This window comes from Salvia miltiorrhiza, chromosome 1 (assembly GCF_028751815.1).
Source record: "Salvia miltiorrhiza cultivar Shanhuang (shh) chromosome 1, IMPLAD_Smil_shh, whole genome shotgun sequence".
Lineage (NCBI taxonomy): Eukaryota > Viridiplantae > Streptophyta > Magnoliopsida > Lamiales > Lamiaceae > Salvia > Salvia miltiorrhiza.
The window spans coordinates 53788231-53910090 of record NC_080387.1 but is presented as its reverse complement, the minus strand read 5'-3'; the positions used below and the strand labels follow the sequence as shown (position 1 = coordinate 53910090).

At 37.0% G+C, this 121860-nt stretch overlaps 9 protein-coding genes across 23 annotated transcripts; 2 read left to right on the top strand and 7 right to left on the bottom strand.

Moving 5' to 3' along the window:
- Positions 1–14848: 14848 nt before the first annotated feature.
- On the bottom strand, positions 14849–16769 carry LOC130994300 (expansin-A11-like). The gene is made up of 3 exons (XM_057919349.1): positions 16404–16769; positions 15925–16246; positions 14849–15444 (listed from the first exon to the last, which is right to left on the bottom strand). Exons 1-3 carry the CDS (start codon positions 16636–16638, stop codon positions 15138–15140), a joined length of 864 nt encoding a protein of 287 aa, XP_057775332.1. The 5' UTR covers positions 16639–16769; the 3' UTR covers positions 14849–15137.
- A 7790-nt stretch (positions 16770–24559) lies between these two features.
- On the bottom strand, positions 24560–32084 carry LOC130994061 (monooxygenase 2-like). 5 transcript variants are annotated; one of them, XM_057919102.1, is made up of 9 exons: positions 30697–32031; positions 29796–29914; positions 29473–29733; positions 27086–29370; positions 26875–27021; positions 26729–26797; positions 26262–26427; positions 25789–26020; positions 24560–25175 (listed from the first exon to the last, which is right to left on the bottom strand). In XM_057919102.1, the coding sequence occupies exons 4-9, from the start codon at positions 27166–27168 to the stop codon at positions 24643–24645; spliced, it is 1230 nt and encodes a 409-aa protein (XP_057775085.1). In that variant the 5' UTR covers positions 27169–29370; positions 29473–29733; positions 29796–29914; positions 30697–32031; the 3' UTR covers positions 24560–24642. The 5 variants fall into 5 exon arrangements, 2 of the variants coding, with proteins under 2 accessions (XP_057775085.1, XP_057775082.1); XM_057919099.1 differs by having other exon boundaries at positions 29796–32084; XR_009091763.1 differs by lacking the exons at positions 24560–25175; positions 25789–26020; positions 26262–26427; positions 26729–26797; positions 26875–27021 and having other exon boundaries at positions 28830–29370; positions 30697–32060.
- Positions 32085–34488: 2404 nt separating this feature from the next.
- On the bottom strand, positions 34489–36244 carry LOC130994121 (uncharacterized). Its single transcript, XM_057919159.1, has 2 exons — positions 35037–36244; positions 34489–34954 (listed from the first exon to the last, which is right to left on the bottom strand). Exons 1-2 carry the CDS (start codon positions 36043–36045, stop codon positions 34878–34880), a joined length of 1086 nt encoding a protein of 361 aa, XP_057775142.1. The 5' UTR covers positions 36046–36244; the 3' UTR covers positions 34489–34877.
- A 12120-nt stretch (positions 36245–48364) lies between these two features.
- On the bottom strand, positions 48365–53567 carry LOC130994027 (monooxygenase 2-like). Of its 2 annotated transcripts, none has more exons than XM_057919066.1 (7): positions 52238–53567; positions 51364–51524; positions 51153–51299; positions 50992–51060; positions 50111–50276; positions 49647–49878; positions 48365–48968 (listed from the first exon to the last, which is right to left on the bottom strand). In XM_057919066.1, the coding sequence occupies exons 1-7, from the start codon at positions 52250–52252 to the stop codon at positions 48436–48438; spliced, it is 1323 nt and encodes a 440-aa protein (XP_057775049.1). In that variant the 5' UTR covers positions 52253–53567; the 3' UTR covers positions 48365–48435. The 2 variants fall into 2 exon arrangements, with proteins under 2 accessions (XP_057775049.1, XP_057775055.1); XM_057919072.1 differs by having other exon boundaries at positions 51364–51490; positions 52238–52374.
- Positions 52393–52998, bottom strand: LOC131010019 (uncharacterized). Its single transcript, XM_057937417.1, has one exon. The coding sequence runs from the start codon at positions 52996–52998 to the stop codon at positions 52393–52395; it is 606 nt and encodes a 201-aa protein (XP_057793400.1).
- A 1511-nt stretch (positions 53568–55078) lies between the features above and the next one.
- On the bottom strand, positions 55079–58493 carry LOC130994191 (5'-3' exoribonuclease 2-like). 2 transcript variants are annotated; one of them, XM_057919225.1, is made up of 9 exons: positions 58336–58493; positions 57981–58107; positions 57194–57274; positions 57016–57104; positions 56821–56895; positions 56521–56582; positions 56373–56444; positions 55917–56264; positions 55079–55457 (listed from the first exon to the last, which is right to left on the bottom strand). In XM_057919225.1, the coding sequence occupies exons 2-9, from the start codon at positions 58101–58103 to the stop codon at positions 55378–55380; spliced, it is 930 nt and encodes a 309-aa protein (XP_057775208.1). In that variant the 5' UTR covers positions 58104–58107; positions 58336–58493; the 3' UTR covers positions 55079–55377. The 2 variants fall into 2 exon arrangements, with proteins under 2 accessions (XP_057775208.1, XP_057775210.1); XM_057919227.1 differs by having other exon boundaries at positions 58183–58438.
- Positions 58494–61248: 2755 nt separating this feature from the next.
- On the bottom strand, positions 61249–66099 carry LOC130994242 (probable prolyl 4-hydroxylase 3). Of its 8 annotated transcripts, none has more exons than XM_057919293.1 (9): positions 65987–66099; positions 65653–65866; positions 65472–65565; positions 64586–64683; positions 64367–64464; positions 63668–63797; positions 63413–63591; positions 62459–62544; positions 61249–61608 (listed from the first exon to the last, which is right to left on the bottom strand). In XM_057919293.1, exons 2-8 carry the CDS (start codon positions 65847–65849, stop codon positions 62471–62473), a joined length of 870 nt encoding a protein of 289 aa, XP_057775276.1. In that variant the 5' UTR covers positions 65850–65866; positions 65987–66099; the 3' UTR covers positions 61249–61608; positions 62459–62470. The 8 variants fall into 8 exon arrangements, 6 of the variants coding, with proteins under 6 accessions (XP_057775276.1, XP_057775273.1, XP_057775294.1 ...); XM_057919290.1 differs by having other exon boundaries at positions 65653–65872; positions 65987–66038; XM_057919298.1 differs by lacking the exon at positions 61249–61608 and adding an exon at positions 61851–62341 and having other exon boundaries at positions 65653–65872; positions 65987–66038.
- A 6012-nt stretch (positions 66100–72111) lies between these two features.
- LOC130994314 (uncharacterized protein At1g76070-like) lies at positions 72112–73325 on the top strand. Its single transcript, XM_057919362.1, has one exon. It carries the CDS (start codon positions 72413–72415, stop codon positions 73127–73129), a length of 717 nt encoding a protein of 238 aa, XP_057775345.1. The 5' UTR covers positions 72112–72412; the 3' UTR covers positions 73130–73325.
- A 21841-nt stretch (positions 73326–95166) lies between these two features.
- Positions 95167–102887, top strand: LOC130994044 (uncharacterized). Of its 2 annotated transcripts, XM_057919085.1 has the most exons (14): positions 95167–95436; positions 98462–98573; positions 98881–98993; positions 99064–99186; positions 99992–100167; positions 100281–100356; positions 100483–100569; positions 100648–100728; positions 101645–101677; positions 101773–101826; positions 102182–102223; positions 102346–102424; positions 102528–102598; positions 102686–102887. In XM_057919085.1, the coding sequence occupies exons 1-14, from the start codon at positions 95272–95274 to the stop codon at positions 102764–102766; spliced, it is 1293 nt and encodes a 430-aa protein (XP_057775068.1). In that variant the 5' UTR covers positions 95167–95271; the 3' UTR covers positions 102767–102887. The 2 variants fall into 2 exon arrangements, with proteins under 2 accessions (XP_057775068.1, XP_057775072.1); XM_057919089.1 differs by lacking the exon at positions 100648–100728.
- The last annotated feature ends 18973 nt before the right edge of the window (positions 102888–121860 follow it).

Below are 121860 nucleotides of genomic sequence, written 5' to 3'. Positions count from 1 at the left end.
TTCAAACAAAAATAAAATAATAATAAAATCCCTAAAAAGAAATATATAAAAAAGAGTAGACATGAAATTATTTGGTGGATAGGGTAGAAGAGTACACGCACACATATATAATATGCATATTTTATTGAGGACCTAAATGTGAGTGAACAATTTTCACGTGTAATTCTCCTTAGCATTTTTATTTTAAATTTTCATTTTTTTTTTCTTATATATACTTCAGAATTTATGATCGAAATCATCAAATTTAATTATGTGAAAATCAAAGCTTACTTATTAATTTTATTCTTCAAACTAAATAAATTATACTTTAATTTTTGTGTAATTTGTAGATTAGATTGGTCATAATTTCTGAGATATAAGAAAATAAAATATATATTTATATGAAGTGGGAATTATCACTTTTAGCCATTAATTTTTCATAAAAACATAAGTTATATAGCCCCACTTTATGATACATAAGTTAGACAACCCTTTATAACTTAAAAGACTAGAGTGCCCTTTAACTTTTCAATACTTTTATTTCATATTTTATATTTCATTTTTATTTAAACTTTATATATAAATAAAACAATTGAAAATCAACATTTTTATTTTCAAATTCACGTCTGCAACTTTAAATTTACCTCAAAGATGGTGAGTTCCAACCGTTCACCACGTCGCCGGTGCCACTGTCCGCGTCGCCGCCGCCGCAGCTCCGACCAGTCGCTGCCCCGTCGCGCCGAGCAGCAGCAGCCACGCAGCAGCAGCAGGCAGCGTGCAGTAGCACCAGCAGCGTGCAGCAGCAGCAGGCCGTCCGCCGCGTCGCCGCCCCGTCGCGCCGAGCAGCCCAGCCCCTCTCAGTCGCCGTCACGCCGCCTAGCCTAGTCCAGCCATGTCGCCGCTGCCAAGCCCCGCCCCGTCGCGCGCCCTTCACTCTCTCCTGTCAAATTTATTCCACTATCGAGTACTCGATCGTGTACTCCATCGAGTACTCGATCGTGTACTCGAGTGGGGAACTCGATCGAGTAGTGGCAGTCCACCAACGATTGGTGACACCATCAAGTAAACACAATCAAACATAACACAACACAAAATCAAATTAAATAAATTGTCATCAAGTAATGAAGAACTCGATCGAGTACACCACCGAGTAATGAAAAACATCCCCAATTTTTTTCAATATTATCCGATAAACCTTGTTTAAGTACTTTATAATCATGTTTTTGGGGAGATATTTTCATTTATGAAATACTAAAACCTTTTTTCATTATTAAATTATGTATTCATCACGTGGGTCCTATAGAGTAATAAAGAACTCGATCGAGTACACAGCCGAGGAGTGAAGAACAACCATAATTTTTTCTAACATTATCACGATAAACTTATCATGTTTTATAATAGCCAAATACACTCTCGTTGATGTTACAAACAAAAAACGTGGATTGAAATCACAATAATTGAAAAAAAAACATTATTGTTCTTCACTACTCGATGAAGTACTCGATGGTGAATGCCATCGAGTACTCCATCGAGTAGTGAAGAACAATCTTCAATTTTATCCATCAAGTACTCCATCATTGTTTAGATTATAAATGATGTTACATGATTATTTTTTCATTAAAAAAATTACCATTGATCTCCATTATTTGATGGTGTACTCAATGGAACCATCGAGTACACCATCGAGTAATAAAGAACAATAACAATTTTTTGTTATTGTTTAGATTATAAACATTAAACGATGTTCATGTATTACGTGATTATCACACCCCGTATTATATAATGGCCAAATATACTCTCGTTGACGTTACAAACAAGAAACATGGATTGAACTCACAATAATTGATTAAAAAAACCATCATTGTTCTTCACTACTCGATCGAGTACTCGATGGTGAACGTCATCGAGTACTCTATCGAGTAGTGAAGAACGATCTTGAATTTTGCTATTTTTCTCGTTACTTTTAATGATATGAAGCGTTCCGTCGCTCTTAACTAACGTGTTTATGCTAAATATGGTGAAAAATAAACATATTAAGTGTATTTTACTATTGCACTAGAGTAAATGATTGAAGCGTAGAATATCTACTTCATAAGACATAGTGTGGACTTTTATGTTCAAACTTAGGATATGTGCCACGTTTTCAACGATTATCACACCCCATGTTATATAATATCCAAATATACCCCCGTTGACGTTATAAACAAGGAATGTGGGTTGAAATCACAATAATTGATAAAAAAAATCACCATTATTCTTCACTACTCGGTCGAGTACTCGATGGTGAACGCCATCGAGTACTCCATCGAGTAGTGAAGAACGATCTTCAATTTCGCTATTTCTCTCGTGAATTATAATGATACGAAGCGTTCCGTCGCTCTTAACTAACGCGTTTATGCTAAATATGGTGAAAAATAAACATATTAAGTGTATTTTATTATTGCACTAGAGTAAATGATTGAAGTGTAGAATATCTACTTCATTAGACATAGTGTGGACTTTTATGTTCAAACTTAGGATATGTGCCACATTTTCATCGATTATCACACCCCATGTTATATAATATCCAAATATACTCCCGTTGACGTTATAAACAAGGATTGCGGGTTGAAATCACAATAATTGATAAAAAAATCACCATTGTTCTTCACTACTCGGTCGAGTACTCGATGGGGAACGCCATCGAGTACTCCATCGAGTAGTGAAGAACGATCTTCAATTTCGCTATTTATCTCGTGAATTTTAATGATACGAAGCGTTCCCTCGCTCTTAACTAACGCGTTTATGCTAAATATGGTGAAAAATATAAGTATTAAGTGTATTTTACTATTGCACTAGAGTAAATGATTGAAGTGTAGAATATCTACTTCATAAGACATAGCGTGGACTTTTATGTTCAAACTTAGGATACATGCCACGTGTTCATCGATTATCACACCCCATGTTATATAATATCCAAATATACTCCCGTTGACGTTATAAACAAGGAATGTGGGTTGAAATCACAATAATTGATAAAAAAATCACCATTGTTCTTCACTACTCGGTCGAGTACTCGATGGTGAACGCCATCGAGTACTCCATCGAGTAGTGAAGAACGATCTTCAATTTCGCTATTTCTCTCGTGAATTTTAATGATACTGATGAGGAGTGATATGTGCATAGTAGGGAAATGGTGTAAACCAGAGAAGTCATCCTCGCCAGAGGAGGTGTATCTGCCAGAGAGGTCATCCTCGCCAGAGGAGTCGTGCTTACCAGAGAAGTCATCCTCACCAGAGGAGGTGTATCTGCCAGAGAGGTCATCCTCGCCAGAGGAGTCGTGCTTACCAGAGAAGTCATCTTCGCCAGAGGAGGTGTATCTGCCAGAGAGGTCATCCTCGCCAGAGAAGACATTTTCACCAGAGGAGTCACTAAAGGCGCGGGGAGGTCTCCCGCGTAAAACTGAAATTACTATCTTACCCTTCAATGTATTAAAGGGGCTTAAGCCCAATTATCTTAGGGAATGGGCTTGAGGCCCTAAGGCTTTATTTACATGCTTATAAATAGAGACTTAGTGGTAGGTTAGAGGGGGGCATGATCTCATTTTTTACTCTTTCATCTCTTGTAAAATGTAATTCTCTCGAAATATAGTGAAAAAACCCCAAAACACCCCGTGGACGTAGGTCTTCTCGACCGAACCACGTAAATCCGGTGTCGTTTACTGCTTTTTAGTTTAGGTGTTGGTTTCTCGTTTCACCAACTGGCGCCGTCTGTGGGAAAATCGAGCTAAGGCGTGAGATTCGTTGTTCATCGAAGGTACTGTTCATGGAGGCGTGATACTGTTCATCGAGTACTGTTCATGGAGGTGAGATCACTGTTCATCTGTTTTTGGGTTACTGTTCATCGAAGTCGGGATCCGATCCAATATGTCAAAAAAAAAAAAATTCGAAAGGAGAAGCAGGGGGAAAAATTGGTCCCAATTTCCAGATTTTAGGGGGAGAGTTTCCGGCAGCGAGGCTCTTCACCGTTTTTGGTCATTCTCAATAACGACTAGGTTCAAAGCCAATCGAGGATCCCCACCAAATTCTTCATCTAAATCGCCTTCACAGATCCAAATCAAAGGCTTCCGCCACTTAAAATGAAAACAGCATTCACGAGTACAGCAGCTGGATTCTCGACCGGAGAGCCTTCTGCTGCTGTCATTAAACATTGAGCTTCCAGATTTCGACGGGAGGGGGGGAGTTTATCCTCCACCAATCTGGACAACCCCACAAAAATCAAGGGCCGCAAGACCCTACTCCGCCCATCATCGATGCAGTCGCCGTCGCGTTCGCCGCTGCACACGTTTGCTCGCCGCCGCTCTCCGGGGCGACCCTGAAGCCACAGATCGGGGCGGTGGAGGTGGCACCGGAGCCCGACGCGGCTCATCAATCTCCATGGCAAAGCAGCTTCACCCACAAATCATCGAGCTCTGGAAGATCCGACAACACCAATCGCTGTATATTTCTGGCTTTAGCTAGCGCTCGTCCGACGAAATCATTTTCCGCCGTAGCTATCGCCGGCTCTGTTCGTCGCAGCACCACCCTGATGTCTCTTACGACAGAGCAGCAAGGACTGGGATCAACTAAGTTATCGAAGCTAAGTTATTTTGACTTTTCTCTCCATATTGAATCTGATTTGGGATTGATTAGGGAAAAGTGGGCTGAATTATATCTGATTTTGCGAGGTTTAATTGAAGTTGATATTGCTGTGATTTTGGAGTTAAGTTGGCTATGATTTCGGGTCTACATCTCTTTCAACTTGATCTCTCTTTGAACTAATTAGGGAAAAGATGAACTAGTTTTGAAAAATGTTGTATGTGGGTATATAGGTTTACGTTTTCTTGATTTGAAGAATAGGCTCTGGAGCGTCGATTTTAATTTATGATGTTAATCATTGATATTTGCGTGTATATGAGGAATATTTATGATCTCTGGGGAATTTTGTGTGTTGCTTAAATTGCTCAAACTCAAGGAATTTTGCATATCTAATTGTGGGATGGATTTACGGACATATGGTCTGGTTATTTACGCTTATGATTACTTTATTAGAGCTTAAAGAAATAGGGAGTCAGAGCAAGGTTGTTCGAGTATCAAGTAATTCTTAGGGTCAGCTCTAATCCACTGAATTCATGTGTCTCTAATCTTTCCCTTGGATATTGGGCCTACTTTTTGTGGAAAAATCATAGGCACCGATATATGCATGAATCTGTGTGTATATGGATTTATTTTTGAGTGCATATTGGGGTAAGTGATTGCTTGTTTTATGATTTTTGTCTCTTGATGCTTTGCTGAAAAAAAAAATGGGAGAGTTGTTCTACCTTGGCTGGTTTGAATCGAGTAATGTGAGGGCAAAACATGGAACGAAATGCATCTCTGGAAAGTCTTCATTATACTTAATTTTATGTGAGATCTGAATTTGCAGTTTACGTATCAACCTTGATGTTTACTCTGTGGTGTCTGCGCAAGGTTTATGTTTGCATATATATACAGGTGTATGGGCACCAAGATGCCAAATATGATGGGTTTGACAAAATGTGTTATACATTAATCATGTAGCGATTGACCTTTTTAAGTTCATCATCTGCCGTTTGCTGATTCTTGGAATTTTTGAGCTTGTTATTGTTGTGATTTTACTTTATTGGTAAGCTATGATGCTATTATGGGTTTTGGGACTTGATATTACTGTGATATAACTCTGAACTTGGGAGTGATTTAGCTATGATTTTTGCTCTGATTTTGGGGATTAATTCTGTCATTTTGTTGGACTAATTTAGCCCTGATTTCGCATGGTGAGTTCAGGACCGCCAAGACGGGTATTTCAACATTTGCTCGCTGTTGAGAACACTACGATTGCCTAGCTGAGCCAAATATGGTTTATTCATGGGAGCTCTTGACAAAAGGGGACAAATGACAGCCCAGCTAGTTACTTGCTCGGGTCCTAAGCTCAACTTTTGGGGCATGTTATAGCGTTAAAACAGGGCTGCTGAACATACTCACAAAAAAAGAGACTAATCGTGATATGGGTTTTTGGGTTAAAGACATTATTAAATTCGTGGTTTCAGATCATATGCACTGACAAATAATTATTTGTTTATCCATTATATTTTCTCTTTGAGAATCGTGATTTCAGGATTGTGAATTTCAGCCATTGGGATACCAATATTCTAATTTATGTGTCATTTTTTGGGATTCTCACAACTTTTATTCGATGGAATAAATGTTTAGGGCGGCACTGTTGCTTGGGAAAAGCAAAGCGTACACTTCTTTACTTGTTAATTGATTTACAGCCCTATCTCTAAGGGGCTCTCATATTTTACTAATATATATGTGCTTAAGAATTTTTGTAGCACAGGATAAACAAATTTGGGGAACGATTTGAACAATTATGGTAAATACCATAATGTAAAACAGGGTAGCCCACTAGTAAGTGGTAATTCAGGTATTTCGCTGAACTCTATCAACGGGAAGAGTATGATTGGGATATGTTATACTTTAACAATCGGGCATAATATACGATCTTTGATGGGATTTGAAAATTTGAATGAATTCAGCGAGATATGAATATGGGAACCAAGTTGTGGCAGTGGATTATATAATCTAGGGTTCGAATTCTCTTTGCAGCCCTGTCTTAAAGGGGCTTTCATATTTATATTAATGTCTGTGCCTAAGAGATCTTGTAGCACAGGGAAATTACATTTGGGAAAGCTTTGAACAAAACATGGGAACCGCCATAGCATGAAAACGGTAAACCATTTGTAAGTGGTAATTCAGGTACTTCGCTGAACTTTATCTCGTGGAAGCATGTGAGCATGTTGGGGGAGTATTATGCTTTATCACTAGGTAAAATTATGATCTTAGGGTATTTTATGGGAACATGTAAGCATGATAGGGATTTGGGAAATATTCTACTTCTTTACTTGGGCAAAACCATGACTTATATGATCTATGCTGGAATTTATGCAATAATAATTATGTCTTGGAAGATGCACACCTTCTGCATATGTGCCTAGGGCTGGATTATGAATTGACTAAATACACGAAGCTGCACACCTTCTGCATATGTGCTAGGGCTTGAACTGCAACTTGAATTATGTTACTTGGGAACTGTAGTTATGCTAACTCTCTCACAATCATCACAAGCATGAGCACCAAACACACACACACTTAACATGTTCATAACAGAGTATTGCACATGTCACCAGAGGGGGGAGTAGGGTGTATACCCGTAGTGTTCGCTATTTATTTTCACCACACCGCAAGTATACGGGTAGTTGCAATATATGGAAGCAAGGTCGTATCCCACAAGGATTAGTAGTTCAATCTAGTGATTATCTTAATTCATTATGCTAGAGCTATTTAGACTAAACAATGAGGTGAAAGGTTCAATTATCTAGCAATTTCAAAGACTAATAAGATCAAACAAACAAAGAGAATTAAACAAGTGATGAAGGTGATTTAGGGACTAGGCATCAATGGACAAGTAATGGATTTCAAATAGCTCAATATTAATCTTAACATTCCTAATTATCTAGAGTGATCTCCCAACTAGTTCTAGCCCCCTCCCGGACGACTAAAACGGTAGATTACGGGTCATAGTTGCCGTCCCCGGTCAACTTCTAACCTATAACTCCCAAAAGCACACAAAGATCGACAAACTCTCACCCAACTCTCAACCTCTCGGTTTATTGAGTTGATATGTTTCAAGCACCTAATCTATTATGATTATCCTCTCCCGATTCAAAACATAAATTGGAAATGCATAGAGAGTGGCCAACAATCCATACAAGATATAAATCTAGGGCTTGAAAAGATAATAGCAATAGAAATAACTAAGAAATATATTGAGCATAACATTCAATCCAATACAACATCCATCTAGCCTAATCCCCAAACCAATGGGAAATTAGCTTAACATGTTCAAACACAATAAATCAAAGTTAAAGGTGTACATAAATGAAAGAGAGAGTAAGAAATGACAAATCCTATTAATGAGCTTTCTTCAATCTTCTCTCCTCTTCAATGCCTTCAATCTTGGTGAAAAAATGTGGTAATGGAGGCTAGGGTTTGGTGTGGAGGAATTGGGGAAGATGGAAAAATGGGTGAGGAAGATGAAAGATATGAGAAAAGAGGGGAAAAATGGAGTTTTGGGGCAAAAATCGCGTCTGGGCCCACCAAAAGACGGATCTCCGCCTCTTCCCCGCGGCCGCGGCATGAACCGCGGCTGAGAACGCGGCTGGAAGCAGGGGAGGCCGCGGTCATGGGCCGCAGCCGCGGCTCGGACCGCGGGTGCCTGTCAAAAACGTTCTGGACTGCTCTGGAGCAGAGGCCCGCGGTCGGGCCCGCGGCCGCGGCCCGGACCGCGGGTTACTGGGCAATTTTGGACAGAGGCCCGCGGTCGGGCCCGTGGCCGCGGCCCGGACCGCGGGCGCCTGGGCTTTATGCGCAGTCCGTTTGTTCGGCTCCGTTCTCCCTCGTCCGAACTCCGATTTGGTCGCCGTTTGCGCTCACGGATTCCTCTCGAGATGAACTTTAACCTAATGTTTTCAAAACTCTCTAATTAATCTTTGATTTTCCCTGAAATCACTCCAAAAGCTACACCAAGCATCAAAACTCAACAGTTAGGACAAAATTGGGATACAAACACATATTAGTAATCAAAATATGAAGGGAAATGACAACAAATCATGTGGAATTGAGGTACGAAAACCATGTTTGTCACGTAGTCCCCAATTTTCAAATTCAAAATTGCTTCTCAGCAAGACTAGGGCAAACCAGAGGAATTACGCTCCACCAGAGCAGAGGGGTCACGCTCAACCAGAACAGAGGGGTTCCTGACAATCGTAAGCCGCGAAAGTTGGTTGTGCCACCCGGGCCCTCCATGCTCCGCGCAGAGGTTGCTGACAATCGTAAGCCGCGAAAGTTGGTTGTGCCACCCGGGCCCTCCATGCTCCGCGCAGAGGTTGCTGACAATCGTAAGCCGCGAAAGTTGGTTGCACCCCCCGGGTTTTCCATGCTCCGCGCAGAGGTTGCTTTAACCGTAAGCCACGAAAGTTGGTGGCACCCCCCGGGTCCTCCATGCTCCGTGCAGGGTGTTCCTGACAATCGTAAGCCGCGAAAGTTGGTTGTGCCACCCGGGCCCTCCATGCTCCGCGCAGAGGTTGCTGACAATCGTAAGCCGCGAAAGTTGGTTGTGCCACCCGGGCCCTCCATGCTCCGCGCAGAGGTTGCTGACAATCGTAAGCCGCGAAAGTTGGTTGTGCCACCCGGGCCCTCCATGCTCCGCGCAGAGATAGCACTTAATCATAAGCCGCGAAAGTTGGTTGCACCCCCCGGGTTTTCCATGCTCCGCGCAGAGGTTGCTTTAACCGTAAGCCACGAAAGTTGGTGGCACCCCCCGGGTCCTCCATGCTCCGTGCAGGGTGTTCCTGTCAATCGTAAGCCGCGAAAGTTGGTTGCGCCACCCGGGCCCTCCATGCTCCGCGCAGAGATAGCACTTAATCATAAGCCGCGAAAGTTGGTTGCACCCCCCGGGTTTTCCATGCTCCGCGCAGAGGTTGCTTTAACCGTAAGCCACGAAAGTTGGTGGCACCCCCCGGGTCCTCCATGCTCCGTGCAGGGTGTTCCTGTCAATCGTACGCCGCGAAAGTTGGTTGCGCCACCCGGGCCCTCCATGCTCCGCGCAGAGATAGCACTTAATCATAAGCCGCGAAAGTTGGTTGCACCCCCCGGGTTTTCCATGCTCCGCGCAGAGGTTGCTTTAACCGTAAGCCACGAAAGTTGGTCACACCCCCCGGGTTTTCCATGCTCCGTGCAGGGTGTTCTTTCAATCGTAAGCCGCGAAAGTTGGTTGCACCCCCCCGGGTCTTCCATGCTCCGCGCAGAGTGTTCAAGCTTGGATGGGAAGCAGCAAAGGAGGGAAGCAGCAAAGGAATGCATACAAAGGAGGGAAGCAGCTGAGGAATACTCCACCGTGATTTCACTGCTCTGCCGTGATTTCACTGCTCTACTGTGATTTCACCGCTCGGCCGTGATTTCACTGCTCTACCATGATTTCACTGCTTTGCCGTGATTTCACTGCCCTATTGTGATTTCACTGCTCTGTAGTGATCCCAATGCTCAGCCACCGTCCGTGATCTCAATGCTCAGCCACCGTCCGTGATCTCAATGCTCAGCCACCGTCCGTGATCCCAATGCTCAGCCACCGTCCGTGATCCCAATGCTCAGCCACCGTCCGTGATCTCAATGCTCAGCCACCGTTCGGGATTTCAATGCTCTACCGGGATCTCAATCCTTTGTCGGGATTTCAATGCTCTTCCGAGATTTCAATCCTCTGTCGGGATTTCAATGCTCTACCGTGATCTCAATCCTCTGTCGGGATTTCAATGCTCTTCCGGGATTTCAATCCTCTGTCGGGATTTCATTGCTCCGCCATGACTTTAATGTTCTGCTCTGAAAGGGCACGTCTATGCTCTGACCGGGCTGTTCTGATGGGGATTTCTCTGATCTGATATGTATTTCTCTGCTCTGGTCGGGCTGCTCTGAAGGCATTTCTCTGCTCTGATCGGGCTGCTCTGAAGGTATTCCTCTGCTCTGAAAGGGTATTTCTCTGCTCTAATCGGGCTGGGGTACTTCTCTGCTCCGACCGGGCTGGTGTATTTCTCTGCTCTGACCGGGCTGTTCTGATGGGAATTTCTCTGATCTGATATGTATTTCTCTGTTCTGACGGGCAGTTCTCTGCTCTGACCGGGCTGGTGTATTTCTCTGCTCTGACCGGGCTGTGCTGATGGGAATTTCTCTGATCTGATATGTATTTCTCTGCTCTGACCGGGCTGTTCTGATGGGGATTTCTCTGATCTGATATGTATTTCTCTGCTCTGACCGGGCTGTTCTGATGGGGATTTCTCTGATCTGATATGTATTTCTCTGTTCTGACGGGCAGTTCTCTGATCTGATAAACATTTCTCTGCTCTGATCGTGCTGGGTATTTCTCTGTTCTACTCTACGGGCTACACTATTTTGCGTCTCTGCTCTATGGGCTGTTTTGATCTATTCTAATCGCTGCTCAGCGAGGAATAAGCCGCCTCTTGGGCGTGCCACTGTTATCTATTGGTCTTCTCACGCGCTGGATTTCTTACGCGCTCAACAACAGGGTATATTGTTCAGACTCGATAAATATTTATGATGGGTTTTCTCACATGATCAGAGTATCATATTGCTCACTTCAACATGGGTTTTCCTATGTTATTCGGGTATTCTTGCAACGGTCTTCTGATTTATCTAACACAAAGCATTCATATTGCTTATCTATGCAAAGTATTCAATATGGGGTATTCTCAACGCTAGTTTTCTTATGCGCCCAAAGAAATGGAAATTATTTATCTTTGTCAACATTCAACAAACGAGAAGGAAATCTAACTTGGAACTACAATTCCAAAGTTTTGGCTTCATGAGAAGGAAAACAACATAGTTTTGGCTTCATGATTTGCAGGGATTAAGGAAAACAACATAGTTTTGGCTTTCACAGTACCCCACTGGTTGAACACGAAGAATACCCGGTTCAACCAGACCAGAGGGGGGAGTGGTTGATGAGGAGTGATATGTGCATAGTAGGGAAATGGTGTAAACCAGAGAAGTCATCCTCGCCAGAGGAGGTGTATCTGCCAGAGAGGTCATCCTCGCCAGAGGAGTCGTGCTTACCAGAGAAGTCATCCTCACCAGAGGAGGTGTATCTGCCAGAGAGGTCATCCTCGCCAGAGGAGTCGTGCTTACCAGAGAAGTCATCTTCGCCAGAGGAGGTGTATCTGCCAGAGAGGTCATCCTCGCCAGAGAAGACATTTTCACCAGAGGAGTCACTAAAGGCGCGGGGAGGTCTCCCGCGTAAAACTGAAATTACTATCTTACCCTTCAATGTATTAAAGGGGCTTAAGCCCAATTATCTTAGGGAATGGGCTTGAGGCCCTAAGGCTTTATTTACATGCTTATAAATAGAGACTTAGTGGTAGGTTAGAGGGGGGCATGATCTCATTTTTTACTCTTTCATCTCTTGTAAAATGTAATTCTCTCGAAATATAGTGAAAAAACCCCAAAACACCCCGTGGACGTAGGTCTTCTCGACCGAACCACGTAAATCCGGTGTCGTTTACTGCTTTTTAGTTTAGGTGTTGGTTTCTCGTTTCACCAGATACGAAGCGTTCCCTCACTCTTAACTAACGTGTTTATGTTAAATATGGTGAAAAATATAAGTATTAAGTGTATTTTACTATTGCACTAGAGTAAATGATTGAAGTGTAGAATATCTACTTCATAAGATATAGTGTGGACTTTTATGTTCAAACTTAGGATACATGCCACGTGTTCATCGATTATCACACCCCATGTTATATAATATCCAAATATACTCCCGTTGACGTTATAAACAAGAATTGTGGGTTGAAATCACAATAATTGATAAAAAAAATCGCCATTGTTCTTCACTACTCGGTCGAGTACTCGATGGTGAACGCCATCGAGTACTTCATCGAGTAGTGAAGAACGATCTTCAATTTCGCTATTTCTCTCGTGAATTTTAATGATACGAAGCGTTCCCTCGCTCTTCAATTTTACTATTTCTCTCGTTATTTTTAATGATATGAAGTGTTCTGTCGATCATTGTTCTTCACTACTCGATGAAGTAATGGATGGAGAACGCCATCGAGTAGTCGGTCATCGTGTACTCGATAGCACCATCGAGTAGTCGGTCTACTCGATGTACTACCGAGTATCGTATCGAATAATAAATTTTTTTCATTGTTTAGAGTACAAACGACGTAATATTTTATTTGTTAATTAATCCAAAAAATAATACAAAAAATATAATTATTTTTCATTACTCGGTGGTGTACTCGATGGAACCATCGAGTACTCAGTGTACTCGATGGCACCATCGAGTACACGATCGAGTACTCGGTGTACATCTTGCACAATTTTTAATTTTACTTATTTTCTCGAGATTTATAATCAAAATTATGTTGCATTTAATTATTAACGAATTATACGCTTGTGCAAATTATAATCGAACCATCAAATATAATAATCAACTAAATTATTATCCAATCATCAAATATTATAGCCACACTCAAGTCAATGCATATAGTTACGCAATGAAATCCAACATTACAAATTGCAATAACCTACACATTACAAAACACATATTTAGCGAAGAAAAAAAGAGAAGAAAATAATTTCTGGCGAGTACTCGATGGAGTACTCGATCGTGTACTCGATGGAGTACTCGATCACGATCGATCGAGTACACGATCGAGTACTCCATCGTGTACTCGCGACAGACAACAACTGGGCGGCGGATTGCAGCAGCAGCGGCTGGGCTTTAAGCCCTAGTTCGGCGGCGGCGGCTGGGCTTCGGCAGGTTCGACGGCTGGGCTTCGGCGGCGAACAAGGGCTGGGCTTTGAGCCCCAGTTCGCGTCGGGTCGGGGGCTGACGGCGTCCGGCGCGCGACGGCGGGTTTGGCTGGAAATTGCAGCGTGTTTAAAGAAGAAGGAGGTCGCGACGGCGGGCTTGGCTGGGCTTCAACGGCGACGGCGGAGTTGCGGCGGCGGCGGCGACGACGGGTGGTGAAGATGCTCACAGTCGCCGCTCCTTTTCTTTTTCTTTGAAGATGAAAAAACGTGAAATTCAATTGAGAGAGAGAAGAGAGGATTGTAATTGTTTGTCTATTTTGTGAGAAAAAAATAAAAAATAAATAAGGGTATAATAGTACTTTCAGCAAAAAAGGGTTGTTTAACTTATGTTTCATAAGGAGGGGCTATATAACTTATGTTTCATAAAAAAGGGGCTATAAAAAGATTTGCCTCTTATATGAACTACACATATGCTGTGCTCATAAATAGTGTGCGGTACACCAATCATTTGTATATACACACGAGTGGAGCTTCTAATAAAAGATTTAACATCTAACTCTAGATTAGTATAATGTAAATGTGAAAGAATGCGTGCAATTAAAGATGAACATTTTGTTTCTTTTCGTCGAAACATAAGATATGTCAAAGTTTTGACGTAACTGAATTAATATTGAGAGGATTAATTAAATTATTCAATTTGGGGAAAAAGAATATTGCGAATAATTATAAATTCCATCATCTTAATTGGTAAACAAGCATTAATTCCGCGTTAGTTGGGAGATAAACATTCTCTCCAACAATATGCCAAAACTGGTTACCTCTACTTTCTTATATTAATTGTTTCCTACTTGTTTTTTGTTTTGTTTTTAATGTCAAATGTAGCTATAATTTTATAAGGAGATCTCTCTTGCATACGTTCATATGGTGCGAATATACACGTTCATTTTAATATGACACTGATAAATATTTTTATTAAAGGCTGTATGTGGTTCGCACCATGCATGCGGATGCCCATATGAAAAATGATGCCCATATGAAATTTTTTGTATAATTTTATATACAAATAAGCCGGGACAAAGCTAAGATTTAAAAAATGAGCGGATAAAACTATATATTTTTTTTATTTAAGAACAAGTTTGGATAGACAAAATTATAATTTTATATAAAAAAATTGAGAAAAGTATAAAGTACAATCTAAATACAACAACAACAACAACAACAACAACAACAATAATAATAATAATAATAATAATAATAATAATAATAATAATAATAATAATAATAATAATAATAAAAATTGTAGATGATCGTTGAGCCGAGCCCAGAGCTTGGCTCGATCCCTACAAACAAGAGTCTTTGACCTGTAATTAATTATTTTAATAAAAATAAAAATGGAATTGCCCTTTCTTGTAGTACTATAATTACAAGAGTTTGTGCTAAAAAACACAAAATGGAAAATAATAACACTTCTTTATTAGACTCATTCGCCTAAATTGTAGCCCAAATCCTAAATACAAATTTCGAACCAATAACTAATTTCTCTTTCTCAAAAAATGATAAAAGTTTTTCAAGCTCAAACAAGGCCAGCAAAATAATCCCTTTTCCTCTCAATCACCAACAAGTATCCCAAAATACATATTCATTTTTCTTAGCGGGCTGCTTTTTTTTGTATGAAAGTTAGCACGCCACGGCCTATAAGAGTAGCAAAGCCCAAAAGCAGTTGATGGGCCGAAATTGGGCCTAGAATTGTATTGGGCTTGAATACGTCTGTCCAAAGGCCCAATTTGAGGGCACAACATTATTGAAAATCTTGGTGATGCCATCGCTTGTAGTGACCTTGAATGAGATGGATTGGCCGTCGAGATACGAGTTGGATTGCCAATTGGCTCCCCAATTCCTCGACATCGACATCCACCCGGTTTTCGAGCCCTTGATCTCGACCGATTGGACAGATCCGCCGTTCGCCACGTTGCTGATCATCACTAGCTCGAAGTAATCGCGACCGTTGATTGTGAACCGGACCCCGCCGTGCTTCTTGCATGGAACCCTGTAGTTGAAACCCGAGCTTACTCATTAGATATCGCACATGATCTGCTTTTCCATAATTTTTTGTCACACTATATTATATCTATAGTTTTCATAATATCTTTTTTATAAAAGCGGATCGAACTTAAACTTTTTTTCTAAAAAAAAATTGGAATTAAAATTTAGATTTATCAATCATAATACCGAATTATTAAATAATAAAAAATAATTATATACCCACTTAATTTGACAAAATTAAACTAAAATATATAAAATTAAAATTAAAGAAAAAATGAAAGGAGATAAACAAAAAATTGAAAATAGAACACTAAATTTAATACACTGAATCGCAGGTGCTCTGTGACGAGCTTAGGTACACAATTTAATGTTATATTCCATTTTAATTTCCTTGCATTACTTCCCAAAAGTCGGTGTGCCTATTAAATACTTATAAAAAAAAATGATGATGATGTGATATTATATAGGCGATGGATGCACTTACCTTTGATAGATGACCGGGACGATCCCACCCCTATAGATACCGATCTTCTCCCACGCCGGCTGCGCCATGTCAAAGTGCTGCCGTGGCGGGTTGCACCACCCGCCGTTGTCGCTGGGGAGGTCGAAGTTGGGCGGGCAAAAGTTGGTGGCGGTGACGGTTACCGATACCCCCTTCTTGCACCACTTTGGGTCGGCATTGTAGTCGCACATGATCTTGAAGCATTGCCCGCACGACGCCCCGTTGTTGAACAGCGCCGTGCTCAGCGCCGCCGTCCTCGTCCCGTACCCCGCCGAATACAAGTTTCCATACCCACACGCACCCCCTAAAAGAAATAAAAATTAATTAGTATTCGACTCGGCTCAGTTCGTTTAAATTATTATTTTAAAAAGAAATCACCCCCTTTAACAATCCAAAAAAATATATACTCTTTATATTTTTAAATATTCGACTCGACTCCATTCGAGTTAAAAGTTACGCACCCATGGTGCCGGAGGCGTCGGAGCCTCCATAGAAGGTGGCGTGGGCCTGCGTCCATCCGGAGGCGGTGAAAGCAGCAGCATTGTTGATGAAGCAGCACAACACCAACACTAAATCAAAAACTCTGCTTCTTTTTGAATGCATTTTTCTTGGAGGTGAATTTAATTTGGGAATGATAAATATTGAAGATTTATTAGTGGGGTTTATATAGGTGGGGAGGGGAAGCAGAGGTCGCATGTGATGGGCCTGCAATTAGCAGAGGAAAAAAGAGAAAACTGAGGAAGAAAATCGGTGGAAAAAGAAAAGAAAATAAAAAAGATTATCTCCGAGAAATCTGAATCTCATTCAATTATTCCCACGTTCTCATCCACATGGAGGGGAAGATAGCCGTGAATGAGTGTGAGAAACACACACACAGAATTCAATGCTAGTTTCTATAGATAGAAAGGATTCAGACAGTGTGAGAGATGGCACGTGGCTTGGTTTGACCACATATGACGCAGACACACACCCATTATTCTCATGTGTAACCCACGTGCTTTTTGAGGCGCGAGTTTGTCTTCATCTCCTCTCTAATTTATTTCATTTTTATTTTTTTTCTTTGTTACAGTTTTTTATGGTTGGAATAGTGACTGTATTATTTGGAGATGTAGAGATTGTTTTGCGTCTGTTTAGTCCCACTCTTGTTGTTCGACAACAATAGTTTTTTTAATTGAATTTTTGCTGTTGGGGTCTTAAGGAGGCTCGATCTTAAGTTACATTTTGTGTGTATCTTCTAAGGTATAACTTAATAGGTTTTCTCTCTTCCTTTTTAAAATTAATATTGAATCATATAACGTTTCATATGCTATATGAAAACGCAGTACAATATTAACATACGAAGTTAGTTACTTTATTGGGTTCAACTGAAATAACAGCTTTCCTGGTAAAAGATAATTGGCAGAAGAAAAGGTGGCACCGATTGCAAATTATTAGTACAAAATAGGTACTTAGGTAGTCAAATTCACAAATTAGATCCTAATTAATACAGTATAACTTAGGATTTGACTAGAGGTTAGATGAAAAAGTCGGCGGGCTTGATCTCGATCAATACACATTTGTGACATTATACATAAATTTAGTATATCAAAGTAAGTTATATCACGTAATTTTCATTATATACTCTCTAAACCATTTTATCGATTATTCCGTCCTTTGTTATAGGTATTTAAGTATTTAGATATTCACAGTAAATTGTGTTGAATATATAATGCAACTTGACACATATTGCGGTGGTGAGCCATGTCCATGAGTGGTGGAGCTATTGCCCTACCTCAATTTTGTTGAAGTATATATCTAGATTTCTTCTATGATGTACTTCCTTCGTCCACGAAATAACTCTTATTTTTTTTGGACGTCCATAAAAGAACTTTCTATCTATTTTTGGACTATATCCCACTACTTGTAAATATCTTATTAACCTTATTTTTAACTTTTTTATCACTTCCAATACTAATTAAAATATTTTTTCATCATTTTTAATACACTCAACAATATTTTTCTTACACTCCTGGGTGACTAATAAAACTTACTTGGTGCACCATACTAGAGTTAGTAAATCCTTATTTTTTCATTGTCATATCTTTTTAGGGTGCGTTTTCTTTGATTGTAAATTTATCATGAAAAAATAAGGGATGAATAAAATTTCACCATTTATATCCTTCCTTACTTTTTCCCTATTTTCTACATAGAATTTAACCCTTACTTATTCCTCATTTTCACTATAATAAAAAGGATAATATTAGTGTCAATAGGTAAAATTGTCCACTTGTTGTAAAATTAAAAATGTCAATTTCTTATAAAAACTTGATCTTATGCCCAAATTAAAGTGAAGAGTCGAAATTGCCCTTGGATGTTGATGGCTTTACATCATTTTTTGTGTAAAGTCTTACATTTTTCTGACACAAGTACAAATGTGTAAGAAAAAATTGTAGGTTGCCACCTGGATGGCAACCTACTTTTTCTTGTAACAAATTAAAAATTTCAATAAAAAAGTAGCTTGTCGGTCGGAAAAGTAGGTTGTCGCCTGGATGACAACCTACTTTTCCGACAGTTGACTATTTTTGTCACATACAAGTACATTGATTATGACATTAAGGATAATTTAGTCAACTAGGGCATAAACATAATAGTTTTATAAAAGTGGACATTTTTTGTTACAACTTAACAAAAGTGGGCATTTTAAATTTTTGCTCATAATATTATTCCTCCATTTTTGGTGTGATAATATTATCTATCCTTTAGAGTAAAAATAAGGAATGAGTAACAGTCAAATTCTATTTTGTAGGAAATGACGGAAAAGAAAGGAATGATTTAAAAGGTGAAATTTTGTTTATCCCTCATTTTCCCATGATAAATTTATAACCAAAGAGAACGCACACTTAGATGACATTTATTTTACATGGTTGATAAGGTGTATGATAGAGTATTTTTATCTTCAAGAGAAGGATTTCTCGAATCACATTTTTTCAATTGGATAAAATTAAGCAAAATTCACTCAATTGATTGAAATAATTAAGGATTTTGGAATATCCTAAAGTTTCAATCCATCTAAATAAATAAGGGATTAACCTTATTTTTTTTATCTATAAAAACTAATCCTCCAAATTAAACGTACTGTTACCTTATTTCAAGTAGTAATTTTGTAAATTTAATTGCTCATTCATCCAAAATCGGCTAAGAGCAAGTAAATACATTATATTCATCCACTCAAAAATGTAGATTTAAAATTTACAATTTAATTCTATTAAAAATATGGAATACCATTTTCAATTATTATTTTACTGGCTAAGAACAAGTAAATACATTATATTCATCCACTCAAAAATGTAGATTTAAATTTTACAATTTAATTCTATTAAAAATATGGAATACCATTTTCAATTATTATTTTACTAAGCATTAATTTCACATTCAAATTTCCAATAACTCTAACCCGGTATCGGTTACGGATTATCCATAATAGAGAGATCAATCTATGAAGAGTTTATGAGAGCTAGAAATATTTTGGTCACAAACAATCCCACTTCAACAATGAGTCATTCTAATAATGCAATTCTTGACAGCTTTCGTGGTAGGTTTGTAATTTAATTGAAAAATGTAAAAATCCATTCAGGAAAATTCAAACATCGAATTCTTATATACATAAAATAGAAAAAAAAAAAATCAAGTTCAGTTTCACCGTTCTACTCTTACGAAAAATGAAATTTTGATGTGCTGCAACTTGCAAAGGTACATAATTTTTGTTGGTATGGAATAAAATTTAAATTATAAAATATATATGGGCAAGTCATCGATTATTCTTATTGTTACTTAATTGACCAAATACGATGGTTTCAGAATAATAAAATTAATCACAATGTATGTACTATACTTTCCATTGGGATGCGTAAAAGGAATAAAATTTATCCAGAAAATAACGTAAAAGGGATTAGGGGGAATCACAAGTTGTCACGTTCTTGAACACTTAGCCATGTGAAGACACCTACGTCTACGTGGGCCATGAGCTACAGATTAATACTCCCTCCGTCCACGAAAAACATGCCACAATTTCCTTTTTCGTCCGTCCACAAAAAATATGCCACATCCATTTTTAGTAGTAGGGTCCACACTATTCCACTCACATTTAAAGTGGGACCCTTACTCCACTACCAACTTCACTCACATTTTATTAAAACCCGTGCCGAAAGCAAAGTGACATGTTTTTCGTGGACGGAGGGAGTACTATTATACCAATAAATAAGCATATTCCTCAAATTAACAAATTTAATTACAATTTGGCTATAAATCAGCTACGCTAATAATAGCCGATGACGACCTAATCAGGTATTAAAAACCCGATTATAAAAGTTCCAATCATTGCGTAAAATGATTGACACCTTAGAAAAATGGAATAACTACAACTGTTTAAGTCCCACTCATTGGTACGAAATTAGGTTTTTAAATTATTTTGTTTCTAGTAAATAGTAAATTTTTAAAAATCAGTAACAGAGGACTCGAATTTTAATATTAATAATTTTATCACTAGATCAACACATACATATATAAGGTGGTCTCCCGTGAAATCGATTTCACGGTTAAATCGATTTTTCGAATGACACAACTTCAACATACAAATAACATTTTAACATTTCACAATGACACTACTTCAACATACAAATGACACTTTAAAATGTTACGGTGTCATTTGTATGTTGAAGTAGTGTAATTGTGAAACCGATTTCACCGCGAAACTGATTTCACGGAAGTTTTTGTGAATATATTTTTGGTAAGGTTATAGATATTACTCAATACCGAAACATTTAAATATTTTTTTAGGATTCCATTTATAGATAAATAGCATAATCTTCATATATATTTTTCATGTTTTCATATAACAAACTCTATAACAAGCAACTAGTAGATCACAACAAATTTCTAATTAATTAAAAATAGATTTTCTGATTGCTAATACGATATGGATCTCCCATTTCAACATCATAATCACTTGGGGTAGCATTAATTTTCGCACATTTTTCTCTAAATCCCCAATAATATAGTTCATTAGTGAGCATTTATTTTCAAGAATTAGTTTAGATTAATAAAAATAATAATAAGATGAATTGCTTGTCTATTTTGATAGATTAGATATTTGAGATAGAGGGAAATCTTTTTTTAGCCCTAGTTCATAATATACAAAAGTTATATAGCCCTAGTTCATAATATACAAGTTATACAACCTTTTTGGCTTAAAATACTATTATACCCTTAGATTTATTTTTATTCCACAAAATCAAAATTAAAGTAAATTCTCTCTCTCTCTCACCTAAATCGGCTCTCTCTCTCTCTTCCTCTCAAATATTGCGCCGCCCAGCCCATTCCCATCGCCGTCGCCGCCCGGTTGCCGCCGCCCATCCCGCCTCGTTGCCGTTGCGCGACCTACCCCAACGTCAAAGCCACGCCCCGCCGCCGTCGTCACAGCGCGACCAGCCCCATCGCCGTAGGTTTAGTTGTCGCCGCCCATCCCGCCGCGACCTGCCCCAACGTCAAAGGCCCGCCCCGTCGCCGTCGTCACAGTGCCGCCCCAGTGAACTAAGGCTCTCACTTGCTCGATTGCCCCAAATAAGAGAGCAGGTACCATCTCTCTCTCTCTCACTTGCTCGATTGCCGGCCTAGTGAACTAGGGCTGGGTTTTGAGCCCTAGTTCGTGACGGTTCGGGGGCTTCGGTGGCGAACGAGGACGACGGGTTAAGGGGGCTTCGACGACGACTAGGCGTGGCTGGGTGTCCGGCGCTCGACGGCGGGGCAGAACAGGTGGCGCGACGGGGGCGGCAGAACAGGTCGCGCGCGATGGGATTGGCTGGGCATTCGTGCGCGCGACGGAGGGGCGTGGCTAGCCTTCGACGACGATGGGACGGAGCTGCTCCGGCGACTGGAACGACGCTGCGGCGGCGACTGGACGATTGGAAGGAAAATTCTATGAAATTCGGCGGCAGTTACGGACGAAAAGAATGAAAGGTGTAAAGAAGAAAAGAAAGAAATTATGTGAAGAAGAAAAGAAAGAAATTGTTTAAATAAAAATAAAAATATAATATAAAATAAAAGTATTAAAAAATCAAAGGGCACTCTAGTCTTTTAAGTTAAAAATGGTTGTCTAACTTATGTATTACTATAAAGTAGGGCTATATAACTTGTGTTTTTATGAAAAATGGTCATATGTGATAATTCCCACTTTGAGATATCACATGACTCCTGATAATTTATATTATTATATTTGGGTTAAATTTTACTTAATTTATCCAATTAAAATGTAAAATTAAAAAATCTTAATCTTACAAATAAAAATATTCACTTTAATATATCTCATAAATTATTCAAAATAATCACTCCAATCCGAAAGTTTAAATTCTTAATATCGGTCACAACGTTTAATTTTTCAGAACCCCAAATCTTAAAATCAAAACAAATGAGGCCTACAAAAAAGTGATTTAAAAAGTTTTCTCGAACAGACTTCTCTTTTTAAAGCCTCTATATTTAAAATCATAATAAAAGTAATATAGACATCTATATAAATGGTATTATAATTCTATACCATCTTTTTGGCTTAAATAATGTAACACCATATTAAACTGCAAATACCTAATACTAGCATTCTTTATGTGAAACGTTTACTCTGTGTGGTAGACCATATAAATAAAATACACGATAAAGTATTTTAAAAAATAAATTATAAAATAAGTTCAAAATTAATTAATTTATCATGGTAAATGACAAATTAATCTATATTATTTTCACTTATCTATCTCATCACTCAAAATAAACATACATGACTAGGGTGTAATCGAATTGAGTAAAACCGAATAACGTTATGCTAAAGTTTGATTTGTTTAGTATCGAGTCAGATTCCGAACTTTATTTATCGAATACATTGAGGCTCATGAACTTAATCGAGCTCATACGAAATTTAGAGTCAAAGGGTTTTTTAGGACAGTAACTTAGATTGATTCGGAAATTAGGACAATAACTTTCGAACTTGTAAAAATAGGACACTAATTAATAAGTGTTGCACCCGCAGGACATTTCTCGGCCAATTATCGAATTTTCGGACTCTCCCGCATGGACCAAGCACATGAAATACTATCTGGAGCCGTAAAAATGATGCTTGCCACATAATCAACCCCTCCGTGCGGGTGGTTGTCATGTGCTTGATCCGTGCAAAAAAATCCCAAAAATTCAATAATTGACCCATAAATGTCCTATGAGTGCAACGCTTATTAATTAGTGTCCTATTTTTACAAGTCCAAAATTAATTTTGTCCTAATTTCCAAATCAACCTAAGTTATTGTCCTAAAAACCCTCTGACTCCGAAATTTAGATGACTTTCTAAATTTATATTTATATTTATATTCAAAATATTGATTATTTTCTTTCAAAAATAAATTATTTCATTCAAAATAATATATATATATATATATATTAATTATTCTTTCTAACAAATAGAATTGATTAGAAATTTAATACAATTATTATAAATTTTAATAGATAAATATAAGTTGTACCTACTAATTATCTATATTTTTCAAGTTGAATCACTTAGAGAATATGTTCACTAGCTAACGAGCCGAATACTACCAAACTCAAGTTTAATTTATTTATACACAAAATCTTGGGTACACCTGGGTGTACCGTACAACCGGGTTGACCCGTACCCAAAATAATATTATTTATATGGGTTGGATCAGAATATGGATTCAAATCAGGGTGCGGGTCAAAATTTAAGTGAATGTATAACCCGGTTGTACGGTACACCCGAGTGTACCCAAGACCACCTCTTATTTATATATCGAACTTACTAAACAAACTTAAATGAGTTTTTTCGAAATCGAGCGAATAATTTGCGAACAATTTGATTTGTCAGCAACTCTAAAGACCCTCCTCAACTAGGGGTGTAAGTGAGTCGAGCTAGCTCGCGAGCTACTCGGGATCGACTCGAAAATTACTCGAAATCGATTCGATATAAGTCGAGTCGAGCTCGAGCTCGAGCTACTCGACTAGGTATCGAGCTCGAGTTCGAGTTTCACCATACTCGACTCGTTAGGCTCGCGAGCCTAATCGAGCTTTCAAACAAATTATGATTTTGTCCCTATATTATAGCTTAATTACTAATATAGCTCATAATATATACAATTTGTTGAAGCATGTATGAGACGAGCTTAAACGAGCTCGAGCTCACCGAGCCTAAACGAGCTCGAGTTCGATTAAGATTCAATAATCGAGTCGAACCGAGTCGAGCTCGAGCGAGTCGAATATGCAATCGAGTCGAGCTCGAGCTCAAAAATCTCAAACTCGAGCGAGTCGAGCTCGAGCTCGAGCTTGATACATATAGACCGAGCTCGAGCTCGAGTATGTCAATACTCGACTCGACTCGGCTCATTTACACCCCTATCCTCAACAACTCTTACTTCTTTTGTTTCCACTTCATTTTATTCAACCGACCACTTGATTATCTAGCTCGTGCACACACAAATACTCCGGACCACTTGCATAAATATATAAATAATTACAGTACTTAATCTATAAAATAATTACACTTTTGTACTCTTAGATTCACATCACATAATGGATATATACAATTATAAGATCACGAAGATAAGAGCTAAGGTTTTATTATAACACAACCTTATATATATAATGCCAAACAAAAGTTGGCAACATGGTCCAAACCTAATTAGAAGCAACAACCAACTTCCCACAATCAAAATCAGCCATTCTCACAAAGGGCTCAACGGTAAACTTAGACAAAAACATCTTCCTAAAGAAGCTCACCACTTTGTTATCACTCTCTTGCAACTTACCAACAACATATGCTGTGCTCACAAGGCTAAAGCTTCTCCACCTCCTCTCCTTCCCATACCTCTCCAACCCCTTTGCCATCTTCGCGCAATCCTCCTCGTCTCCCTCCTCCGACAGAGCTCCACCCAGGCACCTTGCAAGAACCACTGCGTCCTCAATAGCTGAGCACCCACCTTGACCTAGATCCGGGGTCATCGGATGCAGGGCGTCCCCGGCCACACACACTCCGTTCCTCACAATGTCTCCGAACAAAATGTTCCACGGCGACCTAAACTTCAGATGCGCGGACGAGATGTTGGCTAGCTCGGTCCTCTCCACCACATCCATCACATGTTTACGAGCACTGCCGATTTTGCTGATCACAAACTGCTTCATTTTTGAGGGATCACGCTCGCTCTCATCATCTACGCCAAACCAAAAACATGATTGTTAACAAACTTGTTTTTACTATTGTTTGCATTATAATGTCTAGGGTTGATCATGTTTTGCATCTCTAATTTTTTTACGTTTTTCAAAAAATGTTCTCAAATTTTAGCGTTTTCGAATCCAACGACCAAATGATGAATTACCTTATCAGATAATTACATAAGTTTTGTTCACCTCGCTCACTAAGTGACGCCTTTCAACAAAAATAAAAATCCACATAATCACACTCTAAGTTCTCAAAATGATGAGATATATAGAGAGAGCATAACTCAGAGTGAGATTAATTACGTGGAATTTTAATTTTATTGTATATTGTATTTTTTGGTGAAACAAAGTAGTTGAGTGGAAAAAAATTCCAATTAAGAATTCGAAAAGCGACTAATCATTCCATCATCAAATTCTCCAAACACGGGACGGAAATCAAAATTTTCTAAAACTTATGGGTTTGTGAATAAAAAACATCAGAGGAGGACATTTTTTTTGAAAAATGCTAAAGTTTGGGACACAACATTATCAACCCTAACATAATTAACCGTAACGTAAACGACCAAAACTTAGTCGAACAAATTAGGAGCAAATTCATTGACTCACATTTGAAAAGTGATGGAGTGAAAGTGCAGAACCAGTATATGCCCTTGCCATCACAAGGTACAAAGCCGATGCGCACACCTCCACCAAAGTAGGCATACAACTTGGGCTCGAAGCCGTGGCCGTCTGGATACACCACGTAGCCTCTGATGGCTGCCCGCGCAGCGCTGACCGGACTCTTGAGCCCCAGCCATTGCGCCACCATTGAGTTCACTCCATCACATCCCAGCAACGCCTAGCATTTACTTTTGATGATTAGCTTAGATAAATAAAAATAATAAGTTTTTTTATTATTTACTTTGATAATTTCTACCATTTGAATTAATTCTATATCATATTGATACAGTGCGATTGGAGAAATCCTAGTAATAAAATTTAAAAAAATCTCAATCATGTATCTTATCAATCAAAAATAAATAAATGCCCTCCTAATTTTTTGCAAACAAACTCATGTTTTTTTTTTCCCCTTATTTTACCTTAGTTCTGAAAATAGAGCCATCTGAAAGATGCACTAATTTGAAGTTACCAGATTCCTCAATGCAAACAATCTTGGAAGAGTATCTCACACTCCCTTGTGGCAATTCTCTCTCTAGAAGCTCTAGTAAGTCTGTCCTTCTCACACATCTGCTCTCAAACTTGCCTCTACATGTTACAGATAATAGATCATTTAACATCTACGGCAAATAAAATAGGGGTAATTAAGGTCTAAATACAATTACGTTGTTTAGTGCATCGACCATTTAAGTATATACAGACATTTCAGGCATCCACCTCAGCATTAATTTGGGTGCAAGCAATTGACTACCGCGTGAAGAATTAGAATAATTTAAAATTTGTATTTAGTTCACTTGCTAAGACACAATTTGGTAAAAGTTTTGTGTATTTAGACGCAATTCACTCTAAGACTGGGAAATCATTTTTTTTTCAAGAACAACCAACTTACAGCTTGAAATCTGTCTCAACGCCCTGCTCTGGACTAGAAGAGGTGGAATCCAAGCTACCGACTTCGAAACTAACACGAAATCAAACCAGCAAATTAATCAGCAAACGAATTGAAATATAAATAACACAAATTGTAGATGCGAATACCCTTGAATCGGGAGAGAATCGGCTCTCATGGCGTCGCCGATTCCGACTGCATCTAGAGCTATCCACGCGTTCGTCCACATGGTTAGGGCGAACCCCGTGGTTCTCAATCCATCCGACGCTTCCAAAACCAAGCTCCGAATCCCCAATCTTCACACAATCATTTCGTCAAACAGTTGGGGTGCATGAAAACACAATTTGTTGAAGGAAGTACCTGTGAAGTCCGAGAGCTGTGGTGAGGCCAGCTATGCCGCCTCCGACTATCAAAATATCTTGCTCGTGGATCGTGGCTTCCATTTGGGTCTTCGTTACCGAGAATCGGAGCGTGATGAAGAAGAGAAGTTGTAGTTTTGGATGAATCTGCGCTCTGTTTTTATAGGGAATGATGATTTATGCCGTGATCGAAGACGAATGCAAATTGGCTATCGCATTGACCGGAATTGGGTAACACGGTATGGGGCGGTATGTGATGAATAATTTTTATTTTTAAACTTAAAATCAATCTTCTATTTAATCTTATGGATATTTTCTTTTTCTTTTTTACAAGGAGGGTCATTAACAATTCTTCAAATTAATATTATAGATAAATAATTTTATTAATTGGAACGTACTGAATATGTGATGCATGGTTTTAGACATAAAGTGATCCATATATTGAATTGATGTAGGATTTTAGTTGCATAAATGTTTTAATATATAAAAATATATAGTTGGAAAGGATTGGGAGTATTGTGATTTGTTCTTCTTGCAGTGCTTTATCTGCTGCTCCTCCTCATTCATTATAAATATCGTTTGGCGATGTCGACATTTTGAATTTTCATACCAAATGTAACCTTATTCACTTCCATTAATGTCGGTTTTCATTTTCATTATTTTTGTTTTATACCCAAAAAAATGGATGTCAAAAAGAAAAGAAAAAACTTTAAATAAAGTTAGCTTAAAATAATACTCTCTCCGTCTCACTATCTCTTAATTCTTTTGGACACGGAGATTGAAAAATTTATTTTTGAAGTGAAGAGTGGTGTGGTTTACATCAATTAAGCATTTTAAAGAAGTATGCCTTTTTCACTTAAAATAGAAAACGAGCATACAAAGGGAGTACTTTTTTTACTAATAAATATATACAATCACAAAAATGATCACTCTCCATCCATAAAAAATTATTCACATTGTAGATTATATAAATTTTAATAAAATATTAGCGGAGTAAGAATCTTACTTTACAGTATAAGTGAAATTATATGGACTCTATCTATTATTATAAATGAAAGTGATAAATTTTTAGTGGACGAATCGAAAAAGACTATGATGATGTTTTTATGATTGAAGAAATTATATAAAGTGAATGGAAGGACTAATATGTTTTGTTCTCGAGCCTACGGATTGAAATTTTCATATACAAAGACTATGCATCCGCACCAGTAACTAATGATTAACTATTAATTAAAAATCTATTAGTTTCAATTAGAATTTAATTTGATTAAAGTTTAATTGTTGATTAATTAAATTACAAATAAATAAAAGGCATTGGGCCCGGTTGCTGCATCCAACCTACCGACTCTTTTAGATATTGCGAGGCTTTGTACACAGTCATTAAATTATTGAACTTCCCAACTTTTTTCTCTCTCTAAACTTTGGAAAGTGGAATCAACTATAGGGAATCAAAAGGTTCACTTTCCCAATAAATGTTTTATTGAGGGTGTTTGACTAAGCTTATTTTAAAGAGTTTATAAGTTTTTGGAGTTTATAAAATATTTTAAAAATTTATAAGATGTCATTTTTAAGAGCTTATAAGTTGTCAAAGTGTTTGAATAATTGAGCTTATAAATTAGAGAGAGAATATATTTTTTTAAAGAGAGAAAATCGAAAAAAAATAAACTTAAATGATAAAAATATTTTAATAAAAGGCATTGGGCCCGGTTGCTGCATCCAACCAGTACCGACATCTTATAAAGACCTTCACCAATCCAATATTTTAATAAAAAAAATTATTTCTCTTTGTTTCACATATACAACCAAATATGTAGGCTTACATTTGAATAGTGATGGATTGAAAATGCAATACCAATACACAACCTTGTCATCACAAGGCACAAACGCGTAGGCATAGATCTTGGGCTCGAAAACATGGCCATCATGATACGCGACGAAGCCTCTGATGACTGATCGCGCATCACTAACTGGACTCCCGGAGCCCCAACCATGAATTCACTCCTTTGCATCCGATCAATGCCTTTCAATTTTTTTTTTTTTAATGTTAAGACAACATAAAATTTGTTGTTTCAGGTTTTGTTGGTTTGTAGGCAAACTCAATTTTTTTTTTACTTACCTCCCTTAGTTCTGAAAATAGGGCCATCTGCGAGGTGTACTAATTTGAAGTTGGTAGGTTCCTCAATGCAATCAATCTAGGAAGAATATCTCACACTCCCTTGTAGCAATTCTCTCTCTAGAATTCCTTACAAGTCTGCTTTTTTAACAAATCTGCTTTCCGACTTGTCACTACATGTCAAATATGAATGTGAAAAATAATTATGTTTCGACCTTCAAGCAGAAACAGAACATGGGCAAATAATTGATTTCTACATCAAGAAACCAACTTACAGCTTGAAATCTGCCTCATGGCTGGAATATAAGCAACTGGCTTCAAAACTAACGCGAAGAACCAGCAAATAAGCCAACAAAACGACATAATATAAGGCGATTTTGAGCTGTGAATATGCAAGAGCCACGCCTACCCTTAAATCGGAATAGACTTGGCCCTCACAGCATCTCCAATCCCTACTGCATCTAGAGCTATCCATGCATTACCCAACATGGTTAGGGCAAAGCCCGTGTTCCAAAACCAGACTCCGAATGCCCAACCTGCACAATCATAATATCAAACAGTTGATGTGCATGAAACTCAATTTTGTTGAAGGAGGTACCTGTGGAGTCCCAGAGCTGTAGTAAGGCCAGCTACGCAGCCTCCAACTACCAAAATATCTTCGTACATTGCAGGCTCCATTTGTCTCATTGTAGTGTAGGATTGAGATGAATGTGTTATCTGCTTTCAAGTGAAAGTTTTTCTTATGGAAAACACATGAAAATTGGGGCCAGCTGCCTAAATTTGCACAATGTTAGTTATAGACTTAAAGCTGTCTCTTTGATTAATGTATGATTTTGACTGCACAGCCAATACATATCAAGCCTTGGTGGAGGAATCCATTTGGGTACGTGTTGTCTGCTTTCAAGTTTTGTTTTTATCTATAGCTAGAGCCAAGTCGAGTCTAATATCAAAAGTTCAAGCTGTAATTTTTAAGAACTCAAGCTCGAGCTTGATTACTTTTTATTATTGAATAACTCCAATTATGGTTCTAAACATTAGGAAATATAAGAATCATGCATGGTGAAAAAGTAAAAAATACCACCTAATCTTAAAACATGGTATAAATTATAAAGACTTCTTACTAATTCAAGATACATATCATATCTTGAATCGAATATATTAATAAGATTTCTCAATAACTTGCACTTGCACATGTTCTCAATAATTCTGGCAATAACGAAACTAATACAAATTGAACGAAATCCAGATAAATTGGAATTATAGCCCACGCTTAGGTGAGACTTGCTCTGATGCCTCAGCTTTGCCACTCGGACAAGACCTCATCGGTGGACCATTAAACAAGCAACACCGATTTTTTGTAATCTCACGACAAGCAGTCACAAAAATAATACGAACACGAACATGCTTCCAAATGTCACAATTCTCAGCAGAAAAGCAATACAAGGCTAAAATCTACAAGAGTAATTAATAAGCTGGATATCCATATATATTGAACATACCAGTTCCTCAAGCATCAGCTTAAAGCTTCAATGCCTTTCGCCCTCGACATGTATCTCCGAGTGATGTGTTCTTCGCCAATCTCATCATAATAAGGCCTAATAAATTTGTCAAAAAATTTATCATCTGTAAAAGAAGTAACAGCAGAAAGACTCGGCCACTTTGCAATCAGATTCCTAATTTCCAGAAGCCTCAGAATTTGCAGCCGCGGCTCAAGCCTCTTTTCGATGCTGCACCCGAGCACTGACGGGCAAGTGACAATGCTGGACATATTGTACTTGCTGGTAGCAACCAGAAGATCTATCACATTCTTAATTTTATTTCCAGAAACCCCAAAAACTGTTGGTTGCTTCCTAAGAATCACGAACAAGTCATTATCAGAAAATCCCAAATTGCGGAGACTTTGCCACTTCACTTCCCACATCCTCTTACTCTTAAGGGCAAATAAACCAACAAGAAAAATGAAATTGACAGAAGCCTTAGATGCCCCAATTTCTATGGCCTTGTCTACAGATTTCCTCATAATATGAGGCTTCACCAAGAAGCATCTCGGCCGAATATAGAGGAAGTGTTGGATACGCTCCATAGGTATACCGCAGCTCTTGAGGATTTCCACATTCGGCATTAAGGATTCATCCAAATCTGTTGTCAAAAACCAGGCAGATCTTTTCAAAAGTCTGGCCACTTCATGACCAGATTCGAGGAAATCTTTGAGCTTGGATAATGAAGGAATGATCCTATTCTTCGTGCTTGAACGTAACATCGAAATATGACTGAAAATTATTCGGGCAATCTCCTCGGGAGAAAGGCCCAAGTCTTGGAATACGTTGAATTTGAATCTGATGCGCTCAATTCTAAACCCTAGAATCGGAGGATAATAGATGACGATTTTCTCGAGCTGAGTAGTCGTAAAGCTATTCTCTTTGAAGAAGGATAGTACTGAATCGGCTCTTTTAGGGCATCTAGATTTGGGGGAACGTGATGCAGCTAGTGAAGCCGATTCGGGAGAGAAGTGGTGTTTGTTGACCAATACATCGTAGATTTTAAGGTTAGGGATCTGTCTTTCCACTTTCGAAGTGGAGAAGAATTGGAATGCGGGAAAGAAATGAAGATTTGAGTTGCTGAGAAATGAATTAGGGTTCAAACGTAAACAGGAGAGGTTCTTGCGTGCAATTGCAATCATGTTGATTGATATAAATAGAATGTGTGTTCGGAAATGAAAGGGACTTGCCTGCAAAATCAAAGACTCAAAGCTTGTCGATTGAGGGTTTTTGAACCAGCGCCGTCGCCATGGCAGGGAGGGAAGAAGCTTTAGTTTCAATAGTCCAACAGATCATTTTTGCTTAAAGTTGCCGAAAATAAATCATTTTTCGGAAATTTGTGATAGTTTCCAAAAATACACGGTGGATTAATTTAGTGAGAATATACTGTATAAAATTAACTTAAAAATGAAGTAAATGTTAGTCAAAAAAAGAGAAATTCTCCTATTTTTCAGAGATTTTTTTCCCCTGGTATTCTAAGTTCGAAAAAGAAAAGGGAAAACCTATTTGGCCATATTATGGTTGACCTATAAAATCTATGTATTTAATTTATAATATTTAAAATAAAATTAGGATTTAGTTAGTGTTATTTTTCACACATTGTAGCTAATTTTTTTTTTAATATTTTTTTATAATTTTTTTACTTAAACAAAAATAAAAAATAAAAAATTGCAATGTGTATGTGTTGATATTGGAAATAGTCATTTGAGGAAATAAACATAATATTTGACCAATAATTGAAAAAACATAAAATCTGGACATTTATTACCTGTAAAGACTGTTTTGCCCTTAATTAGGGTGGACTGGATTCAGATCGAATTCGGATTTGTGCGGGTTAGGTACATATGGTACTATTAGTATCGTACGTGCCAACCGGAAAAAAAAAAAATCTAAGTAAATAGGTACTTATGGCACTAATGACACAAATATGACCATAAGTATCATTCGTGCAGCACCCTAAATGGATAATCTAAAGGGGTTATGACCAAAAAATACACAAACTTTGAAAAAAGTTACAATTTTCACTTGAACTTTTAATTAAGCCCAAAAATACATGAATTTATATTTTTGTTGCAATTTTCACCTAAATTTGACTTTCAATAAAATTAGAGCTTAATTGACAGTCGAAAATTAACTTGATGTTGGTCTAACTTCTGATGATGATGAGTATTTAGAAGCTCGAAGGTCTAAGAAGACAAAAATTAATATATGTGACTTAATTTTGACTGTCAATTAAGCTCCAATTTTGTTGAAAGTCAAACTTGGGTGAAAATTGCAACAAAAAGTATAAATTCATGTATTTAGGGGTTTAATTGAAAGTTCAGGTACAAAATTGCAATTTTTTTCAAAGTTCATGTATTTTTTGACCATAATCCCTAATCTAAATTCTAAATGGATAATCTAAACCTTACGGAAAGTGTTCAAAATGATCATATAATAGTAATAATCTATATAAGACAAGACAATGTATCAACACAAGTATATGATACTAATGACACTAATAGTGCCATCATGTATACCAATTTACTTAGATTTTTTTTTTCGGTTGGCAATAGTACCATATGTGCTTAACCCGCGCGCAAAATCGAATCCAGTCCGCTCTAATTAAGAGCAAAACAATCCTAAAACGTAAAAAATTGCTAGATTTTGTGTTTTTTCAATTAGTAATCAAATATTATGTTTGAATCTTCAATATGGCCATCCGGCACTATATTCTCAAATAATAAAACTAGCAGCATTCTATTTTTATATTGAACAAAATATTTAAATACATAAATTCAAAGTTACTATGATTAGTGATGTCCATGGCTAACTGAAATTGGGTGATTGACCTGTGGTCCACGGTTCGGATCTCCTAATAATTGATCACAGACTAAAACTGAAATCGGAATCGGAATCGTGAAACACCTGGTCAAGTTCCGGGCCCAAAAATCTAGAACCAATGATTAACCGTTGGGTCGAAAATTGTCGGTTAACTACCAAAAGAACAGTGTGGATGAAATCAATTGAGTATTGTTATTTTTTTAGAATTATACTAATAATTCTTTTGCTTGAAATCAAAATAGTGTACAAAAATAGTGTGCATGAAATCTATCGAGTAATTTTGGCAACTCTTGAAATTTTTGTTATGTTTTAAGAATTGATTTTGAGATATAATAATTTTTATTGGTTATGTAACTACGTTGCTTAAGTCGGAACTATATGTTGTTGATATCGAATTAAATTTGAATTTTGCAATTTGTAATTGGATTATGCAATTATTTTGTTGCATATAAGCCTGTCCTTTTTTGTGAGATTTATTGCTATTAACGTTTCTTCGGAAATGACGATGAAGCGCAGTCCGTTGATAAGACATTTCTCCTCTAACTAAGAGGCCGGGGGTTCGAGTCACCTAAAAGGCTAGAGTGTGAGTGTGTTTTTTCTTTCTTTAAGTGTAACAATTTTTTTTTTTAAAGTGTTTCTTCGGAAATCAGCACATATTATATTATATGCTTAATTGTTAAGAAGACATTGTTAAGAAGATTGCTTTGATATTTCTAGCCCTAAGCTAAGTGTAACATAGCTCTATATCATTATGTCTCTCATAATTGGTACCCCTGGTACCAACATTGCTTTTTAATTATTTACTTTTCTGATAAAAAAAAAATATAGTATATCATTATGTCTCTCGTCAAATATAATCCAACGACAATCAAATGTGAATTTTTATAAATGAAAGCAGGATATGTTTTTCCTGCAATAACGAAATCCAAATAAGATGGAACTATAATCCATCGAATATACTCCATAAGAAGATTTGTCAATAACTTGCACAACTTCTCAATAGTTCCTGCAATAATACAAACTAGACCAACTCCAAATAAGACTATAAACTACGCTTAGGCGAGACTCGATGTGATGCCTCAGCTTTGCAGATTTTGGACAAGGCCTCATTGGCGGACAAAATGAAACACTACCTAAAGAGGCAACACCAGTTTTTTCTAATCTCATGACGAGCAGTCACAACAAGAATACGAACACGAACATGCTTCCAAATGTCACAATTCACAGCAGAAAAGCAATACAAGGCTAAAATCTACAAGAGTGATTAAATAAGCTGGATATCTGTATATAATGAGCATACCAGTTCCTCAATCATCAGCTTAAAGCTTCAACGCCTTTGGCCCTCCACATGTATCTCCGAGTGATGTGTTCTTCGCCAATCTCATCATAATAAGGCCTAATAAATTTGTCCAAAAAATTATCATCTGTAAAAGAAGTAACAGTAGAAAGACACGGCCACTTTGCAATCAGATTCCTACTTTCCAGAAGCCACAGAATTTGCAGCCGCGGCTCAAGCCTCTTCTCTATACTGCACCCGAGTGCTGACGGGCAAGTGACAATGCTGGACATATCGTACTTCCCGGTAGCAACCAGAAGCTCTATCACATTCTTAATTTTATTTCCAGAAGTCGAAAAGACTGTTGGTTGCTTCCTAAGAATCACGAACATGTCATTATCAGAAAATCCCAGATCGCGGAGAGTTTGCAACTTGACCTCCCACATCCTCTTACTCTTAAGAGCAAATAAACAAACACAAAAAATGAAATTGATAGAAGCCTTAGATGCCCCAATTTCTATGGCCTTGTCTACAGATTTCCTCATAATATGTGGCTTCACCAAGAAACATTTCGGCTGAAGAAAGAGAAAGTGTTGGATACGCTCCATAGGTATACCGCAGCTCTTGAGGATTTCCACATTCGGCATTAAGGATTTCTCCAAATCCGCTCTCAAAAACCAGGCAAATCTTTTTAAAAGTCGGACCACATCATGACCAGGTTCAAGGACATCTTGGAGCTTGGATATTGAAGGAATGATCCTATTCTTCGTGCTTGATTTTAAAATACAAATATCCTTGGAAATTATATTGGCTATCTCCTCGGGAGAAAGGCCCAAGTCTTGGAATACCTTGAATTTGAATCTGATGCGCTCAATTCTAGACCCTAGAATCGCAGGATAAAAGATGACGATTTTCTCGAGCTGAGTAGTCGTAAAGCTATTCTCTTTAAAGAAGGATAGTACTGAATCGGCTATTTTAGGGCTTCTAGATTTGGGGGAACGTGATGCAGCTAGTGAAGCCGATTCGGGAGAGAAGTGGTGTTTGTTAACCAATACATCGTAGATTTTAGGGCTAGGGATTTGTCTTTCCACTTTCGAAGTGGAGAAGAATTGGAATGCGGGAAACAAATGAAGATTTGAGTTGCAGAGAAATGAATTAGTGTTCAGATATAAGCAGAAGAGATTCTTGCGTGCAATTGCAATTGCAATCATGTTGATTGATATAAATAGAATTTGTGTTCGGAAATGAAAGGGACTTGCCTGCAAAATCGAAGGACTCAAAGCTTGTGGATTGAGGGTTTTTGAACCAGCGGCGTCGCCATGGCAGGAGGAAGCTTAGCTTCGAGAGTCCAACAGATTCATTTTTGCTTAATTTAGGATTTTTCTAATACTGAACATAAAATTTACTCTATTCGATAAGTATTTTTATGTTACCGAGGAGTTGTGGTCCAAATAGTAAATTTAAGACATCAAATCAAAGTATCCTTTATACTCATTCCGTTCCCAAAGTATTATCACAATTTTCATTTTGTCCGTGTATCACTTTTATGTTTGGACATGGGTTAATTTTTTTCCTTTTAATCACAACCAATTATTTTACAACTTCACAATCACTCATTTATGCTCGAACACATTAATTATCAACTTTTTCTTAAAACTCACACCGTTCCACATGTGATACATTTTTATGAAACGGAGGAAGTATGAGGTTATTAATTTAAGTCACTGTGTTTATATTCTCACTAACGATTACTATATTTTTCATTGGATATATACTCCCTCCATTCCATTATTCATGACTTGTATTCCTTTTTTAGCCGTCCCACATAACATGACTTGTTTCCTCTTTTGGACATAATTAAAAACTTAATTACACTAATTATTTACACCTAAACCCTATTTTGTTTTCATTCTCTCTTTCTTCTCCACCGCCTCCATTTCTTCTCCCACATTTCTTCTCTCGCATTTCTTCTCCACCACCTCCCTAGGTCAAACGACGAGCAGCCGCAGGCACCAGGCACGCCACCAACCACCTCATGATCTCACTAGCACCGTCCCCCTATTCTTTCTCCCGATTCCATGGAACTCCTAAATCTTCAATCTTTTAAAAAAAATCCTAAGCTTTTTACTTACCTCTCACCCGCCGCCGCCTTCCTGCGGCGAAGTCGCCGCCACCAGCCACCGTCAGCAACCACAACAGCTGCGCCGACACCTTCTCCATTCTATCACGCTAAGACCGACTGCTACAAGAGGCTGTCGCCGATCTTTCTCTCAACTTTGGCTGATGGCCAGTATTATAAATCGTCGTCGCCTGGTCTGCCTCCTCCACCCTCCACTTGCGCACCACCTCCACGACCTCCACCCTCACTATTCCTCGAGTAATTTTGAAACCCACGAGTAATTGTTGTATATGTTGAGATTTTCTGCTGAAGATTCATAGGATTTGTAAAAGAAATCAGTAGATTATTGTAATTTTTGCTGCGTTTTCTGCTTGAGTGTTCCATGTTTTGTTGAGGTTTCCGCCGCCGCCTCCAGTTTAATTTTGCAATTTTGTTCTTAGTTTCTGCGTGAGATTCATAGGATTTGCGAAGATTGTTGGTTTAATTTGCAATTTGTGGAATACTTGGGAAAATCATATGACATTTGTGGAATACTTGGGAATAATTGAAATATTTGTAGGTTTAACTTGTAGTTTTTGATCTCCTTAAACAATTCATTAAACTCTTCCATTCCCCTAATTTTAGTTTCTTAATCTCCGTGCCAAAAAGGCACGTGCCATGAATAATGGGATGGAGGGACGAGGGAGTATAATTTAATTTTAGGTTTCACTATAATCTAATTCGAACTAACTTCGTTAATTAATTGTAATGTACATTCAATTATGTATCTTATATCTCAGAAAAACATTCTCGATCGGCAAAACAACGTTTTTTAAACGGACAAGTTTACGATTGAACTTACATTAAAATACAAAATTGTTAATATTTTTGCAGCGATGGCAAAGATAAAATTGGATGTTTATCAACTTTTTAACTTGAAATTATGAAAGACATTTACTTAAAGGTAAAATTCATTTTTAAATTCATATTTTTGGGGCTACAGTAATTTAATTATTATTTGTGAGGGATATAATTTGAATACTAGTATATTGTTTAGCATGGATTTTGGCCTGAGAAAGTAATATGATTTCAAAATATTAAATTCCTGTGTTTGGTTAAATTTTTATCGGTCAAGGAAAGTAATAAAAATCCTGAAAACTAGGAAAGTAGTGCAACTTTCCAGAATTCTTATTCCTTAGTTTTTTTTTTAGGTATTTTTTCCCCATTCTCAGGATTCTTACTTATTTTTATTTAATAGGTATTTAATGTTTTGTATTATTATTATTATTATTATTATTATTATTATTATTAGTTCAAAATTTATTTTAAGCAAATTATAATGTAATTCTCAGAACTATGAATCAACTTTATATTATTAATTTATTATTATTATTATTATTATTATTATTATTATTATTATTATTATTATTATTTAGTTCATAATTTATTTTAAGCAAATTATAATTTAATTCTCATAACTATGAATCAAATTTATATTATTAATTTATTATTATTATTATTATTATTATTATTATTATTATTATTATTATTATTATTATTATTATTATTATTATTATTATTATTATTATTATTATTATTATAGCTTTAAGAAAATCTTAATTTATTTCTTTTTAAACTATAAATCATACTTTATGTTGTTCATTATTATTATTATTATTATTATTATTATTATTATTATTATTATTATTATTATTATTATTATTATTATTATTATTATTAGTATTATTATTATTATTATTATTATTATTATTTAATTTATTAGTTAGTTTATAATTTATTTTAAGTAAATTATAATTTAATTCTTAGAACTATGAATCATACTTTACTGAGAAAATCTTAATTTAATTTTTTAAAACTACAAATCATCTTTTTGTACATTATTATTATTAGTATTATAAACAAATCTTGATTAAATTTTAGAGCTATGAATCACACTTTATTATTATTATTATTATTATTATTATTATTATTATTATTATTATTATTATTATTATTATTATTATTATTATTATTATTATTATTATTGTTATTATAGCTTTAAGAAAATCTTAATTTATTTCTTTTTAAACTATAAATCATACTTTATGTTGTACATTATTATTATTATTATTATTATTATTATTTAATTTATTAGTTAGTTTATAATTTATTTTAAGTAAATTATAATTTAATTCTTAGAACTATGAATCATACTTTATTGAGAAAATCTTAATTTAATTTTTTAAAACTACAAATCATCTTTTTGTACATTATTATTATTAGTATTATAAACAAATCTTGATTAAATTTTAGAGCTATGAATCACACTTTATTATTATTATTATTATTATTATTATTATTATTATTATTATTATTATTATTATTATTATTATTATTATTATTATTATTATTATTATTATTATTATTGTTATTATTATTATTATTATTATTATTATTATTATTATTATTATTATTATTATTATGTAAGAAAATTTGAATTTAATTTTAGAATTATAAATTATGTAATTAACCTTAATAATGTACTTTGTTGTTACTAAAAAATTAATTAGAGAAATTTATTATAAAGATTAAATTACAGTTTAATTCTTATATATATTGATTAATTATATATATTTAATGATACAAATCTATAATCCTAACAACTATTTTTGGTATTTTCAAACACTGGATAATGAATCTACTAGGATTCATTTTCCACGGAATCATTCTCTTGGGAATAACCATCTTAATTAACATTACTTTCATGGCAAACAAACATAAAGGTAAAATAGTGTGTTTATTAATAAATTTATTATTTTATTAATGAAGTGGCTACTACTAATAGCAAGTTGATTATCTTTAGAAGCATCCAAAGTAAGCTAGCCCCCCTTTATATAGTTTTGCCGGAGTATTATAACTAGGGCTGTAAACGAGCCAAGCTACTCGTGAGCTATTCGACGGTCGACTCGATAAAAACTCGTTCGGTAATTTAATGAACAACTCGTTTAGCTAAACAAGCCAAGCTTGAGCATGACGATGCTCGGCTCGTTAGATCGTGAACAAGCTCGTGAAGTGATTTATCTTAAAAACATAATATTATTCATTAAATGTCTTACTATATTTTATACTATATGTAGTAATATTTGGATTAAGTATCTAATTAACATCATTTATTTACAAGAAAATAGTAAATATATTATATTTTTGTGAATAAAATAACTTATATATTTGAAAATTAACTTATGTATTAGGAAAATAACTAAAATTTTAAATAAAAATTTAAATTTAAAAAGCTCGATTAAGCTCGGCATTGTATTCGACTCGATTAAGGTTCGATCGATAATTAATCAAACAGCTAGATTAGCTAAACGAGCCTAGCTTGAACAAGACACTATTCGGTTCGGCTCGACTCGATTACACTCCTAATTATAACTATACCATTGTTATCACAAAAAACAATACCATTGTTTTTTTTTTGGTTCATCTTAAATAAAGTAACACCGTATCAAATTCCAAATACATCTAGCTTTGTAGGTATAATAAGAAAAGGAAAAAGAGCAAGACCGAATACATTTTTGTGTGAACGGTTACTCTATGTGCAGTAGAACAGGTAAATAAAATATATGGTAAAGTATTTTAAATATGATAATAACAAAATAGATTTAAAATTAATCGAACTATAAGAATAAAATGATAAATTAATTTATATTATTTTCATTTATCAATCTCATCACCCAAGATAAATGCCCATCCTCAACAACTCTTCTTTTGTTTCCACTTCATTTTATTCAAAGCGACCACTTAGAGCATCTACACCGCGCGTCCTTCTCCCTGGGTCGATCTGCATCGTCGTCGCCTCGTCTCGCCTGCGCTGGAGACACACCCTGTGTCGACGCCGGGTCTCTACAACCTAACGGGTCGATGGCAGAAGTTGAGAGATCCAAGCGCTACACGCACATGGTTTAATTAAAAAAAATAAAACAAACTGTGAGGTTGGCCCATTTCTCATTCTTTCCTCCCCTTCTTTTATTTTGTCTGGGCCATCTCTTGGGCCCAGAACCGAGCCCACCTACTTATCCCAAACCCTAGCCCACTTCACCTCCAGATATACCCCGCCCTTCTCTCTCCCTCTCTTCACTCTGCGCCGCTCCACTAACCCTAAATTCTCTCCTCTCTCTCCCTGACTCTTCGTTCTCTCCACTTTCCCACCGCCCTCCTGCCTTGGTTTTTCCACCGCCTTCAATGGCACTCCTCCCTACCGTTGCTGCTGCCTTCCTTTATATCTCTGATGCTTTCCCATGCTGGGATAACGTATTGTCAAGGACTGAAAGGCTCTGCTATTCCTTTGTGGTTAACTCTTTGATAATACGGGATTCCCTGCGTGGGTGGGGTATCACCGGGCCTTCCTGTTCATCGGAGCCCTGTTTGGTGGTTACCTGGATAGATCTGAGTCGCTGGAGTTCTGACCTTGGCTCCTGCTGTTGGTGGCTCTGCTGAGATCTGAGAAGCTGCTCCTTGTCCATTCTGTGGTCTTGATCATTCAGCTGCCGGAAGGGTTGCTGAGTACAAGGGGAAAATCTGAGCCCCACCGTGTCCCGAGGATACCTTTTCCCTCGGCTGAAACCCTAACTCCTTTACTTCTTCTCTTTTCTTTCTTTGTATCCTTTTACTCTTTTCTTGTTTACCCTGTGCAGATCAGAAGAAGGGAGGAAGGAGGAGCTGTGAAGAGAAGAACAGAAGAAGAAGAAGAAGTGCCTGAGCACGAAGTGAGACGGACCAGAGGTTCGGGAAACAAGCGGAGTAATCCCGGCAAGGCGAAGATACGCAACAGTGGTATCAGAGCCACGGGGACCTTGCCGGGGCTCCCCCCGAACACATCCCTCTCACCCCGCCGCCCTTTGGCTGCGCCGACTCGCTCCCGACGAGCAAGGAAAGTGGTAAGTCCGGCTCTTCCTCCTGAAGAGCTCGGCTCTGGTAAATTGGCTTACACCCTGAAACCCCTAGACATTAGGATTGGTGTTGCCTGCTGTTTTTCTTTCTTGCATGTTTTTGCTTGATTTTGGTATCTTGCGATCCTGCTCTCTTGTTTGCTTCCGCTTGTTGCCCCTGTCTCGATAAACCCCTGGCATCCAAAGCCAAGTGAGGTTCTCCCTTGCATTTGGTCCAGTTCGTCTGGATTCTCCTTTAAAGGAGTCTCCTCGTGCGAGTACCTTGGAAATCAAGGGAGAAAGGGGGCTATCTAGATTGGCTGTGTGTGTTTTCTGTTTCCTTGCTGTATCTGCTGTCATTTTTGTTTTCTCTGGTGTTTCTGTTTGCCCTGAAAAACTCCCTTGGATTGAGAGTTTTTTGGACTTGGTTAAGTCCTGTTGGAACCTTTGGAGGGACCAGTGTGAATCCTTGCTCCACAGATCAATCTGTGCTGAGATCTGGGCTCTTCCCTGCTCCTGAACTCCAGTTGTTTCCTCCTCAAGGTCCTGGTGGCCTTTGTTGTGGTGTTGACTGCTCTGTGTTTGTGTGACCTCCTTTGCTTTCTCCTGCATAATCATGAACAACATGCATGTAGTGCCATTTAATGGCAGAGACGATTTTCAGGATTGGAAAATCAAAATTGAGTGCATTCTGGTAAAAGAGAAGGTAAAAAGGGCCATTACTACTAAAATTGATGAGGCTATTACTGATGTTAAATTACAAGAAATGAATGATAGTGCTAGGGCCACTATTTTATTAAACTTGTGCAGTTCTGTGGTCAAAAAAGTGTCTCATCATGCTTGTGCAAAAGATTTATGGGATGATTTAAATGCTATATATGCTGCTCCTTCTGAAGTGTCAACATGGTCTTTGCAAAACCAATTCATGTCTTTTCAAATGGATCCTTCTAAGGATGTAGATACCAACATGGAAAATTTTAATAAACTTTTGCATGACCTGAAACTTGCTGGAGATGATTCTATAGAGAAGTATGCCCCCCAAATTCTTTTAAACTCTATTTCTAAGCCCTTTTCTGAAGTAAAATCAGCCCTGAAATATGGTGGCTCAAAAGTCACCTGTGAGATGATCACCAATGGCCTTAAGTCTAAGGAGAGTGAACTGAAATTGACTAAGTCAAACCCTTTGCATGGTGAAATCCTGTATGTGAACAAGAACCAGACCCAGAACCACAATAGAGGTCAGAACCAGGATGGGCCTAAGGATATGAGACCCTACAACCAGAATTCTGAGCATAAAAGCCAAACTCAGAACCAAAACTCTGACCAAAAACCTAGGAAGGTTTGCTGGAACTGTGGAAAACCTGGTCATTTCATAAACAAATGCAGACTTCCTAAGCAGAAAAAACAACCTCCCTCTGAAGAGTCAAGTCAGAATGCCAATAATGTGTTTGAGGATGATTGTGTTTACATGATGCATGACCATGATTTTCAGTTTATCAGTTACTCAAATGCTATTTCAAAAACTATGAGTTCCAGTGAATGACTCATTGATTCTGGCTGTACTTTTCATGTCACTCCCCATGAGCATATGTTTCTTAACCTACAACCTGTCAAGTCTGGTCATGTTGCTTTAGCTGATGGTCAGAGTTGTGAAATCATTGGAAAGGGTGATGTATGCTTAAGATTTGAAAATGGAAAATTCCTTACTTTGACTAATGTCAGATTTGTTCCCAACTTGAAGTTCAGTTTGTTATCTGTGTCTCAAATTACTGATAATAGAGTAACTGGATCTGTTGATCATCTGAGTTTTCAATTCAAGAAAGATTCTGAGCATGTTTTTTCTGCACTAAGGAAGGGAAATTTGTATGTTGTGCATGCTGAATCTGTGCCTTTACAAGTTGCTAATATGGTTCATGATGATAAGTCTGCACTTTGGCATGCTAGACTAGGTCATTTAAGCAATAAGGGCATGGATATCCTGAGAAAAGCTGGTTGTTTTGGTAATGACAAAATCTCAGACATAACATTTTGTGAACCTTGCATACTAGGAAAACATCACAAGTCTGCATTCCCCACTTCTGTTCCCTATCCCAGAAAACATGTTAGCACTGAAATTCTTGAGTATCTGCATGCTGATGTCTGGGGCCCTGCAAAGGTGCCCACTCATGGTGGTAATGTGTACTTCCTATCTGTGATAGATGATTTTTCTAGGAAAACTTGGGTGTTTCTTATGAAAAACAAATCTGATGTGTTTGATAAACTATCTAAGTGGGCTGTTCAGATTCAAAACCAAACTAGAAAGAGCATTAAATGCATTAGAACTGATAATGGCCTTGAATTTTGTAATCAGTCCTTGGATAGATGGTGTTCTGAGTTAGGCATCATTAGGCACAAGTCAGTCCCTTATACTCCACAACAAAATGGAGTTGTTGAGAGAATGAATATAACTCTCCTTGAGAGAGTTAGGAGTCTTCTAGTAGCTTCTGGTCTCTCTAAGCATTTCTGGGGTGAAGCCCTTATGACTGCTGTCTACTTGATTAACAGATCTCCTTCTGTGCCTTTACTTGGTAAACTACCTGAGTCTGTATTCTGGAATAAGCCTGTATGCTTGAATAATCTGAGAGTCTTTGGCTGTGCTGCTTATGTGCATCAGAATATTGATAAACTTGAGCCTAGGGCTAAGAAGTGCATTTTTCTTGGGTATCTTGAAGGGGTTAAAGGATATAGGCTGTGGGATAGGTCTGTACCAGGGTTCAAAACTTGCATTAGCAGAGATGTCTCTTTTAATGAACTGAGTTTTCCATGTTTGCTGAATTTCTCACATTCTGCTGCTCCTAGTGAGGTGGAGAACTTGAATGCTTATGATGCTGCTAAATATGAGTTTATGTTTACTCCTGAGATTCCTTTTGAGGTGGAACCCGAGCCAAATCCTGAACCTACTCCTCCCCTTGATCCAGTAATTCCTGAACCAATTGTGAATGAACATGATGTGCAAGAGCCTGCTCAAAATGATGTGACTGTGAATGATAATTTGAATGAATATCAACTTACTAGAGATAGAGAGAGAAGGCATGTTAGGCAGCCTGCTAGGTTTGATGATTACAACATGTCCATGTATGCTTTTAATGTGTTCAATAATGTGGATCATGCTGAACCTTGCTCTTATTCTGAGGCTGTTAACTCTGATGATTCTGATAAGTGGGTAACTGCCATGAACTCTGAAATGAATTCTCTGCATAACAACAATACTTGGATTTTGGTTCCTAAACCTGCTGACTGCTCTATTGTTGAATGCAAATGGTTGTTTAAGATAAAGAATGAGGTGGAAAATGTCAGGTATAAGGCTAGGCTTGTTGCCAAAGGTTTTACACAGAAAGAGGGCATTGATTACAATGAAATATTTGCCCCTGTTGTTAAGTTCACTACTGTGCGCATCATGCTTGCTCTATGTGCTCATTTTAATTGGGAACTAAAACAAATGGATGTGACAACTGCCTTCTTGCATGGTGAGCTTGAGAATGATATATACATGAAACAGCCTGAAGGCTTTGTTGATAAAAACTTCCCTGATCATGTGTGCTTGCTTAAAAAATCTCTATATGGTTTGAAACAATCCCCTAGGCAATGGAATTTGAAATTTGATCAATGCATGAAGAGTCTGAACTTTGTTAGGAGCAGCTTTGATCATTGCTTATATTATTTGAGTGGTGAGTCTCCTGTGTTCTTACTTTTATATGTTGATGACATGCTTATTCTTGGTCCTTGCTTGAAAACCATACAACATGTTCAAAAGTGCCTATGTGATATGTTTGATATGAAGGACTTAGGTGATGCAAAGAAAATCCTAGGCATGAGCATTGTTAGAAATAGGGAAAATTGCACTCTTCTACTACACCAATCTGATTATGTAGAACAAGTCTTGCATAAGTTCAACATGTTTGATTGCAATTCTGTCAGTGTGCCTCTTGGATCCCATTTTGAACTGAGTAAAAAACAATGTCCTTCCTCTGACTCTGAACTTGAAGAAATGAGAACCATTCCATATGCTAATGCTATAGGATCTGTAATGTACTTGATGATTAGCACTAGACCTGATATTGCTTATGCTGTGTCATGCTTGAGTAGATACATGTCAAATCCTGGTCTCCCTCACTGGGAAGCTGTGAAATGGCTCTTTAGATACCTAAAGTCTACTATGAAACATGGTCTGCTTTTCTCTAAGTCTAAAAATGGTGTGAAATGTGTGGGCTATGTGGATTCCAATTTTGCTAATGACAGAGATAGTAGGAAGTCTTCCACCTCATATGTGTTCACTTTGTGTGATGCTTGTATTAGTTGGAAGTCTCAGTTACAAGGCATTGTGGCCATCTCTACTACTGAATCTGAATATATAGCTGCTACTGAAGCTGTGAAAGAAGCAATATGGTTGAATGGTGTGCTCTCTGAGTTAAACTTTATTGATGACAAACCTGTGCTCTTTTCTGATAGTCAGTCTGCTATACAACTGTGCAAAAATCCTGTTTTTCATGATAGAACTAAACATATTGATGTCAAGTATCACTTCATCAGAGATGTTGTAGAAAGAGGAGATGTTATTCTGAACAAGATCCCCTCTGAGTTCAATCCTGCAGATATGGGCACTAACTGCCTACCAGTTACAAAGCTGGAATCTTGCAAAAGGACTTTGAACATTGGGCCTGGTTGATCCCTCTGTATCCTTGTTACAAGTTCAGCCTTTGTGGCTGCTTGTTTATGTAGTTTCCTTTGTTGTCTTCTTGTTTGCTGCATGTGTTTTGTTTTGCTCTGTGTGTCTGATTCCTGCTCTGTTGTCTTGTGTCTTTTCTTGTGTCTTTCCTTTTTTGCATGTATGTTTTTGTGTGTGGTCTGTTGAGTCTTCAATGATAACCCTTTGGGTTTGAGAAATGGTGATTTCCCTTGGGTTGGTCTCTGTGGTTTGAGATTGAGTTAAATATGCTTAATATTTTTCTCACCCTCTCTTGTCTTGACTGTGTGGCAGATAAGAGTAAAAATTGGGGCTGTGATGATAACTCAAACTCAATTGATGGCCCTTCCCTGGTGACAGAATGATCAATGTGCCAAAGGTGGATATGTGAGGTTGGCCCATTTCTCATTATTTCCTCCCCTTCTTTTATTTTGTCTGGGCCATCTCTTGGGCCCAGAACCGAGCCCACCTACTTATCCCAAACCCTAGCCCACTTCACCTCCAGATATACCCCGCCCTTCTCTCTCCCTCTCTTCACTCTGCGCCGCTCCACTAACCCTAAATTCTCTCCCCTCTCTCCCTGACTCTTCGTTATCTCCACTTTCCCACCGCCCTCCTGCCTTGGTTTTTCCACCGCCTTCAATGGCACTCATCCCTACCGTTGCTGCTGCCTTCCTTTATATCTCTGATGCTTTCCCATGCCGGGATAACGTATTGTCAAGGACTGAAAGGCTCTGCTATTCCTTTGTGGTTAACTCTTTGATAATACGGGATTCCCTGCGTGGGTGGAGGTATCACCGGGCCTTCCTGTTCATCGGAGCCCTGTTTGGTGGTTACCTGGATAGATCTGAGTCGCTGGAGTTCTGACCTTGGCTCCTGCTGTTGGTGGCTCTGCTGAGATCTGAGAAGCTGCTCATTGTCCATTCTGTGGTCTTGATCATTCAGCTGCCGGAAGGGTTGCTGAGTACAATGGGAAAATCTGAGCCCCACCGTGTCCCGAGGACACCTTTTCCCTCGGCCGAAACCCTAACTCCTTTACTTCTTCTCTTTTCTTTCTTTGTATCCTTTTACTATTTTCTTGTTTACCCTGTGCAGATCAGAAGAAGGGAGGAAGGAGGAGCTGTGAAGAGAAGAACAGAAGAAGAAGAAGAAGTGTCTGAGCACGAAGTGAGACGGACCGGAGGTTCGGGAAACAAGCGGAGTAATCCCGGCAAGGCGAAGATACCCAACACAAACCTTTTTTATTTATGAGATCAGTTCCAGAGAAGCGAAACTTGGGGAAGAAAGAGATAGTGGGATTGAGTAAATAACTTTTTTTTTAGTGTTTTCACCTAATTTTTAATTATTGTAATATTTATAATTTAAAATCTTATATTTTATTTTAATTATTGTAATGTTGAATTTTAATTTTAATGAAAATTTAGAATTTAAAAATAAAAGTGCAGAATTGAAGATTTTGTGGAAATGAAGATTTAAGCATCAAGCTAAGACACAAGAGTTGGTACTTAGATGGGGACCACCATTTAAGCATCAACCTAAGACACAAGGGCTGTGGATGCTCTTAATTATATAGCACACACAATGACACAATACTCAACACACAAATACATATATATGATTAGGATTAAAATTACAAATCGTTTGCACTTAATATATGAATAACTACATTGAATCTATTAACTGTTTATAATTTCATGATCTTGGATTCGAACCACATAAAATGCGCAATTACATGATCACAAAAGTGCAATTACTGTATATGATAAGTACAAGGTTTGTAATTTTTACGAAAAATTAAGTTTTTACTATAACACAATCGTATATATGTAGGTATAATGCCGTGGTCGAAAACCTAAGTAGAAGCAACAACCAACTTCCCACAATCAAAGTCAGCCATTCTCACAAAGGGCTCAACGGTAAACTTAGACAAAAACATCTTCCTAAAGAAGCTCACCACTTTGTTATCACTCTCTTGCAACTTACCAACAACATAAGCTGCGCTCACAAGACTAAAGCTTCTCCACCTCCTCTCCTTCCCATACCTCTCCAACCCCTTTGCCATCTTCGCGCAATCCTCCTCGTCTCCCTCCTCCGACAGAGCTCCGCCCAGGCACCTTGCAAGAACCACCGCGTCCTCAATAGCCGAGCACCCACCTTGACCTAGATCCGGGGTCATCGGATGCAGGGCGTCCCCGGCCACACACACTCCGTTCCTCACAATGTCTCCGAACAAAATGTTCCACGGCGACCTAAACTTCAGATGCGCGGACGAGATGTTGGCTAGCTCGGTCCTCTCCACCACATCCATCACATGTTTACGAGCCCTGCCGATTTTGCTGATCACAAACTGCTTCATTTTTGAGGGATCACGCTCGCTCTCATCATCTACGCCAAACCAAAAACATGATTGTTAACAAACTTGTTTTTCGACTATTGTTTGCATTATAATGTCTAGGGTCGTGTCTTGTATCTTCAAGTTTTAACGTTTTTTAGAAAATGTCGCTGACTTTTAGCGTTTTGTATTCGAAAACCTTCAACCTTTGGAATAATTTCATTTATATAATCCCGACGACAAAATCATGAGTCACCTTGACAGACACTTAGATGGGTTTTCTTTCCACCTCACTTACTAAACGATGTCATTTAAAATAAAAGAAACACAGAATCACAAGTTCTAAAAATGGTTTGATAGAGAGAGAGAGAGAGAGCAGAGCAGAACTCAGCCGAGCAACCATTCAGCCTTCAAAACTTAGAGTGAGATTAGACGGATGTTTTGATTTAATTTTATCTTTTTGGTGAAATAATGCCATGAAGTGAGTGAGTGGAAAAAAATTCCACTTAAGAATTTGGAAAGTGATTCATCATTCCGTCATTAGATTCTTCAAACACGGGACATAAGTCAATTTTTGCTAAAAAATTGAGAGTTTGTGAATGAAAAAACATTAGCCAAGGATTTTTATTCTTTTCTGAAATACAGTAAAGTTTGGAACACAAAACATAATAAACCCGAATGTAAACGACCAACTAACTCGAACAAATTAGGGGCAAATTCATTTGACTTACAGTTGAATAGTGATGGAGTGAAAGTGCAGAACCAGTATATGTCATTGTCATCACAAGGAACAAAACCGACGCGCACGCCTCCACCAAAGTAGGCATACATCTTGGGCTCTAAGTTGTGGCCGTCTGGATACACGACATAGCCTCTGATCGCTGCTCGTGCAGCGCTAACCGGACTCTTGAGGCCCAGCCATTGCGCCACCATTGAGTTCACTCCATCACATCCCAGCAATACCTAGCGTTAAGGATTAGTTTAGAAAAATAAAAATAGTATAGGCTGATCTATTATTTACTAAGGAACTTTGGAATATCCCAAGATGTTTGATAATTTCTACCAATTGAGCTAATCTTTGCTCGATTCATATCATATTGAAAGATTAGTATTGAAGAAATCCTAGTAATGAAGATAGATAATACTTAATCATATATCTTATCGATCACAAACTCAACTTTTTTTTTTCTTTTACCTTAGTTCTGAAAATAGAGCCATCTGAAAGATGCACTAATTTGAAGTTACCAGATTCCTCAATGCAAACAATCTTGGAAGAGTATCTCACACTCCCTTGTGGCAATTCTCTCTCTAGAAGCTCTAGTAAGTCTGTCCTTCTCACACATCTCTTCTCAAACTTGCCTCTACATGTAACAACAGATAAACAAATATAGATCATTTACCATCTACAGCAAATAAAAAAAAGGTGTTATTGGACCTAAATACACAAACTTTCAATTGTTCTGAGTTTTCACATTATTGTCAATTTCCGACGAATTAATTTTATTGGGGCTAGTAGAAGTAGCGTCTAACTACGTCGTTTAGTACATTGACCATTTAAGCCATATAGACATTTCATACGTTCATTTCAACATTAAAATTTGGACAACGTGCAATTAACCCTAAGGCCGGGGTAATGATTTTATATATATATATATATCAACAATCTACTTAAGGGCGTTTATTTTGGAGGATTAGCCTTGATAAATAAAAATAGTAAACCTATCATTCAAGCTAGTTTTGTTTGATTTTTATCTCATGTAAAGGGCGGGATTGGAGATATCCTACTCTTGAGCATAAAAATACTCAATCCTGCATATAACCAATCATACAAAGTAAACGCGCATTTACTTCAAAGGATTAAGCTTGATAGATAAAAATAGTAAGTCTAGTCTCTTGTTTACTTTGATGGATTGCAACTTTGATAATATCCCAAGGCCCTTGATTATTTTTATCCTTCAAGCTAATTTTGCTTGATTCTTATCCCATAAAAAGGATGGGATTAAAGATATCTAACTCTTGAGGATAAAAATATTCAATCCTACATATAATCAATCATGCAAAGTAAACGTCTCTTACAATTTGAAATCTGTCTCAACGCCTTGCTCTGGACTAGAAGAGGTGGAATCCAAGCTACCGACTTCAAAACTAACAGAAATCCAATCAGAAAATTAAGTAATCAGCAAAAGAATTGAAAATTTGAAACGACATGATATTACTCAAATTGGAGCTGCGAATACCCTTGAATTGGGAGAGAATTGGCTCTCATGGCGTCGCCGATTCCGACTGCATCTAGAGCTATCCACGCGTTCGTCCATAAAGTTAGGGCGAACCCTGTGGTTCTCAATCCATCCGACGCCTCCAAAACCAGGCTCCGAATCCCCAACCTTCACACAATCATTTCATCAAACAGTTGGGGTGCATGAAAACGCAATTTGTTCAAGGAGGTACCTGTGGAGTCCGAGAGCTGTGGTGAGGCCAGCTATGCCGCCTCCGACTATCAAAATATCTTGCTCGTGGATCGCGGGTTCCATTTGGCTCTTCGTTGCCGAGAATCGAAGCGTGATGAAGAAGAGAACTAGAGAAGTGGAAGTTTTGGATGAATGTGTGTTCTGTTTTTATAGTGAAGGATGGTTTATGTAGTGATTAAGATCAAAAAGTTCAAATTCCCAATAAAATATAGGCATAAAAATGAAAATTTTGTTCAACAAGTGACAGACACCTAGCTATGTCTCATATTCGTGCTAATTCAATGCATTCACTAGTGTTGGGCTCAAAAAAATAAAATGCATTCACTAGTGTTACTGTTACCCCTAGTGGGGTACCCTAACTCTGCTTTTATTTTATTTTTGCAATATCTTTGCACAAATTTTCTATTTTAATATATCCTTCTACATCAATACTTGATACTAATTCAATCTCTGTTTGACAGAACTTACCGATTTTTTTTAATTTTGCATTATTTGACATAAACCCTTTTAATATCCCTATTGCATTTAGAGCAGTAGTAAGGCAAGCTACGCCGCCACCAACTATATAAAAATCCTGTTCATGCCTCAATTTGTCTCATTCTAGTGTTGGATTAGGATTACTGTATGATTTTGACTTCTCAATAGTTCCCGCAATAACGAAACAAATACAAAATCCAAATAAATTGGAACTATAGGCGAGACTTGATCTGATGCCTCATTGGCGGACGCAAACACAGATTTTTTCTAACGATAACAAGAATGCGAATGCGAACACGAACATGCTTCAAAATGTCACAATTCTCAGCAGGAAATCAAGAAATCTACAAGAGTGATTAAATATATATTGAGCATACCAGTTCCTCAAGCATCTGCTAAAAGCTTCACCTCCTTTGGCCCTCGACATGTACCTCCGAGTGATGCGTTCTTCGCCAATCTCATCGTAATAAGGCCTAATAAATTTGTCAAAGAAAAGATCATCTCTGAATGTAGCAACACTATTAAGACTCGGCTACTTTGCAATCAGATTCCTACTATCCACAAGTCTCAGAATCTGCAGCCGCGGCTCAAGCCTCTTTTCGATGCTGCACCCGAGCACTGACGGGCAAGTGACAATGCTGGACATATTGTACTTGCTGGTAGCAACCAGAAGATCTTTCACATTCTTAATTTTATTTCCAGAAACCGCAAAAACTGTTGGATGCTTCCTAAGAATCACGAACATGTCATTATCAGAAAATCCCAAATTGCGGAGACTTTGCCACTTCACTTCCCACATCCTCTTACTCTTAAGGGCAAATAAACCAACAAGAAAAATGAAATTGACAGAAGCCTTAGATGCCCCAATTTCTATGGCCTTGTCTACAGATTTCCTCATAATATGAGGCTTCACCAAGAAGCATCTCGGCCGAATATAGAGGAAGTGATGGATACGCTCCATAGGTATACCACAGCTCTTGAGGATTTCCACATTCGGCATTAAGGATTCATCCAAATCTGTTGTCAAAAACCAGGCAGATCTTTTCAAAAGTCTGGCCACTTCATGACCAGATTCGAGGAAATCTTTGAGCTTGGATAATGAAGGAATGATCCTATTCTTCGTGCTTGAACGTAACATCGAAATATGACTGAAAATTATTTGGAATACGTTGAATTTGAATCTGATGCGCTCAATTCGAAACCCTAGAATCGGAGGATAATAGATGACGATTTTCTCGAGCTGAGTAGTCGTAAAGCTATTCTCTTTGAAGAAGTATAGTACTGAATCGGCTCTTTTAGGGCATCAAGATTTGGGGGAACGTGATGCAGCTAGTGAAGCCGATTCGGGAGAGAAGTGGTGTTTGTTGACCAATACATCATAGATTTTAAGGCAAGGGGTTTGTCTTTCCACTTTCGAAGTGGAGAAGAAGTGGAATGCGGGAAAGAAACGAAGATTTGAGTTGCTGAGAAATGAATTAGGGTTCAAACGTAAATAGGAGAGGTTATTGCGTGCAATTGCAATCATGTTGATTGATATAGATAGAATTTGGGTTCGGAAATGAAAGGGACTTGCCTGCAAAATCAAAGGACTCAAAGCTTGTCGATCGAGGGGTTTTGAGCAAGCGCTGTTGCCATGGCAGAGAGGGAAGAAGCTTATAGTTTTGATAGTCCATGGCACTGAATAAACGAATTAGGGACCCTTTTTTTTTCCTAAAATTTTGAGAGTTCTTAAATATTATTACAATTTTTTCACAATTTAAATTTCAGTTAACTGAATCTGACATGGCGCTGACCTGTTATCATTTTAATCAAAATTTGAGAGTTTATTCATTGGGCTGGTCTTGGGTGCGACCGTCGCACAGTGTGCGACGGGTCCGCCCCGGCTCGCGCCCGACCCGAAATCCTAAATCCTAAATTATTATATTTGTTTATAATAATTATTACTTTTAATAAGCATGAAATATACATTTGTTCGCACAAATGTATACTTATATAAATATAGGTATTTTCCTTCATTTAATATACAGTATTATATTTTCTAAACCCTAAATTCTATAAACTAAACCCTAAACCCTGTAAACTAAACCCTAAGCCTGAACACTAAACCCTAATAGGAGTATTTACTTTTAATAAGCATAAGATATACATTTGGTCGCACAATGTATACTTATATTAATATAAATATTTACCTTCATTCAATATAAAATATTATACATATCAATATACATTTATATGAACAAATGTATATATTATGTTTATTAAAAGTAACCATTATTATAAACAAATGTAATAATTAGGAGTATGGGTCAAACCCACACGGGTCAGGGTTCCGGGTCAGGAGGGCGGGTTTGGGCCGGGTCGACCCGTCGCACAGGTCGCACAGGAGAATTAGCGTTATTCATTTCGTCTCGTTACAAATGTCTCATTACTTTTTGACACCGAGATTAAGAAATATGTAGAAAATAGATAAAGTGGACATTTTTGTAATGAGATAGAGGGAGTATGATTTTTCATAATTTGAATTTCAATTAAAAATAAACCTGACATAGCATTGATACGATACATCTCTAGTGGAATCAAATCATTGTGATAGTTTTAAAACACAAACGATGGATAATTTTACTCTTGCTCATCCTAATTCTTACATTGAAAATTGTAACAGTAAAAAAATTGTAGTGATGTGGCAATGATAAAATAGGATGTTTGACAACTTTTTAACTTGAAATATGAAATATACACCTATTTAAAGACAAAGATTCATTTTCAAATAAGACTCATTTTGAAATGAGAATTTGCAGTATTTATTTGAGCCAAACACAACATTTTCATTATAGGGTATTTGTATTTTAGGAAAAACCAACCATAAGGATGTTTATGGCCCTTAGTCCTTGTAAGAACACAGCATAGTCAAGTCGCCTTATACATAAAATGATAATTCAACTTTACTGAAAAACACAACTACTACTAACCATTAACTTACTACAATCAAAATCAGACATCCCCAAAAGAGTACCTGTTTTGGTTAACAAAATCAAAATTGTTGAGAAAGAATTTTTTGAATTTGGTAGAACATTTTGAAAGCGAATAACATGTGTTCTAAGCAACAGAAAAGTGCAACATGCTAGCACAATTTAAGGAAAACGAACAAAAATCAAATTTATTTCACCTTATAGAGAACAATATAATGCGGCAAACAAATGTAGGAGAAGAAAAAGAGAGAGAGGAAGTCAATTTATAATAATCAGCCAACAAACTTATCCAATCCAAGCATACAAATTAAAGAATGTGCTTTCTCACCAATCAAGTTGCACTTGATCAAAGCAACTAAAAAAACTATGGGAAGAAAAGATGAATGAGAAAACAAAAAGGCTCACCACGCAAACGCGGCACAAGTTAGTCTTTCTACTACAATAATGATTACAGAGATGACTTCCTACAGTTAATTCTAGCAATATTTGGGAAATACATAGAAAGGGAGAGATGAACATCATATTGTCCTCACACGATAGCCACCAGCTCAACTAGTGGCGGCAACAACAGGCCCATTAGGTCTAAATCCACGACCCCTGCCACGGAAACCCCTACCGCGGCCACGGCCTGCACAAAAAGAAACCAATAAATTTTGATAAGAAAGATGAGTAGATTATCATACCACAGAAGCTCAACTATTACAAAACAGATATCATAGTTTTGAGGTGCAAGCAATTGGAAAAGGGACAGATACAAGCATAATCTTTGTAGGAAAAAATTGAAGGATTATTGCACGCAAATGAGGCAGGGAAAATTAATAAATGCATGCAACACGATATGGAAATAGACTGAAACAACTAAATGAAATCAAATATTTCAGAGAAAACTACAGGTCAAAGACCCATTAGGCAGAGCAGCGACAGGAGTGCTTGGTTGGGCTCAGCCAAGAAGCAAATTCAGCAGAAAACATTTTCCCAACCGAAAAACAATAATCACAATAATGATAATACTAACAATAACAAATAATAATAAGGGTTTTCTCAGAAGAAAAAAAAAAGGGGGAATAGTTCAAATCAGCAGCAGTACCTCGAGGTGCATCTTGATTGTAGCGAGGTGCATCTTGATTGTAGCCACCTGCATCATTCTGAGCATCTGACTGATAATATCCGCCCCTGCCGCGGCCACCAGCATCATTCTGCGCATCTGACTGATAATATCCTCCCCTGCCGCGGCCACCAGCATCATTCTGAGCATCTGACTGATAATATCCTCCCCTGCCGCGGCCACCAGCATCATTCTGAGCATCTGACTGATAATATCCTCCCCTGCCACGGCCACGGAAATTGCGACCTCGACCTCGTCCCCTACCCCTGGGGTAACCACGGTTTCGATCATAGCCCCCATCGTCAAACTCAGCAGGTGCATATCCATTCCCTGAAATAAAATGCAGCAGAAACGGATTATAAGGCTGCAAAATTATCAGCATCCTTATATTGAGTTGATCTGCAAAGAACAATAAAATAAAGGTTTCGGCAATAATACCAGCTGGGCCGCCTCTAGGCCTCCCCCTCCCCCTACCACCTCTTCCTCTTCCTCGGCCAATGGGTGATCCCTCTGCACAGTAAGAATTGTGTTTGTAGTCAAACATAAAAGGTAACATACAAGACAAACTAACAAAATGTGACACCACCTCCATCATATTCGAGCTCTGTTGACACCTTCACCTGGTCAGCTGGTATGGGGGGTTGGTACCTGTTGCACATAACACACAATTACCAAAATCACTTCCATGGATCCAACAGGATAAAAGAATGGTTTACTAAAGACTACATATTTAAGATATCCATAATTTTGAAGTGGAAACTCTCTTCCTTTTGCAACCAGAAAAGAATCAAAAGATGGCAGAAGTTGCTAAAAAAAAATAGCACCTCAAAGTATTAGGAATCAAATTAAAGATCAATTCCACAAAGACATAATAGCTGCTACTCACCCAACATTATTCATGTCCAAGTCCTTTTTGGAGAGAGTAATAGTAACCATTGACACTTTCCTTGTCGTTTCCAGACTGTATAATCAGTAAACAATGTCATTGAGTCCAGTAATATATGTTTCACTACGATGATCTCAAGATAGAAAATCATCTTTTTTTTAACTCCTACTTATACTAAACTCAAAGTGATCTTACATTTGGAGGCCTTCCTCCAGAGGTTCCCATGTGTCAGTTATATCAGTGGATTGAATTGCTGTAATTTGGTGAAGACCAACAATTCTCCTCTGAAGAAAGTATAACATAACTTCAGACCACCATCAGCAATAAAAATCAAACAGTTAAGGGAAACCTTAAAAGTTCATAAGCTAGATACCTTGATTAACTCCACAATTGTAACAGTTTTATTGATGGCTCTGCCCATTGCCTTGAATACTACTTCATCTGAGCCCTTTTCCTACAATCATCACATAGCACATGAATTACATCAGCCTCTGTATGGAACTATTGGCACAAATCCAAGCATTGGATATTAGGAGAAACAACAAAGAATGTGAATAATCATATCGACAAAAGTGCTGGAGAACCTGCAATCTCACACAGAATAGCTTATACTACTAAATATCACCCCACGAAACAAGATTTTCCATTCCAGGCAATCCTGTCTAGTGTCTAGGAATTTTTGCTTTTAAATCGGAATCTGATGGTATAAAGACAACAAATAAAATTCACGTAATTGGTAATTACATGGATTTCACTACAAATTACAACAGAGCAGAATCTTAGAGTCAACAAAATCAAGATAGTATACAATATTTATTCACCAAAAGCCATATTACTCATCACTAAATTTATAGCACAATACCATCCACTTACGATAGATATTACCATTTATGGAACCTTTACTCTATATAAGTACAAATAACATGCGTTACCTCCTCATATTACTCAATTAGAATTTCTATCTCCATCATAAATGCTAAAAGTTATGTCATTCGAGCAAGTCCGGCGGTAGTTCTCATTAAATATTAACCAACAAATCAAATGAAATTTCCACAAACAAATATATAACCGCACCTGTACATTATACGCCACTTCATTAACAATAAATATAGTGCCGAGACATAATTTCACAAACCAACACACTAGGCACATATTCATACCTGAAGCAGAGTCATGGCGTAAGTGATGTAGCTTCGCATCCTGCCCTGGCTTGTAATCCGAATTTCATTCTCATCGATTGGCGTCTCTACCTTCGGCTTCTCCACCTTCTGGTACCGATCCATAGCTCTACAAAATCCAAAAAAATAAAGTAATTAATTAATTAATTAAAATCAAATCAAATAAACAAAAAGCGAAGCTTACAAGCTGAGCACATGCAATATGTGAAACAAAAAGTGCGACGAACAACGACCGACAGCTAGGGTTTATGTTGGTGAAAACAAGAGCAACAGATCCGCAATTAATGATTCGGAACACCTGAAAATGTAACAAACACAAACCACACGCATGAAATACCTCGAGGAGGTGTACGCGTACGTAGTTGTATACGGAAGGACGGGACGATATGCTGCTCAAAAGGGAAAGCCCTCTTCTCCGGCTTCGTTTCTTCGTTACTTACCTCCCGACCATTTAGCTGCGTGCTCCGCAGCTATTTATAGTCCCAGCCCAAAAGCTGTGCCCTAGTTCTTTTTTAACTGGTCAAACCGGTTGGTTGTTGCTGCTGTTTTTACTAATCTATTTATTTTTTGTTTATTAATAAATGCAATGTTGATTCCGAATTGGGATAAGGCTATCCTGAATTCACATTTAAAAAAAACAATTCTGGCTTGGCTTGCCTAAAATTTCATTATACTTGTTTCTTTAATACTATATTAGGCATGATTGCTAATTATGTCCTTTAATCTCGCGTTATTTTGAAAAATGTCTCTAATTCACCATTATTTTTTATAATAATTTCAACATTTGAAAAATATTTTCTAATTGAGAATTCAACTACAAAATAATGAATCACCTAGCCGAATGCTCATATGTGCTTACTGTGGATTTTCTTCTTTTCACCTAAACATCAAAACACATAAGTTTTGGTTTCAATTTGGTGTTTTTACTGAAGAAAGTCTTCAAATTTTATCTGTTTTTTTATAAAAAAATTCAAAAGATAAAAACAATCGTAAACTATAGCTTGAGAATTGAGGTGGGAAAAATCCACGTAAGAAACGTACAAAAATTCGACGAGGTTATTCATCTTTTCACTGTGGGAAATACAGGATTCCTGTCAAATTACAAATAAGTTTATGACATTTTTCAAAAAAATACAATAACATGTGGGGAAAAAGAAAAATCCTTGCAAAGTTGCAAACTAAAAATAGTCCATCCGATGAGGTGACTCGTCATCCCGTCTATGAATCTCCATTTTGTGACATTTTTCAAAATTTTGCAAAAATTGAGAATACAAAGTGTACTTATCTCAATATATTATCATTACTATAGCTTCAAAAAAATATATTATCATTACTATTAAGCATAAGAGCATCCGCATCGCTTACACGATGCGGCCTACTCGTGTAAGACCGTTATCGTGTAAGCCGATGCAGCCCTTGCCTACACGAGGGCTACACGTTCTAACGTGTAGCCCATTTGCCCGTTGATGAAAGACGCGTGTGAAACACGCGCCATTAAAAAAATAGAAAATTCGATTTTTGAATTTTGAATTTGAAGGCAGCTTTGACTGCCTCGGTTTGCGTGCAAATTTGACCGTTCGATTTTTTTTTCTTCTCTTTATATTCTCTTTTCCTCCTTCTTCTTCCTCACTTTCACTCCACAATTCTCCTTTTTCAATCTACACCTTTCAAGCCTTTTCTTCTTTTTTCTTTCGACAATGGCGGAATCCGACCACGGTTCTTTGTCTGATTCATCCGACGATGTAGCTCACGCGATCATGGAGGAGATAGAGTTGCAAAAACAATTGCTTGCTCAAATCTACACCCAACCGGCGCCGGAGCCGGGACGTGTTAAACGTCCCCGGTCTTACATCCACCGTGATCGTGAGGATGCCCATCTACGTCTTATGCAAGACTACTTCAACGACAATCCGACGTACGGACCTACATTTTTCCGGCGGCATTTTCGAATGCAGAAGGAGTTGTTCTTGCGCATCGTTGAGGCTGTTCAAAGTGAAGATACTTACTTCCAGATGACCACTGATGCAATAGGTCGGGACTCTCTCTCCGCTTTGCAGAAATGCACGTCAGCTATCCGCCAATTAGCCACCGGCGTCAGTGCGGATACTTTTGACGAGTATCTCAAAGTCGCCGACTCTACCGGGCGTGTATGCCTCAAGAACTTCTGCAAGGCTGTCATTCGGGCTTTCGGAACCCATTATCTGCACCGTCCAACGCTGGAGGACATCACACGCCTTACTCAGTGCACGAGGCGCGACATGAATTTCCCGGGATGCTCGGGAGTCTTGATTGTATGCATTGGGGATGGAAGAATTGCCCTAAGGCGTGGCACAACGCATATACACGCGGTGATTAAGGGGAGCCAACCTTGATCTTGGAGGCCGTTGCATCCCACGATCTGTAGATTTGGCATGCCTTCTTCGGTGTCGCTGGTTCGAACAACGACATCAACGTTCTCAACCAGTCGCCTCTCTTCGCCGACGTGTTGGATGGAACAGCCTCGCCTGTGCTCTTTCAGGCGAACCATCGCTACTACCAGATGGGCTACTACTTGTGCGACGGCATATATCCGGAGTGGCGTTGCTTCGTCAAGAGTCCACCGATGGCGACAAATCAGAAGGAGGCGAGGTTCAAGAAGATGCAAGAACCGACACGAAAGGATGTCGAACGTGCCTTTGGAGTCCTTCAAGCTCGGTGGGGAATCATTCGCAGTCCCGCGCGTAATTGGTACCTGGAGCACCTCCGGGACATCATGTTGTGTTGCATCATTCTCCACAACATGATTGTGGAGCACGAAGGTGAAGAAGCAACCAATTGGAGAGATGACGATGCGGGACATGAGGCGTCTAGCAGTGACTCGACGGAGAGTGGTCGAGCAACCCCAATTTCCTTTGAGGAATATGTGCAAAGAGATACCCTTCTCCGAGATAGGCAGTTGCACGCCGCGCTCCAATATGATTTGATGGAGCATGTTTGGGCACGTTTCAGACCTTTAGGGCCGGAATAGTTATTTGTAGGATTTGTTTTTATTTTATTAAATTTTATGTAATTTTTAGGATTTCAAAATTAATGCAATTTAAATTTGAAGTAAATTGTGTGATTTAAATTTATGCAATTAAACTTAAATGAAAAATAGAAAAATCAAAACTAAAAAAATCATATAGGCTATCATGTAACCTCAATGCAGCCTTGTGTGATGTTTAATAATTTGGAAATATAAATAATAAAACTTCATGATATTTTAAAAATCTTTTCACCCAAAATATTTCTTACTTTTTTCCCTTTAAAATATTATGTATAGTTTCCCTGTGAAGAACATAACATGGCATCAAAGAAGTTCCCAGCCCAAGGGAAAAACTGGTACAGCTTTAGACACAACAAATATAAGCTTACAATGTGATGTTTACAAAGTTACAAAAAGCGATCATTCTAGACAGTTATCATTCTAATCCAGCTTGTCCTGAACCTATGGCGCCGCATCGAACATACAAACTCTACCTGTGAAATTTCTTCGTACGTTTGAGTCAGAAGGATAAGAATGCTAATCTTCAGGATGCATAGTAGCAGCCATGCGATTTTCTCTGGGGAAGAATCCTCCAAATCTTGTCTCCTGCAACATGTTTCTCCAGATTACTTATACTGCGTGCAACAAGTAAGGCTAAGGATGCCTCAAGTTCACCAAAGAAACTTGAAACAATAGCTCGAGGCGATAAATCTAAAGCACCCTATTCCTTATGTTGCAGAGAAGAAAAGAGCCGGAATTCCCATTAAAACACTCTTAGAAGCTGAAGCCCAATGATTGTGATTTGAGGTGTACTCAAAGTTGATTCTATTCAGCAACAAAGATTAAGATTTAGGCAAAAGAAACTTTGAACCAAGATTAAGAATGTCATAGGAATTTGGGAACGCAAAAATGCAAGCAAAGTCTTCTAACCTAACCCTATCTTCAAATAAGCTAAAGTGTTTAGTGGCTGATTGATTCCTCACAAAAAATGAACCCACTTAATAAGTGAGGATATTCTGATACAGGTGAAAATAGTAACTGTAGTACAATATAAAGGAAAGTTTTCCTATATAATTGAGACAGAAGGAGTTTGAAATATTCATGAAGCAATCCACCAAATCTCTGACCCCACAAATATAACTGACAGCTCCCAGTTGACTGTTGGCATCAGCAGTGGTCAAGACAGTGACAAGGAAGATAGAAAAGGATTTAATATTATCCAACACAGTCATCTGTTGACACTGGAGCCCTATGTAATAGGACAAAATTCGAATCACCAATTCATGAAGTTCTTTCCCACAGCTCTGTCTGTTTCATATAAGGTTTCAAAGGTTCGAGACTGGCAATAAAAGGTGAGCATTCAAATTTCAAGAAGTGAACAATTACTAAGATCTAAATTGCAATGATTAAGCAAAGGTGTGAAAGAAGACCAAACAACATAAATTTATATGCCTACCTTATAGATACTCTACACTTTGTATTCACCAACATGCATCCACTTTGTAGAAGACCATTTATTCCCTTCGATAACAGGACAGCCTCCTGGAAAAAAATCATAGGGCCCCGTTAAATCAGAAACCAAAACTTTAAACCAAATAGATCATTACAAAGAAAACCAGTGGCTCAAACACAAATCTTGCCTAAAAACTTAGGAAGAATATCTCTACGTCATGATAGTTCAGCATGAGACCAGAAGTCTCCATCTTCAATACAACATAAACAGGAGGCCGTCCTGTCAGTTAGTTTCCAACTTTGTATTCACTGACATGCATCCACTTGGTAGATGACCACTTATTCCCTTTGATGACAGGACAGCCTCCTGGAATCAAATAACAGAGCCCCATAATATCAGAAACTAAAAGTTAAAACCAAATATATCACTAAGAAAGAAGACCAGAGGCTCAAACAACAATCTGCCTAAAACTTAGGAAGACTATCTATACTTTCATGAGATGCGACCAGAAGTCTCCATCTTTGATACAGCATAAACAGGAAGCTGTCGTCTCAGTTAGTCTCCGATTTTGTATCACTGGCATGCATCCCTTTCTTATATGACAGGACAACCTCCAGGAATTAAATAGCCGGTATCCAAAAAACAGAAATTAAATGTTGATGCCAAATACATGACTCCAAAAGAAAGATGAAAGCACAAATCTACCTAGAAATTCAGAAGAATATCTCTACCCAGCAGAAATTTCACAAGATCAGAAGTCTCAATAACCAATACAGCATAAACTTGAATAATTGTGTATCATAGTTTCAGCAGAACATATTGTGGTGTCCGTCATGCTTCGCATCTCTCTTTGCATCATTTTTTCTCTACTCAGTTCTAATATCTTGATTCTTCGGAATGAATTTAAGAAAGATGGGTTCAAAGTAAAGGAGACAAGGGGTCAAAAATGCAACTCACCATGCAAGCTTGATGGATCCAGAGAAGCATCAGGGCGCATACTCCAGAAAAGTAGAGCGTCACCCATTTTTGGTTTCACAGCCAGGCCTTGTTTACCGCACTCTGACAAACCTAGAGAAGAGCTAAAGTTTCCCTTGGCAGCAGGGAAAATTGTCTCACCGCCTTCTTCAACATCTGACCTGCACTAGTAACCTTAATAAATATACATAAATACCTGACACTGTGGAAGCATCAAGACACTGAATATGTACTCACAAATACATAAGCACTGTAGCTATGCGTTGACCTCCATTTTTGGTGTTAAATTCATCAAGAAAGTAGTCATAGTGAGGCTCGTACTTTTGCCCCACTTCATAGTGCAAAATTTGTAGGCCTTCTCCATGCTCTGTAAATTTTAATTTAAACACGATGAAGCTAAAATTTTGGAAATTTCAAAAAAACGAGAAACAGGGGATCCAAAACAGCATTACGAATAAATGTTCACATGGATCAGCTTCCTGAATATAGCAAGAACAGCCGAATGAAAGCGCACAAAATACTTCTAATTAATGACCTAAGAGTTAAGACTCTTCACCTTTTCCACACTAAACTTCAAGTAAGTTTACTGAAGAGAAATTAGACACTGGTTTGAAATCTAGATTAGTCGATAAACTTAATAAAGAAACCAAATATAGAACAAAAGGAAATAAGAAATAGTAATATTGAAAACAAACTGAACAAGAAGCAAGAAAATAAGCAAGATCGGAACTCCCATCAGGCCAAGAGAAGCCTAACGACCTGTTAAACCAATTGCAAACATTGTTCTTGTTGCTACAAGCCTACAACCCACAATTATTCTAAAGCAGATATGCTATTACCTAAACAAGCCAATCCTCAATTATTAATTGAATCCTATGTTTTCCTTTGCAAGGAGTGTAAACAAAAGAAAAGACTACTCCTATCTCTATCACATACCTGCAGGAATGAAAGTGTAGTCTGCTATTCTTTTTTCAATATTTCTGATAACTTTATCCCGACCTCTCCTCAAGAATGTTCCAGAACTTGTGCGAACCCTAACCATGATGTTAGTTCTTTAGATGACAAGGAAACAGGAGTTCTAGAACAAATTCTTATGTAATGAAAAAAAATATGGAAATGTCAGCTCAACTAATCAAGATAATTAGATGAACCAACCTGCTATCTTTACTCTTGCCAGTCTTGCTATCAACCACTGTTGATTTTACCATGTGGGGTTTAGCAAGATTTATCAGATACTCACATTCTTCCTTAGACTGCAATAAAAGTAGTTTTAGTTCGATTAAGACAAAAGTTAAACTGTTACATGAAATGTATTTCATATAGTAATTTGACTTGAACATGAAGGAAAAAAATGATCCCAATCCAAGGCCCTGCTTTGCCTTCCTAGACTAGCACTCCTCAAATAAAATATGACCATGAAAGTAAAAATACTTTTTAAGAAGCAAGCATGATAGTAAAAGATTTCATCAAGATAAATCATACCCTTTCATACACACGAGTAAGCTCCACTTAATTCATCATCTCATGAGAAGTACTGATTCAAGTGATTGAGAATTGAAGTTTATTACTTATAGGATGGTATCTGTGCTTCAAATGGCCCAACAGCCATAATTACTGTAAGAAATTGTCTATCAAAAGGAGGGGAAAAAAAGGACTTAATTGCTTCCTCACAAAGATTTCAGTTACAGTTTCCGCGATGCAGTTATTTCTTAAAGCTGCATGTGATACATCTCCAACAAGCTTCATACAATTTTTACTATCAATGAGTTAAGATTTACAAATCAATGAAATGGATAAATAAACAGTGGCACGTATATTACCGCAAGAGGATATAAAGAAGTACGTTTCAGGTCGTGTACACATTTCAATCTCCTGAACAATTAATCATGGAATAGAACTCCTAACAACCAGAGGAATTATGGAAAAGCACGTATAGAAATAGAACTTCTAACTGAACCCCAATCAAATTACAATAATCATCAAATGTATACACCAAAACCAAGAAAACATTAAATGGAAAAAATGCATAATAAAAGCTCACCAAAAAGTTGTGATACAAGAAAGCCCTAGGCTCCCACGACAGGATCTCACTCCACTGCTCCGTTCTCTCCCCCAATCCATTTCCTTCGTTTTTTCTGCAATCAACCAAAAAAAATTGGATACTGATGCACATAAAATTCACACAAAGAACCACAATAAAATTGAAAAAAAAAAAGTTTTACACGTCTATTTTTAAGCGTTTCAATTTGATGTGATCTCCGATCGCTGACAATCCATCATCGGAGCCAATGGGGAGAGAGAGAATTCCTAGACCGAGAAGCATCAGCAGCACGACTGAAAGCATTAATAGCATCGAGAGCACCAAAACTACAGTAGACGATCTCTTGCCCTGGTGCCGATTTCCTCGCCCCTTCGCCATTTTCGTTTTTCTGTGAGCTGAAACTGAATTGAATTACAACCCCAATTAATGGGCAAACGATTTATCAAATTCCTTAGGCTGTTTTGTTTTGTAGCATTTAGAATTTGAAATTATCTGAAAATGGAGAAATTCCATACATAAGGAGGAGTTGAATCGGAAGCCGTCAAATTGCGAAAACGCACGCAGTAGTTTGACTAATTTACCGGGGATTTTGGATTTTGTAGTCGGTGACTTGAGGGGTAATTTAGACATTTTCTTTCTACACTAATATTCCTATTTCCTACAACTTTACGTTTCTAATTTATTTAGGGTGAATTTATTTAGGGTGCATTTTCTTTGCTTGTAAATTTATCATTGAAAAATAAGAGATAAATAAAATTTCATCATTTAAATATTTTATTTATTTTTCTTCATTTCTTATTTGACCCTTACTCATTCTTCATTTTCACTACAAAAAATTGGCCCTCATTACAAATAAAAATGAAGAATAAGGGTCAAGTAGAAAATGAGAAAAAGGAAGGAAGAATTTAAATGGTGAAATTTTAATTATCCCTCTTTTTCTCATGATAAATTTACAATCAAAGAGAACGCATCATTAAGTGAATATATTTTAAAATATTACGTTCATGACGCATTTGACTTTATGTATTAAATAACTTTACGTTGCTATTTGTTTTTTTATTTTTAGAATTACAATAAGTATCTATTCTCTTTGTGCACGAAACAAAGTCTCGTTTAACAGTGGACACGGATTTTAATAAAGATATTACAAATAGAATAAAAGTATAATTTATAAGGGTAATGTTAGTTAAAAAAAAGTACTCCCTCCGTCCACGAAATGAGTACCCATTTGTGGACGGCACGGGTTTTAAGAAATATATGAAATGTAGTGTAAATAGTTTAAGGGTCCCACTTTTTGAGTGTATTAATTAAAGAGATGTGTGGGGTACACTTGCCAAAAAGGGAAATGGGTACTCATTTCGTGGACGGACGAAAAAGGAAATATGGGTACTCATTTCGTGGACGGAGGGAGTATATTATTAATTAAAAAGTGGAATAAAATTATAATTTATAGTTAAATACAGGAGAAGAAATATGATGTGATGTACAAAAAGTTAAATTTAACTTTTTTTCGGTGGAAAGAAAAACGTAAGTATGATTCTTTTCCGTATCCGGATTATATAATTAAATAAGCAACTCGTACTCAGATGAGACCTCTACATCACATAAAGTGGAAAGCTACCTACACGCAGGCGGAACCACTACCAACACAAAAAATGGGAAAGGCAAAGAAGACGGCCACTTTTGATAATAAAATTGTAAAAATTATATATGCATGTTAGTCCAGTGATTAATGCATAAAGTCAAATATCTTAAATTTGAATTGACCATCAAATAAATTTTAAAAATTTATGTCTCTTCAACCTATTAAATATAAATTTATGATTTTGATTAAAAAAAAATATGCATAATGCTCGTTTTTAAGAGTTTTTTAACTTTAAAAATTATTTGTAAAATAATTTATATATTTAAATGTTTTGAATTTGAACTTTGATCTTGAGTTTATACAGTCTATACTCGTTAGTCAAGAGTTTATTATGACTTGAAATTTTATTTGGAATTTATAAATAATACATACCCGCATTTAAGAAAATTTTAGTTTAAAATTTGTGAGGAAGTTTGTACTCTTTTGAACCGATCATTTAGATTACCTTTTTAAGGCATCTTGAAAATAAAAATTGAACGGAACTAAACTCAAAGCCTATAATGTTATACAGACCTCTCCAGTTCTAGTGTCCACTACGAGCAATGGGCTTCATGCCTTCATCTACCAAGAAGTATTTTTTTTATAAATTTTTTAAATTATTAGTTTTTTATGTAAAATTATAAGTTTGTTAAAATAAATTCCTAAATAGTAATTTATAAGCTGTAAAAATAAGCTAAAAGAACTTATAAGCCCCGAAAAATAAGTTCATCTGCCCCAATTTATTTTCTCATTATCTTATAAGCAACACTCGCTTTACAAAAGTAACTCAATTATAATTTTTATTTTCATCATATATCATTCTAATTTCATCTATATTCAATTTTTTCTTTTTAACAAAGATTTCTCTAACTAAAAATCATCTCTAGCTTATAAATTCAATTATCCAAATACTTTGACAACTTATGAGCTCTTATGAAACTACATCTTATAAATTATTGAAACATCTTATAAATTCTAAAAAATTATAAATTATTTAAAATAAACTTAGTCAAGCACCCTTTAAATTTCAAATTTGTATTTCATAACTTTGTTTCTATGAATATGGCAAAACCAAATTTGTTTGGAAAGCCATTTTAGTTGGGACTCCACGACCCTCACAAAACAAGTTGATAACTTGATATCATTCTTTGATGATTGTTAGCAAAGCTAAACAATAGCGCTATTAAAGAGGTCGAATTGGGCTAGTCGGCCTTGGGCCAACGGGTCCAACCACTTAATTGTGGGTTGTCCAAATCCAGCCCAAAATGACCTTCAATTAATGGATCAATGTTTGAGTGACCTAATATAGTATGTGAGTGCATTTTTAATTATGATTTGCAGTTGATTGGTGATGGTGTAAGTGATATTTCCTTTACCTATTGTTAAACATTTCCCCTCGAATTAGTTATCGAGGTTTAAGTCGCCTAGAAGATTAATATGTGTGTATATTTTATGTTTTGTTAAGAAACAATTGAAAGAAATATCTATGATCTATGATTATTATAATTTTGCAGTTGGTTGGTTGGTGATGGTGTAGGCCACAATTTAATGACACATTTATGTATTTTTTAAGGATGATACATTATAGCCTTTAAAATCATTTTATGTATGATCGACCAATCAATTAGTGTAGTTATGCCTACGAAACGAAACCTAGGATAAAATATTGAACTCGATTAATTAACTCCTCCTAATTTCTTCCTTTATATTTAATTTTTTTCAGCTTTTACAATCAGCAATTTCATAATGATCCGTGCGGACCATGCCTTAATCTTAGCTAAATTCCCAATAGGATAATACAATTATGATGGCAATTATCATATTTTTTTTTATTCCCTCCGTCTCATTTAACATGACCCCTTTACAATTTTGGATTTTTCCATGACTTTTATCTCACAAAAAGTTTGGGACTGCTTTTGAATTTCTCGAGTATTAATTATACATTTTTTTTTCGGAGAGGCTAAACAATAATTTCTTATTTCGGTAATAGATTGAATGTTAATTTATATTAGTATCAATTGAGCGATTGATATATATATATATATACTAGTATGTGCCCGCTCGTGCGATGCACGACCATCATCGAAATTGAACGATAATTTAAATAAATAAATAAAAATGTTAAACATAATATATATATATATATATATAAGTAAATATAAACATAAATGATCTCAATAAAAAATAAATTATTCACAATATAATCTCAATAAAAATATCAATCTGAAAACATTCGAATTTTCAATTATTGAAATAGCAATTAATTGATTTAATTGATAATGTGTATAAATTTATAAATAAATAAATTATGAAATATCAAAAGCAAGTATAGATGATAATGAGTATCATTATGGATCATATAATATTCTAAGATGTACAAAACTATTTATTTACATATAGTATAACTGTAGTTTAATACTCCCTCCGTCCCGCCCAAGATGCTACATATTCCTTTTTGGGTCGTCCCAACGAAGATGCTACATTTCTATATTTGGTAAAAAATAAGGAATTTTAAACACTTAATTAACACTAATTAAGTATTTCTTCATTACATTCTATCTCCTACTTTATCACTTTATTACCTTCTCTTTCTTACTTTATCACTTTATTACTTTCTCTCTCCTACTTTATCATTTTATTATTACACACTTAAAACATTAATCTACAACTCCTTAAATCCCGTGCCGAGAAGCAAATGTAGCGTCTTGGCCGGGACGGAGGGAGTATAGTTTTCGAATGCATATTTATGAGGTCATTTTGTTTATGCTCAAATTTTAAAATAAAGTTACAATGTATACATTTTTTTTTTTCAATTGGAAAGTGAAAAAATAAAGGGTTTAACATGAGATATGTGTCGTTCATTTTCCAAAATAAAATGTATACAATATATTTCAGTAAATTTAAATAAATGTGCTACTAAAAAATTAAACTCTTCAATTTACTTTTATTTTTTATTTTTAAAGAAAATCGATAATGGTTCTCTAATTACTGATTTTCCAATGAGTAATTTTGAAGCTTAAAAATTCGATTTTTAAGATATACTATATATTAGTTATTTATCTACAAATTTATATTAATATAAAGTTGACCTTTAAAAAAATATTTTTAAGCTAAAGATTTCTAAAATGAACAAATATAAGTTTCAAATAATTTGGTGACTTTAAACTATAATAACTTATTGGTTTTAAATTTATTTTTTATAATTTTTACATCAAATTAAAGATATCGTCATTATCTTTAATTTAACATCCATATTGAATATTTTTTTATAAATTAAAGTTGATGAATAGTGTTTTCTAAGTAATTAATATATTTTGTTGAATTAGTGTGAACGTGTGAAATGAGTTAGTGGTGTTAATAATTTTTTTTAACCTTCATATTAAAAGTATTATCAAAATTGCCATTCAAATCAATTTCAAATTGATTTGAAATCAATTTCTAATTGAAAACTGCTGTTTTAATATAGTATAGATATATATATATATATATATATATTACTAATAAATAACTAAATAACTATAACTAATTTAAAATAGAGGGCGTTTCCTACTTTTACCCTGCACCAATTTGAGGTTTTAAGATCTCTTTCCAAAAATAATCATATAAAAAATATAAGTCACTGTTTTTATTAATAGATTTTTTTTTATTATCATAATTCAACCCTATATTTATATCTGTATTAATATATTCCTAAATTTAAGGGTGAGTCCAATAAAGTATACACCACAATATTCATGCATGCCCTCATTATTTTATTACAAAACTACAATTATTATAGCATCCAAACAATATCACAAAAATATGATAAATAAATAAATAAATGTTACATCCTAGGAAGCACATGCAAATTCAAAAGAATTTCTTGTCTTGCTCCATTTTCTATCATTCATTGAATTAATCATAATCTAACACACTTAATTACTGCAGCAAGCATGCTGAGAAAGTAAGACATTATGCATCATTCAAAAAATTTGCACTCCTAATTAATTACTACCATTTTAAAAAACAATATCATTCCAAATTCCATATTCGCGCAAGTGATTAAGTTAATCATTACTTATACTCACAATTAATATATACTATTGGACGGCACTCTATAATAATCGTGTTATAAAAGTCAAATTTCCAATGTTCAACATTTGGAGATTATTAAGGATAAATATCAAATATCTCAAATTAAACTATCGATCCACGTGTAAATCCCAACCCCTTGCCGTCTAGTATGACTTTGTTTTCCCAATAATCACAGAAGATAAGATTAAATCACCCAAACTGCAAAAGGGCCACATCCAAATATTTTTATTTCCATCACGTTGAAAAAATCAAATTTAATTTTCCTTATTTAAAACATTGGACCCACTTTCATAAATATGGCAAACAACGGCGGACACATTGAGGGGACTTGAGCTCCCACCGAGCATTTACTTTTTTATTTATTTTATTTTTTATAAAATAATTAAATTATTACTCCCTCCGTCCCAATAAAACTGGCCACTTTTTTTTTTGCACGGAGATTAAGAAGGGGATTGTTATGTTTTAATTGAGTGTGACCCACCAAAATTAGTGAGTAATTTTTAGAAAGTGGCCTACAATTGTTGACCAAATTAGTGAGTAATTGTTGACTTAATTAAAGTAAACTTTTGCCATTTTTAGAAAGTAGCCACTTTTAATGGGACATCCAAAAAGGAAATGTGGCCACTTTTATTGGGACGGAGGGAGTAATTTTTATGCAATTTTTTTTAATTATCTTTTAAAAATCTCGAATTCAAAAATTTTAAAAATACAGCCGTTATCAAGAATTTTTCTACATCTACTCTAATGTCGAATAAACCTAAAGTATTTTTTTACTCTTTCAAATATATAAACACAATCACAAAGAAATTAACTATACAAAATTCAGAGAGTCTAATTTGAAGTTCTGAACTATTACTATGTGATCACATGCCATCGTATTTTGTTGATTAAAGTCTACCAATTTGCATAAACTAGTGTTGATTTGGTGTTATATTTAGCCCAGAGATTTGGACATTTGAATTATTTATTTATCATTTAATACCATTTGCAGTAGGTATGTTACGTATGTATATATGTTTTTTGTTTAAATTTGCTCTCATTTGACCAAGTTAGTTACCTTTTACACCTCCTAAACAGACAAGTCAAATTTAGAACCCTAATTCCATTATCTCGTCTGCTCATATTTACACACTCACACACACACCCGCATGTATATGTGTGTGTTTTCATATTTTGCACACACACATATATATATACACACACACATACATATTGAGATAGAAAAAAGAGAAGTAGTGTGTAAATGGAGAAGGCAAACAATCATAAGCTGAGAAACAAGATTTTGAAGCTTCTGCCAAAGGCGATTTCATTCCAAAACATCCCTTTCAGCCCGCGCCGCGACAGCCGGCCCGATGCCGCCGCGCACAGCCGGCCCAGAGCCCATCACAACAAGGCCTTCTCCGGCCCGATGATCCCGGCCGAGGCCCGGCGCAAGCTCAAGAGCCGCGAGACGTTCTCGCAAGAGCCCACCTCTCCGAAGGTCTCGTGCACGGGCCGGGTCAAGCACCGGGGCCGGGTTTCGGAGAAGAAGAAGAAGCCCGTTTCGTTGCCCAAGGAATTCAAGCCCGTGGCCGAGGGCCCGGGCCCGAAGAAGAAGGCGGGGATCAAGAAGTTTTTGGCGGGAGGGAGGAAGTGTGCTGAGCAGGCCGATGATCGGGCCGGGCCGGGCGACGGGAGCGCAGCCCCGAGCCTGGGCCATATGAGGAGGTTCGCCAGCAGCCGTGAGGCGTTCGCGAATTTCGATTGGACAGCGGCGCAGATTGCGCCGGGGGATTGCTCCGACGATGAGAGGGGGTACAGCGACGGCGATGAGGAGGAGGAGGAGTGCCGGATACCTTTCTCGGCGCCGATGATGATGATGGCGGGAGGCGGGGATTTGGAGCCGAAGAAGGAGATTAATTTGTGGAAGAGGAGGACTATGGCTCAGCCTAGGAGTCTTGAGTTGAACATGGATGAATAGCTACAGATTATAATTAATTAATTAGGATGAAATTATATGGATTGATTTTTTTAATTTTTTTGGTAGATAATACTCCTATTTGATTTTGTTGTTGTAGGTTCATTCTGAATTTGCAGAAATCATTTACTGTAAATGAGGTAAAGTGGTAAAGAGACTTGTATATATATTTTTGGAAATTAAACTGTTTTCAGGTGAACGATTTTGAGTTATCTTTTCATTCTTTTGTAAGTTTGACATGCTTTTTTTCTTTTACTTTGGGGGGAAGAGGAGTGGTGGGGTTTGAACCCTAGACCTCATTGTTCATAAATAGGAATTCGCACGGCTTGGTGTCTACTTGAGAACTAAGTTTAACATGTTTCTAAAACATTATAATAATATTATCTTTTTTAATTCGTTGCCAAACGTATTTAACTGATCACTTCAATTTTTTTCTAGGCACTGAGATATCTTGATGCTATATGCTTCATTGAAGCCGGTGTTGGCACGGCCTCGATATTTTTGATGCAGTCAGTATTTTGATAAGAAATTATGTGTTAATTTTACAAAAAAAAATTAAAAGATCATGATATTATTGTAATATTTTAAATATAAAATACTAAATTAAGAAAAAGTCATAAAAAATGTTGCGTCTGAAGTTAGGACGTATTGGGATCTGCGAAATTTGAATTTTTTGTGAAAAGTAAAATGATTCTGGTGGGATAGTGTACCAAAATAGAAATGTTCATATTTTTATGAGACGCCCCAAAATGATCAAATGTTCATGTTTTTGTGAGATGAAGGGAGTAATAAGGGAGTACACTTTATTTTTAAGAGTACTTCCTTATGAAAAGACTAAATAGTACTCCCTTATTGTTACTTAATAAAGCTCTAAATATTTTCATATTAAGACTGAGCCTATTGGAGTGGGACAACTTAAAATAGAAAATGAGTCTATTGGAGTGGGACGAAGGAAGTAGTAATTTTTTTTAAAAAAAAAATGAGTAGTGCATTGCACGTGCCTTTTTCTCTTTCCTCCTGATCCCAGTGCGTAGAAGAGAAGCTGGAGCGTGCGCACAGGACGCGGCATTGAAGTGGTGAGCCGGGTCTGTGCCCATTTCACGATCCTTTACCTTTTTATAGCTCAAAGGAGTTCAATTTTCTTCAAATTATTCAAATTATTTTCTTCAAAAATAAGTGGTAATGTTCTATTTTCTTAGCATGATTACAAGAAACATGTGAAGAAGTCAATCATTCTTTATGGGAAATTATTGGGCAATTTAGTGAAGATTGTGGTGGCAAAATCGTGCATTAGTTTGGACAATAATCAAAATATATAAACACGCAGTTTTCAACATCGTGATCGATATTGGTTGAAGGTGGCTATAGAACTTTTGGGTCATCATTTGTGCCAGTTGCCGTGGTCACAGATTCAAGAAAATTGTTTGTCAATTTTGGTGAGTTCGAATATTCATTATAAATTAATTAGTTGTAATGGTCCTCTCGTTTATGAGTGCAATGCTCCTAAGTGTAGTATATTTACTATTTTTACTCATTTATAATAATTATATAGTTCTATTTTATACTCCCTCCTTCTTATTAGTAGTGTCTCATTACTTGTGGGTACAGCGATTAAGCAGTTTGTAAAAAGTAGATAAAATAGGTTGGTGGAAATTATTTAAATATTAGGTATAGAGAAAGAATATATTGCCAAAAAAAAAATGAGACATTATTATTGGAACGGCCCAAAAAGAAAAATGGGACACTACTATTGGGACGGAGGGAGTAATATATATACTTACATTTTTACTTTCATTCAGATATAATATTTATAAAAAATCAATCTCACAAACCATTAATTTATTAATTACCAAACAAATCAATCCACATTACACTTATTGTGAACAGAAGGAATATAAATTTTACTATTTGTATCATGTAATTCAGGAAGTCTTAAGTAACTTATCAATATTGGTTAAGTCAATACTTGATTCATACATGCTTCGGTCCCACTTATAAGTCAAGTGTTGCATTGGATTGACTCATGTTGAAATTACTAAAATTTGAGCCATTAATTTAATTTAAGATAGGGGTTATTGCCGGAAAATATATGTAGTTTGTCAATTTTCTGGTTTATTACATGACTTTATAATTTGACCAGAAAATACATCAATTTTCAATTTAATCGCAATTATAACGTGACTTTATAGTCTGACAAGAAAATACACAAAGTTTCAATTTATTCTCAATTATAACATGACCTTGTAATTAATTTAGTATAATAATATCAAAGTTTAATACATTAAATATTTTTAATTTTCTTTTCATCTCACAATATACTATATATATACATATATATTTGATAAATATACATCTATATGTAAATAATATATAATAATATTTACTTTTTAACATAGTTTCTATTATATATGTACCTAAATTATTTTTTGGTCCTTATTATTTTATAATTCCATAATTTAAATAAATAAATACTCCCCCCGTCCACTAATTGTTGTCCTAGGTGAAGTGTAAATTTACACTTCACCTAGGACAACAATTAGTGGACGGAGGGAGTACTTATTATATATGTAATATATTAATAGAATATTAAAATCAAATATATATATATATATATATATATATATATATATATATATATATATATATACAGGGGCGGAGCTAGGGGTGGGGCAGGGGGGTCACTGGGCCCCCCCTGGGATTTTAAAAAATAGCAGGGGTATTTTCATAATTTTATATTAAAAATAAAAAATATATAATTTTGTCTGCATTATTATTATGTTGAGCTATTTTAAATTGTAATTGGTATGCAATATTTAGAGTTAAGACGTTTTGAAGAAGTGAACACATAATTAATTTATACATATCATAATTGGATTGGATTCTAGAGATTTATTTTTTTAATTTGATATTGAAAGTTACTTTGTCTTACAAAGTTTTATGAGATTTTTGCAAATAAAATCACAAACTATTTCAAATTTGTAATTTTAATGTGACTTTTGACTGTGGCGAATTAAATCACTATTTTTTCAATTTTTTCAATTACATCCCCTATTTTTTTTTTTCGATCGTCAGAGTGTTGAATTGCAGCTTACGTGGATTAGTAAAGACGACGTCGTTTTTGTGAGGCCTAAACGACGTCGTTTCGTACAATTTCAATTATTTTTTTTTTCAAATTAGAAAGAGACTGTATCTTGTATTTGCACCATAATTTTCAATATGTAGTAATTTTATTGCAAAATACATCGTAACATGAATATTACATGGAGAAATAATTCACACAAACTTCAAGTCAACAATTCGACAATCGAAAAAATTGGGGGATGAAATTCCAAAAATTAAAAAAGATGAGTGATTTACTTCGCTACATTTTCAAAGTTACGTTAAAAAAAATTTGGACCCCCCTGAATCAAAAGTCTGGCTCCGCCCCTATATATATATATATATATATATATATATATATATATATATATATATATATATATATAGGGAGAGGTTCAAGAAAGAACCATAAATAAAAGAAGACCGGAGAACCATTTTCAGCCATTCGATCATCAAGATCTACGGTGGATGCATCATCTTGTTGGATAAATGCAGATCCTGGGTTCGAATCTTGAAGGGAACATTTTTTTTTATTTTTTTAGTGCATTAATTTTAACAGCGAATGCATTAATTTTTACAGTGGATGCATTAGATTTGATGGTTCTCCCGTTCTCACAAATAATGTAGTTCTTTCTAGAACCATACCATATATATATATATATATATATATATATATATATATATATATATATATATATATATATAGGAAGAGGTTCTAATAAAAACCTCTTTTAAAATGAGAACTAAGAACCACATCTTAGCCTTTAAAATTGAAGATCTAGTGGTTGGAATTAATTTAGAAAAATATGCGCCTAAAATGGTTCCAATAGTTGTAGATAGCCGTTTTTTTAGTTTTTAATTAGTCAAAGGTTATATTTGTCTTTTACTATTTACTTAATTAATCCTAAATGTTTAGTTAGTCTAGTTAGTCGTGTGTTTCATTGTTTTGTTTTTAATCTTTGCTTTTTTTAATAAAAGAGTTATAATTGAAAAAGATTATTCTTTTTAATGAAAGAGGATTGTTTATTTTTGTTGAAAAAGATGATAATGCACATATGATATTAAATTGCACATATGATAATGCACATGAATTAATGTATATAGCACAGATATATGATGATAATGCACATATTAGATAATAGAATTTGATCATTATTCGTACGAAATACCTTTTGTAAATTTTTATATTTAAATGGTGTACTGGCTAAAAAAATAATGCACATATTCTACTATTGTATATTCATTGACACAACAAATAAGAAATAAATATATTTACTGCGCATCTATGCAACAATAATTATAATTCATATGCACACCAACATGTTCTGCTGTGCAACTATAACATTTTATTGTGCACTGAAGAAATATGTATTTTATGCAATTGAAACCAACAATGTATCACATATTAGAAAAAAAAGACGTAAGATCAGTTGTCCTTTATAAAATAATGTGAAAATTGATGTAAATGATAACAAAATAGTTTAAGAATAACTCGTCATACGTAATCATATTAGAAAACAAAATTTGTTCCCACACAGTGTACTATTCAAACCAAAAGTCATCCAAAATATCTTTTCCATCTTCTCATCTGGTACGGATAAGAAATTTTGATAATATTCAGATGCACCCTCATTACATCATTCTTGACGTAGTTACTTGTCCATCCTATCATAGTTGAACGAGTTGTACGAAGCCTAATCAAATGTCTTTCTGGATTTTAGCAGATGCTTTCTTCACATGAGACATATTTAACTGTGCAACAACAAAAACAAAAACATTATCAACTTTGTATGGTAAAAAAATTAGGGAATCATAACTATGCATTTAAATGTGAAACAATATGCAACATAAGACAATTACGAATGCAATTATACAAAACATTGAATCTGTACACATAGTAACCAATAAATCAAATTTGTGCAAGTGTGCATCTATGCAATATTCCAAACTTTGTATCACTTAATATACTAATTTTATTTTTAATTATTAAAGTAAATGGTGCTCGTGCAGCTAGGGATGGCAATCGGGTACGACGGGTACGGATAGTGACTATCCATACCCATACCCACGAACTAAATGGATAGTGGTTGCTACCCACGAAACTATCCATGGATATCAAATGGTATCCAAACCCACTACCCGCGGATACCCGCTACCCGTCGGGTATCCGCGAAACCCGCTATCCGACGGGTATCCGTCACCCACTATCCGACGGATACCTGCTATCCGCCGGATACCCACTATCCGCTGGATACCCACGAAATAGAATTTAAATATAAATTTACAACAAATTTAATAGAAAAAAAAAATCAACACAAATAGCATAGTTCAAATCCACAAAGAACAATGTTTAAATTCATCAACTAAAATATAAAATCCAACAAAGAACAATGTCTATAATTGCTCGACAGTAGAAATAGAACCCTCTTCATTAAACTCTTCTTCTTCATCTTCAAGACAAGTCCAAAAGCTTCCATTCTTTCCTTGACCTATGAAATAAGCAATTATTTACATTAGATATATGAAATAAAAGATTAATTATAATTATAAATTTACATACCTTCGAGTTGATTTCGTAGCCAATTTTGAGTACACATTAATGCTTCTAATAGCTTTGGTTTGAGACGACTGCGGTGCTCAATATTAGACTTTGGGCCTTATTGTTTGGGCCTATTTTAAAATATAAAATACTAGCCCATAATCTCAAAATATGTATTTAAAGCCCATATTTATAGAATTTTTTGTGGATATTTGACGGGTAATTGGCGGGTATTTTTTGCGGGTAAACGGGTTTCGCGGGTATGGATAGTAAGTATCCAAACCCATACCCACGAACTAAATGGATAGTGAATTGTACCCACGAAACTATCCGTGGATATCAAATGGTATCCAAACCCACCCTAATGGGTTCGGGTTTTCGCGGATATCCACTACCCGCGGGTAGATTGCCATCCCTACGTGCAGCATGAGGATTACTAGTTCCATCAAAACCTTATCCACTTAGAGGTAGAGTTTAAGATCTTTAAAAAGGGCGAAAATTTATATTTTATATAGGAATAAGTTTGGACAGATAAAATTACAATCTTATATATAATATATAATCACAGGACTTTCATCAAACACTTGGCATACGAAACACTTCATATTCCCAACATTTCAAGATTTGCGATACAAATTCTCAACATTTTGAGCATGTATGCATCTATGCATCTATGCATATGTGAAGAACCAATGAAAATAACTCATCCAAGTCCTTAACATTTTTACACAATTTAACTATCAATGAAGATCCAAGCTTGTCGTTGGCAATGCTCCCATTATTAACGAGCTTGCTTTTCCTACCCAACGGGTTTGTATAACAGTCCAAAACCTTAAATCTAGTTTAATTCCACACAAGGACAACACCGAATAATTCATCGAATTTCCAAATTATAGATGCATCATGAATCTGTGCAACCAAAACCAACATCTATGCAAGTTAAAATTAAAATCAATAACTAAATCAATTCCACCCAAGAACAACACTGATTATTCATCGAATTTCCAAAATTATTGATGCATCATGCATCTGTGCAACCAAAACCAAAATCTATGCAAGTTAAAATCAAAATCAATAACTAAATCAATTCCACCTAAGGACAACACCGAATAATAATGCATCTGTGCAACCAAAACCAACATCTATGCAAGTTAAAATCGAAATGGTTAAGTAATTACCTGTTTTGAATCGTCGAAATTAAAATCGACTTCAGTAAATATCTCCGCTGTCGCCGCCTTGTACAAATCGCTCTGCCTCCGCCGCCGCCTTCAACAGACCCCTTAAGTAAATCGATCTGCCTCCGTCGCCGCCTTGTTAGAATCGCCGGGGAACAACCCCTTAAGTAAATCGCTCCGCCTCCGTCGCCGCCTTCAACAGACCGACGCCTAAGTATCTCCCCGTCGCCGGAAATGCCTTCGTCTTTCACAGTTCTACGTCAATCGCCTCCGCCGCCGACGTGCACAAATCGGCGCCCAATTTTCCTTCAACCGCCTTCGTCTTGCACAGTTAGATTCTAACACCGGAAAATTCGATCGGCGTCCAATTCTTCCTAGTCGGCTTTTTCACCAAACTCGATTCTACCGTGGGAAACTTCGATCGGCGTCCAATTCTCCCAAGTCGGTGGATTTTAGGTGCATAGGCGACTCCTCAAGTTTAAACCCTAGATAAAAGTTCAAATGTGAAAATGAATTGGGAATGAGAGATCGTGAGAGTGATTTAATTATTGTATTACATTTTTAACCTTTGAAATTCAATTACATTTAAATTAGTAATAAATTATGCATCTGTAGTTTAATCTCAACCATCTATTTTTTTAAAATCAATGGTTTAGATTAGGTTCCTAGTTTTCATCTTAAGGGGGGTTTCTACATTAACCACACCCTATATATATATATATATATATATATATATATATATATATATATATAGGGTGTGGTTATAGTGAGAACCACAATTATCGTGGGAACATAAGAACCAATAAAATTATTGCATCTGCTATACAAATTAATGCATCCGCTATTAAATTTAATGCATCCGAAAAAACTAATTTTTTGGCTCCCTTCAGGATTCGAACCCAGCACCTGCATCCATCCACCAAGATGATGCATCCACCGTAGATCTTGATGATCGAATGGCTTAAAATGGTTCTCCGTTCTTATTTTATTAGTGGTTCTTATTTGAACCTCTCCCTATATATATATATATATATATATATATATAGGAAGAGGTTCTAATAAAAACCTCTGTTAAAATGAGAACTAGGAACCTAATCTTGACCTTTTAAATATTAGATCCAATGGTTAGGATTTAGTCAACAAAAGAAACTGTGCATCTATTATATTTTACTGTGCAATTAAAAAATATACAATTTATGCAATTGAAACCAACAATGCAAAATACTCAAGCAAATCGAAATTGTGCAACTATGCAATTGAAACTGTGCATCTATGCAATTGAAATTGTGCATCTGTAGTTTAATCTCAGCCCTCTATTTTATTTAAATCAATGGTTTTAAATTGGTTCCTAGTTTTCATCTTAAGAGGGGTTTTTATATTAACCATACCATATATATATATATATATATATATATATATATGTGTGTGTGTGTGTGTGTGTGTGTGTGTGTGTGCGCGCGCGCGCGCGTGTGCATTTGTGCGTTGAAAATGTAGATATATATATATATATATATATATATATATATATATATGTGTGTGTGTGTGTGTGCATATATATATGTATTTTTAAACCATCAATATAATATCTTGATATATATATATATATATGAAATAATTAATCATCTAACTTAATTTTTATAAAAATTAATCAAGTAATTAACAATATTTTATACATAACAATTTAATATAAATACAATAAATATTAATACATCTATGATGAAAAATAATCTAAATAAGGTCATGTTATAATTGAGAATAAATTGAAACTTGGTGAATTTTCTTGTCAGACTATAAAGTCATGTTATAATTGCGATTAAATTGAAAATTGATGTATTTTCTGGTCAAATTATAAAGTCATGTTATAAACCAGAAAATTGACAAACTACATGTATTTTCCGGCAATAACCCCTTTAAGATAATTTCTTAAATTAAAATTATATTAATTTAAATTACTAAAATTTGTATGTATCCAAATTACGTATATTTAAATTAGTAATAGAGCCCAAACTATAGCCCATTACTATAAATATTGAAAAATAATATATATATATATATATATATATATTAATTAAAAATTGAAAATTACAGTAAATAAAAAAATGAAAATTAAGATAATTAAAAAATAATCATAATGAATAAGATGGGTCATTTTAGAATTGGGGTATTGGCCAATAAATAATCAATCTTTTCCTATTTTCTAGTTTTTCACCCAACTTTAAAATCTGTCTATAAATACATGAATTTTGTATTCTTTCTGATTTTGCACATGACGAATTTTTAATCTAAATTGTTGCTGACATGACAACCGAATTAAGTTTGTTGTCAATATGAGATATAGAACATGTCATTGTAAAGTTTGGGAAGTCAATTCGGCTGGCATGTTAGCAATGATTTAGGGGGTAAAAATTCTCCGAGTGCAAAATAAAAAATAATACAAAGCTCAAATATTTATAGACAGATTTTAAAGTTGGGGTGCAAAACCATAAAATAAAAAAGTTCGAGTATTTACAGGCCAATACTCCTTTAAAATTTAACAAAAGTGCAAACTATAGCCCATTAATATATTTTTTATTAACCCTAGTCTATTTTTCTCTTCAATCGCCGCTTCATCTTCTTTATGTCTTCTTCCTTCTCTATTCAAACTCTCATGGTTGCCGCTGCATTGAAACCAAGTATGAATTTTCTTTTTCTTTTTTTAATTTCGGCGCGTGTATCTCGCGATAATCACCGCTCGCGCCTGAGCTCGAGTCATCCCAGCTGCATTGGGAGGCTCATCGTCATGGATGACTCGAGCCGGTGGATGAGCCTCACCGATGTGGATGCTCTTTAAATAAATGAATTTTCAATGTCTTTTTTTTTTTCTTTGGGAAAAGTAGCAATTACACCCCTAACATGGACACTATGTGGCGTTTAGCCCATATACTCGATATTGGATCAATCAAGTCCCTGTTGTCCCAATTTTGATGCAATTAAACCCTTCCCCTAACGTACGTTTAACGTCGTTTCTTTTTTTCTTTTTAACTTTTATTTCGGCTTCACGTCGCAGTAGATCACCCACTCCAAACACTCGTGGTACAGACACGCCAACCTCATTGTCGTCCGTAACGCCATCGCGTACCTCTATTTCCACGCCAGCCCCTTTGCCGTCCCTAACGTTGTCTCTCCCGAGCTCCTTCGTGAATTCTTTTGTCACCTTCTTCAGCTCCGAGTAGCTATACCGTCGGAACTGGTTCAAGATCATGTTGTAGCCGGCCTCCATTAAGGCGTCGGGAGATGTTTTCAGAAGAGAAACCACCACATTAGTAGGAGTATAAACATCACCTCCACAGCTCCCAGCTCCACCACAAATGAATAGATATACACCCATTTAAACCTCTCGCTGTTGAAATCATACATCGAAGAAGACCCGAACAACGCTTCCCTCTCACCCAAGCCGCAGCTCTAGCTCGAGGCATGGAATTTTCAGGCTTCGCCACCTCTAAACCGTCGGGAATTTTAATGTATATGCTAATTGGAAACTCCGGAGCTGTGTAGCCATTCAGCATTGCTCTTTTGATGAAGCAGAATCCTTGTCCCAACAATCAGTGTGAGGGATCTGCAGGAATTCCACTTCCATTGAGAGCAGCATCGTCTGACTGAACGCCGACTTGCAGCCGCTTCACGTTGCTGCTAAGATCGGAGGTGTTGAATTGCACTGATCGCTTGAGAGAAACCGGACCGACATCATCAAGGACTAAGAAGGAAAAAAAAGAAACATCGTTAAATGGACGATAGGGTGAGAGTTTAATTGCACTGAAATTGGAACATCAGGGGCTTGACTGATCCAATGTCGGGTATAGGGGCTAAATGTCATTGGGTTGTAATTGCTACTTTTCCTTTCTTTCTTTCTTTTTTTGAAATTTAACGTAATTGTTTTTTGAATAAAAATAATCAGTCTTTTTATTTTTCTAAATTTGCACACGATTTTAAATTTCGTTTAAATTAAAACTAAGTTCACGGTTAAAAGTTTCAACGTGGTCAAAAAAACATCGTTTATAACTAATAGTAAGTATTAGTTTCAATTCCAAGAAAAGGCTTCAAGTTCCATGGACGAGCTCCACAATGATCTTGAAAAATGCAAAATCCCTCTCAGATATCTATTGTCTCAATATGAATCATTTCTCAACGAGCACAACAATGCTATTGAAAGCTACCCTTCAATGTGATCGTGAATCTTTTCTTGAACTTAATGTGAGTTTATCTTAGTCTGCCCTAGTTCCCCTTAATCGAATGATTTATTTATTTGAAACTCATATTTAGTTTTTTCTTTCTTTCTTTTTTCTTTTTAAAAAAAAGATGATCAATAATGATTCTTCATTTTCCCTTGGTGACTTGAACCCCCAACCTCTTTGTTGGAGGAGAAACGTCTTAACAACTGAGCTGCTCTTCACTATCGAAACTCATATTTAGTTATAAATGATGATGTTTTGATGTGTTTTAATATTGTGTCATTTTTTGTTCGATTTAGCAATGTTGAAATTTATGGCTGTCTACTCAACTTTGATTTGAAAAAAATGTAAAATCATGAACAAAATTAGAAAACTTAAATGTCGAGTATTTTTATTTTGAAAAAAAGATGGTATATAATATTAGAAAACTTCCAAATTAATGCATTTAGTTAAAGGCAAATAATTAAATTATAATAACTCTGTAATATAACATGTCCATGCTACTTGATCAATCGGTTAGCTGTACATAGAAAATAAACAAACAAATAAAATCCATGTATTTTATGGGCCTCCAGTCAAAGTGGACATGGATTATGGCCCAATTCTCGGAATCCATTTTAACTTTCAACGATATTAATTAATCAATATTAAGAAATTGACATAATATATGTTTCAAACATTTATGTCAACTTTTCCAATTTCAACGTCTGTAAAAAATATGTTACTTTTTTTAAGGACATGATCCATATTTTTTTTCTTATAATTTATCTTTATAAATATTTTATTTATTTTTTAAAAAATCACCCCTTATTCAAACTCAACCTCTCATTTCATATAACGATGAGATAAATTTTTCAATATATAAAAATCACCAATCGTTTTATTAAAATTCACGTTCAATTAAAATGATATACTTATATCGAACGGATGAAGTAATTGATTTGGTAGATATATGTATTATATTATATTATATTATATATTTGTGTGATTCTTAATATCACCTTTTGAGTGAGATACATAATATCCGATTATAACTATAATAAATATTAATATATTATTGAATTAAATTAACCTCAATAGCATCAATACAACTTAAGTTATAAGTAAGGATACTTTATACTATATTATAAATATTTTAATATATTCTATTAAACATATCACGTCTTATCACACATCGTCACAGTAAGGGAGAAACTGTGCAATTATAAATGGAGAAATTAATTTATAAGTGAGATTTCAACTTGAAAGTCATGTGATTTAGTTGAGTACATTCAATTATTGTAGGCCACGGCGATAGCAATCAGTGGCGAGCACAAGCGAGGGAGTGGAAAGGGCTTCAGCCTCCACTAAATAATTTTTTTAAAACAATTATTTTAATAAAATCGTTAAATTATCTATATTTTGTGAGAATTTCTACATATGCAAAAGCTTCTATTATCAAATTGAATTATTAGAAAGTTATCTTTTAAAAATTTTAAACTTGAAATTTTAGAAAGTACGAATCTTATTACTCTATCTATTCATCAATTCGTGTCTTAAGGGAAGGGGACACATGTTTTAAGAAAAAGTGTGTTATTTATTTGTTAAGTGGAGAAGAAAATCCATAATTAGTAAAGGTCAATAAATTAATTAGTGAATTAGGATATGAATTGATGGACGAATCAAAAATAACAAATTATGACACAAATTGGTGGACGAACGGCGGAAAGCAATGCTTGATGATTTTCAAAAGCCAACATATTACTGTTTCGCAAACTAACATGATTTTATGGCCTAATTAATATATGTAGATCTAATTCAAAACTGTCTTCATTTTAATTAAAATTGTATTGTATTTATAACTCAACCGAAAAATCAAATCCCGGCCCAGTTTTCTTACCTGCAAAATATTGGCATTTACAATTCATTTGCAATGTAATCTAATATATATACTTGGATTTGTTTGGTATGGATGATTAGGGTGTATAATGGGTAATTCTAAATGTAGCCCCAAATTTACTTTTTATAGCCTCCTACATTAATAAATAATTAAAATTATATTTGTTGTACAATATTGCCCCCATAGCCCCCAAACCCAATTCGTACTTAATTAATAAAAAAAAGATATAATCTCAAATAACTTATAGCCACCATTACGCAAAACATAACCCCCAAAACACCTCACCCGTAGATTCAAAGAATCGAATAGCCCCCCATTTATTCAAAAACCTGAAACTGGCGATCGTTGTTAACGAGAAGCAACATGAGACGGTAGTGACAATTCAGTTGAGAGAGAATGATTATTTTAGGCGAAGTTCGGATAGTGAGAGAGATGGGGGAGGAGGTATAACAGCATCAAAAGAACAATACTTGATTGTTAAATCAGAGAGAATAAAATATTTATAAAATTCAATTTTTTGATTTTTGTTGTCTTGTTGTTGGAATTGAGAGGAAAAGGAAAGGACCGATAATATCTTCTTATCTTATTCATATATACTTTTTTTTTAGGGAGTTTTCCTAATCATAATATGATTGAACAAAAAAGATAAGTTTTTTCCAAGATTCTGCCATTTATGCAAAGTGTGAAACTTCATAAATTATCAAACAGAAGTAGAATTTTAAACATAAATATGAACCATTATAAAAGCAATCTACAGAGGTGATATGGCAGCGGCGGCACCGGTGGTGATGGCGATGGTGGCGACCAGATTGACGGTAAGCCATCTGCAACTTTGGGGGTTATACTTTGCGGTATGTATTTTGGGGGTTATACTTTGCAAGAAATATAAATTTTGTCAACTGATAGTTATACATATATATAGTTATTGCACATGCACCGAAAAAGAAGCCTCTCAAAAATCAATTTTCTTGAATATGTTGTCATCCATTATTTCCTTGGAAGAGAGAGAGATGGGTAGAAGAACAATTACAACAATTATTGTAAAGGAAAGTTCAACAATTACGAGAGAGATGGGTAGAGAGGCAAGCCATCGCCATTTTCTTCACCCCTGAAGAAATGATTGCTTGTGAATCGTGAATGACAATGGATGTGATACTGATTTAGAGAAAATAATGGAACTTGCAGAAACTGATCTCTTTGTTGTAGAGTAGAACTCGTGTAATTCCTGAGTTAGATATAATTTGGGGCTATACAAAAATTGAATGATAATTCATTAATTTGATTATAGAATAAATTTTACTTTAATTTAAGATTACATGAATTATAGGGTAAAATTGTAATTTTATAAATATTTTTTACTATTATTTTACATAAAAGGCTATAGGGAGTAAAATGAGGGCTGTAAATAGAATCACCCGTGTATAATATACATGTGAATGATATTTTATTTGATAAGAAGTAATATGAAACATACTGCCTTTTATATATCAAAAGCGCGAAGATATTATAATACTGATTTAAGTTATTCTATATACCATTTATGGAGGTGGTATACGTAATAAAATTCTTAAGGTTAAGAGTGTTTTATGTCCCGAACTTTCAGCGTTTCATAAAATGTCCCGAATTTTTATTTCTCCTAAAATATCACAAACTTCTATTTTTTCATAAAATGTCCCGCTATACAAAATTTAATGACGGAAAGATGACAAAAAATTAACTTTTAATGCTTTCCAACAATGGTGGTTCATAATATGGTTTTCCAACAATGACGATCCCCAAAATATTTCATTCGACGACCGTCATTGAATCTTGTATAACAGGACATTTTATGGAAAAATCTAAAAGTTCGGGATTTTTTAGAAGAAAATGAAAGTTCGACATAAAACACTTAATTATAATTATTAGTAAACATATATAGAGTAAAATTTTGAAGTAGCCAAAATGAAGCATAAAACACAATTTATGGCCACACATTGAAAAAACACAAATTTTGGCCATTTTTATAGCTTTGGGACGTTTTTGCCCTTAATTGGGCGGACTGGGTAGGGTCAGGAGCGCGGGTCGCGTGCCGGGTAGGATCAGGCACGCGGGTCGGGTTAGGCACTTATGGCACTATTAGTGCCATAAGTGCCAAGCTTGGCACTTATAGCACTATAAGTGCCATAAGTGCCAACGAAATTTTTTTTTTACTCCCCCTGCCCTATCTACCCCCCAGACCCCCGACCCCACCCACCCCACCCACCCCCAAGCCAAAAAATTTTACTTTATTATTTTATTTTATGGCACTTATGGCACTAATAGTGCCATAAGTGCCAACGAAATTTTTTTTTTACTCCCCCTGCCCTGTCTACCCCCCAGACCCCCGACCCCACCCACCCCCAAGCCAAAAAATTTTACTTTATTATTTTATTTTATGGCACTTATGGCACTAATAGTGCCATAAGTGCCAACGAAAATCCAAAATAAAATAAAGTAAAATGATCTTTTTAGCACTTATGGGGGTGGGTGGGGTCGGGGGTCGGGGGTCGGGGGGGAAGTAAAAAAAAAAAAAAATTTGGCTTGGGGGTGGGTGGTGGGGGGGTGGGTGGGTGGGTGGGGTCGGGGGTCTGGGGGGTAGACAAGGCGGGGAAAGTAAAAAAAAATTTTTTTTTTTTGGCTTGGGGGTGGGTGGGTGGGTGGGTGGGATCGGGGGTCTGGGGGGTAGACAAGGCAGGGGAAGTAAAAAAAAAAAAAAAAAAATTTTGGCTTGGGGGTGGGTGGTGGGGGGGGTGGGGTGGGTAGGTGGGGGGTGGGTGGGGTCGGGGGTCTGGGGGGTAGACAAGGCAGGGGAAGTAAAAAAAAAAATTTTTTTTTTGGCTTGGGGGTGGGTGGTGGGGGGGGGTGGGTGGGGTCGGGGGTCTGGGGGTAGACAAGGCAGGGGAAGTAAAAAAATTTTTTTTTTTTTTTTTGGCTTGGGGGTGGGTGGTGGGGGGGTGGATGGGTAGGTGGGAGGGTGGGTGGGGTCGGGGGTCTGGGGGGTAGACAAGCAGGGGAAGTAAATTTTTTTTTTTTTTTGGCTTGGGGTGGGTGGTGGGGGGGTGGGTGGGTGGGGGGTGGGTGGGGTCGGGGGTCTGGGGGGTAGACAAGGCATGGGTTAATCCCTAAATCTGGATCCGGGTCAAATGAAGTTGTTGGATCTATTGTGTTAAAGGGTAAATTAGGTAGAGCACATAAAAGATGACCAAATATTGATATTTTAAATTTTGTGGACAAAATTTAAGTTTTAATCACCAATAGGGCCATCCGGTCCTATTGTTTCAACATATATATATATATATATATATATATATATATATATAGGCTAAAGTTCAATGAAGAAGGCCTAAATGTAAGAAAGAAGAGAGAAGTAATCTAATCCGTTGATCTTATCTAATCTAACGGACATTATTTATTCATGTCATGTTCAACGGATTTTTTCGTTGAACATATGGGGGGTCGAAACCCAGAACCCCCAAAAATATTGTATATATTCACGAATGTTCAACGAAAAAATCCGTTGAACATGGCGTGAATAAATCATGTTCGTTAGATTAGATAAGATCAACGGATGAGATTACTTCTCTCTTCTTTCTTACATTTAGGCCTTTTTCATTGAACCTAACCCTATATATATATATATATAAAAGCACAACCATTGATAAATATAGTAACCCATATTTTTCCGCTGAAATTATCTTTCTATTTTTGAAAAAGTTTATAATTACATCATATTTATTAGAATCTAATCATCATATAATAAATTGTGTATTTAATAATAATCTCATCATATTTATTATAAATGACAACATTATAATTCATTGTGGTAATTAATAAAAAAATATTGTATATTATTATAATTCATTACTCTATAAACTACAAGCATTGCTTGATAAAATTACAAGGGCTACAATAATTTCATTTTAAATTAACTTATAATTCAATTGAGACAATTAACAAAATCATATTAATAATTATTAAGATTGAGTAAATTAGCTTAGTAAATTAACTTATACACCCTCCGTCCCCCAAATAACTTTCTAGTAGGGGACGGCACGAATTTTAAGAAAGTTAATTGTTAAGTGTATTAGTAGTGGAGAAAAAGTGTTATAATTAGTATTGAAAGTGGTGAAAAAATGTTATAATTAATATATTGAGAATGATGAAAAATTGAAAAGTAAGAATAAATAAAGTATTATTAGTGGTGGGGTAATGTCCTAAAACAAATAGGAAGTTATTTGGGAGACGCCTTAAAAAGAAAATATATGAAGTTATTTGGGGACGAAGAGAGTATAAAAATAAGAGGCCGAATCGCCAGATGTTTTTATTCCCTACATCAAATTTTTTACTGTAAGTGTTGATTTAATCTTTCTTTTAATATTAGAAAGAAAAAAAGATTTATATAAGTCATGTTGATTTAATCTATCTTTTAATATTAGATAGAAAAAAAATGTATCTAGGACATATGTTTAAAATACTCCATATTACAAAAAATAGTCAAAATATTAAATAAATTATAGTTGTATGTTTAAGATACTCATGTTGCAAAAATAATCAAAGTAATAAATAAATTATATATATATATATATATATATATATATATTTATTTATTTAAAAATATCAAGAATTTAGTCGATTCTAACGTTTGTCAAAATTATAAACATTTGACTATTTGAGATTAATCAAATCATTATAAATTGTGTATCAATAATAATCTATTTATTACAACATAATCATTACACTATAATTTATTGTAGTAATTAGAAAAAACATTGTTGCATATTATAATTCATCACTATATACAAATTAGGATTAGGACGAACGGAAAAGACAAATTAGAATATGTTTTCATGGACGAAGAGAGTATAAATATTTCGGTACTCATATATCATTAATAAATAATTAAATTTTAAATATAACAATTGATTTAAAATGGAGTAACATTTATTTTTAAAAAATAATGTCTCCCGTGCATCGTACGGGCGCAAAACTAGTAATATTAATATATCATACAAAACAACATATTATATTTTACAGACATTTTAATACATTCTACCAAACATGTTATTAATATATATGCATGACATTCAGTCAAACATATCACATCTTATCCTATGCCGTGTATCAAACGAGTCCAAGTAGTATTACAGTCTGTGATTTTTAAAATTATATTATTATTCTTGTGATAAACTTTCATCATTATTTTATGTAATTATCTATTTTATTTCCTAGCTAATTATTACACTTCATATTTATAGTGTATGCCGGTATATATAATATAATGAAGTGGAGTAAATCACTATCTTATAATTTAAGGTTGGATTTGGATTGAAAGATTTGAAGTAATGTCACATGTGAATGTCTTAAATCCTTTGTCACAACGTCATTGATGCTGCAGTACTGAAGGGTTCAAAATATCTGCAGGTAACAATTAAATTTATTGTAGTATATGATTATTTTTTAGTTACGACTAAAAAATGGATGAACTTTGCCCATATATAGTTTATTTTTCCATATGAACTTTATTTAGTAACACTAATAGTATGAACTTACAGTATGTTGTAATTTTTTTCTTAAAACTAAAACCGGCCAAATTAAATTTTAAAATACTGTAACATGATGTTAAAAGATCTTACAATATTCTTATTTAGACTACACATGTGATGGTAGTGTAATTTTAAACTCTTCTCAACTGAGAATTTAATTCAGTCGAATTTTCATTTTAGAGAAATTCACAACAAACTGTAAATATAATACTCTAAAGTTCACGTACGGGAAAAAGAAAATTATAGGCAAAGTTCATCATTTTAGAAGCAATTATTAACCCAATACATACTTTATTACTTTATCAACTACTACTATATCCTAGAGCTTCAGTCGGTGGCCCGTGGCCAGCTACAAATTGAAAATGTAATAGCTTTAACGAGCAAACTAATAATAATAATTTTTGAGGAAAATTAAAATCTTAGTCACATATATTTTTTTTAAGTCAAGATAAAAATTTATATAATTTTTTCTTAAAACTCAACCCTTACGAAGTGCAAACGGATCTTAGTCACATTGCCAACGTTAATCATTGTAGTTGTGTTGACAATACTTGAAAACTCTCCTAATGCATTTATTGTTCATGTACTATATTAATTGAATCATAATTAAGCTACTCTAACTATAGGACTTATAAATGCATAATTCAATATACAATATAGTTTGAGTTTATTTTATACTAAGAGGAAGATTGTTCCTTAGGATCGGAAGAGTATTGTCTGAAGAGACAATTAAATCAAAATTATGGATTAATAATTTAGTTAAAAATTAATGAATTCTAATTTGAAATTAGTGAAAACCCAACTCAAGATCTATTCTTTCGAATATACATAAATTTTTGCCTTTATTAATTCATCATCTACCATTTAAAGAAAAGTTGATTCTTTTTGGTCTTTTCTTTTCCCAAAAAATGACAAAACAAAAGAAAAATCGCACATCGAAAACATAATAACACGTTGAGATAAAGATATTTTCCAGGAAAAAATTGAGGAAACAAAAACAATTTATTCAGAAACGCAATCAAACGATCAAAAAAAGAGCAAAGAAAGAAAGAAAGAAGAAAAAGCAAAAAACAAAAAGTCGAATATTCAAATTGGATTCAGAAATTGGAGAACATATGCGTAAGGAAAAGCAAAAGCGCAAAGTCCTAAAGATTTTAACTATGTTGATATATTTATTTTCTCCTTTTCTCTTGCATCTTTTTACTTGATTAATACTTCATCCGTCCTATTACAAGTATCTCATTATTTTTTGGCACAAAGATTAATAAATATATAATTAGTAGATAAAATGAGTTGATGAAAACTGTTTAAATATTATTTTAAAAGTAGGTATAAAGAGAGAATATGGTGGGTGAACCCATTAAATTTCTTTAATTATTTGCTAAAAGGAGAATGAGACATTTGTAATTGAACATTTTATTATGGAAAATGGGACATTTGTAATGGGATTGGGAGGAAATATGTGACAATTAATCCAATAAGGTACTTAATATTTTCTATTTGGTATAACTAATACGTTCCGGATGCATTGCGTTTAAAATTTTGGTACGTGTTATTAGGATTAGGAAATTAAGCACAAATAATGAAATAATCAAGAAAGTAACAAAACATACGATCGAGAATCAAATCGATTACCTAGTTCGTCTATATGAGACTATATTTGAGGGAGATGTCAACCCATATTCAATATAGAAATAGAGAGAAAAAAAAGGGACCATGTATGACTGCCCAAAACAATTCAGAGCTATAATGTTCCGTATATTCATACTCCATACTTCAACAATAAATGAATAAATCATACCGTCTGTCATGAGATTGCTCGCGAAAGAAATAGGTAGAAAATTAACTTAATATATATTGTTAGAAATTTATAGTGTAACATATTGAAATATAAGGTTATAAATTATTGGACTTTCAAAAAATTCTCATTTTGTACATCAATTTATAATTTATATAAAAATTACTCAACTATTAATTTTTTCCTATTTTGCTATCTCGCTGGATCATAACATGGTGACATGACATAAATATGCTTCTTTGGTATAAAAATATATATGCTCATATGACTACATGAAAAAATAGAAACAACACTGTATTGTATTGTCGAGTTGGATGAAAACATTGGATTCCTCCGATTTCTTGGATTCTTCTTGTCTGACTATATTTTTTTTTCTCGAAATTGTAGCAACACTAAGTAGGATTTGAACACATAAGATTTCAGATAGCCACTTCAGTACTAAGTTTAGTAGGAAAATGAGCAAAATAGCATAATGAGAAAATAATTAATAATTGAATAATTTTGATACAAATTTTAAAGTTGGTGTGCAGAACTATTTAAAAGTTAAACAATTTATATACAATTAACCCTAAAATATATTGATATGATTTCATATAAACTCTCATTAATGCTTATTAAGTTTGGATCAGAAAAACAGAGACTAAGTGAGCGTCATTTTAGTAGGGTCGTAGATAAAAAAAAATATAAGGGTGTGTTTGCTTTGAGATATAAGGAAGAGATAAATTTTATTTATTAATACTTTATATCTTATTTGCTTTGATAGTTTGATGTAAGTAAAAAATTCGGACAGATGATATAAATTTTCGGGCAACACCTTATCCATTGAAAAAATGATAATTTTACATGTATATATAGGGGGCCGCTCCTATGAGACCCCCTAATTTTAGTGAGATATAGGACAAGATCTGGTATGTTTATTTTATCAATCCTATGGCTGATATTATATTTAGAGGGAGATTTTTTTTTCGCAGGATTCGAATCCTGGTGGGAGCAGAATATTATAAATTTTGTTATTCATCAGTATATACGTCTTGTTCATTAGTATTATATGTCTTATTCATTGTCCTCATGTTACACGAAAAATAAGGGGTCTCACTGGAGCGCGCCCCTATATATATAACCCCCTATTTTTCGTGTAACATAAGGACAATGAATAAGACATATAATACTAATGAACAAGACGTAAATCTAACGAACAAGATGTATATACTGATGAAAAACAAAATTTAAAAAATTGGTAATGAATAAGACATATATATTGATGAACAAGGCAATATATATTGATGAATAATGCAGTATACACTGATGAATAACAAAATTTAAAATATTTTGCTCCCTCCAGAATTTGAACCATGCGAAAAAAAATCTCCCTCCAGATACAATATCAGCCATAGGATTGATAAAATAAACGCACCAGATTGTACCCTAGATCTTACTAATATTAGGGGGTCTCATTGGGGCGTCCCCCTATATATATATATATATATATATATATATATATATAGAGAGAGAGAGAGAGAGAGAGAGAGGGGTATATTATTATACCCTCATGAGAAGTAGATAAATATATTATTATCATTAATTTGAACCAAACAAGATATAAAAATATAATCACTATTTTAGGTGTTAAATTTATACCTTATTATATTATCTCTTTATTTAAATGGATAAAAAGCAAACACATCATAAGTGTTAGGATACATGAACACTACTATAAAACATGCACGTACAAACATCACATTTTCTCTCCTTATTTATTCAAAATTCAAGAGGACATTTACAAATCCTTATTCTCCTTCTTCTTCACTTTATACTTCCATTCTTCTTAAGAAATTAATTCACACACACATACACACACACAATATATATAACATATAGATAGATAGATGGAGGAGAAGTTTGGGCAGAGCCACCTGTTTATGACAGTTTTCCTGCATTGCTTTGCCTCTCGAATGGTGGCTCCGGTGATCACCGACGTCACGATGGCGGCGGTTTGCCCCGGCCAAGATGAATGCTCCTTTGCTGTATACCTCACCGGAGCTCAACATGCGGTTCCTTTTCTTCTTATCTATTTTGTTAATTTGCTCTCATTTTTCCTGCAATTCCTTGCTATAATCTAGCAGTAGAAACGGTGTTACATTAATAAAAAACTAAATTAATTATTCAAACTAATCCAAATTATCTACTCACCTCAAAAAAATATCTTATGCTATTGATAATATTTCACTAATACCTACTTTTAAAATTTAATACCAATCTAGCCTCCTTTTATTTTTTTCACTAATCAGGCCGCTAATCTATGTTGACCGTTCAAAGACCTCTGACGTGCAGTGGCATCTATGACTTAAATATATAGTGGCGTGGGTCTTTTGTAGGGTTAGTAAAAATTAACGGTTTTTGTAGTGAAAAATATTACTCCATCCGTCTCACGAATCTTGGCACATTTTCAAATCAGATTCGTGGGACGAATAAAGTACTATAAAAGATTAAATTACGTTAACAAGTTTACAAGTACGAATATTATTGTGAAATTATTGATAGTATAGGATATTTTTTGAGACAAGCAGATCATTTTGATTATTTTGGAATTTTTTTTATATATAATTTAGTCCAAATAAATCTACAGGTACGTGCTAATGAGGCCTAACTTAATTAAGTGGCAAAGTTGAGACACCCAAAGACTATTTCTTGTGAGAGATTTTGGATTCAATCTTATCTGCATACGGTGTAGTTTTCTCACGTTTGTGTGGTGTGAGAGATTTTGGGTTCAATCGTATGTGTGCGATGTAGTGATCTCATCTTTGTGTGGTATAGTGATCCCATTTACGTGTGGTGTAGATATTTTTCATCTTTGTGTAGTGCAGAGATCGATCCCACCTACGTAGGGCGTAGTCACTTATTTGGTTATGTTGTTCCTTAATTTTTATTGGGTTAATAGCCGGAAAATACACAAACTTTCATGAAATTTGCAAATTGAACATGAGCTTTAAAAATAGCCTCAGAATACATGACCTTTTAATTTTGTTGCGAATTGCACACGGCGAAATTTCCGACGAAGAATAGGTTTGACCGGTGATTACTTGGACATTACATGGCATATTGCATGGCTTTTTTTACACGCTGGCAAGCCACGTGGGCAAAACGACGTCGTTTTGATATTTTGAAGAATTTACAAAAAAAAAAAATTGCCTCTGTGTCCGCCTCCTGCTTCTCCGGCGAGGAGCAGCTGCGCCGTGACAGCAGCTCCACTCAACCGCCACCTCCACCACCCATTCCTCATCGACGCCACCACCTCCCACCGCCTCACCTTCTCCGTCTTCCTCTGCCAAGTCGCCTCCCTAAATCCCTCATCTCCAATAACGACGCCGCCTTCATCCTCCTCTACTGTCAGGAGCGCTATGGCTGCAACCCTCGTGAGTCGCCGCCTTCATCCTCCTCCCCAAATCGCCTTACAAAGATTCAACCCCCGACCAATGAAATCCCCAACGTGGGGAGCCCCCGATTCTCTTCTTCCCCCACTATCATCCACCAAGATTGCATTCCCAACAGGCTGTGACCCGTTTCTCTCACCTCTCTCCAATCCAACACTTCCTTCAAGAATAAAGCTCACATATCTCCGAACTTCACCGACTGATTCCCCGCAGGAACAGTCTCAAAACCCTTCTCCCCACCTCCAGATTTCACAGAATCCGCCCCCTTACCACTCGCAATAACATTTGCATCAAGGGTTTCATTCACAGGAAATTGCATATTTGGGGTAACACTAGAATTAGTAGTATTACGCCAAGAAACAAAACAAGTATTACCAGATCTGGAGATTTTTCCACTTTTACCGCCACCGATGCGACGCCGCCCCTACCAGTGGCAGAGCCACCGCCACCTCTCACCTTCTCCGACCTACACACACCACGCAAACCAACCGACGAATGCAGCGTTTAGATGGGAAGAAGGTGCGGCGTCCAGACTGGAAGCCGCCTCTGGTCCATCGCCTCTCACCTTTTTCCATTTTTTTTTTAATTTACACTACTCAAAACGACGTCGTTTTGAGCACCGGTGAGTCCACGTCTAAAAATTCTGGGAGCCACGCCAACACCGATCAATGTGGTGGTCAACGCGTGTGTAATTTGCAACAAAATTAAAAAGTCATGTATTCTGAGGCTATTTTTGAAGCTCATGTGCAATTTGCAAATTTCGTGAAAGTTCGTGTATTTTTCGACCATTAACCCATTTTTATTTCTCTTTTTTTTGGGGGGGGGGGGGTTTAAAACTTACAATCAATGTAGTACTGCCCTTTGGGGTTGGGGGGGGGGTTAGTGGGTTACAATCAATGTAGTACTGCCCGCCAAAGAAATAGGTTTGCCACATCTTTTTTCATTTTATTTTGTACAATCTGCATTTTTCTGTCTCCAAAATATGGATGTTGTACGTGCTACACTATACCAGAGTAATTAATAGTGGGAAATATTTCTCCAAAAAACACAAAACTATTTTTTATGATTTTCCTTATAAAATCTCTAATTTGGGGAAGTGGGATGAGCTTGTTTTTTTTTTTTCTTAATTAATACTCTCTTCATCCCACTCTAATAGTCATGTTTTCCTTTCGGGATGTCCCACTAAAATAGTCATGTTTCTATTGTTGGTAATGATTTTACACTACAAACAAATACGGCTCCACACACCTTTACACACTTTTACACTCAAAAAGCAAGTTTTTTAATCTCCGTGCCAAAAAGAAACAAGACTATTCTACTGGGACAGAGAGAGTACTTCAGTCCATTTAGTCATAAAATGTAAATACATACTAAGTGTTATTTATATTTTTTGAGAGGCGTGGGTATTTTTTTTATATTTCTAAGTTGAAAAGAAAGTATTTTTCATCATTGTCACATCATCATTATTATTATTATTATTTGCAGATTCTCTTTTGGGTTTTTTCCCATGAGTTTTCTCTAAAGAAGTTTTAATGAGACTCAGCCTTTAGTATGCTTTTTCTGTGCAGGGTTTTTTGAAGTTTTTTTTTTTTTTGCTTTTTCTTTTTAATAAAGCCGATATTTCATTCATTAATATTATTTGCAGATTATAGGATTGGGATCAGTTGTTGTGATGCCGGTAATAGGGAAGCTGTCCGACACCTACGGCAGAAAATTCATGCTCACTCTCCCTCTCACTCTCTCAATCTTTCCTCTAGGTATTTATATTCATTATTTATTTAATTTGGGTCACTTTATCGAGTAAAGTAAGTTTGTTTGTTTTTTCTTTTTCTCTCTTCGACTCATATCCCCCAAATTTTGGTTGTTTTAGAATTAATTTCGGCTATAACTTAATTTCGGCCATTTAATTTCAAAATCACATTTGAATTTAGAATTTTGGATAACCGGACATGTCACATTCATCCGATCTCAACACTCAAGCATGATATTCACGTCTCGTATTTTATTTCATTAATTAAGACACGGTACACGAACATCTGACGAGAAATTTTGACGGGCCCGCAGCGATACTGGCGTACAAGAGAACAAAATATTACTTGTACGCCTACTACATGCTCGAAACCGTGATCGCCATGGCCACAGAAGGCAGCGTCCTGCTCCTTGCTCTTGCATATGTGGTATACTTTTAATTGCTTGCTCCCTCAATTTTTGCAATCAAAAAAGGTAGTCATGAATTAATTTGTGCAGGCAGACAACGTTGAAGAAAGCAGACGAGCTTCAGTGTTTGCCATAATGTCAGGCTTCTCATCTGCTTCCTTCGTCTTAGGAAACCTCTCCGCTCGCTTCCTCTCCACTTCAGCTACATTTCAAGTATCTTCCATTCTTTTCAATTATCCAACTATACTATATCCAAATTAATCTGCGCCTATTCTAATTAACATCCTCTAGCTCACTTGGTCAAATACTGAAATCACTCCACTTAACATTCAAATTAATGATAATCCACGTGCACATTTTTAAAGAAAAGATTGGCAAGAACATAAGTACTCTTTTCTTTAACTTTTATGTGCATTATTATAATACGTAGATAAAAATAGTAGGATCCTTCATGACATTCACAATGACATCCACAATTATTTTTTCAAAAATATCGGAGATAAACTTCATAAAAAAAAGTCTTAATATTGAAATATGAGTTAATTTCATACCAATCTTTTCTTTAGATGTTATTTTGGAGGATTAGGCTAGATAGATCAAAAATACTAAAATTAGTCCCTTATTTACTAAATTGAGTACATCTTTGGTATGTTTTGATGGTTTCAAATCATTTGAACTAGTTTAATTTGTTTGATTCATATCTCATTCAAAATTAACAATGGAATTGGAGATAAAAAATAAGTACTTAATGATCATGAACGTTTTTTTCACAAAGTCATGTTCTACTAAAAATATTTATTTATATTTCACTATTAAAGCTATTTTATAAAATACACAAATGGACCGTCGATTTTCCCAAATCAGGAAGAACTAACGATGTTGTCATATTTAAGTGATTAGGATACATGTGAACAGTTTGATGTATTTTAGATATAAATAATTTTCCTTGTTTTTTTATTATCAAATTAATTAGATTAGTTTCACAGAAAATTAAAATTAAGTATGATTTAATTCTTAGGTTGCAGCTGGCATGTCTGTAATAGGATTGGTGTACATGAGATTGTTTCTTCCGAAATCAATGTCGAGAAATGTTTCGGAAAATGATTGTCTGCTCGAAAAATCTCCATCGAAAAAATGGAAGCTTTTCATGACCGTGGATTCACTACATGAGGCTATTTGCTTATTAAGGATTAGGTCACCCAAAACTCATCTTTTTTTCTTTCCTGCTACAAGTTTCTGGATTAATTACTTGTCTCAAAATTATATAATGTTTAAAAATTATTGAAATTTCTACGTTGTTTTCGCAGCCCCACATTGTCGAAAGCTGCAGTTATTGCGTTCTTCAGCACCATGGCAGATGTTGGACTCTATTCTTCTTTGATGGTAAGTCTATTTAAATAGATTTGATTTGAATAATTGAATGCTCTCTTTTAATTTTGATATTATATATAAGATGTCAGTTTGCGAATTTTCTTATTTGTTTATTGCATGCCATATATATGCATGCAGTACTACTTGAAGGCTCGATTTCACTTCAACAAAGATCAATTCTCTGATCTGATGATAATTAGTGGCATTGCTGAATCTATGTCACAGGTAGATTTTTCTTCAAATTAATTTCATCTCTCTCTCATTGATTATATATATCTTGAAATTGGTACTGCTGCCTTTCAGCTGATTGTGATGCCTATTCTAACTCCTCTTCTGGGAGAAAGAAAGATGATTTCTCTAGGGCTATTCTCCAGCTGTGCTTGTGTAAGAACTTGCATCAATAGTATTTGAATCATAATAAGCAACAAATAAATGGAGTACTTTATATAAATTATACAAACACCAAATATTTAATTATGTGTATAATTAAGAAGGGGTTCAAATAAAAATCTCTTACTGTGAGAACTCTAAAAACTTTACACTGAATTTATAACGTAACTGTGTTGAATCCTATGTTCAACTAATATGGTGAATTACTTATAGGTTCAGTGCAATTACTTATAGGCTCATTGTAGTTCTATTATAGGTTCATTACAACTATCACAGTTCTTACAATAAAAAGTTTTTTTTGACCCCACCCTATACATCTATATATACGAGTAGTATATTAAAATTGCAAGATTTCAATTTGAAATCAATTTAAATTAATTTCAAAATTAAGTGGCAATTTTGTATTTATAATAAAATTGAATGTTTATTGTAAATTATATTTTCTCTTTTTATTTTCGTTTTCTTTATCTTCTTATTTTTATTGTTTTATTTCTTTCTAAAATTATGAATTTTGAATAATTATAAAATATTTAATATGCATATCAAATTAAAGATCACGATAAAAACTCTAATTTGATATATTTTATGTAAATATTTGATTTAAAATGTAAAAGTTATATTTATTTAAAGATTAAAATTTTAAAAAATTCTCTCATCTCTCATATTTTTTTGAATAAATTTATTTTTCATTTTTTAACTTTTTTTTTTGCATTTTCATAATATCAATTGTAATTTTTTAAATATTCGGCTCAAATATATTTAGTTGAAATATTTTTTTTATCATATATATATATATATAAATATGATAATTGAGTTGGTATCAATGTTATATAATAAATATATAATTTTTTTCCATGCAATGCAAATGCTAGTTTATTTAGTTAATTAACTAGCATGTCTTCGAGTGCAGATGGTAGTTTATAGCATCGCATGGTCGCCTTGGGTGAGTTATTCATCATCTTCTATTAAAGCATAGCATAGAGAGTTTAATAAAGCAGTTTGCCAATTTTTATTTGATTTTTTGTGAACAAATTGCAGGTTCCTTATGTTGCTGCAACGATCTCCATTTTTTCAATTTTTACTTATCCATGTGTAAGTTGGTTAATTTGTTCATGAAAAAGGGTTAATTATTGGAAATAATGCATTGTTTACTCAAATTAATTTGCAATTTTCAGTCAAGTTTTTTTTTTTTTTTTTTTTTTTGCAATTGCGATATTCCCAAAATTTTCAGTGATAAAACGACGTTGGACAAGCTTAATTTGGTGGAAAAAGATATGTGAATATTACAAAATTTGGTTAACTTTGTGTTATTTTCCAGCAATTAACCCATAAATAAGGAACCTAGATTTTCATTCTTGCTTCGAAAAGCAAGTACTCATTTATTTTTATTAGAAGACATAAATTTTTAAAAATTGCGTGACAGTTATTATAATTATTGGTTATGCAGCTGAGAAGCATTGCATCCAAACAAACAGGACCAAGTGAGCAGGTGAATTTGGAACTAAAACAGAATTTGTTACATTATATTGTTTCATTTTACACTAAGAAAAATCAATACACAAATAAAAAATATAGAAAAATATTAAATCACATATTACTTCATACTATTAGGGAAAGGCTCAAGGCTGCATTACCAGCATATGTTCCTTAGCCAACATCTTCTCTCCTCTTGCTTTCAGCCCTTTAACAGGTAATTAGCCATAACCATTCTATATTTTCTTGAACAAAATTACTTATTTTTCAAGAACTAGCTATATAAAAACCTCATAATTCTATCCCTTTTTTCCATCCAGCTCTGTTTATATCAAATAATGCCCCCTTTAACTTTCCTGGGTTCAGTATTCTGTGCTCTAGCTTCCTTGCTGTAAGTTGGCTTAAAATTTTCAATTTTTATATACTTATCTGCATCCACAAAATTCACTTGCATAATATTTCATTCTTGATTTCTCAGGTTATAGCTTTCGCGCAGAGCATCACTATAAGGTTACCTCCAGCTGAAAATTGCTGCATTATCAGCAAGAATTTAGTCTGATTGCTCAGCAACTTGGCCAAGGAATATTATCATATATGGTTAATCATAGCTAGCTTGTGTCCCCGATTTACAGTGTTTTCTAAAAAATATTTCCAAAACTTACATTTTCACTTTAAAACTCTCAATTTTGAAGAAAATTTGATTTAAGTTATCGCTTTATAGAATTCGGCAACAGCGACTCACCACGCCGAATTTTTTGGTGACCTCTTAGAGCATCTCCAGCCCTTGGCGCTTAGGGGTGGCGCTAATTGGTGGTCCTCACCTAAGCGTCACCTGTAGGTTTTCCTTGACATCATCCAATGATACGCAGCGGAAATAACAGTCAAGGATTAGATCTAGATTTACAATTGATTCATGTGTAGAGATTACAAACGTACACAACAATAAAATTAACTTACTCGTTGTGTAGTAAACGTGCATCTCGATTCCTGCGAATTGAATCCACCACTAGAGGTATCCACGTGTATGTCGATTCGATGCAGGAACAATTCCCAGTGCATGTTTCAATCTTCGACAGCTAGGAAATCTCTGATTGAAACCATAGTACTCTCTAGGTGTTTCACAAGCAAAAGCTTCTAATGTTTTCGTATATTTTCATATCTCGATTCGTAAGACCAAGCTCCCTTATTTATAAGCGAAGAAGACAATTCTAAATTGTCTTGTCTTCCTTAGTCAACAATTACGACTAAGGAATTCACACTTGAGTCAACAATTACGACTAAGGAATTCACACTTGAATTGTCTTACTTAGTATTAGAATATATCAAATATATCCTAATCTAGTCCATAATATCTTTCAATCTCCCACTTGGACTAGCATTAGATTAAACACCAAGCACTATCTTTGCACTCTTGAGCGAATCAACAATACACATAAAGTGTGACCCTTTAGGCCTCCATTATCGACGATAATCAAATTAAAGTCTACACAAAACTCCTAGACTGCGTTGTGTAGCGAACTCGATATATGAAGAACGTTTACGTGGATTCTGTAAACAAAACCTTTATGCGAAGATATAGTAACATCCTTTCATTCACGAACCACTCGATAGAGCCTAGAATTTGTCATTGTGTCTTTCTAATAGCTCTATCAATTTATCTCATCTTTATTAAATGACCTCCATCGATCATGTTCAACTTTTAAAGTTCGAACATATCAATTGCACTGGCCAGTGACTTAACGGTCAAGTAATATAGAGAAACTGAGTGTTCTTCTCGAAATGTAAATCGAGGAATGAATCCTATCTTGGCACAACTACCACCTTCCCTTATATCACGATATACCCAACACAAGCCGTATCTACCCCTTTGGTTGGAGTGCAAGCATTGTACTTGGTCAAAGTATACCATTCAATAAGTAAGATAAGCATTGCCCTCAAGTCAAAGGACTGTCACAAACTCCACACACCAATAATCATAGACACCAAAACAAATGATATATTGGTTGGGTATGCCAATACTCTCTAAAGTATCCATGCATCTATCACGAGTATCTAATATCTCATAGTCGTGGGAACAACTATATTCTCTAAGAATGTGATACAGATCGCATGCCAACTTATAACATATCATCAATATCCCAATCTTGATGATCCTTAGTTGGGGCTCTTTAAGAGTTATACTCTATTGCTAACCTCCCACTAAATTAGCAACAATATAAACTCATGGGAACATTTAATTGAATGAAAACAAATAATCAAAGTATTCAATCAAATAAATGCATAATGCCATTAGTGACATCAAATGTCATAAATGTGATAAAGTAATAAGTCTCAACACAGATTATTTCTAGACATATTACTTTTTACTCCCACTGACTAAAGCCAGTCTCAAAGATATTCAATGCCCAAACACTCAAAGTGCTTGTTATGATTCATAATGCATAACAACTGGTCAAAAGGATTAGCTATGTCCTCTTATGTGGGAACTTGATCTAACATAATCTTTTGTTTCTAATATCTCTTAAAATCTGTCAACGATGTTAAGCACACAGACTACACCTTGTGTAGTGAAAATCATGACATTCATGACCATCCTATTGCCCTAGCGTTAGGATCATCCTTTGTGCGTTAAATCTCATTGTCATTAGAAGGACAATCCTTTCTTTACAAATAGATGCTATATTCCATCGGTAGATGTCCTTTCGAACTTATTCATGGAGTATCGCCTTAACATCTTGCCTATGTAAGTGGATTTTGATAGCCTAACAATCTATTAGCTCAAACTCAATAGATCTTGATCCCAAGGATATAATAGGCTTTACTCAAATCCTTCACCATGAAGGAAATTTACAACTAGTCTTTCATGGATTGCATCATGAGTACAATAATTTTCATTTTCAATATGTCATACATAAATGATGATGAAAATTGTGTTCTCATTCTTGTGTTTCCTATAAACACAATACTTTATTTGCTTTTGACCAAAATCAAACGATTTGATTTCTTTGTCAAAACATTTGTTCCATATTGATGAGGAGTAATATGTGCAGAGTAGGGAAAGAATACAAATCAGAGGAATCGACCCCACTGGCGGGACGAATATGGCAGAAGAGATACACTCACCAAAGAAGTCAATTCCGTTAGAGAAGTCATCCATGTCAGAGAAGTCCTCCACGCCAGAGAAGTCATCCACGTCAGAGAAGTCCTCCACGCCAGAGAAGTCATCCACGTCAGAGAAGTCCTTCATGCCAGAGAAGTCATCCACGTCAGAGAAGTCCTTCATGCCAGAGAAGTCATCCGTGTCAGAGAAGTCCTCCATGCCAGAGAAGTCATCCACGTCAGAGAAGTCCTTCATGCCAGAGAAGTCATCCGTGCCAGAGAGATCGCCTCTTTCAGAAGGATCGCCAAAGACGCGGAGGATTTTCCCGCGTGAAGATGAAATTCCTGATATACCCTTCAATCATGTCAAACGCATGCACCAGTATCGATTTTACCTTTTTACCCTCAATTGTAATCTATAAATAGGCCTCGTGCTCGTGTATTACATTTTTTACGCTATCATTTGCTCTCGAATACTACAGTTATATTTTGCTCTCGATTCTCCGATTGTTACTTCATCCTTTCCGATCAACTTTACTAGGTACCATGGGATCCTCTGATGCACACCGCAACCTAGAAAAGGAGTTCGACTCCGCTGCGCTTACCACTGAGGTGCCTACCTCATTGTTCAACAACTTGCAGGGCAACACAACCTTCGCTACGCCACCGGGATTCCCCGCTGTCTCGGTTACTCCGCTGATGGGATTGAATGGTAACTTCCAGAGGTCTGCTCTGGTGACACCAGGATCAGAGGTGCCGAGCTTGGCCCCCACATCTGGTGGGGGATCGATTAACTTCGGGATAGCAGAGCAGATGATGGCCTTGCTCAGTTACGCTAACATGCGCCAGGCAATGGGAACGCCGATGCTGTCTATCATGCCAACTGTAACGCCCCTGGTTGGAGCAGCAAACCCGTAGGGCACTGAGGCCCAACCTCCAACTGCCCAGGAAGTAAACACTTTAGCAATCAACAAACAGGCTGCGATGCCTCTGGAAATGCAAGGGGACACGGCTGACAGGGAAGTGGAAAGAAGACCAGAGGGGAGCCGGGTCAGACTCAACAGTGTGGTCAGAAGAGAGCGGGTTGACGAGTCTGATAGTCAATCCGTCTCCCTGGTGTTTGAGGAGGCGAGACCGAAGGAAAAAGCAAGGTTGAAAAACCAAGTGTCCCAGCTGAAACATCAACTCCAGGATCTGGAGGAATCACTGAGGGAGAAATCCCGAAGGGAGGATAGGGAACAAAGGTCAGGAAAATCGCACCGGGTAGAGAAGTCCCATCGATCAGAAAAATCGCGCTACACAGAGAGATCAGAGGAACGGGAACCGGAGTACTCCTCTGGTAGACCTGAATATAGAATTCACAAGCGCCACGCTCGTGACGCACCCAGGGACAGAAGGGAGCAGGGGAGGCATAAGGGGGACAAGAGAGCTAAGACATCAAGGCTTCACCCGATCAACAACCGCAGTCCCTTCTCGGACGATATCTTGGCAGATACCTTACCGAGAAGCTACAAGCCTATCTCACTGGATTACGATGGCACTACCGATCCGGAGGTACACCTCAATCGGTTTGAAGGGTTGGTTACGCTGCACATGTACACGGAGGGCATCAAGTGCCGCATCTTTTCAACTACGCTTACTGGACCGGCTCAGTTGTGGTTTGGGATGCTTCCCCCGAACTCTATTCATTCCTTTGAGGATCTACAAACTCGTTTTTTACGTCAGTTCGCGAGTTCGCGGAGGGTAGGGAAATCGGCTCTTTCGTTAATGGATATCAAGCAAGATCAGGGTGAAACGTTGCGGGAATATACAGCAAGATTTAATCTCGCTGCTCTGGAGGTACCAGAGGCAGAATCGCAAATCAAGAATTGCGCCTATGTCAGAGGACTCAGGCCAGGAATCTTCTTTGACGAATTACAAATTCGGCCAGCAAGGGATTTTGATGACATTATGGCAAGGTTGCCAGGTTATCTGCAGTTGGAAGATGCCAAGATGGCAAGAAAAGTGGAGAATGATAAGCATAGGGTCAAGAAAGCTGAGGAAGCACCCGAAAGACAGAGACATCAGGAAAGGGCCCCGTTCAGAGGGTTGCCTCCCAGGGTATTGCCACCCCAAGGAGGAATGCCATCTAATCAACAGCGCACAGTGAATGAAGTAACGCGGTTTACCGAGTACACGCCCTTGAATAAACCACAAGAAGAAATTTTTCATCTGATAAAGGATCAGCCGTTCTTTCGGGCACCGGGGACCTACCGGACTGGGCCGCCGCAGGAAGGGCCTAACAATAAGTTGTGTGAATATCACAATTCCTTCGGGCATTACACGAAATATTGTGGACATCTTAAACACCAATTGGAATTACTGGTGCGTCAGGGATATCTCGACCACTTCATTGACAGAGGAAATGAGGGCCAGAGGAGGACTGATCAGAGAGATCAGCGGGATCAGAGGGATCAGCGAGATCAGAGGGATCAAAGAAATAACCGGGATCAGCGACAAGAGCAGGGGAACAACAGAGATCGCAGGCTTGATGACAATCGCGATAATCGCAGAGAGGGGGCAGACAGGCAAGCTCTTCCTCCCCCCCATACAGGAGGGAAGTTCACATGATTTGTGGAGAGAACGGGATGCCCACATCAAATCGGGCTAAAAAACAAGTCGTCAGAGCAGTAAAAACAGGGTACTATCCTAAAAGGGTCATGGAAATTACGAATGCAGCAGAAGAACCTGCGATCACTTTCGGAGCAGAAGATATACGCACATTGATGTACCCGCATGATGATGCGCTGGTCATTACGGCAGACATTGCCGGCTGCATTATTCACCGTATTTTCGTAGATTCGGGCAGCGCTGTAAACATCTTGTATAAGGAGTGTCTTCAAAATATGGGAATCAACGCTCATATTGAGCCAACAAACGCCCCTCTGTTTGGGTTCGGGGGAGAAATGGTCATGCCTCTAGGATATGTAGAGCTGCCATTGATTCTTGGCAGTACAGTTGCGGGCAACAAAACAAGGATGGTACGTTTCTTAGTGGTGGATATGCCTAAACCCTCGTACAATGCCATACTCGGTCGGCCCGCCTTGACGGCGTTCAGGGCGGTTATCTCTTTGTTTCACCTAAAAATGAAGTTTCCAATCGAGGGTGGAAGAGTGGGAGAAGTTTGTGGCGATCAAACGACATCAAAAGCATGCCACGTGCAAATGCTCACACAGTCAGCGGGGCAGAAAAGGGAAAGACGGACAGAGGGGTCGAACGCCCGGAAGAAGGGGAAAGTGGGCGAGGTGCATGCCCCAGCAGAGGAGCGCCAAGAGTTGGCGGATTTATTAAAAGACAGAGACTCCACAGAGAAAACCGCGCTGGCGTCCACCAGCGATGTTTGCAACATGATTGAATTATTTCCAGGAAAAGAGGGTTTCCAGACAAAGGTTGGGTCTACCATGAGTGATCAAGTCAGAGAAGAGCTCATTAGCTGTCTTCGGAGAAATGCGGATGTATTCGCATTCAGCACCGCAGATCTAAAAGGAATTGATAGAGAATTAGCAGAACATTGCCTCAATGTGGACCCCAAGGTTAAGCCGGTGAAACAGCGGACAAGGAATTTTGGGGCTGAAAAGGACGCTGCAATCAGAGAGCAGGTCTATGAGTTACTAAAAGCCGGGCATATTGAGGAGGTACAATATCCAGAGTGGATCTCAAACGCGGTGATGGTACCGAAGAAAACAAACACTTGGAGGATGTGTGTGGATTTCAGAGATTTAAATGCCGCTTGTCCGAAGGACCACTATCATCTGCCGAGGATTGATCAATTGGTGGACTCTACTTCAGGATGTGCCTTATTATCCATGATGGATGCATACCAAGGGTATCATCAGGTAAAGATGAACAGGGGAGACATCGCCAAAACGGCCTTTGCCGTCTGTTGTGGAGTATATGGGTGGAAGAGTATGCCGTTTGGTCTGAAGAATGCGGGAGCCACGTATCAGCGAATGATGGAAAAAATTTTCAAAGACCAACTTGCTAAGAATATCTCAGTATACGTGGATGATATGCTTGTTCGGAGTGTGAGGGCAGAGGATCATGTTTCTGACCTGGAGGAGATCTTCACGGTGGTCAGAGACCATCGGCTTATGTTAAATCCAGCAAAATGCACCTTTGGGGTCACAACAGGGAAGTTCTTGGGATATAAAGTCACGCCTGAAGGAATTGAGGTTAACGCCGAAAAGGTCAAAGCTATCATGGAAATGACACCGCCCAGAGGAATCAAGGAGGTGCAGACTCTGAATGGGCGCATCACTGCTCTGAGCAGGTTCATCTCGCGATCAGCAGAGCTGAGCATGCTGTTTTTTAAAGTATTGAGGAAGGGCAGTAAGTTTCTGTGGACAGAGGAATGCCGAGCGGCATTTGAGGATCTTAAAGTATACCTGGCGAAACTTCCTACTCTGACCAAGCCGGTCCCGGGAGAAACGTTATATCTATATATAGCGGTGGGAGAAGATGCGACCAGCTCTGTGCTTATCAGGGAAGAAGGAAGCCATCAGAAGCCCATCTATTTCGTCAGCCGAATTATTCAAGGTTCTGAATTGAATTATACAGAGATTGAGAAAGCTGCTCTGGTAGTCATGATTACGGCAAGAAAACTGAGACCTTATTTCTTGTCACATCGGGTGGTGGTGCGCACTGCTTTACCTTTCAAACAAGTTTTGGGACGCCCGGATTTGTCAGGGAGAATGGTTAAGTGGGCTGTGGAGTTGGGGGAGTATGACGTGGATTATGAACCGAGAACGGCGATCAAGGCGCAAGCGCTGGCAGATTTCCTACAAGAAACAACTCGGCGTCCCGTGCCAGAGTTCTGGGTTGCTTTCGTGGATGGATCAGTAATAAAAGAAGGGTGTGGAATCGGGGTTTATATCACTTCGCCAGGTTATGGGACATACCAGTTCGCCATCAAATTCACTTGTCGGTTATCCAACAATGAAGCGGAATATGAGGCCGTAGTCAGAGGGGCTCATATCTTGTCAGAGCTTAAAGCCGAGTGTGTCATCATAAAGACAGACTCCCAGTTGGTTGCACAACAGTTCTCGGGAAGTTATAATGTCAAGGATCAGAGGATGAAGGCATACTATACCAAAATTAGCGAAATGAAAGAAAAGTTCATGGAATTTAAGCTCGAACAGATTTCTTGGGAGGAGAATACGAAGGCCGACCTACTAGCGCGCATGGCTAGCGCAGTAGAGCAAACTTGGAGCGACGAAATTATTCTACTTTGTGATACCAGAGAGATGGAAACTTCGCAGGTGTTCTCAGTAGAGATCAGAGATGATTGGCGGGCTCCGATTATACACTTTCTGAAGACAGGGGAGCGGCTGAGCAGAGAATCCAATCAGAGGGCTCGCTATGAGAACTACTGCTTAATCAACGATCAACTCTTCAAACGATCTTTCACTCAACCTTTGCTAAAATGTTTATCTCCAGAGGAAGCTAATTTTGCTTTGCAAGAAATTCATGCAGGTTGTTGTGGTGGGCATACGGGATTTCGGGATCTTGTGCGCAAAATTATCCGGGCCGGGTTCTATTGGCCTCACATCAACAAGGAGGCCAGAGAGTTCGTTCGCAAGTGCGAAGCTTGCCAGAGACATGCAGGGCGAATCAATGTACCAGGGGAGCCTATGGGTGTCATGTACGCGGCATGTCCGTTTGACAAATGGGGCATTGATATAGTCGGGAAGTTGCCTACAGCACCGGGAGGAAAATGCTTTCTCATCGTGGCAGTAGATTATTTTTCTAAATGGGTCGAGGCCGAGGCTGTGGGCAAGATTGATGAAGTTACAGTGGAGCGCTTTATTTGGAGAAACATCTGTTGCAGATTCGGGGTACCGAGAATCATTGTATCTGATAACGGGACTCAGTTCACAGGGCAAAGGATCGCGGATTTCTGCGACCGAATGGATATCACACAGCGTTTCGTCTCGGTGGCCCACCCACAAGCCAATGGCCAGGTGGAGCTGGCTAACAGAACTATTTGTGAAGGGATCAAGAAGAGACTGAATCAGAGCAGAGGGAAGTGGGTTGAAGAATTGGATACCGTCCTCTGGGCTTATCGCACCAGTCCAAAGACGGCAACAGGGGAGGCTCCTTTCACGCTGGTATATGGATCCAATGCAGTGGTACCAGCAGAAGCCAGATTGGAATCATACCGCATTATCACTTATGATACGGAACACAACGCCGATCTTCGGAGAACAGAGCTCGACCTTGTGGAAGCACAGCGAGAGGAAGCTCAAATCAGAGCAGCAAAATATAAAAGTGTCATCAAAGCAGGGTACGACAAAAGGATCAGAGCAAGAAAACTGGTCAAGGGCGATCTAGTATTGAAAAGAGCAGACGCGTTAAAGGCGGTGGGCAAGTTTGAAGCAAACTGGGAAGGACCGTTCGTAATCACAGAGGTCTTGGGTGGGGGAGCGTACATATTGTCGGATTCAGACGGCAGAGCTCTCCCCAGACCATGGAATATAAACACACTCAAAAAGTTCTATGTATAACTGCTTCTTAGCAGGAGTAATCACTTGTAGACCGGATACTCTTTTTCCCCACAGGGGTTTTAACGAGGTCCGGGGCCATAATATCAATAAAACAGATATGTGGTTCTAGGGAATTCCCTTGTGTTGTTTCATTTATTTCAAATCTTGCTTTCTTACATTACATATGCTACTTAACATGTTTGTGCAGAGCACTGCACATGTCACCAGAGGGGGGAGTAGGGTGTATACCCGTAATCCCTAATTTTTAAATTCAAAATGCAAACTGCTTCTTAGCAGGACAAGGGAGAAACAAATACAAAAACTGCTTCTTAGCAGGTCAAAGGGAAAGCAAGCATAAGGGATGGACGTCTCTTCTTCCACGATCCAACACTTCGAGTTCTCTTTCGCTGCTGGGACATGCTCATTTCTCAGATCTACTTCAGCTCCACCACACGCCTGCAGAATATCCAGAAAAATAACAAGTCAAAATGCTACAGAGAAGGAATACAGAAAAGGAGCAAACCAACGCCCAGATCTGGGGAATCAACGCCCGGATCCGGAGAATCAACGTCCAGATCTGAGAAACACGGCAATAATGCTCTCAAGTACGGGAAGTCCGCTCATTACAACCACAAAGTTAGAGATCCGCACCAGAAATACAGAGGAAAAGGCGGAGCCTTTAGGGATGTGAGTGTTCAGAGGGGAACTTCCCTTACCTGAGTGCTTTACAACCAAGATGGGGAAAGATACATAACAAGAGAGGCAAAAGGTTGGCAGATCTAGGGTTGGAAAGGAGAGCAGTTCGGGACGGAGGAAAAGAAATGAGGAATTATAACCTAGATCGCGAAGGGGGAAGGGTATATATAGAGGCGATATTGGGCTTAAGAAATGGGCTAAGAGATAATGGGCCCACGCGAGTTTATGGGCTGAAAACGGAGTAAGGAATAATTGGGCCAACATGTTCATAACAGAGTATTGCACATGTCACCAGAGGGGGGAGTAGGGTGTATACCCGTAGTCCCCAATTTTCAAATTCAAAAATGACTTCTCAACAAGTAAAGGGAAAAACAGAGGGATCACGCTCCAGCAGAGCAGAGGGAAGCGCTCGTAAGCCGCGAAAGTTGGTTGTGCCATCCGGGCCTTCCATGCTCCGCGCAGAGGGAGGGATAACTATTTAATCGTAAGCCGCGAAAGTTGGTCGTGCCATCCGGGCCTTCCATGCTCCGCGCAGAGGTGGCACATAATCGTAAGCCGTGAAAGTTGGTTACACCCCCCGGGTCCTCCATGCTCCGCGCAGAGGTTGTCCTTAACCGTAAGTCACGAAAGCTGGTCACACCCCCCGGGTTTTCCACGCTCCGTGCAGGGTGTTCTTTCAATCGTAAGCCGCGAAAGTTGGTCATGCCATCCGGGCCTTCCATGCTCCGCGCAGAGGTGGCACTTAATCGTAAGCCGCGAAAGTTGGTTACACCCCCCGGGTCCTCCATGCTCCGCGCAGAGGTTGTCCTTAACCGTAAGTCACGAAAGCTGGTCACACCCCCCGGGTTTTCCACGCTCCGTGCAGGGTGTTCTTTCAATCGTAAGTCGCGAAAGTTGGTCGTGCCATCCGGGCCTTCCATGCTCCGCGCAGAGGTGGCACTTAATCGTAAGCCGCGAAAGTTGGTTACACCCCCCGGGTCCTCCATGCTCCGCGCAGAGGTTGTCCTTAATCGTAAGTCACGAAAGCTGGTCGCACCCCCTGGGTTTTCCACGCTCCGTGCAGGGTGTTCTTTCAATCGTAAGCCGCGAAAGTTGGTCGTGCCATCCGGGCCTTCCATGCTCCGCGCAGAGGTTGCACATAATCGTAAGCCACGAAAGTTGGTTGCACCCCTCCTGGGTCCTCCATGCTCCGTGCAGAGGTTGCACTTAACCGTAAGCCACGGAAGTTGGTCGCACCCCCCGGGTTTTCCATGCTCCGTGCAGGGGGTTACTATTTAATCGTAAGCCGTGAAAGTTGGTCGTGCCACCCGGGCCTTCCATGCTCCACGCAGAGGGTTACTATTTAATCGTAAGCCGTGAAAGTTGGTCGTGCCACCCGGGCCTTCCATGCTCCACGCAGAGTGTTACTATTTAATCGTAAGCCGTTAAAGTTGGTCGTGCCACCCGGGCCTTCCATGCTCCACGCAGAGGGTTACTATTTAATCGTAAGCCGCGAAAGTTGGTTGCACCCCCCGGGTCTTCCATGCTCCGCGCAGAGTGCTCAAGCTTGGATGGGAAGCAGCTTGGATGGGAAGCAGCGTGGATGGGAAGCTTGTTCGCTATTATTTTCACCACGCCGCAAGTATACGGTGTAGTTGCAACATAGGGAAGCAAGGTCGTATCCCACAAGGATTGGTGAATTCAAACTTCTAAATATTATTAATAAGTTGTTTTCAATCTATTTAGACAAACCAAAGATGAAGAGATATTGAGAACTAAAACAAAGCTAAATAAAGCAAGTAAATAAAATAACAACAAGATAAACTTAGTTAATAAATTGGGGAATGACTCGAATGAAAGTTATCCTAGGGACTAGATTTCGATGGATCGTAATGAACTTCAATCTAAATCAATATAAATCTTGATATGGCCTACTTATCTAGGGCGATCTCCCCACTAGTTTTAGCCCCCTCCCGGACGACTAAAACAGTAGATTACGGGTCATAATTGCCGTCCCCGGTCAATTTCTAACCTATAACTCCCAAGAGCACAAAAGATCAACAAGCCCTCACCCACCTCTCAACCTCCCGGTTTATTGAGATGATATGTATCAAACTCCTAATCTATTGTAATTATCCTCTCCCGATTCAAATCACAAATTAGAAATGCACAAAAGGTGGCCAACCAATCATACAAGAGATAAATCTAGGACTTGAAAAGATAACAATAAGCACAATCAAGATATATATTGAACAAAGAAATCAATCCATTACAAATCCATCTAATCTAATCCCTAAGATAAGAGATTTTAGCCAAGCATATTCATAATAAAAGCAAATCTCAAGTCATAAGAAAACATAAATAAAGATATAGAGAGATAGAGATTCATAGACAAATCCTATAATCTTGATCTTCAATCATGTAGTCTTGATGAGCTCCTTTCCAAGTCTTCCCCTTCTTTATTTGATTTTGGTGTTGTTTTTGTGTGTGGAAGAGAGAAAAAATGGTAGAGAATGGAGGCTAGGGTTTGGGATTGGAGAGTTGGGGAAGATGAAGTGGGTGTGTGTAGTGAATAATGTTAGAAAAGAAGGAAAAAATGGAGTTTTGGGGCTAAAATCGCGTCTGGGGCCCACTTGGGGGAAGCCCCGCCCTTTTCCCGCGGTCACGGCCCGCGTCCGCGGCCTTCAAACGTGGGGGATGCTCAGGGGACCCGCGGTCGCGGGTGGTGACCGCGGGTGTCTCCTGAGTCGGGAACAGTTGACCCGCGGTCTTACCCCGCGGCCGCGGGTGGTGACCGCGGGGTACTGGGCGTTTTGCACAGTCTGCTCGTTTTGCTCCGTTCTCCCTCGTCCGAACTCGGATTTGGTTGCCGTTTGCGCTCACGGATTCCTCTCGAGACGTACTTCAATATCATATCTTCAAAATCATCCAATTAATCCTTGATGTTTCCTGAAATTACTCCAAAACTATACCAAGACATCAAATCTTCATAAAACTCAACATTATGGTACAAACACGCATTGGCAAACAAAACATGAAGGAAAATGACAACAAATCATGTGGAATTGAGGTACGAAAACCATGGTTGTCAAGCCCCCAAACTTAAAGCGTTGTTTGTTCCCAAACAACAAAGAGAAGATAAATAAAAGATAACAAACATGTGAGAATGAATTGGTGTCATTTCAAGGGCTTCAACAATTTCAAAAATCTTTCAAAAGTGTATCACAAGTAGAAATGCATTCCAAGAAATCACAAGTGATGAAGAGTTCAATATTATGGCCTCCAAGCTTGAATCCTCACAAATGTGGATGTTTCAATGATGCACTCAACTCTCAAGTGTTTAGATTGGAAGTGTTTGCACTCAAATTGAATCATGCATGCAATCTTCCATAGGCTTGCCATTTATCCTAACTCTCTATACTTCAATGTGTTATAAATAAAGATCAAAAAGGGCTTTCCTTGGGTTGTAATGAGGGCTCTTTGGTGAGGTGAGGTGTTTATAGGCAAAGTGACTCATATCCCATACAATTCCCAAATTGAATATGTCATATTCACCATTGTTCTTTTCTAATCAATCAACCAATATCCCCACTTTTCTTCCTTTTCACCCTATGAATACTTATCAAGACCATGATTCAAAAGGCAAATCACTCCCCTTTGTACTATTTTATTCACATGTCTCTTCATTTTTCTTTCTTTTTCTTTTTGAGCTTATAGGAGACTAGTGATTTTCACTCAATCGAAGTTTGACAAGCAATTTCAATCATTTTCCAACCATTTTCATCAAAGCAACCACTAACACTCTAAGTTCTACCCCTTTATCATTGGTTCATTAAAAGAAAGGCTACAAGGCACGAAAGGGGTAAACTAGGATCAAATGAGAATTTGGACACAATTTGAGTTAAGTGGCTAACAAAGATGGCCTTAAATCACTTCAATATTAACAACACATCTACTTTTATTTTCAAGAGAGGACTCATGGCAAGTTCTAGAGATCAACACACATGCTCAAATGATTTACACTCAAGAACAAAATGAGATTGTAAATGTATGACAATCAAAGGCTCAATTCTTACAAGCTCATTTTCAAGTTCTTGGAGGCAAAACATTTAACTCACTTGTCACAAGTTCAAACTTTTCATGCATAATCCACAAGTGATACACACAATTTTTCCAAGAAACGATTCATATCATAAGCCCAACACACATTTCATCCAACTCATGTTTTTCAACAATCAAGCTCAAACTCAAGAGACATGGAAAAGCTCAAGAAAATAGACAAATCTCATTATTCGAAAACTAAACTAACTAAATAAATAAACAACGACGGAATAAATGAGATAAGTAACCCGTCTTCACCCTCCCCCAAACTTATTTCACACAAAGGAGAAATAAGTTTGGATGAAGGAGAAAATGGTCACTTGTCTCGTACTCACAAGCGAGGTGGAGGCTTAGGCGGTGGCCATTTCTCATCAAATTTGCATGCTCCATCCGTCGCGATCCAAAAATATGGTGGCTTTGCAATTCTTGAGACATCCCGGGCGTCATGGTAATCTCGTTCACCATCTAGAGTATCACCACACTCAAACAATTCCTTATTAGGCAAATCAAAATAAAAATCAAAAGATGAACATAAATAAAAGTGAAAGAAGCAAGCCTTCGTAGAATCGCCCGTGTCGAGGTAAGGATCGACCAAATTTATGACTTTGCATTCTTTGAAGCTTGTGCAGTCTTCATCTTTTTGGAATTGTAGAGGTTGCATTGGAAAAGTTGGGCTCTCGGCTTCAAGGGGTTTGGAAAATTGATCATCATCTCTCTTTTCTTCATACTCTTCTTCAACTTTGTAAGGCTCTTCACTTAGCATTGGCATTGGTTCCTCATACAAGGTTCCATTTTTTAGGCTAATGGCTATGCACAAATCATCAATTTGCTTTTGATTTTCCATAGTGGTAGCCAAAGACCTTCTTTGCTCTTCTAGCATAACATCCGAGTTTGCTATATATACTTTTTTCTATCCAAGCTTGTGTAGCTATGAAGCATTGTAGAAGATCGTCTCTAACGTTCGGTTTCTCCTCTTGATAGTACCATTTTCCCCCTTGAAAGCCTTCTTGAGTGAAATAAGAATTTTCATAATTCCAACTATTGAAATGGTCTTCATACTCCGAAGGTGATTTCCACTCCATGGCATTGCACCCCATGTAATAATACCCACCATAAGAAGGTGTTGGTTGGAAGGCTTCTTGGATCAATGGTTGACTACAATTTCTTTTGGCTTCTAAAACACGCAACTTAAGTTGCATCAACGCCAATTGTAGTTGGAGTTGCTCAACCAACTCATTCCTTCCATCATCCATTTTTGGTGCCGCTTTCACGGTTGTGGAGCAATTTTCTCTAACAAAAATAAATAAACATATAAATAAACAAACATAAAAACAATATCTAAATTAGATAAAAACAACTTTTCACAATATCAAAAGTAAAAACTCAACCAATCCCCGGCAACGGCGCCAAAAACTTGTTCGCTATTATTTTCACCACGCCGCAAGTATACGGTGTAGTTGCAACATAGGGAAGCAAGGTCGTATCCCACAAGGATTGGTGAATTCAAACTTCTAAATATTATTAATAAGTTGTTTTCAATCTATTTAGACAAACCAAAGATGAAGAGATATTGAGAACTAAAACAAAGCTAAATAAAGCAAGTAAATAAAATAACAACAAGATAAACTTAGTTAATAAATTGGGGAATGACTCGAATGAAAGTTATCCTAGGGACTAGATTTCGATGGATCGTAATGAACTTCAATCTAAATCAATATAAATCTTGATATGGCCTACTTATCTAGGGCGATCTCCCCACTAGTTTTAGCCCCCTCCCGGACGACTAAAACAGTAGATTACGGGTCATAATTGCCGTCCCCGGTCAATTTCTAACCTATAACTCCCAAGAGCACAAAAGATCAACAAGCCCTCACCCACCTCTCAACCTCCCGGTTTATTGAGTTGATATGTATCAAACTCCTAATCTATTGTAATTATCCTCTCCCGATTCAAATCACAAATTAGAAATGCACAAAAGGTGGCCAACCAATCATACAAGAGATAAATCTAGGACTTGAAAAGATAACAATAAGCACAATCAAGATATATATTGAACAAAGAAATCAATCCATTACAAATCCATCTAATCTAATCCCTAAGATAAGAGATTTTAGCCAAGCATATTCATAATAAAAGCAAATCTCAAGTCATAAGAAAACATAAATAAAGATATAGAGAGATAGAGATTCATAGACAAATCCTATAATCTTGATCTTCAATCATGTAGTCTTGATGAGCTCCTTTCCAAGTCTTCCCCTTCTTTATTTGATTTTGGTGTTGTTTTTGTGTGTGGAAGAGAGAAAAAATGGTAGAGAATGGAGGCTAGGGTTTGGGATTGGAGAGTTGGGGAAGATGAAGTGGGTGTGTGTGGTGAATGATGTTAGAAAAGAAGGAAAAAATGGAGTTTTGGGGCTAAAATCGCGTTTGGGGCCCACTTGGGGGAAGCCCCGCCCTTTTCCCGCGGTCACGGCCCGCGTCCGCGGCCTTCAAACGTGGGGGATGCTCAGGGGACCCGCGGTCCCGCCCCGCGGCCGCGGGTGGTGACCGCGGGTGTCTCCTGAGTCGGGAACAGCTGACCCGCGGTCTTACCCCGCGGCCGCGGGTGGTGACCGCGGGGTACTGGGCGTTTTGCACAGTCTGCTCGTTTTGCTCCGTTCTCCCTCGTTCGAACTCGGATTTGGTCGCCGTTTGTGCTCACGGATTCCTCTCGAGACGTACTTCAATATCATATCTTCAAAATCCTCCAATTAATCCTTGATTTTTCCTGAAATTACTCCAAAACTATACCAAGACATCAAATCTTCATAAAACTCAACATTATGGTACAAACACGCATTGGCAAACAAAACATGAAGGAAAATGACAACAAATCATGTGGAATTGAGGTACGAAAACCATGTTTGTCAGGGAAGCAGCTTGGATGGGAAGCACGAAATCGCTAACAAAGAAATTAACCAAATCCTCGTTAGAGGAGGCGGTAAAATCCTTTCCAGAAGAACCAACCAAATCCTCGTCAGAGGAGGCGGTAAAATCCTTTCCAGAAGAATCAACCAAATCCTCGTCAGAGGAGGCGGTGAAATCCTTTCCAGAGGAATCAACTAAGTCCTCGCCAGAGGAGGCGGTGAAATCCCTTCCGGGGGAAATCAACCAAATCCTCGTCAGAGGAGGCGGTGAAATCCTTTCCAGAGGAATCAACCAAATCCTCGCCAGAGGAGGCGGTGAAATCCCTTCCGGGGGAAATCAACCAAATCCTCGTCAGAGGAGGCGGTGAAATCTTTTCCAGAAGAGTCAACCGAAGTTCCTACCAGAAGAATCAACAGAACCCCCACAACGGAAATCAGAGAAGTCTTGAAGGAGAAAATCAAAGAAACACTGGCAACAAGCATGATGAGCCAAACCAAGCCAAGCACAGATTCAACATGAACGTGAAAGCAACAAAAACAACACAAGTAATGAAAGGGAAAAAACAATACAAGCAGGGAAGAAATTTCATATAAACAGGCCGAGAAGGTGTAGTTGCATATCAAAAACGGGAGGTAAATGTTAAGTTCATACAGACCAAAAAATTACAAAAATATTATTAACTCAGGCAGGAGGAACGGAAGCATCTCTATCAATGACAGAGGGGACAGGAGCAGAGGCAGATGAAACCGGGGGAGGAACACCACTCGTAGAGACTTGGCCAGAAACGGCCCCCTCTGCGAACACGGGCAACATGCCAGCTTCCTTCACCGCGGGAAGACGGACCCCCAAGTCCACCAACTTCACAGCTTCTTGTACAAACGTTTTTTCATCGCGATACAGGGAAAAAAGCTGATCCATCGCAGAGGAGGAGGAAGCGGAATCTTCAGGAATGGAGGCCGCCAAATCAGAGGGCAGAGGAGGCACCACACCATACTGGGAAAAACTTCGGGTACTTTTGTTGGTGGGATCCCGCAGCCGGTTCACAAAGCCCGCCAGGGAAGCAGAGACAACAGGCGCATACAATGGAGCGGAGGGTACTGAAGCAGACCCAACCCCAAAGGCGAAATAGGGAATGGCCCTCTCCAGCACTGGATACCACCATTCTGGTTTCTTCGGAGAATTCGCAGGGATCCCCATCAGCCTATTTATTTCCTCATCATTGAGGTTATCCATCAGGGCATGCAAATCCAGGGTAGCGAGCTGCTCCGAGGTCGCCCCTGCCATTTCTAACGCCTTGGAGGCGGACTGCTGTATCACATAGGCAAAGAGGGGTCCGAAATCCTCCAGGTATTCTTGAGTCCGCTTGAAGGCCGCCAGGGTGCCTTCCAGCATCAACCCCAGAAAGTGTTGACCCTGCGGAGACAAGAAATACTCCAGGCGCTGATCTCGCGCCCCCAGGACGTAGGCACGATTTTGCGCTTCCACGAGCGTCTTCTTCCAATCACGCCGAGTCGCCTTGTAGGCTTCCTCATATCCAGCCTTGAACCTAGCCAGGTTCTCATGACTTTCCTTGGTTACCCTTGTTAATTCAGAAACCAGGGAAGACTTCTCCACATCTGCTTGGGCCAGCTGAGCCTTCAACTCAGCTATCTCTGCTTCAGCCTCACTCAGACGTTCCACCACTCCAGCGACATCATCATCACGCTTGGCGATGTCCGCCTGCTCCTTCTCTCTTTCTTTTTCTGACATATCATAGTCATGAATACACTTAACAGCTCCCCACATCCGAGCCTCCACCTGTAAGAAGACAAAAAGGATTCCGACAGAACAATAAAGAGGTTAGTAATTTCGTTTTTACTATGATAAAAGGTATAAAAAGTAAGGTACCTGAAGAGCCAACTGGCACAACTGAGTAACTAAAACCCCCCGGGTTAGCTTCTCCACTTTTTCCTGGTCCTTGGAATGGACACGAGCTATCAAGGCATCGACTAATGCCTGCCCCGACAGACTCGAAATCGGTCCAGGAACAACATCCTTTGGTTCTTCGGCAGAGGCCACAGCTTTGCCCTTGCCTTTTCCACCTGCAGAGGGGAGGGTCTTTAATCCACCAGCAGGCTTCTTCGCTGGTTCCTTACCCTTTCCCCCGATGGAAGGGAGGACCTTCGAACCACCAGTGGACTTCTTCACTGGCTCCTTAGACTGACCGGCCTTCTTCAGGCCTTCTCGTTTCTCCTTCTCCCCCACGGAGATCAGAGAACCCCTCTTCCTTTTCTTTGAAAGTTCAGCCAGGGTGACACCGGGGATCGAGTCAGGTGAAGGAACTTCATCAGTAATATCCACAATCTGGATATCC

Excerpts from the sequence above, each read along its gene's own strand:
- LOC130994300 (XM_057919349.1), bottom strand. The coding sequence starts at position 16,638 with ATGCGACCTCTGCTTCCCCTCCCCACCTATATAAACCCCACTAATAAA. Across the intron at positions 16,247-16,403 it reads CGACGCCTCCGGCACCATGG|GGGGTGCGTGTGGGTATGGA; the intron begins GTGCGTAACTTT and ends TATTTCTTTTAG. Across the intron at positions 15,445-15,924 it reads GTCCCGGTCATCTATCAAAG|GGTTCCATGCAAGAAGCACG; the intron begins GTAAGTGCATCC and ends TTTCAACTACAG.
- LOC130994061 (XM_057919099.1), bottom strand. The coding sequence starts at position 27,168 with ATGGAAGCCACGATCCACGAGCAAGATATTTTGATAGTCGGAGGCGGC. Across the intron at positions 26,798-26,874 it reads GATTCTCTCCCGATTCAAGG|TTTCGAAGTCGGTAGCTTGG; the intron begins GTATTCGCATCT and ends ATTTCGTGTTAG. Across the intron at positions 25,176-25,788 it reads CACTCCATCACTTTTCAAAT|ATGATGAGAGCGAGCGTGAT; the intron begins GTGAGTCAATGA and ends GGTTTGGCGTAG.
- LOC130994121 (XM_057919159.1), bottom strand. The coding sequence starts at position 36,045 with ATGATTGCAATTGCAATTGCACGCAAGAATCTCTTCTGCTTATATCTG. Across the intron at positions 34,955-35,036 it reads AATTCTGTGGCTTCTGGAAA|GCCTTATTATGATGAGATTG; the intron begins GTAGGAATCTGA and ends CAAATTTATTAG.
- LOC130994027 (XM_057919066.1), bottom strand. Across the intron at positions 51,300-51,363 it reads ACAGCTCTCGGACTCCACAG|GTTGGGGATTCGGAGCCTGG; the intron begins GTACCTCCTTGA and ends GATTGTGTGAAG. Across the intron at positions 49,879-50,110 it reads GCTCTATTTTCAGAACTAAG|GTATTGCTGGGATGTGATGG; the intron begins GTAAAAGAAAAA and ends CCTTAACGCTAG.
- LOC131010019 (XM_057937417.1), bottom strand. The coding sequence starts at position 52,998 with ATGTTACGTTCAAGCACGAAGAATAGGATCATTCCTTCATTATCCAAG.
- LOC130994191 (XM_057919225.1), bottom strand. The coding sequence starts at position 58,103 with ATGGATCGGTACCAGAAGGTGGAGAAGCCGAAGGTAGAGACGCCAATC. Across the intron at positions 56,896-57,015 it reads CTGGAGGAAGGCCTCCAAAT|TCTGGAAACGACAAGGAAAG; the intron begins GTAAGATCACTT and ends CTGATTATACAG. Across the intron at positions 56,583-56,820 it reads TTGGACATGAATAATGTTGG|GTACCAACCCCCCATACCAG; the intron begins GTGAGTAGCAGC and ends TATGTGCAACAG.
- LOC130994242 (XM_057919283.1), bottom strand. The coding sequence starts at position 65,849 with ATGGCGAAGGGGCGAGGAAATCGGCACCAGGGCAAGAGATCGTCTACT. Across the intron at positions 65,566-65,652 it reads AAACGCTTAAAAATAGACGT|AAAAAACGAAGGAAATGGAT; the intron begins GTAAAACTTTTT and ends GGTTGATTGCAG. Across the intron at positions 62,822-63,412 it reads GGATCCATCAAGCTTGCATG|GAGGCTGTCCTGTCATCAAA; the intron begins GTGAGTTGCATT and ends ATTTGATTCCAG.
- LOC130994314 (XM_057919362.1), top strand. The coding sequence starts at position 72,413 with ATGGAGAAGGCAAACAATCATAAGCTGAGAAACAAGATTTTGAAGCTT.
- LOC130994044 (XM_057919085.1), top strand. The coding sequence starts at position 95,272 with ATGGAGGAGAAGTTTGGGCAGAGCCACCTGTTTATGACAGTTTTCCTG. Across the intron at positions 98,574-98,880 it reads TCTCTCAATCTTTCCTCTAG|CGATACTGGCGTACAAGAGA; the intron begins GTATTTATATTC and ends ACGGGCCCGCAG. Across the intron at positions 102,425-102,527 it reads TGCTTTCAGCCCTTTAACAG|CTCTGTTTATATCAAATAAT; the intron begins GTAATTAGCCAT and ends TTTTCCATCCAG.